This window comes from Salmo salar, chromosome ssa09, assembly GCF_905237065.1.
Source record: "Salmo salar chromosome ssa09, Ssal_v3.1, whole genome shotgun sequence".
Lineage (NCBI taxonomy): Eukaryota > Metazoa > Chordata > Actinopteri > Salmoniformes > Salmonidae > Salmo > Salmo salar.
The window spans coordinates 12,350,604-12,494,782 of NC_059450.1; the positions used below are offsets into that span (position 1 = coordinate 12,350,604).

A 144,179-nucleotide genomic window follows, 5' to 3' on the forward strand; every position below is an offset into this window, starting at 1 on the left:
CGTAGATTGATGAATCAGGGAAAGGCTTTTTCTCAAAGTCTTAGCAGTCAAATCTAAACTAGAAATTGATTAACAGAATTATAGAACACTACCTAATTATGCAGTTAAATTAAATAATGAGAAATAAACTTTATTTTACAAAAATGCTTTTATTGATTGTAAAAATTATGAAAAAAGGTATTGAATAAAGTTAAGGGCTTACTTGGTACATCTATCTCATCATATCCATCTAGTATGATGGTTGACAGGAGAACAATAACAAAACCAGCTGATGTTGCCATTCATTTTGCTGATATTTTTTTTTAAATAAATACATTTACTGAGCGATAGTGTAAACACCCATTCTTCCAAACAAGCTATTGTCCAATGGATTGATGATTATATTATGAGAAAAAACCCTGCGCTTTTAGTCTATAAATGGTGTCAGTAGAAGAGGTGTTAAACCTATTGAAGTCATTACCCAATGGTAAATCTACAGGTTATGATCTTATGGACAATGTTTGCTTCGCTGTGCTGCTCCCCAGATTGCAGTTCCACTGAAATACATATTTAATTGGTCACTGGAAAAGGGGACATTTCCAAATGTATGGAAGCATGCTAAACTGTGTCCAATCCTGAAAGACAGCAAAGAACCCATTACTCCTGCCAATAGTCAACCAATTAGGATACTCCCTTCACTCAGTAAGATATTGAAGGGTATTGTGAGTAGACAAATATGGGAGTACATGGAAAAAATTGATCTGATCACAGCCAAACAGCATGCTTATCGCAAAAACCATTCCACTACCACTGCATTGGTTGACATGACTGACCAGCGTCTCAATGCTATGGATAATGGCAGGTTTGCAGGTGTACTATTTTTAGATTTTAGTGCAGCATTGGATTTGGTGGATCATGAAATCATTTTGACAAAATTATTGCATTATGGGTTTTAGGAAGCTCCATTGAATTGGGTAGAGTCATATCTAACTGACAGGAAACAGTCCACCTATATCAATGGGTCGTTTTCTTCCCCTCATGCTTTAAACTGTGGAATACCGCAGGGCAGCTGCCTTGGGCCACTTCTTTACTTAATATATACCAACGACCTTCCTTATTCCATATCTAAAACTCAAGCTACTATATTTGCAGATGATACTACAATTTATACAGCAAGACAATCGGTTCAACGGGTACAGCAAGCTCTACAAATATATCTGGGAAATATCAGGGAGTGAGTTTGCCGGAACAAACTTGTTTTGAACACCAAGGAAACCAAGGTTATGTTGGTCTGTTCCACCAGGAAAAGGCCAACACAGCATGGGATACAATTAAGTATGGGGGAGTACAAATTGAGGAAGTGGCAGAAACTAAACTACTAGGAGTGCAGCTAGACACCTGCTTATCATGGACGTCTCAAATAACTCATCTATGTAAAAAAAAATATATATAATTTAACTGCTTGCATGATCATAAGGATAGCTAAATATTTACCGGGGAAGATTCTTATACAAACAACCCAAGCATTAATTGAGAGTCAGGTGAACTACTGTTCTGTGGTCCGGGGAAATGCATCAGCAAGTCAAATTAGGAGGCTGCAGATTGAACAGAAATAATCAGCAAGGATTGTTTTAAGGTGGTTCTTCTGTTGTAGTCATGCGCAATGCTCTTTGTTGGTCATCAATCAACAAGATAATTGAAAAAAAGCTGCTTATTTTATTTCACAATGTACACCATTTAAAACGGCCAAACTCCATTCACAACAGTATTTGTGTATGTGGCAAATAAAAATGTATTTTATTCAGTTGGTAAGAGACATTCAGTAAATACTAGGAATAGATTGCCCACCATCTACAGCTGAAGTCCTAAGTTTACATACACCTTAGCCAAATACATTTAAACTCAGTTTTCACAATTACTGACATTTAATCCTAGTACAAATTCCCTGTCTTAGGTCAGTTAGGATCACCACTTTATTTTAAGAAAGTGAAATGTCAGAATTATAGTAGAGAGAATGATTTATTTCAGCTTTTATTTCTTTCATCACATTCCCAGTGGGTCAGAAGTTTACATACACTCATTTAGTATTTGGTAGCATTGCCTTTAAATTGTTTAACTTGGGTCAAACGTTTCGGCTTGCAAGCCTCCCCCCTTTTCCTCCAAACATGACGATGGTCATTATGGCCAAACAGTTCTATTTTTGTTTCATCAGACCAGAGGACATTTCTCCAAAAAGTACGATCTTTGTCCCCATGTGCAGTTGCAAATTGTAGTCCGGCTTTTTTATGGCGATTTTGGAGTAGTGGCTTCTTCCTTGCTGAGCGGCCTTTCAGGTTATGTCGATATAGGACTCGTTTTACTGTGGATATAGATACTTTTGTACCTGTTCCCTCCAGCATCTTCACAAGGTCCTTTGCTGTTGTTCTGGGATTGATTTTCACTTTTCACACCAAAGTAGGTTCATTTCCAGGAGACAGAACGCGTCTCCTTCCTGAGCGGTATGACGGCTGCATGGTCTGCACTGAGTTTGAAGGTAGGCCTTGAAATACATCCACAGGTACACCTCCAATTGACTCAAATGATGTCAATTAGCCTAATATATGCTTCTATAGCCATGACATCATTTTCTGGAACTTTCCAAGCTGTTTAAAGGCACAGTCAACCTAGTGTATGTAAACTTCTGAACCACTGGAATTGTGATACAGTGAAATAATCTGTCTGTAAACAATTGTTGGAAAAATTACTTCTGTCATGCACAAAGTAGATGTCCTAACCGACTTGCCAAAACTATAGTTTGCTAACAAGAAATTTGTGGAGTGTTTGAAAAACGAGTTTTAATGACTCCAACCTAAGTGTATGTAAACTTCCGACTACAAATGTATGTGTTATCCAGACAGAAAAGAGAAATGGGCAAAATAACATTTCAATTCAGAGCAATAAAGACATTGAATAATTTGTCTGAGCAAACCAGAAACCTTTCAATATAGAAATTCAAACAATACTTTAGAACCATTTAAATATAATAAATTGGAAGGTTGTGCGGGACTATGGTAAATGAAGTAATCAGTCTATCTTTTCAGACTGTTAAGGGTATTTATCTGGTCAATATGTCAGTATATTCTGTCTGGAACATTGTGTTAAATGTGAAAATGTGATCGTATTATAAATTGTATTTTAATGTTTGAGGACTCTTGGAAGATTAGTCCAAGTGAGGGCTAAAAGAGATCCTAATAAAATAAAATAAAGTGAAATATCTTGGCTTTGTATGCTCTATTTGCAAACTTTCAATGCATTTGCTTTAGTAAATAATACAATTGTACTGCATTTGGTTTTTAATATACTCCGTCACTCATTCACATATGTAGTAAATAGATTCAAAGGCGGTTTTATTTGAAGCCAAGATTATGATAGACATTATTTTACCTAACAGTGTGATTAATCCACTGGCAGCCATTGTTGCATGCTCTTTCTCTCCTACTTCCTCACTCCTGCCTGGAACCATCATTCACTCCTGCAGTTGATCGGATAGAACCTCATTTATTTTCTCATGTCAAAAACACCTTTCTGAGAAAATAGGTGTCCAGCACGTGATCTTTAAGACACAGTTCTTCATAGAATTGATGTTGTCCATACAGGAAAAGACCCTACAGATTTGTCCTGTCACTAGTCAGTACATGACAGAGAAGAAGGCATAGCATACTGCAGTGGTTCCCAACCAGGGGTGCTAGGACTAATCCACAGGGGGTACTTGGGAAGAATCATGAGACCATAGGTCTACTGGTAAAATGTACAGGAGGGGGTACTTCAGGGGTACTCCGAGCAGAGAAATATTCATTTGGTGATACAGTAACCGAAAAAGGTTGGGAAGCACTGGCATACTGTATATAACACAAGGCAGGGTGCTGTATGGAGAGTCTACCTGATGGGGAAATGGCGTCACCTGGCTGTCTTACAGACCGACACTTACTGGAACAAGACTCAAGGAGCCTAATATAATCAGCTGGCCTAATAAGGTTCTTGCATTAGTTCCCAGAAACGAATGAGCAAAACAACTAACAGAAAGAAAAGCCAGCTGAATGTACATAAAGACGGTCAAGCAGTTTCTGCAGATGAGCAAATGAGGAACAGCTATCGTCTGGAGTACCCTGATGAGTTCCTATTTCTATCTTTTTTTTTTCAGTTGTCTTGGCGTCTTTTCTCCTCTCATCATTCACAATCAAATACTTTAAAAGCAGAATTACTCATTTAATGTGGATGGAAACATTTTCATAGCCAAGAAATATCAACTATGGCTGAGGCACTGCCCTACATAGAGTGGTAAAAGTAAAGTGGGAAAAGTAAAGTTGTCACATGGTTGACTCAGGGACTAATGCCTTCAATTTAAAAAAAAAATGTTTTACGTATTCGATTTTTATGAGAAACGTAATTGTCTGTAAATAATTTCCTACTGATTCCCAACAACTATTGAACAAAACGAAAGAAAATCATACTTTACCCTGCCGTCTCTCGCACGCAGATGTAGATGAGGAAGCTAAGAGGAGGAAGTAAGACCGTTGTTGTGCAGTTCTTTTCTCTGGAGCCCCTCCGGTCCATCCCAAATCACATTTTATTGGTCGCATACACATATTTAGCAGATGTTATTGCGGGTGTAGCGAAATGCTTGATTCATCTCCTGTCAGGAAGACCTGACTAAACTTCAGACTGGTTTAAATAATATAATCAGTTGTGTTATTGTTATTGTTAAAATCACTTTACATGTGATCCCCCGTGAGTATCAGACAGATCTGTCGGTGAGCTGATTACTGTGCATGGGCTTTATATGAAAGGTGTTATAAGTGTATCTTCCACTAGATGACAGTAGGTATCCAGCCTTCACAAAGCCATGGGGCAACACCATGGTAGACATGGGTAATATGGGTGTTAGTTTTGCTCTGTAGAGTGGAATCATGGTCCTGTTACTTCTCAGTCATGTGGTCAGGAAAAACTCTAAAACTCAAGAAATACCCACACATGCTCGCTCTGCATCTGGTTTCATATCATGTTCACTACAGGGAGGAGAAAGGAGAGACATACACATCCAATCCATCAACATTGCATTTATTGAAAAACTTATTTTCAATATAGTTATTTTCAGACTGGATTGTTAACCTATACAACATGACACAGTGCTAGAGTAATTGACTCTGTACATCTCAGAAGCAAACTAACGAGGGCAGAGACATTCACGGCATACTGTAAGGCAACAAGCTCCTTGTTTATATAGATCTTTCACAGAAAGAATACAGTCATTTAATCTGAATATACAGCAGTACTTTAACATACTTGGAACAAATCTTGTGACAGTACAGTAAGGGGAGAACAGAACACAATGACACAGAGGAGGAGTAAACACAACACAACAGTGAGATCACATGCCTCCATTGACTCATCCATTCATCCTACCATCCATCCATCCATCCATCCATCCATCCGTTATCCTCCTAATACCAACACACCTCTTTCGGTTGGTGGTAAATCCAACATCTCACATTAGTCGCTATGTCACAATACTCCTGAACCATGGTAATGGATGTTTCAACCATCCCACTGGTAGTCAATTCAACCAAAGTGAATGTAAAGGTATTGAAAGTAATCAATATGGCATATGACACAGGGACGGTGGGAACCTTCTCTCCTTCATAGTGATGTAATCAGGTTTTATAGTGGTCATCAATATGATCAATAGAAAAAGAGAGAAATACTGTATCACAGTGTTGGTATTCATTCCGGTAATGCAGGATGTCTTGAATATCCATCCATACTACATACAGGATAACATTGGCAATTGCACAATGTACATATTCCACGGTCGCCATAGAAACACACTGCCACCTCTGTTCACAACAGAGATCTGATGGACAGACGGACTATGTCGTTAGTGCTTTGTGCTTTAAACCCTTTGAGGAGGTTCAGAACCGTCAGGGTTGTTGTGCATTCTCATTTACAAGGGACATCAGTTCAATTTAACCTATGTATCTAAGTTCTTCGTATCGAAGTAGTCGATTCTAGAATTCAGGAGAATGTTGATTGGTTTACTGTAGAATATCTCCTCAATGGTTTCGCTTCAGTGGACACTATAGTCTGTCAGTGCAAAATGTTGTTAGCCTTAAGGTCAAACTACCGTAGTCCAGCAGCCAGCCACTTACTGACAATGTTTATGAATTCGATCGCTAAAAAAGGTTGCCCCTATATACAAAACTGAGAATGAACATTCAAAACTCTATTCCGATTCAATCACATAAACACAATATTTCAAATGAAATAAAAACCAAAGCCCAAATCCAAGTGCGTTCACAAGCTGCTCGCTTAAAAATGTGAAATGAATTAAACACTTCATGCATTTGTATATTTCTCACATCTCGCAGTTACACACAGAGTTTAAGATGATGGACAACCAAAGCAGAGGACATAATATGTTTTCTACTGTCTGCACAACATTATCTGTTAGTGTTAGCCAAAACAATGACACACTGCACACAGAGAGAATCGGATAGGTCATCAAATCGTTTTGGTCACATGCGCCCAATATAACAGGTGTCGACCTTACAGTTAAGGTTAAGGTCTACACCTGTTGTATTCAGCGCAGGTGGCAAATGCAATTTGATTTGATTACGTATGTGTCACGGTCCGTGGGAAACCGCGATGAGTGGAGAAGTGAAGACAAGGCGACTGCTAAAACGGACAACCTGAGTTTTCTTGCATTGCTTGCTGTCAGAGTAACGTCAGTTTCACACGAGTCTTTTCTCAGGTGTTTGGTTACACGACCGTTTAAGGACTATTGAGGACTATGGGCGAGAGGCATCAACGAGAGAGACAGCCCTCCTCTGTGCCCTGTTAATAATAGTGAAGTGAAGAGCTGCCCCGGTCACTGGTTTTAATTCAGTTGATCACTAACATATCTACCATACGCAGAACATGACAACAACAACAAAAAACGGAAGAATAAAAAACAAATATAGAATGCTACTTACTAGAAGGGAAGCGTGCTTTAAAACGCATTTATTAAATGTTTTACTTAACTCGATTTCTTGTACTGCACTGTTGGTTAAGGGCTTGGAAGTAAGCAGTTCACGGTAAGGTCTACACCTGTCGTATTCGGCGCATGTGACAAATAACATTTGTTTTGATTATATTGACAAATGTTTGGAGGCGAACGGGTGAACTGAATTATCGCCATGCGCTATAATATTCCCAGCGCTAGTTGAGCATAATCTTGCTTTGTTCAACATTTATTATATTCGCACTTTATGTGAACGTTAGATCTGAAAGTGTCAATTGAACATGCATTGCGGTTTACTGTACCCACATGGGAGACGAAAAGTGCTAGAATCAATCAGGCGAAATAGCTGTCATTGAAAGACTGTTCTTCACAGTGATTTCCCCCAGGTTGACTGAATCAGTGCTTTTTGTCAGAGTTGCAGCTACTACAAGTGTATGTATACAAGTAGTACCTTTTACACCTGATGAACAGTAGGTATTGTAGAGCAGAACACTGAGGAGTAGAACATAAATAGGAAAGTTGAGTACATAGAAATACCACTTAGTGCTAACATGCCTGTTGTTGTAGGAGAACACTTCCACTAGTGCATAAGTGTGCACATGGCAACCATGTGTGTGTTAAGGTCTGCTTGTGTGTGTGTGTGTGTGTGTGTGTGTGTGTGTGTGTGTGTGTGTGACACTAGAGCAGAGACATGCTTCTTTCATTTGCACGCCGTCATCATCATAAATGTGTCTCTCCCTTTCCTTCCCAGATTGCACACAGGTCACTTATGGGGTGGTTTGGTGTGGAAGTGGGTCTCCACAGCTGATGACCAGAGGATGGTCAGGGGTGTGGACCTGGGGCTGATCAGGGCTGTGGACCTGGGGCTGATCAGGGCTGTGGACCTGGGGCTGGTCAGGGCTGTGGACCTGGGGCTGGTCAGGGCTGTGGACCTGGGGCTGGTCAGGGCTGTGGACCTGGGGCTGATCAGGGGTGTGGACCTGGGGCTGGTCAGGGGTGTGGACCTGGGGCTGGTCAGGGGTGTGGACCTGGGGCTGGTCAGGGGTGTGGACCTGGGGCTGGTCAGGGGAGTGGATCTGGGGCAGCTGTTCTCTCCAGTAGGTGAACTGGCTGAAGGTGTCAGGGCAGGAGAAGTCCGAGACGTGACCTCTGATCAACAGGGGGAAGACGTGGTCCACCACCTCACACAGACGACCATACCTGGAAGGGACGGGAACAGAAATATACTTCACTTCATTTACTTTCATTGTTCATTAGACAGAGACAGACAGAGCTACTGGGGGAGAGAGACACATTGACATACGAGGGAGAAAGATGGAGGGATAAAGAAAGAGAGAGATGTCTGACTTACGATGAGATGTTGGTCTTAGCGTGTTCCTGTATCAGCTCTCCCTTGGGGTTGACTGTGAAGATCCTGTTTAGGGGAACGCCCACCTCCTTATAGGAATACACATCCTAAACAACAACAACGACAACAACTGTAACGCACTATCCAAAAAAAACATACACAACCACAACAGAAGCAAACATCATATTCAGTTTGAAATGAGCCTTTTTGGCTGAATCCGTCACATTGGCTAAAAAGTGGATTACTGGCTGTAAGTCGCTCTGGATAAGAACGTCTGCTAAATGACCAAAATGTAAATGTAAAATGTATAGAATGTGTATAGTCCCAGTCAAATGAATCAAAAAAGTAGCCAAAGTTAACATGTACAGTGATGGAGGGAGCAGGGCTCTCACCGTGGCTCTGTTGCCGAAGGCGGCGTAGAAAGGCTCAGTGTTGGGGTGGAACAGTTGCTTGATGTCGGTCAGACACTCAATCTTAAACCTCTCAGGCTTCTTCTCTATCACCTCCCTACAGGACAGGACAGGACAGGGCAAGAAAGACAGGATAACAGGACAGGAAGGACAGGACGACAGGTTAGGACAGGAAGGATAGAAGGACAAAACAGGAATGACGGGATGACAAGACGGGACGAAAAGATCAGGACAGGAAGGACGACAGGACAGGAAGGCCAGTATGATCATTATATAATATAGGGATATCTCTTCTATATAAGCTACTGTTTTCCCGTGTGGCTCAGGTGGTTTAGCATGGTGCTCGCCACGTCCGGGTTGTTGGTTTTATCCCCACGGGGCACCAGTATGAAAATGTATGCTGTGGATAAGAGCTCCTGCTAAAAAGTACTGTACATTGTTCTCTACTGTGTTTATTTTGACGGTGGTGATGTGTGCGTACTCCTCACCTGTGCAGGGCTGAGAACAGGCTGCTGGGGCTGAGTAGGACAGGTCCTATAGGCAGCATGGTTCCTCGCTCGTTGACCCAGTGAAGATAACCCCTCGTCATATCAGCCATACCTATGGCCCTTGCAGAGCAGTACATGAACTTATAACCGTTCCTGAGAGAGAGAGAGAGAGAGAGAGAGAGAGAGAGAGAGAGAGAGAGAGGAGAGAGAGAGATTACATTTTTCTACTCTCTTAGTAAGTCCTAAGAGAGAGGGAGGAGACAGGAGTTCAACTAAATGGCTGCTTTCAGGATGGTGCAACGTACAAAAGCCAAACACCATGATTAAAGCTGACATGATTCATTCATCTGACATTGAGACATATTCTGAATGTGACCCCTGTTTCATTACTCTAACGGCCATCTATACTTATGTAACCCCTGTTGTGGGGAGACTCACTGGCTGACTCGGTGGTAGAGGCGGGCAATGCCCTGGTGGGTCCAATCTTTACCCAGCGTTGGCAGGATGTGGCCCAGGGTGTCAGATCTGCAAGAGAGGACACGCACACACGTGTGATTAGAATACCATTAACAGATATAACGTGATCACAAACAACTGCCAATACACACACACACACACACACACACACACACACACACACACACACACACACACACACACACACACACACACACACACACACACACACACTCTTACCTGGTGATGGTGCCGTCAATGTCTGAGATGACAATCTTGTCGTCCCAGCTCCAGAGGTAGATGGTGCCCTGGCAGCGACAGGTGCCCTGGTACTGAGTGGTCACACTGAACACCACCTCATTAGGACCCTCCTTCAACTGAAGACTGGCCTGAGGACAGAAAGACTACATTACCCATACAGCCTCTACTAACTCCAACCCTGTTACTGAGTGGTTCAACGGCAGACTGGCTTGATGGGCAGAAAGACTACATTACCCATACACCCTCTACTAACTCTAATGGTGCGTTCAAGACAACTCGGCAGACTCTGAGATCCCGACTAGGAAGTCTTTCGACCTCCCACTTCAGTGCGTTCAAGCTGTCAACTCGGAAAAACATGGACACCTGAAGGAATCTTTTGTTTGCAGCGATGCTATATGCCTCTTGCTAAAGTGTTTAAAGAAGAGAGGAAATGCATTAGGTGAGAATACATATTGTTATGTAAACGATGAAGGCCACCGTGTTTTTTGTTGACGTGATGTCAGGAATCTTCAGGTCGGAGAAGTCGGAGCTCTAGGATGATGCCCGAGTTTCCTACTTGTAATTCCAAGTTGGATGACCATTCAAATGGATTTTTCTAAGTCGGAGCTCAATTTTTTAAGAGTTCCACATTGTCTTGAATGCAGCATAATCTTGTTACTGAGTGGTTTAACTGCAGATTTTCTTGAAGGCAGAAAAACTACATTACCCATACTAACTCTAACCCTGCTACTGATTGGTTCAACTGAAGACTTGCCTGAGAATACACAGTTCAACATCACCCCATCAAAAGATGTGAGAAGTATTGTGTTTCTCACCAGCAGTTCTGAGATCAGAAGCTAGCTTAACAGAGGTTAGGGGGAACAGTGTTGAGTCTCTCACCAGCTGCTCTGGGTTCAGTCTGAGGGTCTTCCTGTAGAAGACACTACCAGGCGTGAGAAGAGGTTCGGGCTGGCAGGATTCTGAGTCCTGATTGGACGATCTGTGTTCCTCATCGCTGGAGGAAGACTCCTCCTTCATTCTGGGTTACATCAACAGATACAACAACAGTTCAGCTATAACGTCTGACTATATGAACAGAATATACAAAACATATCAAAAATATAGTCTATAAACCTCTAAGGGGCGGTTTCCCGGACTCAAATGAATTAAAATGCTTTTTAGTCCAGGATTAGGCTTAATCTGTGTCCATGAATCCACCCACTTTTGTGTACTTTATACGAGGATATGTAAACTATATAAACATAGTTAATTCATATTGCACATATATCGTAAACTGTTCTGGTGTTAGAGAAGTGTCATTACCCATTGACTGAAGCCATGCTGAGAGAGGTCTCTCCCCCGTCTCCAACTCCTGTCTCAGACACTGAGTCCTGGGGACAGACAACCAGTCACGCACTCACACAACAACCAGGACACACTAGAACATATAATACCCCAGTCCACTAGTCAAATAGGCAAGTGGTGTCCAGCATTGTAACTTCTGCGGAGGTTCCCAAATGGTTATGGAAGTGTGTTCAGGAGGTATGTGTGTTACAGAGGTGAGCGTGTTGTGTTATAGAGGTGTGTGTTACGGAGGTGTGTGTGTGTGTGTGTACCGATTTGGAGTCGCTGTTCCTGCTGCGCCATGAGAACCACCAGCGGCCTCCTTTCTTGGGCATCTTCTCCTTCATGATGTTCTCCACCGTGGCCTGAAGCAAACGCACACAGTTCCTGACCAAAAACCCAACTCAACAAAACCACTAAAAACGCAAAAAACACAGAGATACAAAAAACCAAACGCAAAAAAAACGTGAAGCAAGTGTGTCCGTGTGACTGGATGATGGCGATCTAAGGAAGAGAGGCAGCAACAGAGGGAGGGAAACACAGAGACTGGGAGAGAGAGAAGAGAGAGAAGTAGAGGAATAACACACAAAGAGAGAAAGACAGACAGACAGACAGACAGACAGACAGACAGACAGACAGAGACAGACAGACAGACAGACAGACAGACAGACAGACAGACAGACAGACAGAGACAGACAGACAGACAGACAGACAGACAGACAGACAGACAGACAGACAGACAGACAGACAGACAGACAGACAGACAGACAGCTGAAACCAAAGGGACCCACGGGGCTGGAGCCAAACAGACTGGGTAAACAGTAGGAGAAGAGACCAAAGGCAGAGTACACATAACTCAGACAGGAGTGCTGAAGACACACAAGACAGGGCCAAATGGGAGGTGAGATGGAGGGAGAACAAATTAAAAAAGGGAAAAACAAGGGGGGAAGAAAGACTCAAGTGTTAGGAGGAGACGTGGTTCAGGAGAACGCTTTTTAGTGTACAGGAAGTCCAAAGCGAGACAGAGGACAGAAGAATTCAAACAAAAACAAAACGCGTAAAGCCAGACGCAGACTTCTCTCTTTACATTGCAATATGATTTGCGTTTTAAACATCTCAGGTAAAACCACTCAGGTAGCCAAATGTAGCACACTATTTGACATTAGCACACAGTCTCATCCCCAAGTCGAGTAGCCTAGATGCTATGCTAATAGCACGTTGCTAATGTTACGGAGGTCTTACCATTGGCAGGGGCTTCTGATACACCTGCATAGCCAGCATGAGAGGGGCTGCGGTGGTCCAGTTGTAGTACCTGGAGGAGAAAAGACACAAACATAAGATCACTGTTGTATCTTTAGTGTCTGCAGTTCATTTCTTATCGGCAGTACTGCATTTTTACAGTGCACAAAGAGTATACAGTACATACATACTTTTCCAATCAGGTCAGGACAACATAGAACGTCTGGATTTTGGCTAGTGGATAGGCAGATTCAATGATATATGGAGGATTACGTTTCGAAAGCAGGAATTCCGGATTAATCGGGAACGATCACATCTTTACTGTTATGAGGTTAACGGTTAGTTAGAAGTATTTTACGTACTTGGTTCCTATCTTGACCACCAGGTTAGGATCATCGATGATGGAGGGGTTTTCAGTGAACTGCTGGTAAGAGATGGCTCTCTCCTGGAACTGTTCTGTAGGAGACACAGACAGGAGAGGGTTAATAGAACTGTTCTGTAGGAGACACAGACAGGAGAGGGTTAATAGAACTGTTCTGTAGGAGACACAGACAGGAGACGGTTAATAGAACTGTTCTGTAGAGACACACAGACAGGAGAGGGTTAATAGAACTGTTCTGTAGGAGACACAGACAGGAGAGGGTTAATAGAACTGTTCTGTAGAGACACACAGACAGGAGAGGGTTAATAGAACTGTTCTGTAGGAGACACAGACAGGAGAGGGTTAATAGAACTGGTCTGTAGAGACACACAGACAGGAGAGGGTTAATAGAACTGTTCTGTAGAGACACACAGACAGGAGAGGGTTAATAGAACTGGCCTGTAGGAGACACAGACAGGAGAGGGTTAATAGAACTGTTCTGTAGGAGACACAGACAGGAGAGGGTTAATAGAACTGGTCTGTAGAGACACAGACAGGAGAGGGTTAATAGAACTGTTCTGTAGGAGACACAGACAGGAGAGGGTTAATAGAACTGTTCTGTAGGAGACACAGATAGGAGAGGGTTAATAGAACTGTTCTGTAGGAGACACAGACAGGAGAGGGTTAATAGAACTGTTCTGTAGGAGACACAGACAGGAGAGGGTTAATAGAACTGTTCTGTAGGAGACACAGACAGGAGAGGGTTAATAGAACTGTTCTGTAGGAGACACAGACAGGAGAGGGTTAATAGAACTGTTCTGTAGAGACACACAGACAGGAGAGGGTTAATAGAACTGTTCTGTATAGACACAGACAGGAGAGGGTTAATAGAACTGTTCTGTAGGAGACACAGACAGGAGACGGTTAATAGAACTGTTCTGTAGAGACACAGACAGGAGAGGGTTAATATAACTGTTCTGTAGAGACACAGACAGGAGAGGGTTAATAGAACTGTTCTGTAGAGACACACAGACAGGAGAGGGTTAATAGAACTGTTCTGTAGGAGACACAGACAGGAGAGGGTTAATAGAACTGGTCTGTAGAGACACACAGACAGGAGAGGGTTAATAGAACTGTTCTGTAGAGACACACAGACAGGAGAGGGTTAATAGAACTGGCCTGTAGGAGACACAGACAGGAGAGGGTTAATAGAACTGTTCTGTAGGAGACACAGACAGGAGAGGGTTAATAGAACTGGTCTGTAGAGACACAGACAGGAGAGGGTTAATAGAACTGTTCTGTAGGAGACACAGACAGGAGAGGGTTAATAGAACTGTTCTGTAGGAGACACAGACAGTAGAGGGTTAATAGAACTGTTCTGTAGAGACACAGACAGGAGAGGGTTAATAGAACTGTTCTGTAGGAGACACAGACAGGAGAGGGTTAATAGAACTGTTCTGTAGAGACACAGATAGGAGAGGGTTAATAGAACTGTTCTGTAGAGACATACAGACAGGAGAGGGTTAATAGAACTGTTCTGTAGGAGACACAGACAGAGGGTTAATAGAACTGCTCTGTAGAGACACAGACAGGAGAGGGTTAATATAACTGGTCTGTAGAGACAGACAGGAGAGGGTTAATAGAACTGTTCTGTAGAGACATACAGACAGGAGAGGGTTAATAGAACTGTTCTGTAGAGACATACAGACAGGAGAGGGTTAATAGAACTGGTCTGTAGAGACACACAGACAGGAGAGGATTAATAGAACTGGTCTGTAGGAGACACAGACAGGAGAGGGTTAATAGAACTGTTCTGTAGGAGACACAGACAGGAGAGGGTTAATATAACTGTTCTGTAGACACACAGACAGGAGAGGGTTAATATAACTGTTCTGTAGAGACATACAGACAGGAGAGGGTTAATAGAACTGTTCTGTAGAGACACAGACAGGAGAGGGTTAATAGAACTGTTCTGTAGAGACACAGACAGGAGAGGGTTAATAGAACTGTTCTGTAGGAGACACAGACAGAGGGTTAATAGAACTGCTCTGTAGAGACATACAGACAGGAGAGGGTTAATAGAACTGTTCTGTAGGAGACACAGATAGGAGAGGGTTAATAGAACTGTTCTGTAGAGACATACAGACAGGAGAGGGTTAATAGAACTGTTCTGTAGGAGACACAGACAGGAGAGGGTTAATAGAACTGTTCTGTAGAGACATACAGACAGGAGAGGGTTAATAGAACTGGTCTGTAGAGACACAGACAGGAGAGGGTTAATAGAACTGTTCTGTAGAGACATACAGACAGGAGAGGGTTAATAGAACTGGTCTGTAGAAATGTGTTCCCTCTCATCTGATCTCACACCAATTAGTGGATCTGAGAGGGCTGGATAGGTGAAAACAATGACAGCAAGTAGATGGAGCTACAAAATCCAGTTATACCAGTAAATCAAGCAGACAGTATTGAGATGCAGCCCATGTGTTTAATGGCCAGTACCTTTTGTGATTTCTCTGTTGTCAGTGAGACCTCCACACAGGGAGATGGCGATGTTGGGCATGTCTCCCAGCTGGTCAGAGTAGCTGTCCACACCGCTGTCCATCCCACTGCTGCCCACCGACTGAGGTGATTGGTTGGCGCTCCGCGCCCCTGTCTCCGAGCCCCCTCTCACTGAACCGTCACTAAGGAACAGGGTCATAGGTTCAGGAGTGGGGGACGAGTGTTTGTGTAGGACAGAAAGGTGTGTGTGTGTGTGTGTGTGTGTTACCTTTTAGGGAAGTACAGAGCAGCCACCTCTGGCTCCAGCTCAGTGATGTCATCCAGGTAGATTCCATCCGAGCCCAGGTGGTGGCTCCTCTTGTCTGCAGGTACAGTCACACGTTACCATGGATACAATGATTGACATGGCATTTTCATCCATTAACTTGACGTGTAGCTAATGGTGGAGGCAATCACATCTACAGACGTGAACGCATGTTGAGTGACAGCTGAAATTCAAATTCTGCCATCTAAACTCTATTCCGCTTGGAGGCAATGGTTCGAGAAGACGTACCTTTCCTCTTGGATGGGGAGTCTGTGCGTCTGACCGGGCTGCCCCTCTGGCCCCCCTCATCCAGTTCTGACAGCAACCTGGAGGCCATCAGCCCCTCCACCTCTCTACAGGCTGCCCCTACTAACTCCATGTCCCCTCCAGCCCCGGGCCCAGACGTGTTGTTCCCAGGCTGGGGCATGTATGGGTTGAGGGATGGGGGGCCATTGTCTGGGTGGCTCTGGGTCTGGACAGGGGGGCCACAGTCTCCGGGGATGGTCCTGAAGTGTGTGCTGTCACACACAGGGATGGAGACAGGGGACTTCATCCCAGAATCATGCATCTGGGATGGAGGGAGGTAGGAGGGCTAGAGGTGGAGAGAGGGAAAGAGAGAGAGAGAGAGAGAGAGTAAGGAAGAAGAAAGGAAGAAAGCACGCTACAGCAAGGACGTGGGAGGTCGGGTGTCGATAGTAGAGAAGGAGAGATAGAGGATGTGTGGTTAGCATGAGCGCTAGGGTAAAAGCATGTCCTCAGCTGCTCTCATGGAAGATGATTAATGTGGTTAAAGTTCCTCTGAAATCATCAGTGCTGATTCCTGGATCACTTTGTGGACTACAGCTAGACATACTGTCTCTCCCTCTTTGCGCCCCTTCATTCCTGTTCTGTCTCTCTGAATCTGTCTCTTCCCCCCCTCCCTCTTCGACTCTCTTTTTCTATTGCATTCCCTCCCTCCCTCCCTCCGTACCTTGGCAGCTTGAGGCAGCTCCCCCCAGGCCCACAGAATCTCAGGGTTGTCTTTGCTCTGATTGGTCAGCTCCGAGTCACTCTTCGGAGTGGAGGGGCGGGAGCCACCGGGGCTGCTGAGTGACAGACACACAGAGAGATGTGATTGGTTGAGCCAGCACTACAGGGTAAGGAGGACGGGTTGGAGTTACGCCATACGTTACAGCAGTGTGAACGCTTATGTTGAAAAAGTTACCCTCTCCAATGGAACATTTGGATAACGATGAAACTAAGGATCTTATCCTATTGATAAACAGTTTCCTCAATGTGTTTCAGGACGTTCCAAGTCGCACGTCCATCTTGGAACATGACGTGGATGTGGGGAACGCTGCTCCTATAAGTCAGCATCCGTACCGGGTTAATGCAAAGAAAAGGGAGGTAATGAAAAGTGAGGTAGCTTATTTATTACAGAATGACATGGTGAAACCCAGTAACAGCTCCTGGAGTTTCCCGTGTATTCTTGTTCCTAAGCCTGACGGTACGTCTCGCTTATGTACGGACTACCGTCGAGTAAATGCCGTTACAAAGTCTGATTCTTTTCCTCTACCTCGCTTAGATGACTGCATTGATGGAATTGGCTCTGCTGCTGGCTCTGCTGTAAGTTAGATTTGCTAAAAGGTTATTGGCAGGTGCTTCTGACATCTCGGCTTTCGTTACGCCAGATAACTTCGTACAATACACTGTGATGCCCTTGGGAATGTGTAATGCACCTGCTACTTTTCAGCGCCTAGTTAACATTGTGTCCGCGGATGTGCCACATTGTACTGCTTATCTTGACGATGTGGTGATTCATTCGTCTACTTGGTCTGATCATCTCGCCACCTTAAAGTGTGTTTCAGCGGTTGGAGAAGGCTTCTTTAACCCTCAATTTGGCCAAGTGTGAGTTTGGGAAGGCTACTGTGACTTAGGGAAACAAGTGGGACGAGGTCAAGTGCGCCCAGTAACTGGCAAAGTGGAAGCAATTGTTGTTTTTCCTGCTTCCACGACTCGCCGCTAGTTGCGCAGGTTCCTGGGGATGGTAGGTTACTATCGTACATTCTGTAAGAATTTCTCGACGGTAGTAGCTCCCCTTTCATCTCTGCTTAGTCCCAAGGTACCATTTGTGGTCCCAGGACTGTAACTATGCTTTTGAGTCCGCTAAAGCGCTACTTTGTAGTGCCCTCAGTGCTTTCCGCCCCCAACTTTGACAAACCTTTTAAGTTGGAGGTAGACGCTAGTATAGTGGGGGTGGGTGCGGTTCTCTTGGAGGAAGATGAAGATGGAGTGGATCGGCCCGTCAGTTTCTTCTCTCGTAAGTTCAACTCGTGTCAGTCAAGGTACTCCACCATTGAACAAGAGACGCTGGCTTTATTGCTAGCCTTACAGTTCTTGATCGCTGAGAGAGGAGGCTGATGGTTATATCATATGTTGGTTGTTGCTGAGCGTGAGACAGGCAGTTTTGGTATGTACTATGTTAGTTGTTGCTGGGAGAATCCTTGGTATGTTCTGTGTTAGTTTGTTGCTCAGATAGAGCTTATTTGATATCTGTGTTTCTCCGGGTTTTTTTTAAATGTGAAATAGTTTGTATTGTGTTTCATTGGTTCCCAGGGGGGAAGGGGAAGGCACCTAGGGAGTGCTTAGGCAAGAGGCCCACGGGCATACATAACCCGTAGTATTCACTGTCTATGCACACTAGGTAAGACCTGGGCGGACCACCGCCTGTATTTTGGTTAGTGCACCAGGTGGTGCTAGTTAGGTAAGTAGTGGGTAGGCGGGTAAGGTAGGAGAGGTGGGCTTTGATATTTACATTCTTTGCTTTGGTTCCGTCCAGGCCCTTTCCCCCCAAATTACCGTGTAACGGAATAAATTCCTTGTAAACGGTAATTCACTGCCTTTTGTCATCCTTACTCACACCTACAGTCCCACACCTCTTTCACACCACGGAGAGTTGAGTTGTAGCAGGGTGTTGCGTTCCCTCTTCCGAGAGGCGTGCGTAACAATGGACGTAAACAATACAGTACAAACCCACTGGGATTTTTTTATTTTTATTGAATCAATATTGTTTCCACGTCATTTCAACCAAACAATTATTTGTGATGTTGAATTAACGTGGAAAACTGATTGGATTTTCAAAAAGTCATCAACGTAAGACAATTTCGTATTGTTTTCACCTAACTTTTAACCTAAATCCAACGATACGATTTTTGGTTGATTTTACTTTAAATTTACATTAGTTAACAACTCAACCAAATGTAAATCAAAACTAAACGTTGAACTGTGCCCAGTGGGAAGTCTCCGCTGGTTTCTGTCCCATGGTTTTAGACAATATGTAGTTGGTCCGAAATGAAACGAAGGCTAACTTTTAAGACTTAATTAAGCTACACTGAAAAGTGAAATTGGATGGTGACGTGACTTACCTGACAGGAGAAGGGAAGACAGAAGTCTGCTGTGGACAGGAGATGGACAGACCACCACTAGGAGGGATAGACAGAGTAAGTGTCTGCTCTATTATAGCACTGGAAGGGGAGGGAAACAGACGTATAGAGAGAACAACTGTCAGCCATACGCAGTTATTTTAATCTACAAAGGCATACGACAAGATGAGTCGAACCAAACGGTGTGTTATTCTATTCTAGTCGTGTGTGTCTGTCTGTGTGTGTTGGGTCATATTTATGTACCTCTGTGAGCGTGCCCAGTCTGTGTCAGAGTGTGTGTATGTTGTGTTCGGGGTGTAGTTGTTGCTCAACACACTGGCCTTAGGGCCCTGCTCTCCATTGAGCTCCCGAGAAGAGGCCCTAAGACAGCGAGAGAGAGAGAGAGAAACGTTAGCGGCAACAACACACACACACACACACACACACACAGAGATATGATACACAATGTTTTCTCAGGCCTCTTTTGCTGAAGATGTAAAACATGTATGTTGGTCTGATGTGTATTAGGATGTGAATCCAGTTGCAGCACTGGAAGTATTTGTACAATTATTAATTCCAACAGTTTTTATGAGAAATATTAATATCCTAACCCTAATTCTAACCCTAAATGTAACCCTAAACCTAACCCCTAAACTGAAAATAGCCTTTTTCCTTGTTGGGACCAGCGAAATGTCCCAACTGTCTGAATTGTCCTTTTCTACTATCCTTGTGATTTCTGATCCCCACAAGGATAGTAAAACCCAAAACACACACACACACACACACACACACACACACACACACACACACACACACACACACACACACACACACACACACACACACACACACACACACACACACACACACACACACACAGACATCAGATGAATGAGAGAGAATCAGGAGGGACTGAGAGAGGCCCTGTTCACCACGGTCATTACTCTGCAGAGTCAGAGTGCATTGTGGGAAAAGAACGAGGCACTGGAGCGTCTCCAACACGTGGGACAGAGAGCTGGTACTCACAGAGCCTGAACACAAAAACGCAAACACAGAACACAGATAATTGGGTTCACAAAAGACAGACACTGGCCACTTCAGGCTTGTTTATCCAGTCTCAGTCAGCACCCAACCAGCATATGGACAGACTAACAGACTGAGTGACTGACTACTATGCCCACTGTTGCTTTATTACTCAGGGAGAGGGGCTGTTTGTGAAGTGATTATGTTGTGAAGTGATTTTGTGTGTATAGGTGTCTGTCTGTCTCAGACCTGCATGGAACGCCTGAGAACAGAGTCTACCTCTCTCTCTCTCTCTCTCTCTCTCTCTCTCTCTCTCTCTCTCTCTCTCTCTCTCTCTCTCTCTCTCTCTCTCTCTCTCTCTCTCTCTCTCTCTCTCTCTTGCACGCAAAAACACACACACACACACGCGCGCGTGCACGTTCCCACAAACCACATCTCAGAGGGATCATTCCTCTACCAAACACACACACATGCAGGATCACAGAAAGACCAAACTGAGAATACCTCAACAAGACAGTGTAATCTTCTCTCTCCTCCCCACACAACCACTTGGCTGCAGTCAGTAGCTGCAAACAGCTCCAAACAGCCCAAACGTGACCCTGTCTGTTTTCAAATGAGTGTCCTGAGAACTTCACAGGAAGTCACACGCACGCACACACAAACACGCACAGCCATGCAGTGTTGATGTAAATACTGTATTTGCTGTCATCACCTGCTACTGTTGTTGTCGTTCTCTCTCTCCTCATCAGTGCTCATGTCGATGGTGAACATGTCCTCATCCTCTGAGTACTCCCCACTCTCCTTCCGTCTCCCTCCTCCGCTTTCCCGTGCCTTCCTCCTCCTTTTCCTCCTCTTCTTCATCATCCCTCCTTCCCCTCCTCCTGTGGTCTGCTGGGAGCCCAGGGTCTGGACCTGGAGGGAGGTGGGGTCAGAGAGGCGAGACACACCCCTCCCCAGCTGAGCTTCCATTAGCTCCGCCCCCTGGGACACAATAGGTGATGTCGCCAGGTATGACGGAACCACTTCCTGTTGGGGACAGGAAACAGGAAGTGAGGTCATGATGAAACGTAAATGGATTGTTAAGTAACAATTAGCCATGGAAATGACAATCAGGAGAAATTAGAATTAAATAAATGTTTATATTTGATATTAAGAATAACATTCATCTTTTCACTCCCTCCTTCTAATCTTCAGGGTACACCAGGTGACTCGGCTCTCTGCAGTAGCGGTGCGTGGGTAAAATCAATGGGGAAGCCAGGGGAGAAAAACATATTACAACCTATGCGTTATGATCATTTAGTTGTTTGCTGCACTATAGACCCCTTTTCAGTACACGACATACTGACGTCACGCACATATGCGCGCGACTCTTGGCTGCGGTAAGAAAGTCATCGCTATCCGCGCCCATTTAACATAGCCTTTATGCTTTATTTACTTCTAAACATAAATCACTTTTTGGGATTCTCAGACACTTACAGTGAGGGAAAAAAGTATTTGATCCCCTGCTGATTTTGTACGTTTGCCCACTGACAAAGAAATGATCAGTCTATAATTTTAATGGTAGGTTTATTTGAACAGTGAGAGACAGAATAACAACACAAAAATCCTGAAAAACGCATGTCACAAATGTTATAAATTGATTGAACTTCCATCCTCTCAGACCAGGGGCACATTGTATGATTTTATGGTTGGATCAGAATCACCGTTCTAATCATTGGCAGGTACACCAAGTCCAAATAACCATCTCTGTCCATGGTTTATTTTGGCTAGCTAGCCACCGGAGGGCAAAGACAACGAGATGGAACAATTAAAATGTTTTCAGTCAATGACGTTTTACTTTTGACATGATGTGATTGGTGTGAAGCCGAATTCAAACTGGCTTCCCTTTACACTTTTTTTGGTGCACTAGGACCATTCACAGTTGAGCTCGCTCAGTTTAGCTCAACTCTGACGGGCTATTCTTTGAAAACAAATGTATCAAGGGATGCCAAATGCTCGCTGGCTTCCCTTGCATTCAATGCTATGGGCGTCAACAATGTCATACTATTTTTGACCAGATAGATGCGCTACACATAATGAGACCGAGGGGTGCTGTTTCACTCAGTCTGAAGCTTTCTCCTGTGAGATACATTCAGCCACTTGCAAACTGAAGGACACAGAGAGGCTTAATGAAACACAGAGAGGCTTAATAAATTATTTTACTTGTTTTTTTTTCTTTTTGTATTGGTTAAGTTTTGGGGGAAGCCTGACTTCCCTTGGCATCCATGAATACACACCACTGGCTCTCTGGCCAATTAGTGACATGAATCAGCCAATTAGTCAATCAGCTACAGATTAGCAGTAGTAGTAGGCCCTCTAGGCGTGTAGTTGAATAGTCCTGATCTGCAGTAAACTAGGTTGTAGCTGCAGCACTCTGTAGTACTGTGTATCATTAGAAGGTCTAGCCGTGAGAAGGATCTATGGGTTTGGGTTTAGGAACACATACAGATGGTAAAGATTTCCTCTGCTAAGGAAATACACTAGGAACACAGTGTGTGTCTACAATCTTGCATGTGTGTTTACACTTGCCATTTAAGACCCTAAGGCTACTACAATTAGCACCAAACTAACACTGCCCACAATGCATACTATCACACACACAAGGCCACGTGCGGTCCAACGCACATGTCCACAGAGAAGCTAACAGCAGACTACATTCATGGCTGTACGGACACAGACGTATTAGCAGCTAGCGCTCTGGGCACAGCATGTCAGGTTACGTCCATTCACTTAATACCCTGACCCTGAAACCTACATCACACTCAACTCATCCTACTGGAATACAATCCTGCCTCAACCCCACTAAATAGAATATATGAAATAAATACCATTATTTCAGCTAAAACTGTATCACGTCTCAAGCCTGTCCAATGTCCTATATTGGCTTATATAGCAACTTTCAACCTACTCATTATTTACGTTGATTTGATTGAGTTGAGTACATCCATCTAATCTAAACTATAGCACAACCCAAACAGGAACATGTCATTCCAACAACAACAAAAAATGGTTATTATTATTATAATAAATAAAAAAAATATTTAAAAAAAATTCACACCAAATTCAAACATACACATATGATCAGCAACTTACAGACCAGTGGAGGCTGTTGAGGGCAAGACAACTCATAATAATGGCTGGAATGGAGCGAATGGAATATTTGATAGCATTCCACAGATTTTTCTCCAGCCGTTACCAGGTGCCTGTTCTCCCAATAAAGGTGCCACCAACCTCCTGTGTTACAGACACACTCAAACAACGATTACATATTCACACCCCCATCCCTAGTGCCTGCGTTATTGTTTACCGCATGCCCTTAATTCTACCAATTTGTTTTTCTCGGTCGCCCATACTATTTCAATATTTAAAGATAAATCATTCAATTTTTCCATTTTGTTAATGAAGAAAGATTCATGATTTATTTCCACGTTTTTAGTATAGATTTTTTTCAAGATGAGTGATGAGAAGAGAATAGTCCAGCCCAATGGGTCTTATTACACCCACATTTTCCATGTCTTGAAATATGCAGACACACAGATTAAAAGTAAGTTTACATTGTAATACTTCTGACAGCCAACTTTCTAGCTCTGCCCATAGATTTTGGACTTTATAGCGTTCCCAGAAAACATGGATTATTGAGTCATTGTTAGTTTTACACTTAAGACATGACTCTACCGTTGTGCTGTAAAATGTGTGAATTTTGTCTCTTGTATAACAAATTCTATATATTAGTTTATACTGGATTAAGACACTCTAGACCCAAACTGTTACAGACCTATATCCATCCTGCCCTGCCTTTCCAAAGTCTTTGAAAGCCAAGTTAATAAACAGATCACTGACCATTTCGAATCCCACCGTACCTTCTCCGCTGTGCAACCCGGTTTCCGAGCTGGTCACGGGTGCACCTCAGCCATGCTCAAGGTACTAAACGATATCATAACCGCCATCGATAAAAAAACAGTACTGTGCAGCCGTATTCATCAACCTGGCCAAGGCTTTCGACTCTGTCAATCACCGTATTCTTATCGGCAGACTCAATAGCCTTGGTTTCTCAAATGACTGCCTCGCCTGGTTCACCAACTACTTCGCAGTTAGAGTTCAGTGTGTAAAATCGGAGGGCCTGTTGTCCGGACCTCTGGCAGTCTCTATGGGGGTGCCACAGGGTTCAATTCTCGGGCTGACTCTTTTCTCTGTATATATCAACGATGTCGCTCTTGCTGCGGGTGATTCCCTCATCCACCTCTACGCAGACGACACCATTCTGTATACATCTGGCCCTTCTTTGGACACTGTGTTAACTAACCTCCAAACGAGCTTCAATTCATTACAACACTCCTTCTGTGGCCTCCAACTGCTCTTAAACGCTAGTAAAACCAAATGCATACTTTTCAACCGATCGCTGCCTGCACCCGCCCGCCCGACTAGCATCCCTACTCTGGACGGTTCTGACCTAGAATATGTGGACAACTACAAATACCTAGGTATCTGGCTAGACTGTAAACTCTCCTTCCAGACTCATATCAAACATCTCCAATCCAAAATCAAATCTAGAATCGGCTTTCTATTTTGCAACAAAGCCTCCTTCACTCACGCCGCCAAACTTACCCTAGTAAAACTGACTAGGGTACAAAATAGCTTCCAATAATCTACTCAGCAAATTGGATGCAATCTATCACAGTGCCATCCGTTTTGTTACCAAAGCGCCTTATACCACCCACCACTGCGACCTGTATGGTCTAGTCGGCTGGCCCTCGCTACATATTCGTCGCCAGACCCACTGGCTCCAGGTCATCTATAAGTCTATGCTTGGTAAATCTTCGCCTTATCTCAGCTCACTGGTCACGATAACAACACCCACCCGTAGCACGCGCTCCAGCAGGTATATCTCACTGGTCATCCCCAAAGCTAACACCTCCTTTGGCCACCTTTCCTTCCAGTTCTCTGCTGCCAGTGACTGGAATGAATTGCAAAAATCGCTGAAGCTGGAGACTTACATTTCCCTCACTAACTTTAAACATCAGCTATCTGAGAAGCTAACCGATGGCTGCAGCTGTACATAGTCCATCTGTAAATAGCCCACCCAATCTACCTACCTCATCCCCATATTGTTTTTATTTACTTTGCTGCTCTTTTGCACACCAGTATCACTACTTACACACCATCATCTGCTCATCTATCACTCCAGTGTTAATCTGCTAAATTGTAATTACTTTGCTACTATGGCCTATGTATTGCCTTACCTCCTCACGCCATTTGCATTTGATATAGACTTTCTTTTTTTTCTATTGTGTTATTGACTGTACACTTGTTTATTCCATGTGTAACTCTGTGTTGTTGTTTATGTCGCACTGCTTTGCTTTATCTTGGCCAGGTCGCAGTTGTAAATGAGAACTTGTTCTCCACTAGCTTACCTGGTTAAATAAAAGTGAAATAAAAAAATAAAATAATACATTTTCGTTAATTGTAATTTTGTTAGTTATTCTCCAACTTTCCTTCCATATTGTGCCAACGTCAGTTCTTTTTAAGTCTTGGATCTAATAGTTTATCGTTTTTTCTAAGAGATTGTCAGTTGCATTTGCTTTCTGCAAGGTTTTGTAGATCTTCCCTATCATATGAACACTCTTTTCTGACTCAAATCAAATTATATATATAAAAAACAGTATAACAGTATATAACAAATTAGTCGATTCGGATATTTCAGTCACACCCGTTGCTGACAGGTGTATAAAATCGAGCACACAACCATGCAATCTCCATTGACAAACATAGTAGTAGAATGGTCTTACAGAAGAGCTCAGTGACTTTCAACATGGCACCGTCATAGGATGCCACCTTTCCAACAAGTCAGTTCGCCAAATTTCTGCCCTGCTAGAGCTGCCCCAGTCAAGTGCTGTTATTGTGAAGTGGAAACGTCTAGGAGAAAAAACGGCTCAGCTGCGAAGTGGTAGGCCACACAGAACAGGACCGCCGAGTGCTGAATTATCTGTCCTCGGTTGCAACACTCACTACTGAGTTCCAAACTGCCTCTTGAAGCCATGTCAGCACAAGAACAGTTAGTTGAGAGCTTCCTAAAATGGGTTTCCATGGCTGAGCAGCCGCACACAAATCTAAAATCACCATGCGCAATTCCAAGCCTCGCGGTGTAAAGCTCACCGCCATTGGACTTTGGAGTGATGAATCACGCTTCACCATCTGGCAGTCCGACGGACGAATTTGGGTTTGGCTGACAACTGCCTTTTTTTTGCAGTTTTATAATGCTATTATACACATTTTGTCATAAGGATAAAAGAAAATGCTGCAGTTTTAAAGCTTATTTCCTTAAATTCGACACTTTTTGCCATCGGGCAGGGATTTTTTTGTTTTGCTTTTTTATAGCTTATTCTCATGCTTTTGTTCACATTTTGCCATGAGGCCGAGAGACAATTGTGCAGTTTTAAAGCACATTTTTTGCAATTCTACATAACTTGTCACGAGGCGAAGAGAAAATTGTGCAGTTTTAAAGCTAATGTCCTGCAACTCTACACATTTTGCTATCATATGTGACCAACCACCTTGATTCAATCTTATGTTGCAAAATTTGAAATTGTGTTTTTTACATTGGATAAAAGTAGAGACTCAGAGCTACAAAATGGTATATCATACACTGCAGTTGAGGAACAATGAAAATTAATTCTGCTTTGAAAGTTGATAAACTTGTAACGCCACTTTTGAGAAAATGGTCTTTGAATATTTTGTTACACCTACTGGAGAGCTCTTCTTTGTCTACACCTACTCAGTATCGTTCACACCCTTTTAAGCCTTAGCCCCACCCATCTCTTTAAGGATTGAGATGTGAGGTCATGTGCTTGTCAGCGATTTCTAGGAGTGGTGGTAGGAGTCAGGCGCAGAGAGCAGAGGTAAGGAAAAATGTGTTTATTCCTTAATACAAAAAACGGTCGACGTCAACAACCGGCGTGAATAGCGAAGTGCCCAAATAACAACGGGTCCACATTACGCATATAAAACAACACAAGCAGATCGCCAGCACATCCAACAACAAAAACACTCTGACGAAAATAATCCCGCACAAACCGGGGCGGGCTAAACAGGCTTAAATAACCATAAATCAAGAGACACAAATAAGGAACAGGTGCAAACAATTAGACATACCAAACGAAAAGGAAAAAGCGATCAGCGGCGGCTAGTAGGCCGGCGACGACGACCGCCGAGCGCCGCCCGAGCAGGCAGGGGAGCCACCTTTGGTGGGATTCGTGACAGTGCTAAACAGTGTGAGTAAAGTAGTGTAGTAAACAACCAAAGACTTCAAGGCTAAAAGTGGTGAAAGCAATAGCCTACAATAAGGAAAAATTCCAGGTTAAAGTACACTTTATCTAGTCCTTGGCATATATACTAATCTGACTTTGGTGTAGGTCATGTTCTTCATATTCCCATCTCTGGTTAACGCACTATATCAAATAAAATCAAAGTGTATTTGTCACATGCACAGGATACAGAAGGTGTAAACGGTACAGTGAAATGGTTACTTGCATATTGTTGTTTTAATTTTTTTGTACAATTTTTTTTTTTGGGGGGGGGATTGATCAGCAGATAGATTGTGGATAGATTGTGGCTTCCATTAATGTAATTGTGCGCATCATTTCATTCCCCCATATATTGTTTTGTAAATATAAACTCAAAAGAAGAAAAGTTCCCTTTTCAGGACCCTGTCTTTCAAAGATAATTTGTAAAAATCCAAATAACTTCACAGATCTTCATTGTAAAGGGTTTAAACACTGTTTCCCATTAACAATAAATGAACATGCACCTGTGGAACGGTCGTTAAGACACTAACAGCTTACAGACGGTAGGCAATTAAGGTCACAGTTATGAAAACTTAAGACACTAAAGAGGCCTTTCTACTGACTCTGAAAAACACCAAAAGAAAGATGCCCAGGGTCCCTGCTCATCTGCGTGAACGTGCCTAATACCCTGACTACACTGCTCGCGTCGTGTGCGCGAGTGTTGCAAAATAAATTTAGAAATCTATGTTATTCAATTATTGCACCCACACTGCTCGCGCGTGTCAACGAGCTACAGCGTTGCCAAGGGCTAAAATAGAAGTCCTTTGTAACGCCCTGGCCATAGAGAGGGGTTTTTGTTCTTTATTTTGGTTAGGCCAGGGTGTTACATTGGGTGGGCGTTCTATGTTCCTTTTTCTATGTTTTTGTATTTCTTTGTTTTGGGCCGTGTGTGGCTCCCAATCAGGCACAGCTGAAGCTCGTTGTTGCTGATTGGGAGTCACACATAAGGAGCATGTTTTTCCTTTGGGTTTTGTGGGTAATTGTTTCTGTTAGTGTTTGCACCTGACAGGACTGTTTTGGCTGTCAGTTTTCTTGTTTTTTGTATAGTGTTCACGTTGTTCTATTAAAATTCTAATGATGAACACATCCTCTGCTGCACCTTGGTCTACTTCCACAGACAGCCGTGACATCCTTTCTATTTCTGACCTAGATCGCACTGCAAGTCTTGCCTCTCCCATCTCCTCATTGGTTTATAGAAGCATCTCCTCATTGGTTATACCCACGTGGGTGATTGAAAGACGAACTGTGTTGCCGGTTGTCGTGGTAATACTATGAAAGTTTAGATGCCAATCACAATATAAGTTCAAAGATGAAAAAGCCTGGAAGGAGAGATGACTAGAAACGATTCGATTTACCGTTTTATGTGTGGATTAATTGTTGGAGTAGAGGACCTTGTGCATTTCAGGTAAAATAACAACCTAATGTTTATACCCCAGGACAAATTACCTAGCAACAGCAAGCTCGCTAAAGAGGAGAAATTAGCTAACAAGTGCAAGCTAACTAGCTAAATTGCCATACATTTTTAATGCTTTTCGACCTGCCCCCAAATTAATGTCATTGGCTCAGAGTTTGTTTTGATATTTTAACCTGTGTGTCGTGATCGCGTTTGGTGTAGGGTGACAAAATACATTTATGCATGATGGCGGACGCGCGCAGCCGGTTTGGGTTCCGTGTTAGGCATGCTGCAAGGAGGCATGAGGACTGCAGATGTGGCCAGGGCAATAAATTGCAATGCCCGTACTGTGAGACGCCTAAGACAGCGATACAGGGAGACAGGACAGACAGCTGATCGTCCTCGCAGTGGCAGACCACGTGTAACAACACCTGCACAGGATCGGTACATCCGAACATCACAGCTGCGGGACAGGTACAGGATGGCAACAACAACTGCCCGAGTTACACCAGGAATGCACAATCCCTACATCAGTGCTCAGACTGTCCGCAATAGGCTGAGAGAAGCTGGACTGAGGGCTTGTAGGCCTGTTGTAAGGCAGGTCCTCACCAGACATCACCGGCAACAACGTCGCCTAAGGCCACAAACCCTCCGTCGCTGGACCAGACAGGACTGGCAATAAGTGCTCTTCACTGATGAGTCGTGGTTTTGTCTCACCAGGGGTGATGGTTGGATCTGCGTTTATCGTCGAAGGAATGAGCTTTACACCGAGGCCTGTACTCTGGAGCGGGATCGATTAGGAGATGGAAGGTCCGTCATGGTCTGGGGTGGTGTGTCGCAGCATCATCGGACTGAGCTTGTTGTCATTGCAGGCAATCTAAACGCTGTGCATTACAGGGAAGACATCCTCCTCCCTCATGTGGTACCCTTCCTGCAGGGTCATCCTGACATGACCCTCCACCATGACAATGCCACCAGCCATACCGCTCGTTCTGTGTGTGATTTCCTGCAAGACAGGAATGTCAGTGTTCTGCCATGGCCAGCAAAGAGCCCGGATCTTAATCCCAATGAGCACGTCTGGGACCTGTTGGATCAGAGGGTGAGGGCTAGGTCCATTCCCCCCAGAAATGTCTGGGAACTTGCAGGTGAGTTGGTGGAAGAGTGGGGTAACATCTCACAGCAAGAACTGGCAAATCTGGTGCAGTCCATGAGGAGGAGATGCACTGCAGTACTTAATGCAGCTGGTGGCCACACCAGACACTGACTGTTCCTTTTATTTTGACTGCCATTTGTTCAGGAACACGTTATTCAATTTCTGTTAGTCACATGTCTGTAGAACTTGTTCAGTTTATGTCTCAGTTGTTGAATCTTATGTTCAAACAAATATTTTCACATGTTAAGTTTGCTGAAAATAAACGCAGTTGACCGTGAGAGGACGTTTATTTTTTTGCTGAATTTATATAAAATATATATATACGCTACCATTCAAAAGTTTGGAGTCACTTAGAAATGTCCTTGTTTTTTTAAAGAAAAGCACATTTTTTTCTCCATTAAAATAACATCAAATTGATCAGAAATACAGTGTAGACATTGTTAATGTTGTAAATGACTACTGTAGCTAGAAACGGCAGAAGATTTTTTGTAGAATATCTACATAGGTGTACAGAGGCCCATTATCAGCAACCATCACTCCTGTGTTCCAATGGCACGTTGTGTTAGCTAATCCAAGTTTATCATTTTAAAAGGCTAATTGATCATTAGAAAACCCTTTTGAAATTATGTTAGCACAGCTGAAAAACTGTTGTTCTGATTAAAGAAGCAATAAAACTTCCTCTGTCCAGTGTCTGTGTTCTTTTGCCCATCTTAATCTTTTCTTTTTATTGGCCAGTCTAAGATATGGCTTTTTCTTTGCATCTCTGCCTAGAAGGCCAGCATCCCGGAGTCGCCTCTTCACTGTTGACGTTGAGACTGGTGTTTTGCGGGTACTATTTAATGAAGCTGCCAGTTGAGGACTTGTGAGGCATCTGTTTCTTAAACTAGACACTCTAATGTACTTGTCCTCTTGCTCAGTTGTGCACCGGGGCCTCCCACTCCTCTTTCTATTCTGGTTAGAGCCAGTTTGTGCTGTTCTGTGAAGGGAGTAGTACCCAGCGTTGTACGAGATCTTCAGTTTCTTGGCTTTTTCTTTTCTCTCTGATGCCCCAGATACTCAAATAGTCTAAAGAAGGCCAGATTTATTGCTTCTTTAATCAGAACAACAGTTTTCAGCTTTGCTAACATAATTGCAAAGGGGTTTTCTAATGATCAATTAGCCTTTTAAAACTATAAACTTGGATTAGCTAACACAACATGCCATTGGAACACAGGAGTGATGGTTGCTGATAATGGTCCTCTGTACACCTATGTAGATATTTCATTAAAAATCATCTGTTTCCAGCTACAATAGTAATTTACAACATTAACAATGTCTACACTGTATTTCTGAGTAATTTGATATTATTTTAATGGACAAAAAAGGTGCTTTTCTTTAAAAAACAAGGACATTTCTGAGTGACCCCAAACTTTTGAACGGTAGTGTATATATATTGAAATATATTTTCCATTATTATTTCCCCCTAACCCTACCCTAATTGGAGTAAGCTAATGGACAACTCTTAGGCTTCTACTTCCAGCTTATACATACTATATAGATTTTACAGACACAGTATATTTTACAATAGTTATTTTTTGTTTGATTTTAGTCCCATCCTTCAGCTCCACTCAAACCCTCCCATCTATCTCTGAACACCATCCAGTTTTGGATGTATCTATTTGCCATGTATTTTTCAACTATGCTGTGATTTTTTATATTATTTTTATATTATTAAACGATTGACTTTGACTTTTTAAATCACCCAGCAGTGCTATTTGCAGAGTTAGCTTGAGGTAAATGTTGCAATTCTTCAGCCGTTCCTGAACCTGCAACCAAAAACAAGCTACACATGGACAGTACCAAAACAAATGATCTAATGATTCTGTCTCTTCGCAGCAAAATCTGCACAGCTGGGATTGTTGAATCCCCCATATATATAACATTCTATTGGTTGCAAGAATTGTGTAATGCTGCAATTATTTGGTTGTAATAGCTGCATGTGTGACATAACTCCACCAGTCCTATTTATGATAAAATTTACAAAGAGTAAAAAATATTGTTTTTTTGATCAATTAGTATATTTGAGTTAAACATAATATTTGTTGTAATATGTGTTCTGTCTTTTCTGATGGATTAAACTGAAATTGCAACCCACATTTTTATAGCTTGTTTTAAAAAATAGCGATATTGTGGAGATTATTTCATTTTTAAATAACCAAAAGTGAGAGGTTGTAATCTGAATAATGGGAAAAAGGCCATTATGATTTGGATTACAACTCTTTAACTGCCTTGACTTACCTTTTGCCTGCCCCTTGTACTATAATAAACTCTGAGACCCGTACTATCTGCCTCTTGTGTCTGTATCTGGGTCTTAGCCTGAGCCTTGATACATTACTGAACATGGGGTGAGACATTCTTACTAATCTGCTAGAGAACCAGTTCAGATTTAAGTATAACTTTTGTATGACTGAAGCCTTTAGTGAGAGGTCTAATACTTTAATATTTAATCATTTCTGCCCTCCGAATTCATATTCATTATATAAATAGGCCCGTTTAATTTTGTCTGGCTTGTCGTTCCAAATAAAATGGAATATTTTTTGCTCATATAATTTAAAAAACAAGTTGCTAGGTGTAGGCAAGGCCATAAGTAAATAGGTAAACTGGGATATGACTAAAGAGTTCATCAGGGTGATTTTACCACAAATAGACAGGTATTTACATACTAGCAACAAGTGAAAGTGTCCAGGTAGAAATATTGTATATATATTTTATAATTATTAGATGATGCTTACCCAGACACACTTGTCTAAATTGATGGGTCATGTGAAAGAAATGCTATAACCCCCAGTCACATCTAGCTAACTGGATGGGTCACTATTGTCTAGACATGTACACATGTTCATGAAATACAATAGATGGCTGTAATCATCCCCAGACACAACTGGCTAACTTGATGGGTCATGTAATCATCTGGTGAAGTGGAGTCTTTTGTTTAGACATGTAGCTAGCTACCTAGCTAAACAGTTAACCACAATCCTAACCCATTCTACTAGCAATACAAAGCGGATCGTCGTAGATAGCCACCATGCATGAAATGCTGTAGTATGAATATGCAGGTAGCTAAAGCTAACCAACTAGGTTCAATGTTAGCTAGCTAGCTAACAGTAGGCTATAACTAGCATTTGCAAATGGCTTTCTGATATACAAATAATATTACTACACAGATCATACACGTAACGTTAGCTAGCGAGCCAGCAAGCTAATATTCAATAGCTAGCTACAAGTACGCTTTAACTTGCAATGAAAATGACTTTCTAAATAAAAAATGCATCATATCTGAAAATGTAGCTAGACTCTTACCCATATACAATGCCTTAGGAAAGTATTCAGACCCCTTCCCTTTTTCCACATTTTGTAACATTACAGCCTTATTCTAGAATGGTTTAAATTAAATGTTTTCCTCATCAATCTACACACAACACCCCATAATGACAAAGCGAAAACAGGTTTTTAGATATTTTAGCAAATGTATAAAAAATAAAAACAGAAATACCTTATTTACATAAGTATTCAGACCCTTTGCTATGAGACTCGAAATTGAACTCAGGTGCATCCTGTTTCCGTTGATCATCCTTGAGATGTTTCTACAACCTGTGGTAAATTCAGTTGATTGGACATGATTTGGAAAAGCACACACCTGTCTATATAAGGTCCACAGTTGACAGTGCATGTCAGAGCAAAAACCAAGCCATGAGGTCGAAGGAATTCTCTGTAGAGCTCTGAGACAGGATTGCGTCGAGGCACAGATCTGGGGAAGGATACCAAAACATTTCTGCAGCATTGAAGGTCCCCAAGAACACAGTGGCCTCAATCATTCTTAAATGGAAGAAGCCAAACTGAGCAATCGGGGGAGAAGGGCCTTGGTCAGGGAGGAGACCAAGAACTTAATGGTCACTCTGACAGAGCTCCAGAGTTCCTCTGCGGAGATTGGAGAACCTTCCAGAAGGACAACCATCTCTGCAGCACTCCACCAATCAGGCCTTTATGGTAGAGTGGCCAGGTGGAAGCCACTCCTCAGTAAAAGGCACATGACAGGAGTTTGCCAAAAGGCACCCAAAGGACCCTCAGACCATGACAAACAAGATTCTCTGGTCTAATGAAACCAAGATTGAACAATTCGGCCTGAATGCCAAGCGTCACGTCTGTAGCAAACCTGGCACCATCCCTACGGTGAAGCATGGTGGTTGCAGCATCATGCTGTGGGGATGTTTTTCAGCGGCAGGGATTGGGAGACTAGTCAGGATCGAGGGAAAGATGAATGGAGCAAAGTACAGAGAAATCCTTGATGAAAACCTGCTCCAGAGCGTTCAGGACCTCAGACTGGAGCAAAGGTTCACCTTCCAACAGGACAACGACCCTAAGCACACAGCCAAGACAACACAGGAGTGGCTTCAGGACAAGTCTCTGAATGTCCGTGAGTGGCCCAGGCAGAGCCAGACTTGAACCCGATCGAACATCTCTGGAGAGACCTGAAAATAGCTGGGCAGCAATGCTCCCCATCCAACCTGACAGAGCTTGAGAGGATCTGCAGAGAAGAATGGGAGAAACTCCCCAAATACAGGTGTGCAAAGCTTGTAGCGTCACACCCAAGAACACTCGAGATTGTAATCGCTGCCAAAGGTGATTCAACAAAGTACTGAGTAAAGTGTCTGAATACTTATGTAAATGTAATATTTCATTTTATTTTTATTTTTTTTTAAAAATTTTTTTTTATTGTCATTGAGTGTAGATTATTAAGAGACAAAGAAACGATTTAATCCATTTTAGAATAAGGCTGTAACGTAACAAAATGTGGAAAAAGTTAAGATTTCTGAATATTTTCTGAATGCACTTTACATAGATGAACGATTCACGGCAGACTGGAACCCCTTTAACTCAGTTTTGTTTGTACAGCTCGTTTGGCCAGCGTTGTGTCAAGGTTCACACTGACCGTGTACAGAAAGTAGTCCATCACAACATTTTCACACTGATCTTTGTCGATAGCCCTTGTTAAATTCAGGGCAGCAATGTTTTTGAGAGCAGTAGCAACACTTTTGCAGTTCTCCATGGCTAATATTCTATCTTGTAAAAAAAGCTGCGGTAGCAAGGATTATCTATACTGTACATACTGAGCAGCTCATCTTATAGACAGAAGCATGCTACATGGCAGACCAATCCAAACCCATCTCTCAGCATGTCCAGCCCATCCATTATATCAGCCAATCATGGCTAGCTGGAAGGTTCCTTGCTTTTTCAGTGGCTAAACCAAATAGGCTCATAAGTCAACAACTTTATTCGTATTTACAGCTGGCATACACATTTGTTATTAAGGCACATGAAAGTTCACATGTTCCAGAAGGCATTTCTGCCACACAAAAAAAACGCATTATGATAAAAAATTGTTTTACGTTAAAATGCCTCTCCTGTGAAGTAGTGACACATGCCTAGCTTCCTGAAACGGGTCACATATGCTATCTGCGGTAAATTTGAGTTGTGGGCCCCCCGAAGGTCGAGGGCCCTGGGGCACACGCCCTGCAGGCCCTTTCGGTAATCGGGCCCTGGAGAGAGGGGGGTAGGAGGGGTAGTTTAGAGCTTGGCTAGTGCCAGTGCAAATGGGTTCTTTGACACTGTTATCGTTGATCCTGCCACGTTCAGATAATCTGAAAACCTGGGAGGGAGTGAGAGTAGGAGAGAGAGATAGAGCCGTACATTGATACCTCAGTGCTCTCCCCTACCACGTATACGGTAGAGACGGCGAATCAGGGAGAGGACAGACTCCTCAGCCGTGTGTGTGTGTGGACTGTGCATAAATAGGGTTGTTTTTTCAGTGGGGCGGCGGAGGGACAGCTATGTTTAGGAGGGAGATTATTCCCAGAGGGTTAGGAGAAACAAGATCTTTACAGTCCAACCAAGACACACACTGTAAAATGAAGAACCAACTGGATGCTGAAAAGGTATACAGCCACTGTCAGGAAAATAGAATCTCTACAGTGATTCTTTGTTATTAAGAAGGAACATGTTTCTGCCTGAAAGAGGGGCATAGACTAGGGCAGAGAGGAGGAGAGGAGGGAGTAGGAGAGAGGAGGGAGAAGTGAGGAGGGGGAGAAAGAGAGAGGAAGAGAAGAGAGAGTAAAGGTTGTAGCAGGGAATAGTCTGGTGAGGTGAGGAGAGGGGTGGAAGGAGACAGAAGGAGAGGAGAGAGCAGAGAGGAGAGAGGAAAGGTTGTAGCAGGGAAAAGTCTGGTGAGGTGAGGAAGGAGCCAGAAGGAGAGGAGAGAGCAGAGAGGAGAGAGGAAAGGTTGTAGCAGGGAAAAGTCTGGTGAAGTGAGGGGTGGAAGGAGACAGAAGGAGAGGAGAGAGCAGAGAGGAAAGGTTGTAGCAGGGAAAAGTCTGGTGAGGTGAGGAGAGGGGTGGAAGGAGACAGAAGGAGAGGAGAGAGCAGAGAGGAAAGGTTGTAGCAGGGAAAAGTCTGGTGAGGTGAGGAAGGAGCCAGAAGGAGAGGAGAGAGCAGAGAGGAGAGAGGAAAGGTTGTAGCAGGGAAAAGTCTGGTGAAGTGAGGGGTGGAAGGAGACAGAAGGAGAGGAGAGAGCAGAGAGGAAAGGTTGTAGCAGGGAAAAGTCTGGTGAGGTGAGGAGAGGGGTGGAAGGAGACAGAAGGAGAGGAGAGAGCAGAGAGGAAAGGTTGTAGCAGGGAAAAGTCTGGTGAGGTGAGGAGAGGGGTGGAAGGAGACAGAAGGAGAGGAGAGAGCAGAGAGGAGAGATGAAAGGTTGTAGCAGGGAAAAGTCTGGTGAAGTGAGGGGTGGAAGGAGGCAGAAGGAGAGGAGAGAGCAGAGAGGAGAGAGGAAAGGTTGTAGCAGGGAAAAGTCTGGTGAAGTGAGGGGTGGAAGGAGACAGAAGGAGAGGAGAGAGCAGAGAGGAAAGGTTGTAGCAGGGAAAAGTCTGGTGAGGTGAGGGGTGGAAGGAGACAGAAGGAGAGGAGAGAGCAGAGAGGAGAGAGGAAAGGTTGTAGCAGGGAAAAGTGAGGCGAGGTGAGGGGTGGAAGGAAGGAGACAGAAGGAGAGGAGAGAGCAGAGAGGAGACAGGAAAAGACAGAAGTAAAGAGGAGAGGTTGTATCAGGAAAGAGGGGTGGAGGGAAATGGGACCATGGTATGGATCGGGAGTCTGACTCAGACAGTCACGACAGCCCAATTAATCTAAACCCCAGATTATGACAGCTCTGTTTTAATCCCTTTACTGGAGAAAAGACTAAGTATCATCCCTTCATCCCTTCATCATTTCCCTCTCCTCCTCTCTCCTGCGTGATGTTATTACTAAGGGCTGGGAGCTGGGTGTAGCAGCTACTCTGAGAGCTCGGAGAGCCACATACTAGATGAATAAATGACTGACTATAAGAACACACATCTGTAGACTGTACTTCAAACAAAACGATTCAGTCTGGCATTTCCCCCTACTAATGGTAATTGGCTTTCAATTTGCTGATCGTAGTAAATGTCATCTATTAAAAGATTCTTTCTCTCCTCCCGTCGTCTGTATCTGCATAAGACGGTGCCACAAAGTTCACACTAGCACACTATTTAGTACGCATGGCTTAGTGTGTGTGTTTGTGTTTGTGTGTGTGTGTGTGTGTGTGTGTGTGTGTGTGTGTGTGTGTAAGCATGACTGGTGCATCATTTCATACTGTGTGAGATCACATCACTGAGATTCTGCCTGAAACCTTTTTGGCATGAACCCATGACCTTTTCATAGATTCTTCACGGTTCTTGGCCGGGCTGTGTGTTTGGCCTTGGCGGGGCAAGGGGTCCATTCTGTTCCTGTCATGTCTAGGATCCAGTTACAGCATGTGTCCTCATGGTTTGTTTCCAAAAAGCACCGCTCACATTACAGTCTAACAGTCAGTCTAACAGGGTTGGATATGTTTCCTCATGCCACTGCAATATTTATGTATTTCTATTGGTTGGTTCAAGTCAGATGCCAATAAGGTGTTATGTGATTGGCTATGCTTGCAGCTAGGGGGAGATTGCGAACGTCAATTCTTCCCTGTTTGATATTGACATGAAAGCGATAGGTCACGTTCTGAAATAGTGCGTTCTATTTACATATTTACAATGTGTACGAGTCCACTATTTACATTTCCTGTAAATAGTGAACTCGTACACATTGTAAATACGTAAATAGAATGCACTATTTCAGAGTGACCCACCGCTTGCATATATATATATATATATATATATATATATATATATATATATATATATATATATATTATTTGCATGCTAAAAAATGAATCACAAATCTCCAGCCTTCAGCATACTGTTGTCCTGCACCTGTAATGTGTTTCGTTGTGTCTATCATCAGAATAAACACCAATCAACTGGGACCGCTGGCTGTACAGTCCTTTCTTTAAAAACACAACGCGAGAGAGTTAAGAAGTATGATTACATCTGTTACGTCAATTCACTAGGCTACCTCTCTCTCTCTCTCTCTCTCTCTCTCTCTCTCTCTCTCTCTCTCTCTCTCTCTCTCTCTCTCGTGCTGAGTGACATTCAGCACATGTTGTCCTGTGAACAATATGTGTGCTGTTTCTAGCCATGGTTATGTGTGTGTGTCACACGGTACGTACCAGTGTGTTCTCCGTCTCCTTGACGAAGAAGGCTTCTCCGTTCTCCCCCAGCTTCATTTGTAGACTCACAGGCTCTCCATTGATCTCTATGTCCACCTGATACACAGAGGAAACCAGCCATCACTATAGCTCTCCATCCCACTCTCTCTCTCTATCTCTCTTTTTCCCTCCGCTCTACCCTCAATCACTTTCTTTCCTCTGCTCTACATTTCATGTCTCTCTGTCTCTCCAACCATCTCTCCCATCCAACTCTCCTTCTATCTTTACATTTTTTCTATTGATCTATTTTCTATATTTTCTATCTTTCTCTCATCCCCCTATTCTCTCTCTGGTAATTTCCGTATGACACTGAGCCAGGATGATCCCCCCCTCTTGCCAGTACTGTTAACACCCATCACTCTCTATTACCCTATGTCCTCTGCCCCAGTGCCCCTTTACCCAGCCCCCCCCCACACATTCCATTGTCCTCTCACCACTTTCTCACGGGAACGCAGCACACCCATCTTGCCAAAGCGGACGTGGAAGGGCGAGCACTGCAGGGTGCCGTCAGGCTGCCGTACCACGATGACGTCGATGCAGCCTGAAAGAGTGGCCGGGTTCAGGCCCCGGTACAGCTCCTTCACCTGCACAAACACCTGGCCTGCCAACTGGCCCACGTAGTTCATGGTCTGAGACTGAGGGAGGGTGAGAGGGTGGAGGGGGAGAGAGAAAGAGAGAAATACATCAAATCTCTCGTTTCCCAAACTGCCTGACGCCGATTCTTGATGATCCTGTCGAGTAATATCATGATATACCAGAGTGACGTTAATGCCTCGGGAAATATGGATTGATCAGCTCTGTTAGGTTTCCCTGGCTCTCTAACTGTGAGTCACATTCCACTCTGACCCACCATCCTCATCCCCCTCGCATCAGGTCATTAGAAGGCTTTTTTACTGATGCATTTGTCACAATGATGCTGAAAAGCAACCAGCCGTGCCTCAAAAGCCCTCTGCTGAGTCCCACGGCCCTGTGCAGAAGAAGCAGCAGAATAGAGCTGGAGTTGCATTGCAATGGAAAGAAAGCTATATTCAGCAGACAACTCTGACTAAACCGAGGCGATATGGCTGAAAGGCTGAAGGCGGTTGAGATCCTATCTCCTACCCTCCAATAAACGCACTGACGTTCTCATTGAAACACGTGCCTACACTCTGCATATCACGCACAGACACGCACTGACACACACATGCACTTGGGGCACAGTGCCCTCTGCTGCACTGGCATCTGAAAGGGGATTAATCAGCATGCCAGTGTCTCAGTCACAGGCGGGCAGCAACACTAATGTCCTCTAATTACCAAAAGGGCCCTGGAGAGGGAGAGGAAACCATTTCCCTGGAGGCCCAATGTGAACGAAGTTAGGATTCAGACCGAATTATTCATGTAGGATAGACAAAAGACGATTCGCTAACAGTGTAAAAGACAGAGACAACATGTTCTGTAGAAGTCTTAACCACACACCTACAATTATTTTGGTGCAAATCTCCCTTTGACATGTGTGCATGGTTTGTGTGGAAGTCAGAGTTAAAGATGCACTCCAGGATCTTGAACACATCAAATGTGTAACATATCGTACGAATTGCAATTTAAAAAAAATATATATGTTTTGCAGGACGTAACATATCATACGAAATGGATGTAGTACACAATTTGATGACATGGTACACAAAAAACGGGGACCACTTTTGGCTCATGAGCACCACTTTCAAAACTACTGGTGTTTGTGAGTCCATCTTTAAGTGAGCAGGTTTCAAGATAGAATTTGACCCTAACAGTGCAAGAGGGAGAACGACATCTCTTCTCACTAAACAGTGAGTTTACTTTGTTGGCTGTATACTCTCCACTTTATTATCCCCGACTCAGTTTCTGCTGAGTCACGTCTAGCACGCACACACACACACACACACACACACACACACACACACACACACACACACACACACACACACACACACACACACACACACACACACACACACACACACACACACACACACACACGCCTTCTGGACAGATGGCTTTAATATCCTGTCAGTTCTCCTGACCAATGATCATTATTTCGTAACACCTCTCAATTACCAGGCTCTCAGAGAGGGCTGTCGATCTAACAGACTGTACAGACATCATCAACCACAGCGAGACAGACCTACTATGTGTTTTCTTTATGCCTGGGCACCTGATACTCTGTGTTCAAGGACGAATAGAACAGGCAAAGATAAATACACGTTGGAGAACAGATATCTTGGAGGTAAAGTGTCGCTGTTTGAATCTACGAATCCTGTTTTTCACATTGTTGTCATTTTTGGGAAAACGTTTTTGTATTAGCTTCTGAAACTAACAGGTCTAATCTTGGCACTCGATCAAACAGTATATCCCAGACTAAGATACCTTAAACAGTACTCAAACAATGGAAGCATAAAGTCTCTCTCTCCTCAACCCCCCCCCAAACACACACACACACACACACTTCTCTCTCCCTCAGTGTGACAACTGACAAGACTCCCCCCAAAATGATGTTTGTATTGTCACATACACCAGGTAGGTCCAGTGAAATGTGTTGTTTTACAGGGTCAGGGCTTTGCTCAAAGGCACAGCAACAGATTTTTCACCTTGTAGGCTCGCTGATTCAAACTAGCAACCTTTCGATTACTGGCCCAAAACTCTAAACGCTAGGCTACCTGCCACCCTAAACCCAGTATCAGTGGCATTTCACGACAATTACATGACTACCCAACCCTCACTCCCCACACGTTCTGCCATCCCCACTAATACAAACACAGACCATGTGTTAACAGGGGAACTCATTCAGCTCAAGAGTTTCCTCCACTTCCCCCTCAAGGACATGAACCTGCTTCCTGGTTTCCAACCAATCAAAAGACACACAGTATTGGCCCAGGGTATATCCCACAGTAAAATAAACTACACTCACAATACAATGTCAGCTCTGGGTAGAAGTACAGGCACATAGGATCAACTCATACCTTCTGCAAATCATGAGGGTGGGACCACAAACCTGACCTGAGATCAGCAGTAACTTAGCCCTACTCCACAATGTTACACACATTTCATATTAGTATAACCCAGAGATACTCAGATTAGAGGTGCAGAAAGACCAATTTTTACCTTGTCAGCTCAGGGATTCAACCCAGCAACCTTTCAGTTACGGCCCCAACGCTCTAACCACTAGGCTACCTGTCTCCCCTATTTAACTAGCTACATTAACTGCACCTAGTTTATCATCTTCTCTCACTTCACAGACAGCACACACGCACAAATGCATGCAAACACAAACACAGGACGGACACACACAGGACGGAATCAAACACACAAACACCACAGATCAACAACAGTCCCATTGGCAGAGGATCTTATTTATATACAGTGGTGGAAAAAGTACTCAATTGACATTGACTTGAGTAAAAGTTAAAATACCTTAATAGAAAATGACTCAAGTAAAAGTGAAAGTCACCCAGTAAAAATACTACTTGAGTAAAAGTCTAAAAGTATTTGGTTTAAAATATACTTAAGTATCAAAAGTAAAAGTATAAATTATTTCAAATTCCTTATATTAAGCAAACCAGACAATGTTTGTTCTTGTTTTTTTTAATTTACAGAATTTGACAATTTTCCTGTCCTGCTAAGCCATCAAAATGTAATGAGTACTTTTGGGTGTCAGGGAAAATGTATGGAGTAAAAAGTACAGTATTTTCTTTAGGAATGTAGTGAAGCAAAAGAAAAAGCTGTCAAAAATATAAATAGTAAAGTACAGATATAAAAAAAATACGTATGTAGTACTTTAAAGTAGGCCTATTTTTAATTAAAGAAAAACTATTTTTGTTCATTAGTCCACTGTTGATACAGTCCCAAAATGTTTTCCTGTCAAGTTTTATAGATATTGGATTTTAAAGAAGCAAATTGACACGTGCCACATCATCATGATAATGCAAAATTGTTTTTCCTTTAAGTACTGTGGTTAGAGCGTTGGGCCAGTAACCGAAAGGCTGCTGGATCGAATCCCCGGGCTGACAAGGTAAACATCTGTCGTTCTGCCCCTGAACAAGGCAGTTAACCCACTGTTCCCCAGGCACCGAAGACGTGGATGTTGATTAAGGCAGCCCCCCGCACCTCTCTGATTCAGAGGGGTTGGGTTAAATGCGGAAGACACATTTCAGTTGAATGCATTCAGTTGTACAACTAACTATGTATCCCCCTTTCCCTTCCCCACGTAGTAGAAGTCATGTGACTTCCCATCCAAAGCTGTCTGGCAGTCAAGGTTTCCAAATAAAATGGCCATGAACTGGGTAGAGAACACATTCAGGTGGCCAATTTTTGTCCAACACCGGTCCTCATCAACTGAAAGTATTTAAAATATGTTTACAAATATATTCAATATATTCTAGGTTAATTGCGAGCTACACCGATGCATTACACAGCTACTGTAGCAGACAACAAGCATGACCTAACACAAACAGCTGTTTATATAAAACACAGAATCTTTCACATTCCGACCAGTTTAGAATGCGTAAATAACAACTTTGTGAAAATGAGCCGTTGTTTATGACCATAGACCATTTCAATCTCCATTGCGACAACGCAATTACGAACATAACTGTAGTCTGGAGGTTATATGAAGCTGTGCTTGCCATAACGCCTGGCAATTGATTCATCTAAAAAAGGAAACAAGGCTAATAATAACACATGCAGAGATGATCTGGGTGCAGCTATCCGTCGATAAGAAATGACACAAAAATTAGAAGACTATCATATGGATAAATAGCCTAGGATTCACAATCATATTCATACGTACATTATTGACGACGAATTGTCAGCTCAGAGTATTTTAGCCATTCAAATGTCTTCCGCTGTATCGGTAAATCTGCGTTTCTTATTCCAATTCAACTATTACATTGTAATAGCGAACGGAACCTTTCCGTCATTTGATCTTCCGCTTGGCGGTGTGCTAAAGGGCTGTGCAGATACTCCTCCTGTCACCGGAGAGAAAAACAACCCTCCCTATACTCCGCTGGTGACGTAGCACGGCGTAAACCCCCCCATGGGAACCAATGATAGAACCCCGCAGCCCACACGTAACAGTACTGGCCCACTAGCTACAAAGTAGCACGTGTATTGGACAGTGTCGTTTTTAAAGCTCAGAACAGTAGGCTAACCCATATAGGCTATATATTTCTTCATTTGAAGAGGTGAATTCACATATTTTCAGAACGTTACAAGCGATGTGGGGGCGAGGGGGGTGTAGCCCAGTTGGCAGTCTAAAAGTCATTTTGTAATGTCCTCCACAGATGTACGAAGATATTCATATAAGTGTAAATATCACCAGGGTTCTGGAGAAGACAGCTGTTGGTGAGGTGACTCCTTCATCCAATAGCAAAGCTTCTTTGCTTACCTACTATGTCTTGTCAGCAATGAAATTATATAACCTGCTACAGAAGCCAGCCTGTATATATGGCTGCATGCCTGGCAGGGTTGGGTAGGTTACTTTCTAAATGTAATCTGTTACAGTTACTAGTTACCTATCCAAAATTGTAAATCAATAACATCATTTCTGGATCAGCCAAACTCAGTAACGTAATCTGATTACTTTCCGCTACTTTTTGATTACTTTCCCCATCACACCTTTTTGATTACTTTCCCCATCAAACGTATTTTGTGTGTCATCATAGTGGTTTCTGACTTGTGGTCAGACTCAGGTGGAACAAACTTAAACCTGCGCCTATTTTCAATGCTGAATTGAATGTCATTGAGAAAACAGAAAGGTGTCATAATGTATTTCTTGCAAACATCCTTTCTGAATGTAAAAGTAATCCAAGAAGTAATCCTCTAGTTTTTCAAAAGTATCTGTTATCCGTTTACAATATTTTTGCTAGTAAAGTAACTGATTACAGATACAGTTTTTGTTGTAATCATTTTAATCATTTACATTTACTTTTCTATAGAATCTAACAGGCCTATAGGTGAGAATTCCCAGAAATGCAATACATGGCAAGAAAGTGTTTACAATAGGAACTAGGACTGGGTAGGGCAGGCCAATTTACAGGCATATTTACACTAACTGTAATGACAGTATTTCAAGCCAGTGGCCGTGCCTCTTTTCCTTTCTTCTACTCATAAACTGACACACTGAAAAAGCACCAGTGCCTGTAATCAGGGCAGGGCCTGGTTTGTTGCAGGTGCCTATAGGCTCTACGGGCAGCAGAGCGAGAGTAATAACTGACTAAAAAGAATATGAGGGTGGAAGAGCCCTGAAGCTTGTTTCAATGAGCAATGTGATTTAGTAGATACAGCCATAACTTGTGCGAGTCCTCAGGGAAACTCTGGTGACTAAAGTTGCAAGTACCGGCACAGGGACATGCTTGAGTGTACCTCAAAAAACACACATGCACTCACACACACCCCACACAAACACATGAGAAGGAGTGAGTGAGTATGTATACTGTACATAGCATTTTTCCTATGTTAAAATTGCAAAAGTTGCATTTGATTGACAGCACCTTTTTTTGTTCCCATAGCAATCATTTTCTCTCTCAGTATGCAAATCCAGCCAACAACAAAACTGAAGTAATTTGTCTTTCTAAAAACATCAGCATTGGTATGCAACTGTTTTGGCGTACTCTTGGCATGCCCCACATTGATTTCAGACACAGATTGATTTATGCACTAGGAGTATCAAGTCCTCATCCTGTCCAAACACAGCAAGCTACTTTGTTGTTGCTCAGAATTCCAAGAACACGCCAGAATTCCACTCATTATGACATGACTGCACGTCTTCCCTCCACCGCAATGCTGAGTAACCCTGGGCATTGTGAGTGCTGGGCTGCCGGAGGGGAAATAAGGCTCTGGGCCTGGTTACATAAAGCATCTTAAGTTAATTTCCCTCACATCTTTCCCTTGAAGTTTCCTTAACTTTAAGTCAGTTGTACAAAACATTTGAACGTGAATTTCCCCCTGACATTAAGTGAAAAAGTTAAGGGTGTCCATGAGGTCCCTTAAGTGCTTCATTTAGTATGGATATCAATGTAAATAACATTTGTGGAGGTGAACATTGCTTTCCTCTGACCTGGTTTCAAAACAAAAACATCCACCAGCTAGCTAGCTACTTAGCTAAACAATCAAAGGTGCACAAACCATGGCTAGAAAGCTGCTGGCTAGCTAGCTCAGGCAGGTCACCAGTGATATAAGTCAGCTTTCGACGTACATCCATGTCTGAGGACGTCGGGAAATGACATGGAAACCGGCCACTAGGGGCAACTGTTGCCTTCAAATAGGTTTTGGTTTTGCTAGAGCATTGTGGATGGGGAATGGGCATAAGCATCTGCCTCTGATTCCAAAGGTTGCATATTCAAATTCAGCGATAGAACGTTGTTTTAAGCCTATCCCAAACCATTACCCTTACCTTAACCATTGGAGTTAATGGCTAACCTTTTTTATTTACATTTTTACATTTTAGTCATTTAGCAGACGCTCTTATCCAGAGCGACTTACAGTAGTGAATGCATACATTTCATACATTTTTTTTTTCATTTTTTTTTCTTCGTACTGGCCCCCCGTGGGAATCGAACCCACAACCCTGGCGTTGCAAACACCATGCTCTACCAACTGAGCCACATTTTTTTTATTTCACCTTTATTTAACCAGGTAGGCTAGTTGAGAACAAGTTCTCATTTACAACTGCGACCTGGCCAAGATAAAGCAAAGCAGTTCGACACATACAACAACACAGAGTTACACATGGAGTGAAACAAACATACAGTCAATAATACAGTAGAAAAAAAGTATATATACATTGTGTGCAAATGAGGTAAGATAAGGGAGGTAAGGCAATAAATAGACCATGGTGGCGAAATAATTACAATATAGCAATTAAACACGGGAATGGTAGATGTGCAGAACATGAATGTGCAAGTAGAGATACTGGGGTGCGAAGGAGCAAGATAAATAAATAAATACAGTATGGGGATGAGGTAGTTGGATGGGCTATTTACAGATAGGCTATGTACAGGTGCAGTGATCTGTGAGCTGCTCTGACAGCTGGTGCTTAAAGCTAGTGAGGGAGATATGTGTCTCCAGCTTCAGTGATTTTTGCAGTTCGTTCCAGTCATTGGGAGCAGAGAACTGGAAGGAAAGGCGGCCAAAGGAGGAATTGGCTTTGGGGGTGACCAGTGAGATATACCTGCTGGAGCGCGTGCTACGGGTGGGTGCTGCTATGGTGACCAGTGAGCTGAGATAAGGCGGGGCTTTACCTAGCAAAGACTTGTAGATGACCTGGAGCCAGCGGGTTTGGCGATGAGCATGAAGCGAGGGCCAGCCAGCGAGAGCGTTCAGGTCGCAGTCGTAGGTAGTATATAGGGGGCTTTGGTGACAAAACGGATGGCACTGTGATCGACTGCATCCAATTTGTTGAGTAGAGTGCGTAGAGGTGGATCAGAGAATCACCAGCAACAAGAGCGACATCATTGATGTATACAGAGAAGAGAGTCGGCCCGAGAATTGAACCCTGTGGCACCCCCATAGAGACTGCCAGAGGTTCGGACAACAGGCCCTACGATTTGACACACTGAACTCTTTCAGAGAAGAAGTTGGTGAACCAGGCGAGGCAATCATTTGAGAAACCAAGGCTGTTGAGTCTGACGATAAGAATGTGGTGATTGACAGAGTCGAAAGCCTTGGCCAGGTCGTTGAATACGGCTGCACAGTAATGTCTCTTATCGTTGGCGGTTATGATATCGTTTAGGACCTTGAGCGTGGCTGAGGTGCACCCATGACCAGCTCTGAAACCAGATTGCATAGCGGAGATGGTACGGTGGGATTCGAAGTGGTCGGTAATCTGTTTGTTAAATTGGCTTTCGAAGACCTTAGAAAGGCAGGGTAGGATAGATATAGGTCTGTAGCAGTTTTGGTCTAGAGTGTCCCCCCCTTTGAAGAAGGGGATGACCGCGGCTGCTTTCCAATCTTTGGGAATCTCTGACGATACAAAAGAGAGGTTGAACAGGCTAGTAATAGAGGTTGCAACAATTTCGGCAGATCATTTTAGAAAGAGAGGGTCCAGATTGTCTAGCCCAGCTGATTTGTAGGGGTCCAGATTTTGCAGCTTTCAGAACATCAGCTATCTGGATTTGGGTGAAGGAGAAGCTGGGGGAGGCTTGGTCGAGTTGCTGTGAGGGGTGCAGGGGTGCAGGGTTGTTGACCGGGGTAGGTGTAGCCAGGTGGAAAGCATGGCCAGCCGTAGAAAAATGCTTATCGAAATTCTCAATTATAGTGGATTTATCGGTGGTGATAGTGTTTCCTAGCCTCAGTGCAGTGGGCAGCTGGGAGGAGGTGCTCTTATTCTCCATGGGCTTTATAGTCTCCCAGAACTTTTTGGAGTTTGTGCTACAGGATGCACATTTCTGCTTGAAAAAGCTAGCCTTAGCTTTCCTAACTGCCTGTGTATATTGGTTCCTAACTTAAGAATTCTGAGTTAATTGCTCAACTTAACCCTAACCTAAAAAGTTCATAGTTAAAACTTCTTCAGGATCGGTGTCGCGTCAGCGGGACGGTTGAGCTAACGTAGGCTAATGTGACTAGCATGAGGTTGCAAGAAACCCCCAAAAAATCCCAGGACAGAGATATTTGATATGGGCGGAAAGCTTAAATTCTTGTTAATCTAACTGAACTGTCCAATTTACAGCAGGTATTAGAGTAAAAGAATACATTATATTACATTACATTTAAGTCATTTAGCAGACGCTCTTATCCAGAGCGACTTACAAAATGGTGCATTCACCTTATGATATCCAGTGGAACAACCACTTTACAATAGTGCATCTAAATCTTTTAAGGGGGGGGTTAGAAGGATTACTTTATCCTATCCTAGGTATTCCTTAAAGAGGTGGGGTTTCAGGTGTCTCCGGAAGGTGGTGATTGACTCCGCTGTCCTGGCGTCGTGAGGGAGCTTGTTCCACCATTGGGGTGCCAGAGAAGCGAACAGTTTTGACTGGGCTGAGCGGGAACTGTGCTTCCTCAGAAGTAGGGGGGCCAGCAGGCCAGTGGTGGATGAACGCAGTGCCCTTGTTTGGGTGTAGGGCCTGATCAGAGCCTGAAGGTATGGAGGTGCCGTTCCCTTCACAGCTCCGTAGGCAATCACCATGGTCTTGTAGTGGATGCGAGCTTCAACTGGAAGCCAGTGGAGAGAGCGGAGGAGCGGGGTGACGTGAGAGAACTTGGGAAGGTTGAACACCAGACGGGCTGCGGCGTTCTGGATGAGTTGTAGGGGTTTAATGGCACAGGCAGGGAGCCCAGCCAACAGCGAGTTGCAGTAATCCAGACGGGAGATGACAAGTGCCTGGATTAGGACCTGCGCCGCTTCCTGTGTGAGGCAGGGTCGTACTCTGCGAATGTTGTAGAGCATGAACCTACAGGATCGGGTCACCGCCTTGATGTTAGTGGAGAACGACAGGGTGTTGTCCAGGATCACGCCAAGGTTCTTAGCACTCTGGGAGGAGGACACAAGGGAGTTGTCAACCGTGATGGCGAGATCATGGAACGAGCAGTCCTTCCCCGGGAGGAAGAGCAGCTCCGTCTTGCCGAGGTTCAGCTTGAGCTGGTGATCCGTCATCCACACCGATATGTCTGACAGACATGCAGAGATGCGATTCGCCGCCTGGTTATCAGAAGGGGGAAAGGAGAAGATTAATTGTGTGTCGTCTGCATAGCAATGATAGGAGAGACCATGTGAGGATATGACAGAGCCAAGTGACTTGGTCTATAGCGAGAATAGGAGAGGGCCTAGAACAGAGCCCTGGGGGACACCAGTGGTGAGAGCGCATGGTGCGGAGACAGATTCTCGCCACGCCACCTGGTAGGAGCGACCTGTCAGGTAGGACGCAATCCAAGCGTGGGCCGCGCCGGAGATGCCCAACTCGGAGAGGGTGGAGAGGAGGATCTGATGGTTCACAGTATCAAAGGCAGCAGATAGGTCTAGAAGGATGAGAGCAGAGGAGAGAGAGTTAGCTTTAGCAGTGCGGAGAGCCTCCGTGACACAGAGAAGAGCAGTCTCAGTTGAATGCCCAGTCTTGAAACCTGACTGATTAGGATCAAGAAGGTCATTCTGAGAGAGATAGCAGGAGAGCTGGCCAAGGACGGCACGTTCAAGAGTTTTGGAGAGAAAAGAAAGAAGGGATACTGGTCTGTAGTTGTTGACATCGGAGGGATCGAGTGTAGGTTTTTTCAGAAGGGGTGCAACTCTCGCTCTCTTGAAGACGGAAGGGACGTAGCCAGCGGTCAAGGATGAGTTGATGAGCGAGGTGAGGAAGGGGAGAAGGTCTCCGGAAATGGTCTGGAGAAGAGAGGAGGGGATAGGGTCAAGTGGGCAGGTTGTTGGGCGGCCGGTAGGGCAGTGTGAGCAGGACCAGCGGTGTCGTTTGACTTAGCAAACGAGGATCGGATATCGTCAACCTTCTTTTCAAAATGGTTGACGAAGTCATCCGCAGAGAGGGAGGGGGGGGGGGAGGGGGAGGAGGATTCAGGAGGGAGGAGAAGGTAGCAAAGAGCTTCCTAGGGTTAGAGGCAGATGCTTGGAATTTAGAGTGGTAGAAAGTGGCTTTAGCAGCAGAGACAGAAGAGGAGAATGTAGAGAGGAGTGAGTGAAAGGATGCCAGGTCCGCAGGGAGGCGAGTTTTCCTCCATTTCCGCTCGGCTGCCCGGAGCCTTGTTCTGTGAGCTCGTAGTGAGTCGTCGAGCCACGGAGCAGGAGGGGAGGACCGAGCCGGCCTGGAGGATAGGGGACAGAGAAAATCAAATACCACGCTATTGTTTGAGGAGAGTGCACAATTATGAACTTGAAAATCTATGAATAAACCAATTAGGCATATTTGGGCAGTCTTGATACAACATTTTGAATGGATGTGCAATACTTCACTGGATCACTCAAAAAATTTGCACATACAGTGCTGCCATCTAGTGGCCAAAGTCTAAATTGCGCCTGGGCTAGAATAATTCATTATGACCTTTCTCTTGCATTTCAAAGATGATGATACAAAAAAATACAAAAAAACGTTTTTTTTTTTCTTTGTATTATCTTCAACCAGATCTAATGTGTTATATTCTCCTACATTAATTTCATTTCCACAACCTTCAAAGTGTTTTCTTTCAAATGGTATCAAGAATATGCATAACCCTGCTTCAGGGCCTGAGCTACAGGCAGTTAGATTTGGGTATGCCATTTTAGGCAAAATTCAAAAAAAGGGTCCGATCCTTTTAATGCCTAAACTTAACCTTAAACACTTTGAAATTTGACGTCTGAGGAACATGGGTGAACGTCTAATTCTGACGTGCGACTGTGAGAGCTTGTAGAGCTAGCTACCTCCACTGTAAATTTGCTTGACATGCTAGAAAGTAATAGAAACAAAAAAATAACTAAAAGAAACACGTTTTATTATTTTCCGTATCAATTTGTTTCTCCTGTCTTGAATGTAGAAGTTCTAATTTTCGACCTCCCAAAATAAATGCGATCTCCTTGATTAGAAATTCAGTCAGTGAATCAGGTCGTCTCCATAGTAACCAGAGACTCTTTCTGCCACACGGTCCTTCAAACTACCGTAAAACCCTTAAATGACGCCCTTAGCTAAGGAAATTTGAGGGGCTCTATGCAACACCCTTAAACAATACTCACAGAAGTAGTAGCAGTTGCTGCAGGAATTGTGGCCCAATGTAAAGGATAACCTAGGGGTGGGCTGTGTGTGTGTGCACGTGCTTGCATGTGTGTGTGTGCATGCAGCCCCTGACTCTCGATTACGAAACAGCCATTTATTACGAAACAGCCAATAGTAATTTATCTGGCAACAAAAGGGCCCCGCGGGACATGGGTTGGAACAGAATACACATGTGCAGTGTTTCTAGGAACTATTAGAATGGTCGGTCATTGTGTGATAGCCAAGAGGGAGGAGAATCTAATGTCCCCGTGGCCTCCCCAGAATGCGTATACGACTCCTGAGGGAGGTATAGGATAGATAGGGGTCAGGTCAGGGGTTAGGGTCAAATAGGGAGAGCAGCTCTGACTGAGAGACTCTTAGCTGTGCTTTTATCATTCGACTAATGGATCCAACTAATTGACCACTAGAAAGAGCTTTTGAGAGTTCAAACAGCTTTTCCACGCAAAATAGAGCAGTACTTCACATGACAATGTGTTCAAATATGGCTTATACAATTGTGTTAAGAGCTATTTACAAATCAACCTAACCATTTGACTGTTGATGTTGTGATTGTTGACCCAGCACAGTATGTGTGTTTAAACTTTCCTCACCTGAAGCTGTTCATTTCCTTCCTCAGTCAGCCGCCATGTCAGAGAAAGAAGAGAGAGGGGGGAAGAGAGAGAGAGCGAGAGAGAGAGAGTGAGAGGGGGGAAGAAAGAGAGAGAGAGAGAGAGGGGGAAGAGAGAGAGAGAGATAGAGAGGGGGGAAGAGAGAGAGAGAGTGAGTGAGAGGGGGGAAGAGAGAGAGAGAGGGGGAGGGAGAGAGAGAGAGAGAGAGAGAGAGAGAGTGAGAGGGGGGAAGAGAGAGAGAGAGAGGGGGGGGAGAGAGAGAGTGTTGCAGCCTAATCTCTTCCAGGAACTCTGGGTCAAGAATGCATTCACACCGTTGTCAAGGAGACGGGGGAGTCGCCTGGGATGGGTTTTGTGGGCCAATCAGAGAGCTGCTGAGGCGCGCATAATGAGTGAACTCTCAACCTGCCCCTGTGTGGGGTATTGACGAGCCATGAGACATTCCTGAGTGGTGGGAGATTCCATTCTTTACTACTATACTGCCATTGTTGCTGAAAGGGCCGGCACAGGCTGTTCCGATCCTGGGAGTAGTCAATAAATATCCCACTGTCGCAATGTGACTGACACACATACGCACGCACTCCGAACGCACACACACACCCCACTAATCCTGTGATATAATGCCATTGAGGGGACTCACCTTGAAGAGAATTTCTCATAAGGTAGCCTTTACCTACATGAGTCCCTATCTCCTTGACCTGTTCGTTATCTCTCCCACTAAATACAGTGTCAGCTGTGATGTGTGTGTTCTTCTGAAAGAACAGGCAGTGTCCTGAAACAGATAACACAGGCTGGGGCTGATAAAGCCGAAGTTCAGTGACTTCCATATATAGTCCATACAGATCCATATAGTATTGATTTCTTTGCGTGGCTGTAGGGTATTACATTGGGGTCAATAGTGGGTTTCCCTGTTGTTAACATGACATAACAGGATGTGCTGTCTGGGCAATGACCTTAAATAATATCCGAGCCCTGACCATCTACCCTGCAGCCATATAGGGAGATTTAAACCCATATAGAAGAACAGGTGCCTTTGTGACAGAGGTGGTTGGGTGAACCAAGCTCACGTCACGAGTCACCTTGCCTGAAACCTGAGTACTCAGAAGCCTGATTCACACTATAGGGCCAAACTGAGCCAATCTGATCTGAACTGGACTGGTTATGCATCCATCATAGTTGCTGGAACCATACGGGACAGGACAATGTGAAAACATAATATAAACTGTGTGAATCAGGTCTCAGATGGGCTTTAGGCCCCCTAGTTTATGCCTAGACTTTAGCTCAGCGGGCTACCGCAGTCTTGTGGCACACAGACGACCCAGGTTCAAACCCATTCAGTCACACTTTCAGTACTACCAGTACAATATAAGAATACTATTTAATATGCATTAGGATAGAATCACTGAAGGCCATTACATGATCATGTTGACCTTTCAGGGAAATGCAGAAGGAAGCTAGATGTGATCTGCAGCCACAGTTACTGTACTACCACAATGACTAACCATAACCATTATACTGCTGTTCCTTTCCTGATTTATTTCATTTATTAAAAACCTTTAATAATTATGAAACCATTAGTAAAAAAAAAAATCCAGCTCCATTGCCTCTACTGTACTGTACACGGTCAGAGAAGTACAACTCCACGCCATAAACAATGTGTTCATCACAGCTAATGGAATGCAGCATTTTACTGTCTCAGTACAAGATGTAGGATCTTAATTTGATCACTCTTAGAAATGCAAACTTGTAGTGTATTCAAGGTTTGAAAAGTATTCTAAAGTTAGTAATTTTCACTTTCAAATGTCAGACTTGATTTCCCCTAACAAAAAATGTATCTACTCCTACAGAAAACAAATCCATAAATTTAAAATCCACATTATAATTCACATTTTCTGTTGCTGCAGAGTTATTTTCCTGTTGTAGCAAACGGCTTCAAAGATCCTACCTCTGTACAGCCTTTCAGATTAAAAACAAGATTGTGAGTACACATGACCATGTTATTACACCTTACGGAGAGTTTCTGAAGAGTGTACCGTGTTTATGTCCACCAGTGTGTGTGTGTGTGTGGAGGGGGGGGGCAGTCTGTCCAAGGAAGCCTTTTGAGTGCACAGCGCAATCTGAGACGTTCCCACAGCCCCCCCTAAATCAAATCAAATTGTATTTGTCACATCCTTCGTAAACAACAGGTGTGGGCTAACAGTGAAATGCTTATTTATGGGCCCTTCCCAACAATGCAGAGAGAAAGAAAATAGAGAAATAATAGAAAAGTAATAACACATTATTATAAAAGTTATATTAAATACACAATGAGTAAAGATAGCTTGGCTATTTACACGGGGTACCAGCCGCGAGTCTATGTGCAGGGGTACGAGGTAATTGAGGTAGATATGTACATATAACTAGGAAGAAAGTGACAGATGGTCAACAGTAGCAGCAGCGTGTGCGATGAGTCAAAAAAAAGTTAGTGCCAAAAAGGGTCAATGCAGATAGTTTAATAGTTAACCAAATACTGTAGCTACCCTGACAAATTCTTTAGCAGTCTTATGGCTTGGGGTTAGAAGCTGTTCAGGATCAGTCCTGTTGGTTCCAGATTTGGTGCAACAGCACTGCTTGCCGTACGATAGCAGAGAAAACTGTCTGTGACTTGGGTGGCTGGATCTCCCTCATTCCTCTCTGCCTCTCCCCCACAATATCCCTCGCTTTCTCCTCCCCTATCCCTCTCTCCCCCAATGGAAAATGTATACAGTCATCATTCAATCTCTAAAATATAACCAAAACACAAGCAAAACCCGCTGCAAATGCATCCAACGAGTTTGTAGCGTTACACATTTGATGTAGTCATTGCGTGCTAGTAATATCCATCCCTTTCTCCCTCAACAGCAACAGAACTAACCAGCACTGTTCCATCCATGTGTGGACATGACATTTAGCTTATTAAGATTGGATAACTATCCACCAACAGTACAGGAACAAGCGTCTACCACCCTTCTTTTTCAGTATCTTTCTCTCTCTCTCTCTCTCTCTCGCTCTCTCTCTCTCTCTTTCATCTCGCCCTCTTTCCCTTTCATCTCTATCTCCCTCTCTCTCGGACAGGCAGACAGACAGGCCACCCTACCCAGAACCAGTTGGGACTGGCGTCGTTGCAGAATTCTTCCAGATGTTCCTCTGGGGTCATGGTTCCATGGCACGGCTCGATCCCCACTCAGGCGTAGGATCCTCAACTTGTGTGTCTGTGTTAGAAACCTGGTGATCTAACTGACATGTGTGTGTGTGTGTGTGTTAGACACTTGGTGATCCGACGGACGTGTGTATTCAGGTGTTAGAAACCCGGGAGTCCGACGTGTGTGTGTGTGTTCCGACGTTAAAACTAAGTAGTGATCTTTGCGATTCTCTGTAAGACTGTTATACTGTGTGTCCTCACCGGTCGAACTGTCTATATAGTGTTTCTGGAGATGTTTAATTTTACCGAGCGTGTTCTGAGAACCACGTTCCAAGACGAAACCTGAGAGGACAGACCAGATCCCATCCCAGTTCCTTAAGAAGGTGCTGCTGACACCCAGGACAACACACGCACGCACACACACACACACACACGCACACGCACACGCACACACACGACACACACACACACACACACTTTACCTGTATACATGTGTACATGAGCATACACACACACACACACACACACACACACACTTTACCTGTATACATGTGTACATGAGCATACACACACATAGACATAGAATACACAAACATATGCATTAATTGCATACACACTGTCATGACATAAATGCATGCACACTTTGATGGTACAAACACAAACAAACACACACGTATGCAGGCAGGCACGCACACGCACACACACACACACTTTACCTGTATACATGTGTACATGAGCATACACACACAGACATAGAATACACAAACATATGCATTAATTGCATACACACTGTCATGACATAAATGCATGCACACTTTGATGGTACAAACACAAACAAACACACACGTATGCAGGCATGCACACGCACACACATACACACACACACCATAAGTAAAACATCTCTATGGGCAGTAACTCCTGGAACTGGTTTGCTACCCAACTCTCAGCTCCCTAAGTGACGTCATCACAGCCATTTGGGACAGGGACCTGGTATCCACTAAGTGTCCCCTCCCCCGTCTATCCCCCCTACCCCAAGGGCTGCAAGACGAGTAGGTCAGCTCAACATGCTCTTACAACCCAGGGTACACGGCTCAGTTGAATGTCCCCGTCTGCCCCCTTGCACCTCTGGGTTGGACCCCTGAGCTGCGGCTCAGAGTATTCTTTCTTCGTCACATGTGTGCAGCTCAATTCTTTCTTACAGTGCTGAAACTAGGCTCGGTGTGCATCGGTGGATGATTTTTAGTCAGGAGACTGAGTGTCGAACACAAGTCCCGATTTAGTTGATTTAGCCCAGGCACTGACTCCTGGCTTTTACCATGGCAGGAATCCTAGCATTATTGGTAACACAGAACTCCTCTGTCAATGAAACACAAAATGATGAACCTGGGCCTTAGGTGTGTTGGCAGGGATTCTACCAATAGACCAGTTCTGACACCACCAATTACCACCGCTCTCACAGATAAACCCCAGTCAAAAGATCCTATAGGATTTTATTAGAATCCAAAAGGATCTTCTTTTGGATTCTAAGAGGATTTTTTTCATTGGAATCCTACAGGATTTTTTTGGACTAGGGTAAAATATATTATTTAAGGAGATCTGAGTTTTTTATTACAGGACAGATGTAAATACAGATAGTGAGGAAAGAGAGTTGGCCAAGGAGGCATATGTGGTCTAGAGTCAGGAGCTTAGACCACTACACCAGACTTGTATAGATATTTACATGACCTTTTAAAGGATTTATCCTCAAATCTTGGCTATGCACTATAGTTAACTTGGCTGCATAAAATATTGAGCCCCCACCCGCCAAATCTCTTCGACAATTACCTACGAAGGTGGACAGTAGACACAACAACTGATATTAAACTGTCACCCTTACCACTTGAGATGGTGACCCTATAGTGGGGAACCGCTGGCAATGTCCCCTCTACCCAGTAGCCATCTCGTGCTGCCCCATCCCCCCCCAAAGTCCAAGGGACACAATGTGAGTAAACATTTGGACCTAGGTGCATTAAAGTTATTGTGGCAACTGCAACAACAATAGCTGTGAAACCTACTAAGACTGTCCTTCTAGGATTTGAGGGAGGGTGGGTGGGACAGCAGGGGATAGGGGTACATCCCTAGGAGGGAATGATTATTAATTTATTTAACTAGGCAAGTCAGTTTAGAACAAATTCTTAGAACGACAGATTTTTACCTTGTCAGCTCGGGGATTCGATCCAGCAACCTTTCGGTTATGGGCCCAATGCTACCTGCCACCCCAAAAGTTTTTTTTTGGGGGGGGTCTCATTATCTTTAGGTTTTTTATTTTCCTCCCCCTATCCCAACATAATGGATAAAGGGAACGTTCTCTGTGTTGTATGCATAGCTGCCTATTATATATGAAATTAAAGAAATTCTCATGTCTGAGTTACTGTACCTAAAAATGTATTTTCCTTCTACTTTGTATTTGCAAATAAGCAACCTATAGATGCTGTGCATTCAAAGGGGAAAACCCCACAACATCTTGTGTTATTGTAACATTGTATATAGTACTGTATCATATTGTGATGTCTAATTCAAAGACAAGATGTTGCAGGACTAAGATAATCAAGTACCTCAAGTGAGTTCTTTGTTGAAGAAGGTGTACTGTACTGGTGGTCATACTGCAAATGAACTGGCAGCCTTGAATCCCTCCCATATTGTTGTGAATGAATCCGAATGGAATATAGAACTGTTGTTTACAATCAATGAAAATGATGTAATTAATGTTGTTGAATTTGTACTGGAACAAATGACAGCAAACTATAACTTCAATTAAGAAAAAAGTTATCATAGGATTCTGATTGGGGTGACAAATTTCAATTGGACTAGATGTACTGTTCACAGCTTGAGCCTAGTGGCAATAGCTTCCGCTGACTGTCACGTCATGTAAACGTATAGTGTGTGCGGCCCTCTGCTGGCCATAGATAGGGTTCAGTCTCTTGTGTGCAGCAAACAGAATGTGAAGAGAGGGCACAAAGAGGGAGACACCACCCCCTAGATGTGAGAAACTAGAGTTGCTGTGAGAGATTTGTGAAGTGAGTCAACGTTTAGACTAGGGTTGTGTAGGCTTTTGCTCCCCGTTGTCGTGAATGAGCCTAGTCAATATGACCTGAGGACTCCTCCAGTCCCCAGACAGAACTCTGGTAACAGTGAAACAAGAAAGATCAAGAAGAAGCTGAAGAAGAACAGGAAGAGGCCTCAACCACAAGCAGCTAGAGAGCATCAAAACCCAGTCAAGTGCAGGGAGGAAGTGACAGGTGAAGGTAGACTGTATGCAGATGGTCGAACTCGAGCCCTGGGATGGAGCTGGTGGAGTTGCCTGATGGCGTGTGGGTGGTGAAGCAGATGGCACCACAGATTGTTGTGTGTCGATATCCCGGGTGAACGAGACAATTCGTAATATAACTTTGCTTAGATGTCACGTGTAAGTGGGATGACGTGTTGTGTGGCTGTAGTCAAAGGAGGGTTGGGCAAAAAGTGTATACAAACCAATGTAAAAGATAGGGAAAGGGAGATTCTGGGGAAGACAGGAGCTGATTGATGTATTGGAACACTTTGGTGCAAGGTAAGAACTGAATTTAATTGATATTGTTAGAAGCTACCGCATTAAAATAGCTAAATAAAAAAAATGATCAAATCCATCAGGTGTGAAGCTGTGGAACCAAAATAGAAGTGTTACTGCTTTTCATTAACTAGTTAATTTATTGGTTGAATAAATAGTCAAGAGTTAGAGTAACATTATAACAACTAGGCTTAGGGGTTCACCTTAGGTAGCCTGCGGCCAGACCATATTGTGGGCTTGAGCAGGAAACCAAAGAGGGGCTTGAAGGTAACTGTGTAAAAAGCACACTAAGGGAGCACTGGGTGTCTATAGTTTGTCCTCGACCCAGACGAAGTGCAGTTAGTTTTAGCTGAAACCCTATACCCGGGACTTAGCTAGTGTGACTCACCCACGTGGGTGCTGTCCAGTCAATTAGATAGGGAGGACCAGCCGCTAGCAGGAGTGTCTGAGATTATTCCGCGTCTATAATAGTTTAACCCTGTTGCGGAACGTATCCACGCAGTAAGAGCAGCACCACGTAATCAAGTAGTACAGAGTGAACTATAAATAATTATTGGATCGCTCGTTGGTGTTGTACACAAAAATAGCCCCCGCTGATGCGTAATATACCGAGTCACAAACTACCCGTGAAGTGTAATCAGTAGGAAGGAGTGAGCTAACCTCTGTGGCAAGCAGGGATAGACCAAGAGGGGTGATCCGGGTTGATAAAGTGAAACGCAGGGCTCCACTGCTAACTCAGCTCAGGGTAGGAGGACAGGAAGGCCCCCCCCCACCCCCAGGGCATGAGGTGGAGAGGCCTGGTTCAACCTGTTATGGCTAGGGGGCAGTATTTTCACGGCCGGATAAAAAACGTCCCCGATTTAATCTGATTATTACTCCTGCCCAGAAACTAGAATATGCATATAATTATTAGCTTTGGATAGAAAACACTCCAACGTTTCTAAAACTGTTTGAATGGTGTCTGTGAGTATAACAGAACTCATTTGGCAGGCCAAAACCTGAGAAGATTCTGTACAGGAAGTACCCTGTCTGACCATTTCTTGGCCTTCTTGATTATCTCTATCCAATACAGGGGATCTCTGCTGTTACGTGACACTTCCTACGGCTCCCATGGGCTCTCAGAAGGCGGCAAAAAGCTGAATCGTGGCTTTGCAGGCCCTGGCTGAAAAACAGTAGCGCGTTTGGATAGTGGCCGGTCACAGTACTTTGAGACTCAGGCTCGTGCACGAGTCGACTCCATGTTTTTATTCTTTCGTCTTTGAACGAAAACCACCACTCCCGGTCGGAATATTATCGCTTTTTTACGAGAAAAATGGCATAAAAATTAATTTTAAACAGCGGTTGACATGCTTCGAAGTACGGTAATGGAATATTTAGAATTTTTTTGTCACGAAATGCGTCGTGCGCGTGACCCTTCGTCACCCTTGGATAGTGTCTTGAACGCACGAACAAAACGCCGCTATTTGGATATAACTATGGATTATTTTGAACCAAACCAACATTTGTTATTGAAGTAGAAGTCCTGGGAGTGCATTCTGACGAAGAACACCAAAGGTAATCAAACTTTTCTAATAGTAAATCGGAGTTTGGTCAGGGCTAAACTTGGTGGGTGTCAAAATAGCTAGCCGTGATGGCTGGGCTATCTACTCAGAATATTGCAAAATGTGCTTTCACCGAAAAGCTATTTTAAAATCGGACACCTCGATTGCACAAAGGAGTTCTGTATCTATAATTCTTAAAATAATTATGTTTTTTGTGAACGTTTATCGTGAGTAATTTAGTAAATTCACCGGAAGTGTTCGGTGGGAATGCTAGTTCTGAACGTCACATGCTAATGTAAAAAGCTGGTTTTTGATATAAATATGAACTTGATTTGAACAAAACATGCATGTATTGTATAACATAATGTCCTAGGCGTGTCATCTGATGAAGATCATCAAAGGTTAGTGCTGCATTTAGCTGTGGTTTTGTTTTTTGTGACATTATATGCTAGCTTGAAAAATGGGTGTCTGATTATTTCTGGCTGGGTACTCTGCTGACATAATCTAATGTTTTGCTTTCGCTGTAAAGCCTTTTTGAAATCGGACAGTGTGGTTAGATAAAGGAGAGTCTTGTCTTTAAAATGCTGTAAAATAGTCATATGTTTGAAAAAGGGAAGTTTTTGTATTTTTGAGGAATTTGTAATTCGCGCCACGCCTATCATTGGATATTGGAGCAGGTGTTCCGCTAGCGGAACGTCTAGATTTAAAGCCCCGTTCAACTGTGTAACTACCCCCAAGAAGTAGATCATAGTAAAACAGATACATCATTCAGAATGTACACAAACCTGGACTGGTGTATAACCAATAGAAGGCAGCAGAGATTGAGACCGTTTTCAAAATACGTACATTTACACATCCAGTACATAAAATATGGATTCAAGTTACTCAACATAGTGATCATCAGAAGGCTACAAACACTGAGCGCCAGAAATTACAACCACATACACGTAACGCTTTCGTAACGACATCGTTATGAAGACACCAAAGAAAACATTACATAGATAAGTACTTTTTACATGACACAAAGCCATCCAAATATATGAAAAATATTTCAGCACAAAAGCCCAGGCAAAAACAAACGTCTACAAAAATAATATTTGTACAAAATACACTCGCCAAAAATATCATAAACTACAATATGAACAGCGGCAGACACTGCGGAATGATTGCTTTTTAACACATCACAACAGAGTGATGTGGGTTAATAAGAGTATTGTAGTAAATTGAAAGTTGATACTAAATTAATACTACAGTGAACAGAGCCATACCAGCCCCAGACTCATGCAGTTGAAGTCAGAAGTTTACATACACCTTAGCCAAATAGATTTAAACTCAGTTTTTCACAATTCCTGATATTTAATCCGATTAAAAATCCCCTGTTTTATGTCAGTTAGGATCACCACTTTATTTTAAGAATGTGAACTGTCAGAATAATAGGAGAGAGTGATTTATTTCAGCTTTAATTTCTTTCGTCAAATTCCCAGTGGGTCAGAAGTTTACATACACTCAATTAGTATTTGGTAGCATTGCTTTTAAATTGTTTAACTTGGGTCAAACGTTTCGGGTAGCCTTCCACAAGCTTCCCACAATAAATTGGGTGAATTTTGTCCCATTCTTCCTGACAGAGCTGGCGTAACTGAGTCAGGTTTGTCGGCCTCCTTGCTCCCACACGCTTTTTCAGTTCTGCCCACAAATTGTCTACAAGATTGAGGTCACGGCTTTGTGATGGCCACTCCAATACCTTGACTTTGTTGTCCTTAAGCTTTTTTGCCACAACTTTGGAAGTATGCATTGGGGTCATTGTCCATTTGGAAGACCCATTTGCGACCAAGCTTTAACTTCCTGACTGATGTCAATATATCCACGTAATTTTCCTTCTCATGATGCCATCTATTTTGTGAAGTGCACCAGTCCCTCCTGCAGCAAAGCACCCCCACAACATGATGCTGCCACCCCCGTGCTTCACTGTTGGGATGGTGTTCTTCGGATTGCAAGCATCCCGCTTTTTCCTCCAAACATAACGATGGTCATTATGGCCAAACAGTTCTATTTTTGTTTCATCAGACCAGAGGACATTTATCCAAAAAGTACGATCTTTGTCCCCATGTGCAGTTGCAAACCATAGTCTGGCTTTTGTATGGCGGCTTTGGAGCAGCGGCTTCTTCCTTGCTGAGCGGCCTTTCAGGTTATGTCGATATAGGACTCGTTTTACTGTGGATATAGATACTTTTGTACCCGTTTCCTCCAGCATCTTCACACAGTACTTTGCTGTTGTTCTGGGACTGATTGCATTTTTCACACCAAAGTACGTTAATCTCTAGGAGACAGAATGCGTCTCCTTCCTGAGCAGTATGATGGCTGCGTGGTCCCATGGTGTTTATACCAGCGTACTATTGTTTGTACAGATGAACGTGGTACCTTCAGGCGTTTGGAAATTGCTCCCAAGGATTAACCAGACTTGTGGAGGTCTACAATCTTTTTTCTGAGGTCCTGGCTGATTTTTTTTTTTATTTTCCCATGATGTCAAGCAAAGAGGCACTGAGTTTGAAGGTAGACCTTGAAATACATCCACAGGTACACCTCCGATTGCCTCAAATGATGTCAAGTAGCCTATCAGAAGCTTCTAAAGCCATGATATCATTTTCTTGACTTATCCAAGCCCACACTCATCTTAGTGTATGTAAACTTCTCACCCACTGGAATTGTGATACAGTGAATTATAAGTGAAATAATCTGTCTGTAAACAATTGTTGGAAAAATGACTTGTGTCATGCACAAAGTAGATGTCCTAACCAACTTTCCAAAACTATAGTTTGTTAACAAGAAATTTGTGGAGTTGTTGAAAAACGAGTTTTAATGACTCCAACCTAAGTGTATGTAAACTTCCGACTTCACCTGTAGCTATATTCACTACCAACTACTTTCTATGGGTTATTGGCTTGATTCACCAGACGAATACAGCCAGTTTTTGGCTTTCTGTTTTGACCCCACTGCAGGGCTCACGGTGAGGGGTATGGCAGTTCATATGTGTTTCCCTGTGAGGAAGAAGAGGGGGCGGTCCTCTTTAGAGTTGGCTGTCTGGAACTCGTCACTCAGCCGGAACCTCCACTCGTCCTCGAGCTCTAGCCTCACCACTGTCTGTCTCAGAGAGCTGCGGTCAGCACATATCACACACAGAATCGCCCCTGGACGAGAGAAGAGAGAATACCTTTGAGGATGTGATGACTTTTGTGTGCGTGTGTATGTATATGTGTCACACCCTGATCTGTTTCACCGGTCTTTGTGCTAGTCTCCACCCTCCACCAGGTGTCTCCCATCTCCCCTCATAGATCCCCTGTCTATTTATACCTGTGTTCTTTGCTTGTCTGTTGCCAGTTCGTTTTGTTCGTCAAGCCTACCAGCGTTGTTCCCCTTGCTCCTGTCTTTCTAAAGTTCCTGTTTTCTAGTTTTCCCGGTTTTGACCATTCTGCCTGCCCTGACCCTGAGCCTGCCTGCCGTTCTGAACCTTTTGAACTCTGATATGGATTACTGACCTCTGCCTGCCCTTGATCTGTCGTTTTGTCTGCCTCCTGTTCTAGTAATAAACTTTTGTTACTTCGACACTGTCTGCATCTGGGTCTTTCCTAAAACGTGATAGTACGAACTGGCCCTGACCCTGACCGATCCAGCAGACTCAGACCAGCTCCACAACGCTGTATCCCTACAAGGAGCCACCATTGGACGACACAAAGAGTTACTGAAATGTCTTATGGAGGGACTCCATACCCTGGCAGAACGCCATGACCAGACGTTCAAGACTTTGCTGGAGCAATTCTGTTGATTGCCCACTGGGCAGCAGATCACACCCGCAATCTCCCAGCCTACCCCAGTGTCCCGAGAACCCTGCTTACCTCCTCCGGAGCCTTACACCGGAGATTCCGCAACCTGCCGGGCTTTTCTCCCCCAGTGCTCCCTCATTTTCGAGCTGTAGCCTTCTTCGTTCCCCTCGGACCGCTCGAGGATAGGGCTACATCATAACGCTGATGTCTGGGAGGGCACTCGCCTGGGCTACGGCGGTGTGGGAGCAACAGTCCGCCGTCTGCCTCAGTCTAGAGGATTTTGTGGCGGAAGTTTGGAAGGTGTTTGATTCTTCGTTGTCCGGGAGAGAGGCTGCTCATAAGCTGCTCCAGCTACGTCAAGACTCCAGTAGTGTGGCAGACTTACGCGATGGCTTTTCGCACGTTGGCGGCTGAGAGTGCCTGGAACTCGGAAGCATTGTTCGACATGTTCCTTCACGGACTATTGGAGGTGATCAAAGATGAGCTTGCAGCCCGGGAGCTACCCATGGACCTTGACCATCCGGATCGATGGGCGGCTTCGAGAATGTAGGAGAGAGAGGGAATCTGTGCCCTGTCGCCTTCGATTCCCACCTCGCCTCCAAAGAATCCTGGAGACCCCCGAAGTCTACATGTCCGAGTGAACCCGACGTCACACGAGTTCTCTCGGGAATCACAGAGGGCTGCCAACTCGCCTCCTTCAGAGTCCAGGCACCTGGGCAGGGCTAGATTGACACTTACGCCGACTCCACACCCAGAGCTGTCTATATTGTGAAACTACGGGACATTTCATAGCTACCTGCCCATTAAAAAACGAGGCTCATCAAGGGGCGAGTACTCTGGTGGGCCTTATGGAGAACTTTTCCTCTCTCCATGCCATCCTGCTGTGGGGGAAACAGTATAAATCTCTTCGGGTACTCATCGACTCTGGGGCCAATGAGAGCTTTTTTGGACGCTACCCTGGTGTCCGTGCTGGGCATCCCCACTCAGCCCCTCTCCATTCCCATGGACATTAGAGCGCTGGACGGGCGCTCTATAGGCCGGGTCACTCACAACACCACTCCCATGGTATTGTGAGAGGGGCTACAGTGAGGCAATCCAATTTATGCTGATTAAGTCTCCTCAGGTTCCCGTGGTATCGGGATTCTCTTGGCTCCAGTGACACAATCCCATCATAGACTTGACTGCTGGTGCCATTATGGGCAGGAGCCAGTTCTGCCACACCCATTGTCTGAAGTCAGCGCAACATGCCCCGGGATGTCTTCCTGTGGGCTCGGAAGTTGCCCCGGACCTTTCAGCCATTCCCGCGGAGTACCAGGACCTCTGGGAGGTGTTCAGTAAGGCCCGGGCCACTTCGCTTCCACCACACTGACCCTATGACTGCGGGATTGACCTTCTCCCAGGCACCACTCCGCCCCGGGGACAACTATACTCTCTGTCGGGTCCGGAGACCAAGGCCATGGAGACCTACATTGAGAACTCCCTAAATGCAGGGTTCATCCGTCCTTCTGCCTCCCCCGCCGGCGCAGGTTTCTTCTTTATGGAGAAGGCAAAACCCTGCGCCCGTGCATCGACTACCGGGGCCTCAATGAAATCACGGTGAAGAACCGCTACCCGCTACCACTCATCTCCTTGGCCTTCGAGCCGCTCCAGGGGGCCACCATGTTCTCCAATCTGGACCTACGGAATGCTTACAATCTGGTGCGGATATGGGAAGGGGACAAGTGGAAGACCGCCAGCGGTCACTACAAGTATCTGGTCATGCCATTTAGCCTTACCAATGCCCCAGCTGTATTCCAGGCTCTGGTTAATGATGTTCTCCGCAACATGTTGAACCGGTTAGTCTTCGTCTACCTCAACGATGTCCTCATCTTCTCCTGCTCCGCCCAAGAACAAGTGCTCCACGCCCGACAGATTCTCTAACACCTCCTGGAGAACCAGCTTTTTGTGAAAGCGTTGAAGTGCAAATTCCATCACTCCACCATCCCCTTCCTGGGTTACATCATCGCTGCAGGGAGTGTACAGATGGATCCCGGGAAGGTGAGAGCGGTGGTGGATTGGCCCCAGCCTACGTCCAGGGTGCAGCTACAACATTTCCTGGGTGTCTGCAACTTTTATCGCCGCGTTATCCGGGGTTACAACACCCTGGCTTCCCCCCTGTCTGCACTCACCTCTCCCAAGGTTCCGTTCACGTGGTCCCCAGCTGACCGGGCGTTCCGGGATCTCAAACACCATTTCACCACAGCTCCCATCTAGGTTCATCCTGACCCGTCTCGCCAGTTTGTGGTGGAGGCCGATGCTTTGGATATCGGAGTGGGGGCTGTCCTGCACTGGACCTCAAGTTACATCCCTGCGCCTTCTTCTCCTCAACGCCATGGAGAGGAACTACGATGCGGTGAATCGTGAGCTTCTCGCGTTGAAGATGGCGTTGGAGGAGTGGAGGCACTGGCTGGAGGGGGCGGAACATCCGTTCAATGTGTGGACCGACCACAAGAACCTGGAATATCTCTGCACCGCCAAGCGTCTCAATTCCAGATGGGGAAAAGGCCGGTTTATCAGCCCTTTCCCCATCTCCAAGGTCATTAGCCCCTTTGCTGTTTGTCTTCTGTTGCCCCGTACCCTCCATATATATACAGCACTTTTCATGTGTCTAAAATCAAACCCATGTCTCACAGCCCTTTGTCTCCTGTTTCCACCACACTGGATTATTGACCTCTGCCTGCCCTGACCCTGAGATTGCCTGCCGTTCTGGACCTTTTGGACTCTGATCTGGATTACTGACCTCTGCCTGCCCTTGAACTTTCGTTTTGCCTGCCCCCTGTCCTAGTAATAAACTTTTGTTACATCGACACGGTCTGCATCTGGGTCTTTTCAAAGACGTGATAATATGTGGTGTGTGTGCCTGCATGAGTCTTTGTGCGTGTACCTTTGAGAAAGTGAAACTTCTTAAGAAAGCCTGGTGTGACGAAGGAATCACAGAAGCAGAGCAGCAGGCCGCTGAACAGCAGCTCCGCAGTACTGATGTTGATGGAGTGAGGTCTGGAACTCACAAAACACACCGTCACCTAGAGAGAGAGGGAGGAGGGAGGGGAAACAAAAGACACACTGTTGAGTGATCCGACATCGAAACAATCACATATGTATTTGTGTGTGTGTGTGTGTGTGTGTGTGTGTGTGTGTGTACCTCAGGCCCCAGGTTGAGGTAGCAGTCTACAGACAGAATGGGGTGTGTGTAGTTGCGTGCGCTGAGGGGGAAAAGGCGTTGGCTGGTGTGTTGCAGGTATTTCTCTAGCAGTAGCTGTGCAGGCGTGGCCAGGAATGGATGCTTGCTGTCCGGGGCACAGATATACTGTGACGGCTGGATGGAGGTGGGGACGTCAGTTATCTAAAACCACACATTACATCAACATTGCAATGGTCAAAGCATGAACATTAGACAAAATGAGCGACTGGATTCAATACATGTTGCTGAAGTTCCGCCTTACAGCGCGATATACATTTCAAGGTAATGTTCCCGAATTGGCGGAGAGACTGGATTCACGGTACACGCCACTGGCTCAATCAGAAATGACCTAAAAATGTCAATCGCGCTATAACGCGGAACTTCAGCAGTACGGATTGAATCGAGCCCCAGAACTGAGATCTTACATTAGAGAGGGATATGAATCGATGGCATCGGAACACTACATTTGGTCTTAAGTCGAGTGACACTGTACCCCACGATGATGAAGGTGGTGATGTGTGTGTGGGTGTGGTTTTGTGTATGTCTGCCTATTTTATTGTATGTGTGCGTATGGTTTTGTGTATGTGAGTGTGTGTGTAAGCCTGTACCTTGGTCTTGATGATGAAGGTACGGTATCCTCCGATAGCGATCTGTTTCTTCATCACACTGAAGTTGTTGAAACGACAGATGAGCAGACCGGCACTGTGGGCTCGCAGGGTGAAGTCCACATCATCACACATGAACCTGAGGGGGAAGAAGAGGAGAGGGGGAAGAAGAGGAGAGGGGGAGCAGAGGAAGAGAGGAAGCGGAGGAAGAGAGTGGAGAGTGAGAAAAGGAAGGTAAAAAGAAGGGTGAGAAAGAGGAAGAGTGATGGTTCAGTGACGTTTTTTTCACTTGTGATGTGTTTCACATAGAAACCACTTCAACCTAGCAGCCACACTCTTACAATAACAATTACTTATGTAAAGTAAAGTGTCTGTCCTCTCTCATCCATTCTGGTTGTATTGTATTGTATTGTATTCCATTCCATTCTTTTATATTCGGCAGCAGGTAGCCTAGCGTTTAAGAGCGTTGGGCCAGTAACTAAAAGACTTCTGGTTTGAATCCCTGAGCTGACTAGGTGAAAAATCTGTCGTTGTACCCTTTAGCATGGCACTTAACCTTAGTTAATCTGGATAAGAGCATCTACTAACGTGCTAATATTTTACTCTATTCTACTGTGTCACCTGTTCTCGTTGTATTGGACGTCCTGGGTCAGGTCCACATTGAGAAGCAGGAAGTCGTGGAGGTGTCCTCTGGAGAACGGTTCCTCGTGACGAGCTCCTCCCCCCTTCCCCTGACCCGGGGAGCGACTGCCCCACTTCCTGATCCCACAGAGGCCGTACTGGGTGAGGTCAGGACACGCCTCCATGTGCTGCAGCACCTGCTTCAGAGACACGTTCCTCTCTACAGGCCCTGAGGCACTGGAGGGGAGAGAGAGGACACAGACAGAGAGAGAGAAAAAGACAGAGAGAGATGATTACAGAGCTCCGCGAGGACAATACTTTCAAAACATCAATATAAAAAATGTAAAAAAAAAACATTGTGTTGATGTGTGTGTAGCTGAGACTTGTCCCTTGTATGCGAGAGTGTGTGTGCTTGGGTGAGTGTGTGTGTGTATGCCTGTGTGAGTCCAAGTCCACGGCGTTCCACATGACGCAGGAGTCATCAGAGACTATGATGAAGGGCCAGATGTCGGCCGGCAGCCCCCCTCCTTCCAGCCTGTGCCTGCGCTCCAGCCCCAGGTTGTGATAGGACAGCTCCTTGATCAGGAAGTGGGCAGCACCTTGGGGGAGGGGCCAGAGGTCAGAGAGAGAGAGACATCGGGAAACACTGTTGTTATATTTCTGTGTTAGTGCATCTCATGTTGTTAGATTGTCTGTTGTGTGTATTCTCTCCACTCACTCACTCACTCACTCACTCACTCACTCACTCACTCACTCACTCACTCACTCACTCACTCACTCACTCACTCACTCACTCACTCACTCACTCACTCACTCACTCACTCACTCACTCACTCACTCACTCACTCACTCACTCACTCCACAATGGGGGAGAGGGTGAGAGATAGACAAAGGGAGAGAGGCAGTGAGTGAATGGGAAAGAGTGGAGGGTGTTAGCGCACCGATGCCGGCTCCATTGAAGATGGTGGGCAGCACCAGGATGATGTGGTTGGGCCAGTACTTCTTATAGACAGCCATCTCGTACTCCTTGATGACCAGGATGTGGAGGTGGGCCGCCCCGTCCATGGCGTGGAACAGGTTAAACAGGCCGTGCTCATGACGACCCGTTGTCGGGGTGAAGATGGGGCTCTTGATGCAGTCTGGGTTCTGATGGGGGAAAGGAGAAACATGCAGCGGCATATATAAAAGTCTGAGGGGGCTCTACAAAGATCTGATGATCTTAGGGCTTCTACACTTTGTAGGTCCGTATACAGAGGAGGTTTCCGATAGGGAAGGCATATAGAAAAGAAAGAAAGAGAGCAAGCAAGCGAGAAAGAGAGAAACAAAGAAAGGTTGGCAGATGAGGAAAACAGGAAGTTGGGTGGTGGAATTAGCCAGTGCATTCTGTCGGGGTTAACGCAAACGTTAGAGTATGGCTGTGGTCTGATTCTCTACTCTTCTCCTTGACTTGTGCACTTGCTCATCCCCCTAGCAGATTGAAAGGCACTGCTGTAAGGAGTTTGTACCACATTTCTGACATCCAGAAATAGGAGTGAACAAGTGCGCCCTTGAGGAAGAAGGGTAGAGAATGGGTATTATGGTTAGTAGTAGGGGGTAAGGGGGTTACCCAATCGGAGGTGAGGGGCAGTCTCATGCTCTCCAGCTGGCCTCCTGGTTGGCTGAAGCTGAAGTGGTGTTGTTTAGACTTGGGGATGATGAAGTAGAGCTGGATCTCCTCCCCCAGCAGCCGGTGGGAGAAGGTGAAGCCATGCAGCAGCGATTCATACATCTACAGGTAAAGTATATGGTGGAACACAGTATTATCTATCTGCAGGTCTAGAATAGATTATTAGCCATGCAGTAGACCAACTGGAGCAATGACTGGTGAAACTATGAATAAATAGCGTGTGTGTTCTCTGCTCACCTGGTATCCGGGGTTGAAGCCCGTGTACTGGTGACACTGTTCACAGTGGTGGTAGGTGTTGTAGGCTGCGTATTTGGACAGTTTGATCCTGGCCGTACGCCTCCGCAGATACACGTCCTCCTTGCGTCTGGGGTTTCCTGGGGGACAGAGCAGGGGCTGGGGGTTAGTTAACCTGGCAAACGCCAGTCTAGAACCATGGAACATCTCCGATAACCACAGTCACGTACATATAGCTACACACTTAGAATAAAATGAGCTCATCTAAAACCCAGAATGGTTCTACCTGGAACATAAAAGGGTTCCCCTATGGGGACAGTAGAATAAGCCTTTTTTTTTCTCTAAGAGTGTACAGAGTTCAGCCAAACTAGAAATAGTAGAAAAAGAGATCAGGAGGTCCAAGACAATGACATCATCTAGTAAATCTCACAATCACAATGATAACCGAGAGAGATGCCCCACTCCCCTATCCTACCGTCAGTGTTCGGGTAGTAGTCAGGGCAATAGACAGTGCTGATGTCTTCATATTTGGGGTTGTGGATGGTGTAGTCGAAGGGCATGCCCCTCAGTGTGTCTATTATCGGCCAGGGGGCACAGGCTGGGTGGTACTGGACACACTCCAGCTGGTCACCTATACCACACACACACACACACACACACACACACACACACACACACACACACACACACACACACACACACACACACACACACACACACACACACACACACACACACACACACACACACACACACTCACGCACGCACACATATTATTAAGACTGGTGCAGAGTGGAGGGTCGCGGTAGTTATGGAGTGTTGTCATGGTAACTCACTGGTGTTGATCTCTTCCTCGTCATAGATGTCCACCTCCATCAGTCTGATCAGCATACGAGACAGGATGCCCAGAAACTGGAGGTACGCCCCTGTCTTCCCCACCTGAACATGTTCCAGTAGTCAGAATAGTGTGTGTGTGTGTGTGTGTGTCTGTCACCAGTGTGTGTGTGCATGTGTGTGTGTACCTGTGGGGGCCCGCTGAGCAGCAGTCTGCGGGGATGGAAGTTGTCCGTGCGTCCCTCTGCGGGACGGTTGCTGCTGTCCATGTGGCAAGGCCTTGGGATGGTCCACTGGCGGTAATACAGAGACTGTTCTGTACACGTCATCATCTTACTCAGCAGAGGTCTGACATCAGAGGAAAGGAAACGTTATTATACAACATAATATACAACATCTTACTCACCAGTGTGTGTGGAGCTGGCCCAGACTACAGACAGGTGAGGTGTGTGTGGAGCTGGCCCAGACTACAGACAGGTGAGGTGTGTGTGGAGCTGGCCCAGACTAAAGACAGGTGAGGTGTGTGTTTGTTCCTACCTGAAGGAGCTGGCCCAGACTACAGGCAGGTGAGGTGTGTGTGGAGCTGGCCCAGACTACAGACAGGTGAGGTGTGTGTGGAGCTGGCCCAGACTACAGACAGGTGAGGTATGTGTTTGTTCCTACCTGAAGGAGCTGGCCCAGACTACAGACAGGTGAGGTGTGTGTGGAGCTGGCCCAGACTACAGACAGGTGAGGTGCGTGTTTGTTCCTACCTGAAGGAGCTGGCCCAGACTACAGACAGGTGAGGTGTGTGTTTGTTCCTACCTGAAGGAGCTGGCCCAGACTACAGACAGGTGAGGTGTGTGTTTGTTCCTACCTGAAGGAGCTGGCCCAGACTACAGACAGGTGAGGTGTGTGTTTGTTCCTACCTGAAGGAGCTGGCCCAGACTACAGACAAGTGAGGTGTGTGTTTGTTCCTACCTGAAGGAGCTGGCCCAGACTACAGACAGGTGAGGTGTGTGTGTGTGTGTGTTTGTTCCTACCTGAAGGAGCTGGCCCAGACTACAGACAGGTGAGGTGTGTGTGTGTGTGTGTGTGTTTGTTCCTACCTGAAGGAGCTGGCCCAGACTACAGACAGGTGAGGGGTGTGTGTGTGTTTGTTCCTACCTGAAGGAGCTGGCCCAGACTACAGACAGGTGAAGGGTGTGTGTGTGTGTGTTTGTTCCTACCTGAAGGAGCTGGCCCAGACTACAGACAGGTGAGGTGTGTGTGTGTTTGTTCCTACCTGAAGGAGCTGGCCCAGACTACAGACAGCTGAGGTGTGTGTGTGTGTGTGTGTGTGTTTGTTCCTACCTGAAGGAGCTGGCCCAGACTACAGACAGGTGAAGTGTGTGTGCGTGTTTGTTCCTACCTGAAGGAGCTGGCCCAGCCTACACACAGGTGCGGTGTGTGTGTTTGTTCCTACCTGAAGGAGCTGGCCCAGACTACAGACAGGTGAGGTGTGTGTGTGTGTGTGTGTTTGTTCCTACCTGAAGGAGCTGGCCCAGACTACAGACAGGTGAAGTGTGTGTGTGTGTGTGTGTGTTTGTTCCTACCTGAAGGAGCTGGCCCAGACTACAGACAGGTGAAGTGTGTGTGTGTGTTTGTTCCTACCTGAAGGAGCTGGCCCAGACTACAGACAGGTGAGGTGTGTGTGTGTTTGTTCCTACCTGAAGGAGCTGGCCCAGACTACAGACAGCTGAGGTGTGTGTGTGTGTGTGTGTTTGTTCCTACCTGAAGGAGCTGGCCCAGATTACAGACAGGTGAGGTGTGTGTGTTTGTTCCTACCTGAAGGAGCTGGCCCAGACTACAGACAGGTGAGGTGTGTGTGTGTGTGTGTGTTTGTTCCTACCTGAAGGAGCTGGCCCAGACTACAGACAGCTGAGGTGTGTGTGTGTGTTTGTTCCTACCTGAAGGAGCTGGCCCAGGCTACAGACAGGTGAGGTGTGTGTGTGTGTTTGTTCCTACCTGAAGGAGCTGGCCCAGGCTACAGACCGGTGCGGCAGGAAGGAGGTGCAGCGAGGCAGTCCGCTTTCGTCGCACACCGTGATGATGTCATAGAGCGCCCGGGGCAGCAGCACGGAGGGGGGGCGACTCACCCCCCGCGCCCAGGAGCAGCTCTGAAGGGGGGAGGGGGGGAGGGTGGAGGAGGAGTCAGAGGAGGTTGACTTGGAGGGCCATCGCTGGGTGTCGGAGGGGTTAGGTGGGTTGGAGTTTGGACAGGGGGAGGAGTGATGGGGGTCAGGGGGGGTGGTGTGGAGCTGGTGGGTGGCCGCAGCACTGCTGTCGGAGAAGGGTCGGAGGGGCTGGGGGGCTGAGTGAGGGGGAGGGAAATGACCCAAACCAGGGAGCTCCAACTTCAGAGCTAGAGGGAAGACAGGAGAGGAAGAAGAGGGTAAGGGATGTATACAGAGGTGAGTTTACTGTTATAAACCGTCAAATGTGTTGTTTACGGTTAGAAATACCCATATTGAAAGTGTAGTGTCTCATTGAATAGCTAGAATTGTGTTGTATTTCATTGAATTGAATTTGGCCAGTGGATGGCGCTCCATCACTCACCGTTCTCTCTCCCCTCCTCCTCGTTGTCGGTACTGCTGAGTTTGTCCCGGTCGCTCTCTGATAGGTCGCTACCGAGGCCGTGTCTGAGGGGTTGTGACCCCTGGGACTCCACCCTCATCAGGTAGGCAGCCAATCCCAGCTCCTCCTCCAATGACGTGCGCTGCAGGTAGGAGGAGCTTATCACACGCAGGTCACAGTACTTCAGTGATCTGGTTGGAGGAGAGAGAAAATACATCAATCAACCAATCAATCAGTCAACCAATCAGGATAAATATACAAGTACTACGCGTGTGTACCTGGGTAGGGACTCTCCCAGGGGGTTTGCCCCAGAGAGGATGAGGATACAGGGGAGAGCCTCTAGCTCCAGGTAGGTACGGGGAACCCAGTCTGTCTCCTGGATCTTCAGCCATGCCTGGACACAACACCCACACAGGCTTTAACCAAGTGCTAGAACAATAACACATCTAATAATATAGGAAGTTCCGCCCATTCACATTGACTGACATTCCCACCAACCAGTCCCATCAGCTTCCTGTTGCAGAGGCAGGACTTCTGTCACACCCACTCACTCTTTAAATGGACTCACCTGAAGGCAATCGGTGGCTACCTAATGGACTGGAAGCATGACTAGGGAAATGTGTAGTGTTAGTAGAATGTTTGATACGTAATGTATAGCTCTTCAAACTTGGTGTTTACCTGGATGTGTTATTTAAAAAAATATGTTACCATCCCACCTATATTCACGGTAGCCCATACCAACACCAGCAATCCAACCGAATATAGTCTTTTCAGCCTACCAGTTTTTACATGGTCCTTCAAGCCCGATCAGGCTATCGTGGTGGAAATGGAGAACAGATCACCAGCCGACAGAGCGTACACCTTCCGGGAGAAAATTAGGGCAATAAAGCGGAAAATCGAGTGTATGGACAACGAGATCTCCAGCCTACCAACAACCGTATAACCTGCCTCTACCCAGTCCCCACTTATGCCAGTCCCTCTCCAAGTCCCTTATCAAAAAGTACCCAGTCCCAAATTCTACCTCACTTATTCCCAGGATCCGGTATTGTACCTTCTGCAATCCCAGATCCTAAGTCATTCCCATTTTGTCAGGTCTGCACCAGTCTGAGTCCAAGCGACCAGCCTGGCCCCCAAGAACACCCTGGCTTCCATTGTGCCCCTAGAGTCCATTCCAGTGGCCATTAAACCGCATCAGTGTTCTGCTCTGCCCCCCACCCAGTGCAACTTCCTGTGATATTCCATGGGCGGCCAGTTACCCAAGCTATTCCATCACCTGCTGATGGGCAGCTCTGAGACCATCTTCCTTCCCCTACAGCCCCCCAACCACTTACAGTAGCACACTTAACGGACATCAGTTCCTGTAATTAAAATATGTAGCATATTTAAGGTGGCAGTAGAAAATTCTGCCCACTCATATTGACTGACTTTCCCACCAACCACTTCCTGTTCCAGAGGCAGATCTTCTGCCACACCCACTCAACCTTTAAATGGTTGTCACTAATTATCACAGCCACAAAGTTAGAATTGTCTATATACTGTAGAAATCCATAAAAACAAACATTTGATTTTTGGTTTTAATTTCAGGTTAGGCATATGGTTGGCAGTGTGGTCAGATGGAAATAAAAAAATAAAAATCAACTTCATATTCATCATCTCAAGCACCAACCCAACATCATAGCCGTGCAGCGATGCTCCCTATTCAACCTGACAGAGCTTGAGAGGATCTGCAGAGAAGAATGGGAGAAACTCCCCAAATACAGGTGTGCCAAGCTTGTAGCGTCATACTCAAGAAGACTCGAGGCTGTAATCACTGCCAAAGGTGCTTCAACAAAGTACTGAGTAAAGGGTCTTAATACTTATGTAAATGTGATATTAAATGTATTTATTTCGTATACGTTTGCAAAAAATTCAAAAAAACTGTTTTTGCTTTGGCATTTTAGGGTATTGTGTGTAGATTGATGAGGGAAAAAAACGATTTCATCCAATTTAGAATAAGGCTGTAACGTAACAAAATGTGGAAAAAGTATTGTGGTCTGAATACTTCCTGGAAGGCATTGTATGTGAAAATGGCACATTTCTATGTTATGTAGAAAAAAAGACAGTGTAGTGTTTCCAATGACATCATCAACCAATTAGTAGACAATTAGTAGGCAATGCCAACTCACAATTGGTCGAAATCACACGACGCACACCGATGACGCCATTGGAAACACTTATTTTCCACTTATTTTCCTATATTTTTTACTACAAAATATAGAAACATGCCATTATCACATATGTTGATGTTGGGGTGGTGCTGGAGATGATCAATATGAAGTTGAACAATTGTGAAGTTTCCCTTTAAGATTAGGGTTCAAATCAGATTTCAAGAAGATCAAATATTAGAAATAGGTGGGGTTTAGACATAATTTTGACTTTGTGGCTGTGGTAACTAGTGACGATCCCTTTAAAATGGACTCACCTGAAGGCAACCTACCTAATGGACTGGAAGAATGACTAGGGAATTTGTAGTGTTAGTGGAATGTTTGATATGTAATGTGTAGCTCTTGGTGTTTACCTGGATGTTTTATTGAACAGAAAAAACATCTGTTACCATCCCACCTACAGTACCAGTCACACGTTCATTCAAGGATTTTTCTTTATTTTTTACTATTTTCTACATTTTAGAATAATAGTGAAGACATCAAAAGTCTGAAATAACACATATGGAATCATGTAGTAACCAAAAAAAAGTGTTAAACAAATGAAAATATATTTTAGATTCTTCAAAGTAGCCACCCTTTGCCTTGATGACAGCTTTGCACACTCTTGGCATTCTCTCAACCAGAAATAAAGAAAAACCCTGGAATGAGTAGGTGTGTCCAAACTTTTGACTGGTACTGTATATTCCCTTAACCATTTCCCCGGGTTAGCCCTTTTAATCTGTACTCCTCCCCCCGTGTTCTTAACAGCACACCACCATGGCAACCCATACCAACACCAGCAATCCAACCTAATATACAGTCTTTTCATCCTACCAGTTTTTACAAACAATGTTATAATATATGTAACCTTCCCCATATTGAGATTGTTTTACAATCCTGTCAACTAACTGTCATATGTGTAGTTATCTGTCATGTTGCTAACCAGGATCTGTATGTATCAAGTGTCTCATATTAGAGACCTGGTCCAGGATCAGGTCCCTGTCCATGTAATCTTATTCATTGTGATCTAAAAGGCAACGGCAAAACCGATCTTAAATCAGAACTCTTCATCCAGTCGTCCAGTGGTTTATCCCCTACCTTGATGCGCTCAGTGAAGCTCTGTCCTATGCTGAGGGCTTGGCTGGGGTTTCCCAGGATGATCTCAAAGCGCTCCCCCAGCCCCAGTCTCTGTCTGACCCACGCCAGCCGCTGGTGAGCCCACCCTGCCAGAGCCAGTGAGGGGATCCGTAGCAGCACCATGTGACCGTGGTGGGTGGGGCATCGCTGGGCGGAGCTGAGCAGACTCTGGACTATCTCCAGCGTCTCGACGGACGTGTGTTTATGTATGCTCCGCCCCCCTGAGCCAGGCCGACCCGACACGGCCATCAGAGCCACACAGTAGTGCTGGACCAGAACCTGGGTCCGGATCACTGCACTGTGTAACTTGGGGAACCTGGGACAGGGGATTGATACATTTTGTTATTTGCTACATTCTTGCGTCATTTCGATAAATCAAATGTGATTCTCTCAGGGATGTAGTCGAGTCACTAAACCTTGAGTCCGAGTTGAGTCCCAAGTCCCCTGCGCTCGAGGCCAAGTCTGAGTCACCAATGGGGCGGCGGGTAGCCTAGTGGTTAGAGCGTTGGACTAGTAACCGAAAGGTTGCAAGATTGAATCCCTGAGCTGACGAGGTAAAAATCTGTCGTTCTGCCACTGAACAAGGCAGTTAACCCTCTGTTCTCCAGTAGGCTGTCATTGTAAATAAGAATTTGTTAACCGACTTGCCTAGTTAAATAAATGGTTGAGTCCCAGTGCTCGAGTCCTGGTCGTGTTGAAGTTGGATTCGCAGGATCCACATGAACTCAAAATAAAGTTATTTACCCAGTTAGATATAGTGTAGTGAGTGGCAAGAGGATTTATTTAGTCAATAAATTGTTTGCTATCCCTTTTCCTTCTGTGCCACCAAATGTTTGCATTCGGGTATAGGCTACTGGTAAAGTTACCAGGTTGTTAGCTAGCTAGCTAATTAGGTAAATTGGCGGAACAAATTTTAGCCTAAACAAATGGTTAGCGGTACAGTCCGCAAGTGGTCTACTTTTAGAACGGCCTGCGATATGGTTTATGCACACACACACACACACACACACACACACACTCATCATACATACTGTACACACACCCATCATACATACTGTACCGCTAGAAAGAAAACAATTGTAGCATCGGTCATATGGGTCCTAACTTTTTGAATGGTGAGAAACAAGCCGTACTGTCTGTAGAAAAGAGGGAGACTTGTCAGGACCTGGCTATGGGACGCAGTGGGGAAGGTGGAAGGGAGCGAGAAGACAAATTCAAATACAGCCTACTTTCTATACTCAAGGGGGAGACGGACAACAAAAAAAGGGAGACTGTTGTTTTACTATTAAACTCGATGCTATCGTTTCTTGTGTTTCTTAACCTTTTACCGCAGAGGGCTAAATCAGGGTCACACAGAGTGTTTCTTGGTCGTCTGAAACAAATCTAACGTTGAAACAAAAGTATAGACCTCACACACATGGTTATGGGCTTAAAAAAAAGGAGACAGCATGTCAGATATAGACTTAAAATGTATCCAATTTTGAGTTTGCATCCCAATACTACACTTTATATACATCACAAAAGACTGTCTGCCCTCACTCATCGCTTGCTCCCCCCGCAGCTCACCAGCTGATGTAGGCTGTGTGCCGGACGGATGCGGCTTGTCCCTCCCACTGCGGAACAGAACAACACCCTCGCTGCGCTGCGCATCTAGTGCTGCTAATATTCTGCTTATCGTAGCCTATCCAGTCCAAGTGCAAATGCAAGTCACGAGAAGGCGAGGCCAAGTCTGAGTCACAAATCAGGAAAATCGAGACTCGAGTACTACAACACTGGCGTCTCCATTTACTGTATATTTGCATATACGGTTAATTGTGTGTATTTTCTGTACCTGTGTGATTGTGTGTGAGCATGCATGTGTGTTTGTGTGAGTGTGTATGTATATACAATATGTATGATGAGTGTGTGTGTGTACAGTATGTATGATGGGTGTATGTACAGTATGTATGATGAGTGTGTGTGTGTGTGTGTGTTTGTGTGTACAGTATGCATGATGTGTGTGTGTGTGTGTACAGTATGCATGATGAGTGTGTGTGTGTGTACAGTATGCATGATGAGTGTGTGTGTGTGTGTGTGTGTGTGTGTACAGTATGCATGATGAGTGTGTGTGTGTGTACAGTATGCATGATGAGTGTGTGTGTGTGTGTACAGTATGTATGATGAGTGTGTATGTGTGTACAGTATGTATGATGAGTGTGTGTGTGTGTACAGTATGTATGATGAGTGTGTGTGTGTGTACAGTATGTATGATGAGTGTGTGTGTGTGTACAGCATGTATGATGAGTGTGTGTGTGTGTACAGCATGTATGATGAGTGTGTGTGTGTGTGTGTGTGTACAGTATGCATGATGAGTGTGTGTACAGTATGTATGATGAGTGTGTGTGTGTGTGTACAGTATGCATGATGAGTGTGTGTACAGTATGTATGATGAGTGTGTGTGTGTGTGTACAGTATGCATGATGAGTGTGTGTACAGTATGTATGATGAGTGTGTGTGTGTGTGTACAGTATGCATGATGAGTGTGTGTACAGTATGTATGATGAGTGTGTGTGTGTGTGTACAGTATGCATGATGAGTGTGTGTACAGTATGTATGATGAGTGTGTGTACAGTATGTATGATGAGTGTGTGTGTGTGTGTACAGTATGCATGATGAGTGTGTGTACAGTATGCATGATGAGTGTGTGTACAGTATGTATGATGAGTGTGTGTGTGTGTGTACAGTATGCATGATGAGTGTGTGTACAGTATGTATGATGAGTGTGTGTGTGTGTGTACAGTATGCATGATGAGTGTGTGTACAGTATGTATGATGAGTGTGTGTGTGTGTGTACAGTATGCATGATGAGTGTGTGTACAGTATGTATGATGAGTGTGTGTGTGTGTGTACAGTATGCATGATGAGTGTGTGTACAGTATGTATGATGAGTGTGTGTGTGTGTGTACAGTATGCATGATGAGTGTGTGTACAGTATGTATGATGAGTGTGTGTGTGTGTGTACAGTATGCATGATGAGTGTGTGTACAGTATGTATGATGAGTGTGTGTGTGTGTGTACAGTATGCATGATGAGTGTGTGTACAGTATGTATGATGAGTGTGTGTGTGTGTGTACAGTATGCATGATGAGTGTGTGTACAGTATGTATGATGAGTGTGTGTGTGTGTGTACAGTATGCATGATGAGTGTGTGTACAGTATGTATGATGAGTGTGTGTACAGTATGTATGATGAGTGTGTGTACAGTATGTATGATGAGTGTGTGTGTGTGTGTACAGTATGTATGATGAGTGTGTGTGTGTGTGTACAGTATGCATGATGAGTGTGTGTACAGTATGTATGATGAGTGTGTGTGTGTGTGTACAGTATGTATGATGAGTGTGTGTACAGTATGTATGATGAGTGTGTGTGTGTGTGTACAGTATGCATGATGAGTGTGTGTACAGTATGTATGATGAGTGTGTGTGTGTGTGTACAGTATGCATGATGAGTGTGTGTACAGTATGTATGATGAGTGTGTGTGTGTGTGTACAGTATGCATGATGAGTGTGTGTACAGTATGTATGATGAGTGTGTGTGTGTGTGTACAGTATGCATGATGAGTGTGTGTACAGTATGTATGATGAGTGTGTGTGTGTGTGTGTACAGTATGCATGATGAGTGTGTGTACAGTATGTATGATGAGTGTGTGTACAGTATGTATGATGAGTGTGTGTGTGTGTGTACAGTATGCATGATGAGTGTGTGTACAGTATGTATGATGAGTGTGTGTGTTACCTCTCCTCCAGGACAGAGGCCATGCTTTCGAAGGAGCTGTCGTAGCGGAGGAGAGGCAGACCGCTGCCTGAACGAGCCGAGTCCAGCAGCTCAGACACACCAAAGTACCGTGTCTTCTCATGGTACAGATCCATGTCCTGACACACACACACACACACACACACACACACACACACACACACACACACACACACACACACACACACACACACACACACACACACACACACACACACAGCTTGAGACAACAGTGTGTGTCTGTTTGTGTGTGTGTCTGTGTCAGTGGGTCTGTGTGTGTGTGCGCGCGCGCGTGACTGTGTGTGTCTGTGTCAGTGTGGGTCTGTGTTTGTGTCTGTGTTACTGTGTGTGTGTGTGAGAATATCTTACGTTATTGAAAGCAGAGGGCCAGTGTATCTCATTGTAAGGGCTGATACGTGTGTGTTGTGTCTGCAGGGCAAAGGGGAACGAGGTGACGTGGAGAGTCAGGATGTTGGTGGCATCTCTGATCTGAAGGGAGTTGAGCAGGCTGTCCACCAACCCACCGCCGAAGTCACCACCGCTGGCACTGTACGGCCCACTGGGAGACAGGGGGTATATATACTGTACGTTATGGTCACGTTACAAACACGCAGACACACTCACGCAGTCACACGCAAGCAGAAAAGCACACAAACGCACACACACCTGCTGATGTCCCAGTGTGCGTGGTCGTGGATCAGGATGTAGAGTGTGTTAGAGTTTCTGTGCGCTTCCTGTATGAGGTCATCAATGCGCGCCCTCGCCTCCTTGTCCATCTTGACCACGTAGTGCTCAGCTTCTCTCTGAGACAGACATTCCTGATCCAACCCCAGCTGCTGGAGGACACCTACACGCACAGACAGGGATTAAGCACACACAAAAGCTCGGACGCACACGTGCACACACACACACACGACACCAATTTGTTTCAGTTGAAGGTTTGAGTAACGCGAGTGAACACATTTCTCAAGGATTCTATAATACACCGGCAAGGGGCTCTATACAACACAGACATCGGCTAGAGGAGAACGACACCTGAAGACAACTTCCTGGAAGACAACTTCCTGGAAGACAACTTCCTGGAAGACAACTTCCTGGAAGACAACTTCCTGGAAGACACCTCAGAGGGATCGAGGTGAAGGAGGGAAAGAGGAGAAAGAGGAAGAGGAGGAGGAAGAGAAAGAGGAGAGGGAGAAGAGGAATGTGTTGATATCTGGAACAGAAGTGAAAGAGAAGAGAAGGGGGAATAGGAGGAAGAGAGGAGGGATCTTACCTGAGTTCCAGAGGTGCAGTACAGTCTGTTGGAAGGTGACCTCAGATGGAGGGACACAGATGAGGAAGTGGACCCTGTCGAAGGAGCCCAGGTCCAGGTTCTGAGTGCTGGAGTCGGCGATGGCACACACATGGGACAGCATTTTCCTGGCTACCACCAACTGGATGGGCCGCACTTCCCGCCACTCCACACAGTACTCTACACACACACACCCACGTTAGACGCAAATGTACATACACACATGGAAACACACATTTTAGACACCACACAAATTTCTAAACACAATACACACACACGCACACACACACTCACAGATTTTAGACAGACTACACATATCATGTACAAAGTCATAAACTCGACACACATACACACAATACATATTACAAACACATCTTGCCACTTCACATGAAATTCTAAAGCATGTAGCTTAGTCACACTACACACATTTCATGATGTTCTCTCCACACAGATTGCATATCTCACCTGAGCAGGAGTCCTTGTGGCTCTCAGCTCTGTCTTCGGGGCTGTCTGTGTGTCTGTCTGTGGCTGGCTCTTTGGGGCTGCATGTAGCTCTGTCCGTCTGTCTGTCTCCAGGGCTGCTGTCTCCTGTGGACTCCTGACTGCTGGACAGGGGGGGCGGCTGGCTCCTGCTCTCCCCAGCAGCACTCCCCAGCAACACATCTACATCACCATCTGACACACACATACAATATGGTGAGATACATACAGTTGAAGTCGGAAGTTTACATACACCTTAGCCAAATACATTTAAACTCAGTTTTTCACAATTCCTGACATTTAATCCTAGTAAAAATTCCCCGTCTTAGGTCAGTTAGGATCACCACTTTATTTTAAGAATGTGAAATGTCAGTATAATCGTGAGAGAATGATTTATTTCAGCTTTTATTTCTTTCATCGCATTCCCAGTGGGTCAGAAGTTTACATACACTCAATTAGTATTTGGTAGCATTGCCTTTAAATTGTTTAACTTGGGTCAAACATTTCGGGTAGCCTTCCACAAGCTTCCCACAATAAGTTGGGTGAATTTAGACCCATTCCTCCTGACAGAACTGGTGTAACTGAGTCAGGTTTGTAGGATTGAGGTCAGGACTTTGTGATGGCCACTCCAATACCTTGACTTTGTTCTCCTTAAGCCATTTTGCCACAACTTTGAAAGTATGCTTGGGGTCATTGTCCATTTGGAAGACCCATTTGTGACCAAGCTTTAATTTCCTGACTGATGTCTTGAGATGTTGCTTCAATATATCCACAATATTCCCCCTCATGATGCCATCTATTTTGCGAAGTGCACACAGTCCCTCCTGCAGCAAAGCACCCCCACAACATGATGCTGCCACCCCCGTGCTTCACGGTTGGGATGGTGTTCTTCGGCTTGCAAGCCTCCCCCTTTTTCCTCCAAATATAACGATGGTCATTATGACCAAACAGTTCTATTTTTGTTTCATCAGACCAGAGGACATTTCTCCAAAAAGTACAACCTTTGTCCCCATGTGCAGTTGCAATCCGTAGTCTGGCTTTTTAATGGCGGCTTTGGAGCAGTGGCTTCTTCCTTGCTGATCGGCCTTTCAGGTTATGTCGATATAGGACTCGTTTTACTGTGGATATAGATACTTTTGTACCTGTTTCCGCCAACATTTTCACAAGGTCCTTTGCTGTTGTTCTGGGATTGATTTGCACTTTTCACACCAAAGTACATTCATCTCCAGGAGACAGAACGCGTCTCCTTCCTGAGCGGTATGACGGCTGCATGGTCCCATGGTGTTTATACTTGCTTACTATTGTTTGTACAGATGAACGTGGTACTTTCAGGCGTTTGGAAATTGCTCCCAAGGATGAACAAGACTTGTGGAGGTCTACAATCTTTTTTCTGAGGTCTTGGCTGATTTCTTTAGATTTTCCCATGATGTCAAGCAAAGAGGCACTGAGTTTTGAAGGTAGGCCTTGACATACATCCACAGGTAATTTAAGATGGGCAACACACACACACACACACACACACACACACACACACACACACACACACACACACACACACACACACACACACACACACACACACACACACACACACACACACACACACACACACACACACACACACACACACACACACACACTCAGCATCCAGGTGGGTTGTGTACAGACGTCCTTTAATCACAGTTTTGTTGATGAGAAGCAGGAAATGCACATTTCAGACTTGATCTTCCCTAACATTAAATGTATTAACACCTACCAAAAATATCCATTCATTCTAATCCACATAATAACTCTAATTTCCTGTTGCTGCAGGACTGTTTCCCTGCTGTAGTAAACTGTCTCAAATGAAGATCTGTAGTAGTCTTACCAGGCCCCAGAGAGTTGCAGAAGGCAGTGAGTTTCTGGGTCATGCCAGAGGACAGCTGTTGACTGATCTCTCTCAGACTATCACTGGGACTGAACATGCCCTCAATCAGGATACGACACTGGTGTTTACCTACAACACACACACACACAGTATACACCAGTTATTTCATACACGCATGCATGCACCAAAAAGTCTGCAACTCCACTTAAGTCGATGTGTAAACACACACACAGCAAATTTAAGACACAGGTAGGCACCCACACACAATACGATTACACCCCCCTCCCCACCACACGCACACGCGCACACGCACACACACACACACACACACACACACACACACACACACACACACACACACACACACACACACACACACACCTGTCACCACCACACAGGACTCAGTCTCCTGTCCCTTGGCTGTACAGATGATGACCACATAGCTGGTATGAGCCAGCCGTCCCTCCATCAGCCTAGTGAAGGTGCCAGCCAGCCCCAGAGCCATCGAGGCCTTCTCCTCCAGCACCACCACACCCTCCCCACATGACGAGGCTGCCAGCTGGGCCAGCCAGGGCAGCTGGGAAGGGGTGAGGGCCTGGGCCTGTGGCAGCCCAATCAGAGTAGAGGGCGCCTGGGGGAGGCCAGGCTGGGGCTGCTGGTGCTGGCGAATCTCACGGAGATGGGACTCTCTCCAGGAGCGCATGAAGATCTGTTCCAGGTCCTGGATCAGTGGGACCTGGTCTGGGCCTGGAGGGAAACGTCAATAACCAGTTATTACCAACTAGGTTTTTAACAGTTTCCTCAATGTAATAGTACTTTCTGCACAATTCAGCCTTTATAACTGAGGCAGCAGGTGGTTAAGTGGTTAAGAGGCTTGGGCTAGTCCCCGAAAGGTTGCTGGTTCGAATCCCCGAGCCAAGGGGAAAATTTGTCAATGTGCCCTTGAGCAAGGCACTGAATGCTTATTGCTCCTGTAAATCACTATCGATGAGAGCGTCTGCTAAATGACAACAATGTCAAATGTAACGGTGAGCATGACTAAAATAAAGAATGAAATGAAGTCAACCATCTCGCTCTCACCTAGTTGCACCAGGTAGTATACAGTGAGTAGTATCTGCATCTCCACAGAGAGGGGCTGTATGGGAGAGGGTTCGTAGTGTTGGTAGACCCTGGGTAGTGCCTGGCTGCTCTGATAGCAGCTCTGGAGCAGGGAGCTGACCTGCACATCACACACCTTACCACTCAGCGGGGGTAGGCTGCCGTGACCTGGGGACCAGAGACACACACACACACACACACACACACACACACACACACCAGATGCTACTGCACAGGATCAGGTTGTGGGAAAATGGACAGTGAGCTAATGGATACTCCCAGGGGATGGAGGGATGAGGGGTGAGAGAGAACAGAGGACATTATGACCTTTCCATTGCTTAGCTAAGAGGCGTAGTGGACAGTGGGCTCAGACTCCAGGCCTCAGTGTCTGTGGAGGTTTGTTGCACTCTTGCGTTTAATGCCACTGAGGAATAGGAACACCACACTCACACACAGACGCACGCACAAACTCACATACACACACACTTCTGACCTCTGAAGATGACGGGCTGGAGTCTGCAGGTGTGCAGCAGTTGATCAGGCACCGTGACAGACGGCCCGGGGGGAGAGTGGGGGTTGGAGGACCCCTGGGACACACTCTCTGGGGGGGTATGGTCTGTGGATAAAGAGAAAACACACACACACACACACAAAACAGTGGTAACTAACTATACCCAAAGTAAAGAGCAGCCTTGTATGCTATTTCGCTTCTGACATCTGAAAATGCATGCCCTCTCGCTCTCGCTCTCTCTCTCTCTCTGAGAGCCTACCTGGTTTGGCACCATTGGTGAGCGATGAGGAAGAGGAAGATGGGGGGGTCTTCACAGCAGAAGACTCAGGGGACCAGCCTTTGTGTCTCTTTTTAGGTGGTCCCGCATTGAATGTACCTGACAGGACAAGGAACACACTGTCATGTGTTGTATGTCTCAGGGGTGGGGGGATGCTTCTGGATGGGCATGCAACTTAAAACAATATATACAGAATATACGGAATCATTTCTTCTTGAGGGACAATTAACATTCATTCATTCATTCATTCATTCATTCATTCATTCATTCATTCATTCATTCATAAGGCCCCTTAAATACAGTGCATTCTAGTTAATTTGTTTGTTTCTACATTAATTCAATAATTCATGCCAGCCAGCCAGCAAGTCAGCCAGTCAACCAGCTAACTAACCAGCCAGCCAGCCAGCTAACCAACCAGCCATTCAGTCAGCCAGCAAGCCAGCCAGTCAACCAGCCAGCCAGCTAACTAACCAGCCAGCAAGCCAGCCAGTCAACCAGCCAGCCAGCTAACTAACCAGCCAGCAAGCCAGCCAGTCAACCAGCCAGCCAGCTAACTAACCAGCCAGCCAGCCAGTTAACCAGCCAGCCAGCAGGCGGTATAACCGTAGCTCACTATTTATGATAAAGATAGCACAGTGTTTGTCACATGAATCAGCTCCTTCCTCTTCCCCCTCTACACGTGCTGTCTTCCCTCTCCTCTCTGCCTGCTCTCTTCTCATGCAGCAACAGAGACAAAGGCAAAAGGGTCCACGTGTTGAAACGCCCCTATCAAAACCCAGACTGGCAGGAAGGAGGCCTTCCACTTTACAACTAAACCCACTGACAATGAGACAGACAGGAAGAGATGGAGAGAGGGAAAGAGAAAGTTTTTTTTTACAGTGCTACTTTTATTGAGATAACAGTCTGAGGGAGACAGAGGGAGGGAGAGAAAGGAGAGAAAGGAGAGAGGGAGAGTGTTGCTGAATGAAAGGGGGTCGTAACAATGGGGGCCCACACACACAATACAGCCGGCTCCTACTGGGCACTTTGGACTGTTAAAACACAGGAGCTCTCTCTTTCAGGGGGAGGTGTGAAGATGAGGGGGGGGCTACAATGACATCACACATTTAAAGCCATGCCTCCTACCCCATAGAGATGCTATAATGCATATGTCATTCTATGTCATACCCCTTTATAATAAACAAACAAACAAACACACACACAAACACGCGCAAACACACACGAATAGAAACACATGCAAACACACACACACACACACACACACACACACACACACACACACACACACACACACACACACACAAGTTACCTATAACTGTGGGTCTCCCTGGTCCATTGGACAGTACGGCCGTATGGGGCAAAGGATTCTGGGATAGGGGTGTGTGGCTCCCATTGGTCAGGGGAGGGCGGAGGTCGGCCAGGTGAGGATGGCCAATGGGAACTACAGGGGCGCCGGCTGGAGAGATGGAAAACAACATCAGCAAACAAGGTCATCTAGTGTGGGGTCATGTCTGTGAGTGTTCTGTCTGTGAGTGTACTGTCTGTGAGTGTTCTGTCTGTGAGTGTTCTGTCTGTGAGTGTTCTGTCTGTGAGTGTACTGTCTGTGAGTGTACTGTCTGTGAGTGTTCTGTCTGTGAGTGTTCTGTCTGTGAGTGTTCTGTCTGTGAGTGTTCTGTCTGTGAGTGTTCTGTCTGTGAGTGTTCTGTCTGTGAGTGTTCTGTCTGTGAGTGTTCTGTCTGTGAGTGTACTGTCTGTGAGTGTTCTGTCTGTGAGTGTTCTGTCTGTGAGTGTTCTGTCTGTGAGTGTTCTGTCTGTGAGTGTACTGTCTGTGAGTGTTCTGTCTGTGAGTGTTCTGTCTGTGAGTGTTCTGTCTGTGAGTGTTCTGTCTGTGAGTGTACTGTCTGTGAGTGTTCTGTCTGTGAGTGTACTGTCTGTGAGTGTTCTGTCTGTGAGTGTACTGTCTGTGAGTTTTCTGTCTGTGAGTGTACTGTCTGTGAGTGTTCTGTCTGTGAGTGTACTGTCTGTGAGTGTTCTGTCTGTGAGTGTACTGTCTGTGAGTTTTCTGTCTGTGAGTGTACTGTCTGTGAGTGTACTGGGTGTGAGTGTACTGTCTGTGAGTGTTCTGTCTGTGAGTGTACTGTATGTGAGTGTACTGGGTGTGAGTGTACGGGGTGTGAGTATACTGGGTGTGAGTGTACTGGGTGTGAGTATACTGTCTGTGAGTGTACTGGGTGTGAGTGTACTGGGTCTGAGTGTACTGGGTGTGAGTGTACTGTCTGTGAGTGTACTGTCTGTGAGTGTACTGGGTGTGAGTGTACTGGGTGTGAGTATACTGTCTGTGAGTGTACTGGGTGTGAGTATACTGTCTGTGAGTGTACTGTCTGTGAGTGTACTGTCTGTGAGCGTACTGGGTGCGAGCGTGCTGGGTGTGAGCGTGCTGGGTGTGAGCGTGCTGGGTGTGAGCGTGCTGGGTGTGAGCGTACTGTCTGTGAGTGTACTGGGTGTGAGTGTACTGGGTGTGAGTGTACTGGGTGTGAGTGTACTGTCTGTGAGTGTACTGTCTGTGAGTGTACTGGGTGTGAGTGTACTGGGTGTGAGTGTACTGGGTGTGAGTGTACGGGGTGTGAGTATACTGTCTGTGAGTGTACTGGGTGTGAGCGTACTGGGTGTGAGCGTGCTGGGTGTGAGCGTGCTGGGTGTGAGCGTGCTGGGTGTGAGCGTACTGGGTGTGAGCGTACTGTCTGTGAGAGTACTGTCTGTGAGAGTACTGGGTGTGAGTGTACTGGGTGTGAGTGTACTGGGTGTGAGTGTACTGTCTGTGAGTGTACTGTCTGTGAGTGTACGGGGTGTGAGTGTACTGGGTGTGAGTGTACTGGGTGTGAGTGTACTGGGTGTGAGTGTACTGGGTGTGAGTGTACTGTCTGTGAGTATACTGGGTGTGAGTATACTGGGTGTGAGTATACTGGGTGGGAGTGTACTGGGTGGGAGTGTACTGGCTGGGAGTGTACTGTCTGTGAGTGTACTGGGTGTGAGTGTACTGGGTGTGAGTGTACTGTCTGTGAGTGTACTGTCTGTGAGTGTACTGTCTGTGAGTGTACTGTCTGTGAGTGTACTGGGTGTGAGTGTACTGGGTGTGAGTGTACTGGGTGTGAGCGTGCTGGGTGTGAGCGTGCTGGGTGTGAGCGTGCTGGGTGTGAGCGTGCTGGGTGTGAGCGTACTGGGTGTGAGTGTACTGTCTGTGAACGTACTGGGTGTGAGCGTACTGGGTGTGAGCGTACTGGGTGTGAGCGTACTGGGTGTGAGCGTGCTGGGTGTGAGCGTGCTGGGTGTGAGCGTACTGGGTGTGAGCGTACTGGGTGTGAGCGTACTGTCTGTGAGCGTACTGTCTGTGAGCGTACTGTCTGTGAGCGTACTGTCTGTGAGCGTGCTGGGTGTGAGCGTGCTGGGTGTGAGCGTACTGGGTGTGAGCGTGCTGGGTGTGAGCGTGCGTGCACCAGTGGAGCTGCCGGGTGGGTGTCCAGGGTGAGCGGTGACTGCTGGATTGAGGAGGTGCTCGTCTGAGATCACATGACCGTCAGAGGCGTTGGGCGCTGTCTGTCTCCCTCTAGTCTCTGAAAAGACAACGCACAAAGTCAGATTAGCATTTGGCCACACACACACACACACACACACACACACACACACACACACACACACACACACACACACACACACACACACACACACACACACACACACACACACACACACACACACACACACAGGCATACAGAAACCCACACAGTCAATGCTCCTGTACTTACACAGTGTGTGTGTGTGTGTGTGTGTGTGTGTGTGTGTACTAATTTGAGAGAACGGATGGATATTTTTCCGTAAAAGCATTAGAGTCACTCAAGTGACAATCTACATTTGAATGTAAACTCTACTCTAGTTACTGACGGTGTGAAAGTCATCCCAAACCTTCTTCCTACTCTGTGTGGATTAGACTTGATTTACTGTCTCTCCGCCTCATATACTGTATACCACAGGTATTATCAGTTACACAGTAACAGTCTAGCCACAGGCTTCGACCCTTCTTCACCCTGACCCCAGTCCTGACCTCTCACCCCAGGCCTCGGTCCTCCACACCTGGACAGACAGGTGTGGAGGACAACTTTGACCCCAGGCGAGCCCCCTGTCCACAGAACGACAGCAGAGATACATAGAAGGTAGGACTGACCCACTGGCCTCTCCCCCCCCTCTACCTCGCTCTCTTTCTCAATTCAATATACTTTATTGACATGGAACGTTACAACACTTGCACGGTCATGGAAAGATCACACATGAAAATATCCCCCAATCCCCTCTACTCCCCCTGCTTGTGTTACCGAGGCCCTTCCAGCAGATAGCAGCCCCTCTGACCAGCTGACCCTGGCTGTCCTTGTACAGGTGGTACTTTAAGTGCTTCTGTTTCTTGGGCTGGGTGCTCAGCTTCAGGTTGATGTGGTAGGAGAACTCAGTGAAGTAGCGAAAGCCCTTTTCTCCACAGCCCATACAGTTCCCAGAGAACCCTGAGGACGACCACACAAACACTGGGTCAGTGTGTGTGTGTGTGTGTGTGTGTGTGTGTGTGTGTGTGTGTGTGTGTGTGTGTGTGTGTGTGTGTGTGTGTGTGTGTGTGTGTTTGGGAGACTCAGTGAAACAATAATAAACCCTTTCTCCCATAGTGAGAGAAAGAGTGTGTGAGCGATGATGTTTCCATGGTTACAGGTCAGCAGGGTTCTGAGATGGTGTGTTGTGCTTGTGTGTGTCTAGCAGAGCCCAGGTTGAGGGACTAATAATCTGTGCAATCAGTATACCCTGACTGTTCTCCATAGCCTCTCTGTTATTCTCTCTCTCTCTCTCTCTCGTCTCTCTCTCTGTGTCATTCTCTCTCTGTGTCATTCTCTCTCTGTGTCATTCTCTCTCTGTGTCATTCTCTCTCTGTGTCATTCTCTCTCTGTGTCATTCTCTCTCTGTGTCATTCTCTCTCTCTCTCTCGGTCATTCTCTCTCTGTGTCATTCTCTCTGTGTCATTCTCTCTGTGTGTCATTCTCTCTGTGTGTCATTCTCTCTCTGTGTCATTCTCTCTCTCTCTCTCGGTCATTCTCTCTGTGTCATTCTCTCTCTCTCTCTGTCATTCTCTCTCTCTCTCGGTCATTCTCTCTCGGTCATTCTCTCTCTCTCTCGGTCATTCTCTCTCTCTCTCTGTCATTCTCTCTCTCTGTGTCATTCTCTCTCTCTCTGTGTCATTCTCTCTCTCTGTGTCATTCTCTCTCTCTCTCTGTGTCATTCTCTCTCTCTCTCTGTGTCATTCTCTCTCTCTCTCTCTGTGTCATTCTCTCTCTCTCTCTCTGTCATTCTCTCTCTCTCTCTCTCTCTGTCATTCTCTCTCTCTCTCTGTCATCTCTCTCTCTGTGTCATTCTCGCTCTCTCTGTCATTCTCTCTCTCTCTGTCTCTCTCTCTCTGTCATTCTCGCTCTCTCTGTCATTCTCGCTCTCTCTCTCTGTCATTCTCGCTCTCTGTGTCATCCTCGCTCTCTGTGTCTCTCTCTCTCTGTCATTCTCTCTCTCTCTGTCATTCTCGCTCTCTGTGTCATTCTCGCTCTCTGTGTCATTCTCGTCTCTCTGTGTCATTCTCGTTCTCTGTGTCATTCTCGCTCTCTGTCATGTCTGTGTGTGTCTGTGTATCTGTGTGTCTGTCTGTGTGTGTCTGTGTGTCTGTGGGTATCTGTGTGTCTGTGTATCTGTGTGTGTATCTGTGTATCTGTGTGTCTGTGTGTCTGTGTATCTGTGTGTCTGTGTATCTGTGTGTCTGTGTATCTGTGTGTCTGTGTGTGTATCTGTATGTGAATCTCACCCAGCAGTGCGTTACGTCCTCGTTCGTCGGGAAGGAACCTGCGGTCAACAGAACACACCAGCAGTGTGTCTGGTGCACTGGGGGACTTGGCCCCTACCAGCAGGAACCCTGGGGCCACGTTTAGAGGCTCTGACGCCAGGGAGGACAGACGCAGGTCCCTACCGGCCTGGCAGAACCCTGAGACAGACACACACACACACACACACACACACACACACACACACACACACACACACACACACACACACACACAGTTACCCTAACCAAACAGACAGAGATCTCTTGACACCAGACAGAAGCCTAAGACAGGAGACATTGTATACAGTGAGGGGGGCAGCCCAAAGGGAACTGTGTGTGTGTGTTCATACCGTCCGTGGTGCAGCATCCTTCTGGCGGGGGCTTCATCTGGTATGGAATGAGGGGGCTGTTGGACTCTGAGCCATCTTCCTCCTCCTCATTCTCCACCCGGCCTGCTGACATACATTCTCATTACGGAGTGTCACAACACACACACACAAACACACACGCACTCAAACACACACGCACTCAAACACACACGCACTCAAACACACACGCACTCAAACACACACACACACACACACCACTGTGCAGGGGTGGCTGCTCTGCCTCCAGGTAGAGCTGTGAGAAGACAGGCCGTGGCACCACAGTGTTGGAGCGGAGAGAAGCCTCGATGGAGTTATGAAGGACCTCCTCAAAACGCGTGGTCCTCAACTGGCCGGCATACGAGTTCCCCATCGCACACCTACACACACAGGAACGCAAACACACACGCAACAAGTTCAACAAGACCGTGTACATTACCTCTAACAGTTTACCATAACCCGCCTACACACACACACACACACACACACACACACACACACACACACACACAACATGACCGCACCCATCCAGAGTCATATCTCTTTCTCTTCCTCTCGTTTTCTCTCGATAATATATATGGCTCTGTTGTCACTTCCTCTGTCACACAACCAGGACCACCTTGTGGCACTACAGGCACTGTCGGAGCTAGGAACACAAGCATTTCGCTACACCCACAATAACATCTGGGAAACATGGGTATGTGACCAATAAAAAAAAAATGTTTTGACTTGATGCTTAACCCAAAACATTCCTTAGACAAGGTGAACAGTAGCGCTCTAAAAACTGTAGGTGGCAGTCTGCCCTCCCCCGACTGTTTTCAGCCATTAGCGTCGCTCACGTAAACTACAATCCCGACCCGGTGTTTAAATGTTTCAAAACGGCACGGCTTCCGAAAAACGTATCTTTCATCCGCGAGAAATAATCCTTCAAATAAAAAAAACCATTTACAGTAAGTGTGTGGTCGTTCCGTCGGTTTTCCGTAAAACAAGCGCTAACAAAACTCCCCCTGTACAGAAGACGCCTTGGTCCAATGACTCTTGTGTGTCATGTACTGAGAGTCATGGTCAAGGGCTAAGTGAACAGGTGACACCAGTAACTGAAACCCATGTCAGTCAACATCCTTTTTCAGGTCAGTAGAGTAATTTGAGCAACACACAAAAAAAGCAGAGCCGCAGGCAAAATTTCCCCCAGAACCCAGAAAGGATTGGATTTGAAAATAAATGCAATTTTCTTCATATGATTTTCTTCATTAGATATGTTGACAATGTTGTGAATTAAAAATTGACTTGCGTCACAGTTTGGTTTGGCATCAATGAGAAGAGGTCAGGTTAAAAGGTAACTTCAGGACGGCGCTGTGTCCCCTTGCCTGGGGCAGTTGACCTCAGAAAGCGACAGCTGATTGGTTGCCTCAGTAAAACACAGGAAGAAACAAACTACTCAGACTTGTCGGGAGATTCTCAAATTGGACAAAAGTCCATCCTCTCTTCGACTCCTCCATCTTCCTCTCCTCCAAACCGATAATTGGCAGAGTGATCGAGGAGAGTGTTAATTCGTTAGTAGGCGATCAAAGGAATCTGCTCCCCTCCTCGATGACCTACTTTGTTAGAGTATCCTCATGCACACATTTAAAAACAATACGCTACTTATCCATTTAGCTATAAAATAATGTATTGCACAGCTAGCTACATTTGATTTGATCACTTTACACATTTATTTTGGGATTCACACTTGATGACGCGAGTGGAGGAGTGTCTCATTTCATACAAGTGCATCGCTCCCTGATTACCTTTGAACTTTTTGTCAAAAAGAGGCAAAGAGAGGACAGAGGAGAACAAAACGCCCTGAGATTTTCCCATAGTTCGCCTATCAGTGAATATGATTACGTAACACAAACGAGAATGAGGGGGGAGGGAGACAGAGAGAGAAAGAGAGAGGTGGGGAGAGCGAAAATAGGGGGGGGAAGCAAGAAAAAATAGCACGATACAGAAAGAAAAGATGAAGTAGTGTATCTTGTTGTGAACAGCAGACATTCGCTAATTAGCCTGTTCTTTACACTGACTCTGGCACACACACACACACACAGCAGCGATGGCAGACACTGGCGCAGAGGCTGTCTAATCTCCACCTGCATAAAAACAATCAGCTGCACAGTCACAGAGTCAGGTCGCCCTGACCTATACAGCCTGCTCAGCTCAGCTCGCACCCACCACACACAATCACGCACACACACACATTGGTGGCTCAGCTCAGCAGCATGGGTAAACAAAGCACTCATGAGTGAGTCACACAGCACAGCCAGCACTCATTATTCATTATTACAGACTACAATGCAGTACATTCTACACTAAAGTGCATTCAGAAAGTATTCAGACCCCTTGACTTTTTTCACATTTTGTTACGTTACATCCTTATTCTAAAATTGATTCAATTGTTTTTATTCCTCATCGATCCACACACAATACCCCATAATGACGATGCAAAAACAGCTTTTAGAATTTTTTGCAAATGTATAAAACAAAAAAAACGAAATATCACATTTACATAAGTATTCAGACCCTTTACTCAGTACTTTGTTGATGCACCTTTGGCAGCAATAAAGCCTGGAGTCTTCTTGGGTATGACGCTACAAGCTTGGCACACTGTCAGGTTGGATGGGGAGTGTCACTGCATAGCTATTTTCAGGTCTCTCCAGAGATGTTTGATAGGGTTCAAGTCCGGGCTCTGGCTGGGCCACTCAAGGACATTCAGAGACTTGTCCCGAAGCCACTCCTACGTTGTCTTGGCTGTTGGATGGTGAACCTTCGCCCCAGTCTGAGGTCCTGAGCGCTCTGGAGCAGGTTTTCATCAATGATCTCTCTGTACTTTGCTCCGTTCATATTTCCCTCATCCGGACTAGTCTCCCAATCACTGCCGCTGAAAAACATCCCCACAGCATGATGCTGCCACCCCCATGCTTCACCGTAGGAATAGTGCCAGGTTTGCTCCAGACATGACGCTTGGCATTCAGGCCAAAGAGTTCAATCTTGGTTTCATCAGACCAGAGAATCTTGTTTCTCATGGTCTGAGAATCCTTTAGGTGCCTCGACACAATCCTGTCTCGGAGCTCTATGGACAATTCCTTCAACCCTTTTGCCCTGACATGCACTGTCAACTGTGGGATCTTAAATAGACAGGTGTGTGCCTTTCCAAATCATGTCAAATCAATTGAATTTACCACAGGTGGACTCCAATCAAGTTGTAGAAACATCTAAAGGATGATCAATAGAAACAGGATGCACCTGAGCTCAACTTCGAGTCTCACAGCAAAGGGTCTGAATACCTATGTAAATAAGGTATTTCTGTTTTTAATTTGCAATAATTTCTAACAACCTGTTTTTACTGTCATTATGGGGTATTGTGATGTCATTATGGGGTATTGTGATGTCATTATGGGGTATTGTGATGTCATTATGGAGTATTGTGATGTCATTATGGAGTATTGTGATGTCATTATGGGGTATTGTGATGTCATTATGGGGTATTGTGTGCAGATTGCTGTGGATTTTTTAAAATTTAATCCATTTTAGAATAAGGCTGTAACAAAACAACATTTTCCGAAGGCACTGTATACACACAATGCCTATACAATATACGCTCACTATTACAGAGTAGCACATAAACCTTCACTAACTGACATACTCCTGATGAAGGCACAAGACAAAGCGTAGGCCGTAGGGTACTATCTCTGAAGGCCAATACCTTTTACATTTTAGTCATTCAGCAGACGCTCTTATCCAGTGCGACTCACAGTTTGTGCATTCATCTTAAGATAGCTAGGTGGGACAACTACACATCACAGTCATTGTAAGTACTTTTTTCCCCAATAAAGAAGTAAGTTATAAGAAAAGTCAGTGCTAGTAGGAAGAAACAAAAGCAGATTTTTCCAACACAAATTTCATGAGGTCTTATTTAAGTTACTCTTTGAAGAGGTAGGGTTTCAGATGTTTTTGGGAAGATGGGCTCTGCTTTCCTGACGTTATGGGGAAGCTTGTTCCACAATTGGGGTGCCAGGATAGAGAAGGGTTTTGTCTGGGCTGAGCAGGAGCTGACCCCCGTAGGGGTGGGAGGACTCCCTGCCTGGGGCAGTTGACCTCAGAAAGTGACAGCTGATTGGTTTCTTTAGTAAAACACAGGAAGACCGTTTGGGAGATTTTCAATTGGGCAAAAGTCCATCCTCTCCTCGACTCCTCCGTGACCCGGAAACCAATAAGTGTCAGAGTGATCGAGGAGAGTGTCAATTCGTTAGTAGTCAAACGAAGGAGTCTGCTCCCCTCCTCGATTACCTCACGCGGAAGTGTTTTCAAATCTCCCACACCCCCCTTTGAATCAGCTGTTCTTTTCTCAAAGGAGAAAAGCATGCACACATTTAAAAACAATACGCTACTTATCCATTTAGATATAAAATAATGTATTGCACAGCTAGCTAAATTTCATTTGATCACTTTACACATTTATTTTGGGATTCACACTTGATGACGCGAGTGGAGGAGAGTCTCATTTCATACAAGTGCTTTTTGTTTTCACGTTTCCTCTCACCTCCACTTCTCGATTACCTTTGACCTTCTTTTCAAAAAGAGGCGAAGAGAAGACGGAGGATAGAGGGGAGCAAAACTTATTGAGATTCCTCCACAGTTCCCCTATCAGTGAATATGATTAGGTAACACAAACAAGAGAGGGGTGTGGAGGGAGAAAGAGAGATTTTTATTAGATTTTAGATTGATTAGGATCCCCATTAGCCAATGCCAGCAGAGACAGCTTGTTTTATTGGGGTCCGACACATAACGAAAAAGACATTACAGACAAAATACTTTACAGTTTACATACATTTAAAAACATTAACAGGTAGTGTGTGTGTGTGTGTGCGTGCGCGCGTCTATCAGTTCCACATACATGTCAGTACATACACACAACAAATAGGTCAGGGGTTGGAGAGTTGTTGTGCCATGAGGTGTTGCTTTGTTTTTTGAAACCAAGTTTGCTGTTTCCTCATGGCTCTGAATAATACTATACTCTGTATAATACTATACTATGTATAATACTGTATGTTTTCTTGAATTTGTTCTGGACCTGGGGACTGTGAAAAGACCCCTGGTGGCATGTCTGGTGGGGTAAGTGTGTGTGTCAGTGCTCTGTGTACAGTAAGTTGACAGTGCAAACAATTAGGAATTTAGCCAAGAGAGACTGTCATGCATAGTATTAATATTAGCCCTCTGATTACAATGAAGAGCAAGACGTGCCACTCTGTTCTGGTCCAGTTGCAGCGGTCTAAGGCACTGCATCTCAGTGCTAGAGGCGTCACTACAGACCCTGGTTCGATTCCAGACTGTATCACAATCGGCCGTGATTGGGAGTCCCATAGGGCGGCACACAATTGGCTCAGCGTCGTCTGGGTTAGGGTTTGGCCGGGGCCGTCATTCTAAATAAGAATTTGTTCTTAACTGACTTGCCTAGTTAAATAAAGATTAAATAAAAATAAATACAACATTTACTTGGTCTTTGCAGCACTTGACCATTTGACTGGACAATAATCAAGATAAGATCAAACTAGAGCCTGCAGGACTTGCTTTCTGGAGTGTGGTATCAAAAAAGCAGAACGTCTCTTTATTACCGACAGACCTCTCCCCGTCTTTACAACCGTTCAGTATGTTTTGAACATGACAGTTTGGAATCTAAGGTAACGTCAAGTCATTTAGTCTCCTCAACTTGTTCAACAGCCACACTATTCATTACCAGAGTCAGCTGATGTCTAGAACTTAGAGAATGATTTTAACCATTCTCTTTGTTTTAGAGATGTTCAGGACCAGTTTATTACTGGCCACCCATTCCAAAACAGACTGCAACGCTTTATTAAGGGTTTAAGTGATTTCATTAGATGTGGTTGTTAATGCGTACATTGTTGAATCAACATTCATGGACACACACGCTTTGTTAAATGCTAGTGGCAGATCATTGGTAAAAATAGAAAAGAGTTGAGGGTCTAGAGAGCTGCCCTGCGGTACACCACACTTTACATGTTTGACATTAGAGAAGCTTCCATTAAAGAAAACCCTCTGAGTTCTATTAGAGCGATAGCTCTGACTCCACGATATGGCAGAGGTTGAAAAGCCATAACACATACATTTTCTCAACAACAGGTTATGGTCATAATATTAAAGGCTGCACTGAAATATAATAATACAGCTCACACAATGTTCTTATTATCAATTTCTTTCAACCAATCATCAGTCATCTGTGTCAGTGCAGTACATGTTGAGTGCCCTTCTCTATAAGCATGCTGAAAATCTGTTAATTAGTTTACAGAGAAATAGCATTGTATTTGGTCTAACACAATTTTTTCTAACAGTTTGCTAAGAGCTGGCAGCAAGTTAATAGGTCTGCTGTTAGAACCAGTAAAGGCCGCTTTACCACTCTTGGGTAGCAGAATTACTTTGGCTTCCCTCCAGGCCTGAGGACAAAGACTTTCCTCTAGGCTCAGATTAAAGATATGACAGATAGGATGGCAGCTGACTCTATAGCCACTCCTCAGTAGCTTTCCATCAAAGTTATCAATGCCAGGAGGTTTGTCATTGTCACGTTGTATAAATGATTGGAGACAGACGCAGGAATTCGTAATAGGGAGGTTTATTACTCCACCCAAAATATACAACCTGCCATGAAAAGGCACGGGGGCGAAGCCCAAAACAAACACGTATACAAAAACACAAGGACATAACCCAAACAAAAGAGCGAGGTTAAACCTCTAATAAATACACAGGACGAGACCCGCAATACACTACGACGAGACCTGTAATAACAAGTGCACAATACACGCAGCACGAAAGCCGAAACCACAAAGCACAGGTACTCACAAGACCAATGGACATGGGAACAATAACCGACAAGACAATGGTGAACAGAGGGCACATATATACAATTAATCAGGGGAATTTGAACCAGGTTTGTGTAATGAGACAGCTCGGTGACGCCTAGAAGGCCGGTGACGTAGACCTCCAGAACTGGTACACGGAATGAGCAGCAGTACTGGGGGAATCCGTGACAATCATTATTGATCGATAACAATTTTTCCCACCTCTCCCACACTAACTTTACAAAATTCAAACTCACAATGCTTTTCTTTTGCACAATCTATGCCGACTGTTCATTTTTTGGCATTTCCTGCCTAAGTTTGCCCACTTTGCCAATGAAGTAATCATTCAAATAATTGGCAACATTAAATGTTTTTGTGATGAATAAGCCATTTGATGAACGATGGAGTTGAATTTGTCTTTCTGCCTATATTCATTTAAAGTACTCCAAAGTTTTTTTCATAATTTTTTATATCATTGATCTTGGCTTCATAATGAAGTTTCTTCTTCTTTTTGTTGAGTTTAGTCACATAATTTCTCAATTTGCAGTAAGTCAGCCAGTCAGATGTGCAGCCAGACTTATTAGCCACTCCTTTGGCCCCATCTCTTTCAACCATACAGTTTTTCAATTCCTCATCAATCCATGGAGCCTTAACAGTTCTAACAGTCAGTTTCTTAACAGGTGCATGTTTATCAATAATTAGAAGAAGCAATTTCATAAATTAATCAAGTGCAGTGTCTGGATGCATCTTATTAATCACATCAGACCAACACCTATTTTTAACATCATCCACATAAGAGTCACAGCAAAATCTGATTTATGATCTCTTATACACTATTTTAGGCCCGAATTTTGGAACTTTGGCTTTCCTGGATATAGCCACTATACTGGGATCACTGCATCCAATGGGTACGCATACAGCTTTAGAACAAGGTTCAACAGTATTAGTACAAATTTCCATTTACATTTTTTTACATTTTAGTCATTTAGCAGACGCTCTTATCCAGAGCGACTTACAGTAGTGAATGCATACATTCCATACATTTTTTTCTTCCGTACTGGTCCCCTGTGGGAATCGAACCCACAACCCTGGCGTTGCAAACGCCATGCTCTACCAACTGAGCCACACGGGACTTATTTTGATCAATACATGTGAGTGATCTTTTTCCTGTAGTGTTTGTAACTACCCTGGTAGGTTGATTAATAACCTGAACCAGATTACAGACACTGGTTACAGTAAGAAGCTTCCTCTTGAGCGGACAGCTTGATGAAAACCAGTCTATATTCAGGTCCCCAAGAAAGTAAACCTCTCTGTTTACATCACATACACTATCAAGCATTTCACACATATTATTTAGATACTGACTGTTAGCACTTGGTGGCCTATAGCAACACCCTAAAAGAAAAGGCTTTAGATGTGCCAAGTGAACCTAAAACCACAACACTTCAATAACACTTGACATAAGATCTTCTCTAAGCATTACAGGGATATGGCTCTGAATATATACAGCAACACCTCCCCCATAAGCATTCCTATCCCTTCTATAGATGTTATATACTTGTATTGCTACTGTTGTATCATCAAATGGATTTATCTAAGTGAGTTTCAGAAATGGCTAATATGTTAATGTTATCTGATGTTCGAAATAAGTTTCATGAAATCAATAACTTGCTAAGGCTACATATTCATATGGGCTATTTTCAGCCCTTTCCTGGGTAGCTGATCAGAGATCGACATAATATGGAAAAAGCAAACAAAGCAAGAAACATAATATACATTCAACAGTCCATTAATCAGATGGTGTGCGTAAGTGTTTATGTGTGTGCTGCGGGGTTGAAGCTATGAACCCATAGGCTTGGTTCTCTCATCCCTTCCAGACTTTTGGGAGGGAGGGTGAACAATGAGCCTGTCATAATGGATGTAAGCAATGTCCCACCGCGCTCTGGCAGCTTTCATGGCTGGGATAAGTTCTTTCCTCCTCTGGCGCACAGCTTCGGGATATTCCATGTTGAGGAAGACGTTCCTCTCAAGTTCTTGGCTCTTTCCAGAACAGCTACCTTGTCCTTGAACCTCAGGAACATGACTACTATCGGCCTGGGCCTGTCACCTGGGCCAGTGGTGGGCTTTCAAGTCCTGTGGCCACGCTCCACCTCAATCTTCCTTTGGTCCATCTTCAGTTTCTCCAAGATCATTTCCCTCACTTTGTCCTCAGACTCCGTCTAGGTCTCAGGTGGAGATTCTGCAGTGTTGTTCCACCTTAACTGTCCCTCAAGATAATCAGATTTCTCCGTCATTGTTATCATGGATTCACATACAGAACTGATGTCCTCTCTTAATGACTTGCCATTCTCCTGTTTGAACTGTTCTTCAGGTCCTGGACCTCTCTGGTCAGGTCATCCAATTATTTTATTAGTTGACTCCACCAGTATTTGGACAACACTTGAAGCTATTTTATTGTTACTTGTAGAACAATTTTTTGGTCTGTTTAAAAGATCCTTCACCTGTGATGGAGAGACACCACTGTCCTCAACGGCACTCCCACCGGCTTTGGTCGTTGTCATGGTAGCAATGTAGGTTACGCTGTTACTCCTCGCAGTTCCAGACAGAAAACGTTGCGGGGAAGACAGAGACGTGGGGAGAGAGAAAAGCAAGAAAAATAGTGCAATACAGAAAGAGAAAATTAAGTAGTGTATCTTGTTGTGAACAGCAGACATTCGCTAACTAACCTGTTCTTTACACTGACTCTGGCACACACACACACACACACTCCCACACAAACATACACATACAGCAGTGGCGGCAGACTCTGGCGCGATGGCCGTCCAATCTCCCCCTCCATAAAACAATCAGCTATACAGTCACAGAGTCAGGTCGCGCTGACCTAAACAGCCTGCTCAGCTCAGCTCGCACCCACCACACACACACACACAAAAGTGGCTCATCTCAGCAGCGTGCGTAAACACAGCAAGGCCAGCACTCACATTCACTATTACAGTACACTACAATTCATTACATACAACACCATACACACACTAACATTGACCAGACATACTAATCCTATACAATATGCGCTCACTATTACAGAGTAGCACATAAACCTTCACTACCTGACATACTCCTGATGAAGGCACAAGACAAAACGTAGGCCGTAGGGTACTATCTCTGAAGGCCAACACTTTTTACGTTTACATTTAAGTCATTTAGCAGACGCTCTTATCCCAAGCGACTTAGTTAGTTCATTCATCTTAAGATAGCTAGGGGGGGACAACCACACATCACAGTAGTAAGTACAACTTTCCTCAAGAAAGAAGTCAGTGCCAGTAGGAAGAGACAAAGTAAGATGTTTCCCACAATTTGTTTTATTTAAGATACTCTTTGAAGAGGTGGGGTTTCAGATGTTTTTGAAAGATGGGCAGGGACTCCGCTGTCCTGACGTCACGGGGAAGCTTGTTCCATCATTGGGGTGCCAGAAAAGAGAAGGCTTTTGTCTGGGCTGAGCCGGAGCTGAGGGCCAAGGGACCAGAGGTGGCAAACGTAGCGCTCGGGTTGGGGTGTAGGGTTTGAGCATAGCCTGAAGGTAGGGAGGGGCAGTTCCTCTTGCTGCTCCGTAGGCAAGCACCAGGGTCTTGAAGCCGACGCAAGTTTTCATCGTAAGTAACATCATTTGGGTGAACTATCCTTGTAATCACCCTGTTAACACGAGGCGACAATATAGACAGAGGAGTGTGTATAATGGAGGTATTCCCATTAAGACGCATTGAGGCCTTGGTCTATAGAGGGCTGTGTGAATTGAAGCCTTGGCAAGCCGCCCAGTCGTGTGAGTGTGACTGAGTGTGAATCTGCTCTCTAAATAGTCAGGCTGTCTGACAGAGAAACACACGTCACAACACTAGGTCAATCCCACCTAATCCCCACTACTCTAAACCCCCTGATCAGTCCATATGCGGCCTACACACACAAAAAAACACACGCACTCATCTCAGCACAGTTCTTTAGCCCCTTATCCGAAAGGCGAGCCGTTTCCTTAACAGACTGGAATCCCACCCTAGCCACCAATGCTAACTGGCAATGCTACTACTGCTAAGGCTAACGCTAGCCTACCTTTCAATCTTACAGCAATGACAGTCAGGGTCCAATCCTTACTTTAGATCATCTTCAAGACTGCTGCCTAAATCAGTGTTTCTCAACTATTGTTGTGCCTGGAACTTGCAAGCTATGATATCAATACAAGGACCACTTGTATTGATATCAATGGAATGTTCCATGCAAGGGCGCATCTTTGGTTTTGGTGGGGGGGGCAATATTATTATTATATATATTTTTTATCCAGTCGAATAAACACTACAAACAGCCTACCAGACCGATCGGAGGCGTCCGCATGGTCCTAAAGCACACTGTTGCCTCGTTTTGTTATGGAGCAAGGTGTGGGGAAAGCACAAGATGAAAGACTATAACAGGGTTCCCCCAACTGGCGGCCAAGTTTTCTGAGCAAAAAATTCTAAATATATAGATATTTGGGGGAATTTTCAAACAACAGGAAAGTGATTTTAATTTTGGAAATCTGTTGCCAAGCATTACCACAGATAATAGAGAGACACGTGATCGTATACAAGGTTTGGAATTATTATGTTTTTATTCAAATATTATATCTGTTTGTATTTGTATTTATTATGGATCCCCATTAGCTGTTGCCAAAGCAACAGATACTCTTCCTGGTGTCCAGCAAAATTAAGGCAGTTTATACCATTTTAAAAACATTATAATACATTCGCAGATTTCACAACACACTGTGTGCCCTCATGCCCCTACTCCACCACTACCACATATCTACAGTACTAATTCCATGTGTATGTATAGTACGTATGTTATCGTGTGTGTGTGTGTGTGTGTGTGTGTGTATGCATGTGTCTGTGCCAATGTTTGTGTTGCTTCACAGTCCCCGCTGTCCCATAAGGTGTTTTTGATCTGTTTTTTAAATCTAATTTTACTGCTTGCGTCAGTTACTTGATGTGGAATAAGAGTTCCATGTAGTCATGGTTCTATGAGTACTGTGTGCCTCCCATAGTCTGTTCTGTACTTGGGGACTGTGAAGAGACCTCTTGTGGCATGTCTTGTGGGGTATGCATGGGGGTTTGAGCTGTGTGCCAGTGGTTTAGACAGACAACTCGGTGCATTCAATATGTCAATGCCTCTCATAAATAAAAGTAGTGATGAAGTCAATCTCTCCTCCACTTTCAGCCAGGAGAGATTGACATGCATATTATTAATATTAGCTCTCTGTGTACATCCAAGGGCCAGCCGTACTGCCCTGTTCTGAGCCAATTGCAATTTTCCTTTTTTGTGGCACCTGTCTACACGACTGAACAGTAGTCAAGGTACGACAAAACTAGGGCCTGTAGGACCTGCCTTGTTGATAGTGCTGTTAAGAAGGCAGAGCATCGCTTTATTATAGACAGACTTCTCCCCATCTTAGCTACTACTGCATCAATATGTTTTGACCATGACAGTTTACAATCTAGGATTACACCAAGTAGTTTAGTCATCTCAACTTGCTCAATTTCCATATTACTTATTACAAGATTTAGTTGAGGTTTAGGGTTTAGTGAATGTTTTGTTCCAAATACGATGCTTTTAGTTTTAGAAATATTTAGGGCTAACTTATTCCTTGCCACCCACTCTGAAACTAACTGCAGCGCCTTGTTGAGTGTTGCAGTCATTTCAGTCGCCATAGTAGCTGACGTGTATAGTGGCGAGTCATCTGCATACATAGACACTCTGGTTTGACTCAAAGTCAGTGGCATGTCGTTAGTAAAAATTGAAAAAAGCAAGGGGCCTAAACAGCTACCCTGGGGAATTCCTTATTCTAACTGGATTATATTTGAGAGGCTTCCATTAAAGAACACCCTCTGTGTTCTGTTAGACAAGTAACTCTTTATCCACATCATAACAGGGGGCGTAAAGCCATAACACGTACGTTTTTCCAGCAGCAGACTATGATCGATAATGTCAAAAGCTGCACTGAAGTATAACAAGACAGCCCCCACAATAATTTTATCATCAATTTCTCTCAGCCAATCATTAGTCATTTGTGTAAGTGCTGTGCTTGTTGAGTGTCCTTCCATATAAGCATGCTGAAATTCAATTTGTTTACTGTGAAATAGCATTGTATCTGCTAAAACACCATTTTTTCCAGAAGTTTACTCAGGGTTGGTAACAGGCAGTGTGGTCAGCTATTTGAGCCAGTAAAGGGGGCTTTACTATTCTTGGTTAGCGGAATGACTTTAGCTTCCCTCCCGGCCTGAGGGCACACGCTCTATAGTAGGCTTAAATTGAAGATGTGGCAAATAGGAGTGGCAATATCGTCTGCTATTATCCTCAATTTTCCATCCAGATTGTCAGACCCCAGTGGCTTGTCATTGTTGATAGACAACAATAATTCTTCCACACCGACTTTACGGAATTCAAAAGTACAATTCTTGTCTTTCATAATTTGATCCGATATACTTGGATGTGTAGTGTCAGTGTTTGTTGCTGGCATGTCATCCCTAAGTTTGCTTATCTTGCCAAAGAAAAAGTAATTAAATTAGTTTGCAATATCAGTGGGCTTTGTGATGATTGAGCCATCTGATTCAATGAATGAAGGAGCCGAGTTGGCTTTTTTCCCCAACATTTAATTCAAGGTGCCCCAAAGCGTTTTACTATCATTCTTTAAATACTTTCTTTGTTTCATAGTGTAGTTTCTTTTTCTTTAGTTTAGTCACATGATTTCATGTTTGGGCATCTTTCTGTCAATTTGCAGTCTACAAATAATTATTTTTAATAATTTGGCCCGTGGCTGAATCTAGTTTGTTTTAATTGTATATTTAACCTTGTATTTAACTAGGCAAGACAGTTAAGAACAAATGCATATTTACAATGACGTCCTACCCCAGCCAAACCCTCCGCTAACCTGGACGACGCTGGGCCAATTGTGCGCCGCCCTATGGGCCTCCCAATCATGGCCGGTTGTGATACAACCCGGGATCAAACCCGGGTCTGTACTGATGCCTCTAGCACTGCGATGAAGTGTCTTAAACCGCTGCACCACTTGGGAGGCCATCGCCACTTATTGATGATCCCTGGACTATACACACACAAACACACACACAGTGACACACACACACATATATATATGCATAATGCTAGTTTCTGGGCCAGTTAATACACTGATGCAGTTTATGAGGAAAGGAAGAGACGGAAGACAAAACAACGTAATGACCAGAGCAAGACAAGTCATCATCACACCTCTAAAATCACAGAATGGAGGGGTTTTAAAAGGAGAGGAAGAGAGGAGAGCAGAGGAGAGGGAGGGAAGGAGATAAAAGTAGAGATGCACTGATGGCACTTTGGGGTCTTAAGAAGCCCCACACTCCCCCATCCCTCACCCCCTGACAGGGATGTGGCACTTTCTTTCATCTCGCCCTCCTCCCCATCGCCTCCCTCTCTTCCCCTTCTTTCATTTCCCAGGGGAGAGCAGCAGCACTATTGTGTCTGTTTATGACCCCCCCCCCCCCACTCTCTGTCACACACACTTCAGTCTTGTATTTAGGAGCCTCTACACCCCCCCCACGTCAAACAGTGCTAAAAAAATATGCTTTTCCACTGATCTCAACCTCCCACCCCACATCCCAGAGTAGAGGTGCAGCCAATCAGAAGTAGCGACTCAAATACCGACGGACCTTCATAAAACCCTCTCTATGGTAGATGTGAAAATCACAGTTAGTTAAAACAGTTAAAACACTCTAAATGCTTCGCTACCATTACATTCATAAGAAAGTCAAATGTATGTTCTGTTGTTGGTCCTCTGTGCCACATAAACCATAAGGAATAAGTATTGAAAAGTATTATTATGGTAAACCCATTTCAATATCCCCCCCATGAGCATTCTAAAATGCCAACTAAGAGGCTGCTAGAAAAAGAGACATGAAGAGGAACTATGAGGCTTCTGCTTGTTTCTTGACCGCAGCCTCTGATCACAGTGTTTTGGCTAGATGGCTAGTAGTGTGCCCACAGAGATTTCCAAAAAAACGAGGCGCGACATCGCGATACTTCCAGGAAGGAGTCGTGAAGCACACTCGACAGACCAAACCGGGGTTTGGCAAGTCAATTGGGAGAAGTGAAAAATGTGTCCTTAGTTGTTCATTTTCTCAAATTCTAAAGGCAAAACCTAGATTCAAAGCCAATGTGTTTAAGTAGCTGAACCTTGTCATTACTACAACTTCGTAAAAGTGACAAACTGACACGTTTTCATTTTTGTCAAAAACAACTTTATATCAAAGGAGTGCCTTTCATTTGACGGCCTGCACATGCGCAGTTCGTGGCGACACGACCGTTAGAGCCGATGAAGTGTTTCTGCCAGCTAATATCGCCATGACATCGCCTACAAGTGTGATCGAGGATTTCTATTGGAGAAGCAGTTTTTCCATATCCTCATACTGTACTGCCTTTGCTATGACAGGTTCTGTTTTATACTAGAGCTGCTTTCTTGGTCAGGGCCCGCATCCAGATAGAGTCTTAGAATAGTGCTGATCTAGAATCAGTTTTGCCTTTTAGATCATTATGAATCCAATCCAATCAATTGGTATTTGTCACATGCCCCAAATACAACCGGTGTAGACTTTAACGTGAAATGCTTACGTACAAGCCTTTAACCAACAATGCCGTTCAAGAAATAGAGTTTTTTTTTTTTTAAAGGACTAAATAAACGACAGTAAAAAATGTAATGAAAAGTAACACAATAAAATGACTATAACGAGGCTATATACAGGGAGTACCGGTTAGTCGAGGTCATTTGTACATGTAGGTAAGGGCAAAGTGACTATGCAGGAAATAAGATGTAAACAGTCCGATGGCCATTTCATTAATTGTTCAGCAGTCTTATAGTTTCGGGGTAGAAGCTGTTAAGGAGCCGTCTGGACCTAGACTTGGCGCTCCGGTATGCTTGCCGTGTGGTAGCTGAGAGAACAGTCTATGACTGAATAAGATTATATGGACAGATCCTAGATCAGCCCTCCTACTCTGAGATGCTTAGTGGATATGGACCCAGCTGTCCCGTGGAAAAGAGGTATCCGATGCCCTCAATGGGACATCCTGGTTTAAATAAAGCCTAAGAATGCAGCATATAAAGTGAGGGAAAAAAGTATTTGATCCCCTGCTGATTTTGTACGTTTGCCCACTGACAAAGAAATGATCAGTCTATAATTGTAATGGTAGGTTTATTTGAACAGTGAGAGACAAAATAACAACAAAAAAATCCAGAAAAACGCATGTCAAAAATGTTATACATTTATTTGCATTTTAATGAGGGAAATACGTTTTTGACCCCCTCTCAATCAGAAAGATTTCTGGCTCCCAGGTGTCTTTTATACAGGTAACGAGCTGAGATTAGGAGCACACTCTTAAAGGGAGTGCTCCTAATCTCAGTTTGTTACCTGTATAAAAGACACCTGTCCACAGAAGCAATCAATCAGATTCCAAACTCTCCACCATGGCCAAGACCAAAGAGCTCTCCAAGGATGTCAGGAACAAGATTGTAGACCTACACAAGGCTGGAATGGGCTACAAGACCATCGCCAAGCAGCTTGGTGAGAAGGTGACAACAGTTGGTGCGATTATTCGCAAATGGAAGAAACACAAAAAAATCTCCCTCGGCTTGGAGCTCCATGCAAGATCTCACCTCATGGAGTTGCAATGATCATGAGAACGGTGAGGAATCAGCCCAGAACTACACGGGAGGATCTTGTCAATGATCTCAAGGCAGCTGGGACCATAGTCACCAAGAAAACAATTGGTAACACAATATGCCGTGAAGGACTGAAATCCTGCAGCGCCCGCAAGGTCCCCCTGCACAAGAAAGCACATATACATGCCCGTCTGAAGTTTGCCATTGAACATCTGAATGATTCAGAGGACAACTGGGTGAAAGTGTTGTGGTCAGATCAGACCAAAATGGAGCTCTTTGGCATCAACTCAACTCGCCGTGTTTGGAGGAGGAGGAATGCTGCCTATGACCCCAAGAACACCATCCCCACCGTCAAACATGGAGGTGGAAACATTATGCTTTGGGGGTGTTTTTCTGCTAAGGGGACAGGACAACTTCACCGCATCAAAGGGACGATGGACGGGGCCATGTACCGTCAAATCTTGGGTGAGAACCTCCTTCCCTCAGCCAGGGTATTGAAAATTGGTCGTGGATGGGTATTCCAGCATGACAATGACCCAAAACACACGGCCAAGGCAACAAAGGAGTGGCTCAAGAAGAAGCACATTAAGCTCCTGGAGTGGCCTAGCCAGTCTCCAGACCTTAATCCCATAGAAAATCTGTGGAGGGAGCTGAATGTTCGAGTTGCCAAACGTCAGCCTCGAAGCCTTAATGACTTGGAGAAGATCTGCAAAGAGGAGTGGGACAAAATCCCTCCTGAGATGTGCGCAAACCTGGTGGCCAACTACAAGAAACGTCTGACCTCTGTGATTGCCAACAAGGCTTTTGCCACCAAGTACTAAGTCATATTTTGCAGAGGGGTCAAATACTTATTTCCCTCATTAAAATGCAAATCATTTTTGACATGCATTTTTCGGGATTGTTTTGTTGTTAATCTGTCTCTCACTGTTCAAATTAACCTACCATTAAAATTATAGACTGATCATTTCTTTGTCAGTGGGCAAACATACAAAATCAGCAGGGGATCAAATACTTTTTTCCCCCACTGTAAATGAGAGTAGACCAGGCCAGGGTGGGATCTCTGTTCTGTGAGTGTTCTCACATAACAACCACAGAGATCAGGCACTTTCATTGACCCTCTAAAGAGGGGAGGAGGGGAGGAGGAAAAGAGCATTAGAGGCTTTTAGCCCTGAGGTGTGTGTGTGTGGGGGGGGATTTTTAATGGAAATACATTTTAGGTCCCCACAAGAATAGAAGAACGTGTGTGTGTGTGTGTGTGTGTGTGTGTGTGTGTGTGTGTGTGTGTGTGTGTGTGTGTGTGTGTGTGTGTGTGTGTGTGTGTTTCTTTAGACACCCAGTAAACCAGTGCTAGCTGTGTGGGAGGGAGAAGTTCAGAAGAGCAAACACAAACATTATCCATCTACAGGGGGAGAGCATGGCCTAAATTACACACACATTCACATCGACACACACACACACACACACACACACACACACACACAAAGACCTCCCACAAGGTTCATCTCAAGACAAGAGGTCAAAGGGTGAGTCCAGATAACAATGTTTGGGCAGGGCTTTGATGGGACCCCAAAACCCCTCCACACACACACACACACACACACACACGCACATACGCACACACACACGCACACACGCACACACACACACGCACACACACGCACGTACGCTCTGCTGTCCTGTCGGCTCAGTGGATACAAAAGGCCTCTTCCAGGGGTCATGGGTAGAAGGTCAAGGGTCAGAAAGATAGCCAGTGGTTGTTCTCTCAGGACTGGCCCACATACCACCAACCCATTCTCCTCAGGCCTCTAACCTCTAACCCCTGCACGCTCGCTGACACACACACACACACACACACACACACACACACACACACACACACACACACACACACACACACACACACACACACACACACACACACACACACACACACACACACACACACACACACACAGTCCTAACCTCTCACTACAGGACCACATTACCGGCACAGCCAGATGCATTCAGAGCTGCTCCCTCTGTGTGTTTCTTTGTGTGTTTGTGTGCGAGCGTGCGCGCGCGTTTTTTTGTTGTTGTTGAGCGAGAGAGGTGTCAGCAGTGTGAATGGTGAATGTGGCAGCAGGCAGTTCTTTGAAACGGAGCTGAATGCTCTGAAGCCAACCCCTCAGTGCGATGGGAATGGGAGTCCAGTTGAGCAGATGCTACAACTTTACTGATCAATGACTGTAAATAAACTATGTCTTTCACCATCTCCTCAATAGCTACATGGACCAATGTGCCTATCCAGGGACACAAGCTGCCCAGGGTGGGTATGGATATGGATTAGGGAATACAAGACAAGGAATATGGGATAGAGAGCTGGAACACGAGATTATGTTCCCGGGAAAAACTCTGAGGCAACTCTCTCTCTGAGCTACCTGTTTATATCTTGAAAGAAATCCAACCGTAATGATGCTTACTATGTAATTACCAGGTCATGGAATCTTTGCTACAGCTCATTAGTCCTAGAATGGTACATTGCGTCTTTGCTATCTCCCTCTCTCAGACTCAAACTTTCCCTGGTCTTTCTTCCCCCTCTCTCTTTCTCTCCTTTCTTACCAACTGTCTTCTTGCTCTCTTTTCACTGCCTCTTCTCTCCCCATCCTCTCTCTTCCCTTTCGTACCATCTTGCCCCCTCCCTCCATTTTCCTACCTCTCTCTCTCTCTCTCTCTCTTTCTCCCATCCCCCGATGAGGGTTGGTAATCTCACTCTAGTGCAAATAGGACTCGTTGCGCCTCAGTGACACACATACAATAGGCCCGCAAAATACATAATGACTGCTAGACTATTACAATTCTACCACTATCTCACAAAAGCTCCGTCTCATCCTGCGCTCTGAAAATGAACGGTGACTCGAGGAACCCTGGAGTTCATCAAGGAACCATTGCTAGTCAATGGTTCAGATTGACACCTTCGGTTAGTTGAGGGGTTCATGAAGGAACCTTCAATAGTTCAATGTAGCAACCGGTTCCTGGAGGCGTGGCTTAGTAAGGGGCGTAGTTTTAAGATCGGTTTTGTTTTCACCACCCGTGAGAGTAAATGTCATTCCCGTTCATGTGTTCTGTTGTATTGTTATCACATGTTAAGGTTGAACACTGACAGTTTTGTAGCTTCAGTGAGGCTAACAGAGGTGTATGAGTACCGATGGTCATACTATCAACAAACTATCTGTTTATAAGCAACTGTTTGCTACGGTTACGTTTAGAATAAGGGTTAGGGTAAAGGTTAGGATAAGGGTTACATTTAGGGTTAGAGCTAGGGTTAGTGGATAGTTGAAATGTTACTGATAGTCTGTAGAGCATCTACAGATGGACTATCCAAGTGTTACCCCACTTTATTACTATATGTCATCAGACATGTTAATATTATATTAGAATATGTAAAATGTAATGTAAAATGTATTTGATTTCTTTTTTATTTCACCTTTAATTAACCAGGTAAGCCAGTTGAGAACAAGTTCTCATTTACAACTGCGACCTGGCCAAGATAAAGCAAAGCAGTGCGACAAAAAACAACAACACAGAGTTACACATGGGATAAACAAATGTACAGTCAATAACACAATAGAAAAACAAATATGGGGATGAGGTAGGTAGATTGGATGGGCTATTTACAGATGGGCTGTGTACAGCTGCAGCGATCGGTAAGCTGCTCTGACAGCTGACGCTTAAAGTTAGTGAGGGAGATATAAGTCTCCAACTTCAGTGATTTTTGCAATTCATTCCAGTCATTGGCAGCAGAGAACTGGAAGGAAAGGCGGCCAAAGGAGGTGTTGGCTTTGGGGGTGACCAGTGAAATATACCTGCTGGCGCCCGTGCTACGGGTGAGTGTTGCTATGGTGACCAGTGAGCTGAGATAAGGCGCAGCTTTACCTAGCAGAGACTTATAGATGACCTGGAGCCAGTGGGTTTGGCGACGAATATGTAGCGAGGACCAGCCAACGAGAGCATACAGGTCACAGTGGTGGGTAGTATATGGGGCTTTGGTGACAAAACGGATGGCACTGTGTTAGACTACATCCAGTTTGCTGAGTAGAGTGTTGGAGGCTATGTGTCGGAGGCTAAAATGTGTTGGAGGCTAAAATGAGCTGCCTGCCGAGTGGCGCAGCAGTCTAAAGGCACTGCATAGAAGTGCTAGAGGCGTTACTACAGACCCGGGTTAATTCCCTGGCTGTGTCACAACCGGCCGTGGCCGGGAGTCTCATAGGGCGGCACACAATTGGCCCAGCGTAGTCCGGGTTGCCAAGGGTTTTGCCGGTGGGGCTTTACTTGGCTCATCGCACTCTAGTGGGCCGGGTGCCTGCGTGTTGACCCCGGTCGCCAGTTGAACGGTGTTTCCTCCGACCCATTGGTGCGGCTGGCTTCCGGGTTAAGCTGGCGGGTGTTAATTAAGGAGCGCGGTTAGGCGGGTCATGTTTTGGGGGACGCATGACTCCACCTTCGCCTCTCCCAAGCCTGTTGGGGAGTTTCAGTGATGAGACAAGATAAAAAGTTTGGGAATAATAATAATAATAATAATATGTAAAATGCTATAAATATTCAAGGCCATTTTTAATGTTTTAAAAAAAAAAGTGTGATCCAACAAATAGACAAAACCATCAAACACAACCCAGTCTTTACCGGGATCCGAGAGGGTAGCCATAACCCACCAGAAAAGCGTGTCCACTCCAGACTGACCATTTTGGAATGACCGATAAATACCAACACTAGAACAAACACTGATGATGTAGTGATCTAAGCACAGAAACATGACTTGTTAAATCTCTCGAGGATTCAAGCATCCTACTTTCTTTGGCACCTAATATTCTCATGTAACTGGATGGTTCGCTTCCCGAGCATGATGAAAACAGACCTCATCTCCCTGTTACTGGACTGATTCCATTTCTGGCAGCAACAGCTCTGTCCATAGAACAATGATGGAGATACAAGACTCCTGCCTTGAGAACAGTCTAGGAGATAAACAAGGACCTTGTGTATTGGCAGCCACAAACGGGAGTCAGAGAAGACCCGCATTCGTTACGCGAATCGATGTGTTAAACATAAACACTAATAATAGATCAAGTCAACTTACCTGTGAATTCAACTGATAATGCTGGTAAAAAGTAGAATAGCGACTTGTTGCGATAGCATTAAATTATTAGGTCCATATCTCCGCGAGTAGCCGTACGCGCGGCGGTCGTCTGGTCAGCGCGGCGGTCGTCTGGTCAGCACGGCGGTCGTCTGGTCAGTAAACCAAGTACCAGGCAAGAGAAATCTGGTCAGCGAGATAAACTACGAGAGAAACTGGGTGACGCTTCTCATCCCCTGATCCGCTGAATGAAATGTTCATCCCCCTTTCACACGGACAGTGGTATCTCCCAAAACAGGAGCCATTCGTAATATGGACTAAACCACTTTGAATCAAGTAAGATTTTTTGAAGGCAAGATTTCAGTCTAATATTTGCACAGAACGATTCACGGAAATAGTCTACAACGAACTCAGCGCATGCACCATATACTAATTTGCAATATATAGGCTACATGTACGCCTATGTTATATGTTATGTTATGGGTGCTTGTTGACCAACGTATATTTATTTGTGGATATTCAATAAGAAGCTAATTATAGGCTACATTCTGGAAAATGATGAGGTAGGCTAACCTTTGCAATAGCCTAGACCAATTTACTGCCATAGTCAGAGGTGAAGGGTAGATAAAAAACATATGGGTACCATAATAATGCTTACTCTACCTCTCACTCACCTGTTGTAAGTAGTAGGTGGTATTTTCTCTATGTGATGCGCTCCCTCCATCTGCTGGATGTCAGTCGGAACTACAGCACCCCCTCATACATGTAGGCCCACATAGGCTTTAACAGCACATGGCATGTGCGTTCTGCAATCGAATATAACTATTTCTATTCAATAAAGGCCAATAAAATAAAACAGCAAAATGAAATGTTTTGAATCTCGATCAAACCGTTTTTGCGTTGTTTTTTTTCACCATTTTCATTATAAACAGAATTGTTGGTCCAATGCAGCCATTTCTATCTCAATATCAAATCATTTCTGGGTAACAATTAAGTCTTACTGTGATTGTTTTGAATTATAATGGTCAAACATAAACAAAAATAGCTTCTTGGCAAAATGCAATTTCTCAAGCAAGAATTTTGCGAGGACTGTCATGGAGTGGTCTGAGAGAGGGGCCTAATTGGAGCAGCCTAATGGGAGGGATGTGTAACCTGAAAACTAGCTGTTATAGGCAGAGAGGAGGGCAAACTCTCTTTGTTATTGGTCTATTAACATATTAAAAACAAAAACCTACTTTTTTAGTGAGAACTAGACATTGGAAAATTCATGAGCAACGCAATGCCTACTCTACCCATGCTCTACCAAGGTTTTCTAGCACACAGCTTTGACCTACTACAGTAGCTATGTTGGTCTATTGTACTTCAAACAATGTGTTTGCAGAGTTTAACCCGATAACCTCGAAATGTCTCCATGTTTTCACCATCATTGTAAAGCCCTAGTTATGTTGTTCCTTTGACTAAGTCATATTTGAAGATGATTATTTACTTCATGTGATTAGTGATTCATTTGAAGGAAAAACAACAACCTGTCCCTAATTTTATGGTCAAAACTGTTACGTGAACTAAACTCTCATTTTCATATGGTGAAACTGTTTCTTTCCCCCCCAACTAATAGTCAAATCAAAGTGTAAAAGCAGGTGAGCTGGTTCTACTCTTTTTGACAATTTCCTGGTGTTTTGTGGTGTAAAACTGAGTGGGTAGAGCATAACACGTCAACCCCCTTACCTATAGATAGACAGACTAGAAATGTTTCAACATTTAAAAAAAATGGAATCTTGTGTAGCACATGGGGATGTGTGAAACTTACTCCTCATTCTGAAGTGTCCCCATTTGTGCCAGAGAATAGCTAGCTTTTCACATGGCACTGACTGCTAAGATGCTTCAGGAGAGCAGTCATATGTGATAACAAGGCAGAGTTCCAGAGTTTGCGGCAGGTGTGGGTCAAATTTGGAGGAAGTGGTACTCGCTAAGCAAGCAGCATGATGTCCTTCAGAGTGGTGCCTAGTGACTCGAAACTACAGTTGCGCTCAGCTCAATGCTGGGGTTGCTGTTGAGTAAATTTGAGAAGTGAATGTAGCACATGGGGATGTGTGAAATGTTGTCCTCAGCCTGAAATGTCGCCACTTGCGCCAGCAGATACCTAGCTTTTCAGGTGGCACTGACTGCTAGCAATGCAGAGGTCCTGAGTTCGGGCCAGGTATGGACCGATTCGGGAGGAAGTGGTACTTGCTAAGCAAGCAGTGTGACACCCTCAACGCTTGCATTCAATTTGTCCCTGTTGCACAAAACAAGCTTCCATTCCCCCCTGTAAGGACGGGATTTATATCTGATTTAAGATCAAGTCGTCAACACTGTTACGATTAACCCAGTTACTTTATTTGGCACTTAACCCCTAGAGTCGAGGTCCGCACCCCAATGATTTCTAATTAGCATAATACAACAATCCCCATAAAAATCTGTCAATTTAAGCTAGAGAAATATTTTTTGGGGAGATCCTGAGTGCTCTGGAGCAGGTTTTCATCAAAGATCTATACGTACTTTGCTCCATTCATCTTTCCCTCGATCCTGACTAGTCTCCCAGTCCCTGCCGCTGAAAAACATCTCCACAGCATGATCAAAAGGTCCTAGTCTGCTGGGTCAGTCAGGGCCAGTTCGTACTATCAAGACTTAGGATATGACCCAGATGCAGACACAGGAGGCGGATAGTTCCATCTCAACCGTGAAGCACGGGGGTGGCAGCATCATGTTGTGGGTGTCCTTTGCTACAGGAGGGACTGGTGCACTTCACAAAATAGATGGCATCACGAGGAAGGAAAATGATGTGGATATATTGAAGCAACATCTCAAGACATCAGTCAGGAAATTAAAGCTTGGTCGTAAATGGGTCTTCCAAATGGACAATGACCACAAGCATACTTCCAAAGTTGTGGTAAAATGGCTTAAGGACAACATAGTCAAGGTATTGGAGTGGCCATCACAAAGCCCTGACCTCAATCCTATAGAACATTTGTGGGCAGAACTGAAAAAGCGTGTGCGAGCAAGGAGGCCTACAAACCTGACTCAGCTACATCAGCTCTGTCAGAAGGAATAGGCCAAAATTCACCCAACTTATTGTGGGAAGCTTGTGGAAGGCTACCCAAAACGTTTGACCCAAGTTAAACAATTTAAAGGCAATGCTACCAAATACTAATTGAGTGTATGTAAACTTCTGACCCACTGGGAATGTGATGAAAGAAATAAAAGCTGAAATAAATAATTCTCTCTAATATTATTCTGACATTTCACATTCTTAAAATAAAGTGGTGATCCTACCTGACCTAAGACAGGGAATTTGTACTAGGATTAAATGTCAGGAAGTATTTTTGTCCATTAGTTTACTCCAATTAGGAAGGGGTGGTAGGGTTAGGGGAAAATGATAAAGACAGAAAATATATTTTTAAATATATTTAAAATAATATATATATTTACAAAAAAAGATATATGGAGGATTGAAAATTATGCAGACAAATACATTGATAGAAGCCTCAATCTGTCTGCAATATTAAAGCTGATCTACCCCCTAAAAAATGTATAAAAAGAAATACCTAAATATTTCAAGCAGATCCCTGTGCCCAACAATGCCAAGGTAACCTGTCTAAATGACTATTGCCCTCATAGCACTCACATCTGTAGCTATGAAAAGCTTTGAAAGGCTGGTAATGACTCACATCCACACTGCCCTTTCCCACCGGGACAAGAGAAATACCTACGTGAGAATGCTGTTCATTGACTACAGCTCAGTGTTCAACACGCTAGTGCCCTCGAAGCTCATCACTAAGCTAAGGACCCTGGGACTGGACACCTCCCACTGCAACTGGATCCTGGCATTCCTGATGGGCCCCAGGTGCTGAGGGTAGGCAACAACACATTTACCCCGCAGACGTGGAAAAGTCTGCTGTTCTGCACTAGAGCAAGGCAGTTAAACCCCAACAACAACTACTCCCCGGGTGCCGATGACGTGGATGTCAATTAAGGCAGCCCCCCACACCTGTCTCATTCAGAGAGGTTGGATTAAATGCGGAAGACACATTTTGGTTGAATGCATTCAGCTGTGCAACTGACTAGGTATCCCATTTCCCTTTCCCTCAACATAGGGGCCCCTCAGGGTTGCGTGCTTAATACCCACCTGTACTCCCTCTTCACCCACAACTGCGTGGCCGCTTATAACTCCAACACTATCATTAAGTTTGCAGACGACATGGCGGTGGTAGGCCTGATCACCGACAAAGATGAAACGGGCTGTAGTGGAGCCGGTCGAGAGCATCAAGTTCCTCTTTGTCAACATCACTAAGGATCTAAGTTTTGTGTTTGTTTTGTTTTGTTTTGTAGCCTCAATAATTCCCACTAAGCTGGAATTGACTCAGTTCCACTGCCTCAGTTCCAAACTGTTTGGCCAACCTAACAGATCGAATATACCCCGCTATTTGGCATGCTCAGGAAATAATAACATGGGCCTAATCGATTGATGCACGGTTGGGGGGCCACATTGTTCCCTTCCAGTTGTTGCCCCATAGAAGCAGCTATTGAACAACACTTCAATCATGCAGAGGTTTACTCCCACTGAATGTTCCCTCACTCAGACCGAACATACAGTGCTACACTTTGAACTGTAAAATTATTATATGGGAAATAGTCTCAAAGTTAAGTGCCAAAGAAGTGCACACCTTATTTTTTTTTTCAAAGGCCTATTGCCCAAAACGTATTCAGGGGAGAGCTATTGACTTCCGACAGGTCGTGTCTCTCCTACACAACGCTCATCACTCAATCGACCTGTCTTGTAGGTTGTGAAACTCATATTAAAATGTGTATTTTCCAAAGCATTCGCCATAAAAAAAAATTTTACTTTATATTTCCTAATTTATGACATCACTGCGAGCTCGTATTCATTTCCATGAAACGGCCAGAATTACTAGCGACATGCACTATTACAATGTTGTGACAGTGATTTCACATTAATATTTGAATATTCCTGAGCATCCGCCATTCAAAAATGAAAACATAGTTCCTAATTTATGCTCGCTTGTATGAATCGCCATGAAATGGCAAGAATAACTAGCTAAATAAATACTAATTGACATAATTTGAGTCAATTGGAGGTGTACCTGTGGATGTATTTCAAGGCCTACCTTCAAACTCAGTGCCTCTTTGCTTGACATGATGGGAAAATCAAAAGAACTCAGCCAAGACCTCAGAAAACAAATTGTAGACCTCCACAAGTCTGGTTCATCCTTGGGAGCAATTTCCAAATGCCTGAAGGTACCACGTTCATCTGTACAAACAATAGTACGCAAGTATAAACACCATGGGACCACGCAGCTGTCATACCGCTCAGGAAGGAGACGCGTTCTGTCTCCTAGAGATGAACGTACTTTGGTGCATTCATCGACATTTCACAGTCTTAAAATAAAGCGGTGATCCTACCTGACCTAAAACAGGGAATTTTTACTAGGATTAAATGTCAGGAATTGTGAAAAACTGAGTTTAAATGTATTTGCCTAAGGTGTATGTAAACTTCCGTCTTCAACTGTATTATAATCTGATGATCCCATATATCCAGTGGAAACATAATAAAAAACAGCTGTCTGTCCAGAGCTCACTGACAAGGGAAACTCTGAGGGCCTGGAATAAGCTATTTTATGCAATGTTGCAAGTTCGCTAGCAACAGCTCAAGTCAAGCTAGATAGAAAGGGAGGCAGACAGGCGGAGTAGAGAGTTGAGCCACATTTTCATCAGGATATGTTCTGCTGTTTTTATTTGCCGTTTTTTTTTACTTGGTTGACGTGGAAGTTATAGGCCTACTGCTGCATTGGCCTATAGGCCACCTCTGAGCTCTATATAAACCGTATTCGGACGGGATTAGTTTTACTGAGGGAGCTCGGGCACAAAACACGTCTGTAATTTTAGTCCCGTTGAAATCTTTTTGAGAGAAATGTCTTGAGTTTTACAGGTGTGGCTCGTGGTTTGAGCATGAAAACAATAAACAAAACAATTCAATACATTGAACTAAGTGCTGCGCATAGCCCATATATGAAGGGCCTACATGTATCCATTTTTACAGTGAATGCTTTTGTTTATACGTTATGTGCGAATGAATGCTTCTCTTGTCCGGCGTCTGTCCTTACATTAATAGACCGCAACGCAGGATACAATACAACTGAGCTAAACGTTTAAAATGGCAAGTAGAGAGAAAAAAACGCATATCAAGAGCCAGTGTGCTGTTTAGCTCACATCTCAAGGCTGGGGGGCATTTAGGACATCTACTGCGGATCGATAAAATATCCTAATGATTATGATCACACTTCATCAATTCAAATATTATGGAGACACTATACCAAAGAGGGTTTGGTATGGTTTAGAGCAACTGGACTTCTCTAGTAATACTAGTCCCGTGCGAATAGGGTTCAAGCGCTCTTTTCTTTAGCCGCCCATGGACCACACTGTGTCCGCCCATGGACCAGACTGCTGTTTCCCTCGCCTTAGTTTAATTTTTAATTTTAGATATTTTTTTTTTAACGTTTTACATCATTTTTAAAATTATTATTATTATTGAAATTAAACTGTTCCACGAAAATGGGAATATAAAAACAATCATAACTGTCATGCAGATCAATAGAAATTATAGGGTAAATTGTAAGCTTCCCCAAAATTGAAACTCACGAGCTGCATATGGTCTTTACTATAACACCCGCGTGCACACAGGAGGTCCCGTGAAAAAACGTGCCCGCCTATGGAAATCAAAGGCCCGTCTAACGGATTCGTTCTGGCGCCCGCCCTGGTTTAATTTAGATATTGGTTTTAGTTTATAAACCATTTGTTTGTTGCGCCGTGTATATTTAGGCGACTCTTTCTTATCATCCCTGTCGTCATTAAATTGTACCAATACAAAGTGCACATGTTTTGATAATTAGATCGCCCTTTATACATCAAGACATTTTCTTCCATGCTCGGGTAGGGGGTGTGTCAACCAGAGCAGCGAGTGTTCGGGAGCGCCAATTATCCTGTGTGTTTGGGTGATGCAATGTTGCTAAATTCCAAGGTGGAGAGAAATGCGTACCTGTTATATTTAAGCAATAAAGCACGAGGGGGTGTGGTATATGGCCAATATACCACGGCTAAGGGATGTTGTTTTCCGACGCATTGCGGAGTGCCTGGATACAGCCCTTAGCCGTGGTATTGACCATATTCCACAAACCCCTGCGGTGCTTTATTGCGATTATAAACTGGTAACCAATGTAATTAGAGCAGTAAAAATACATGTTTTGTCATACCCGTGGTATATCAGACAGTATACCACGGGTATGACAAAACATGTATTTTTACTTCTCTAATTACGTTGGTTACCAGTTTATAATAAGGTACGGGGTTGTAATCAGCATTCAGGGCTCGAACCACCCAGTTTATAATGCTTCTTAATGCAGGGTTCTACACTAATAATTGCATTGTGTATGCATTTAGGAATATATTGATATGCGCCTTTATATATTGCATGCCTTTATTTATGACCATTCATTTCTGATTGGTTAGTAATTATATCTTGAGGGAAAGCTATTCATCCTCTGCCACTCTTGTTATGGCCAGACAGAGTCTTTCTCTTGCTCCATAACTGTGACAAATCCAAGCAATAAGAGATGGATAGAAAAAAAAGGAGCTTTCCTACACAGATCAAGCTACTACTACTACTACTACTACCACTACCACTACCACTACCACTACTACTACTACTACTACTACTACTACTACCACTACTACTACTACTACTACTACTACTACTACTATCACCACCACTACCACTACTACTACCACTACCACTACTACTACTACTACCACCACTACCACTACTACTACTACTACTACTACTACTACCACCATCACCACCACTACTACTACCACTACCACTACCACTACCACTACTACTACTACTACTACTACTACTACTACTACTACTACTACTACCACCACTACTACTACTACTACTACTACTACTACTATCACCACCACTACCACTACTACTACCACTACCACTACCACTACTACTACTACTACCACCACTACCACTACTACTACTACTACTACCACTACTACCACCATCACCACCACTACTACTACCACTACCACTACCACTACTACTACTACTACTACTACTACTACTACCACTACTACCACTACCACTACTACTACTACTACTACTACTACTATCACCACCACTACCACTACTACTACTACTACTACTACCACCACTACCACTACTACTACTACTACTACTACTACTACCACCATCACCACCACTACTACTACTACTACCACTACTACTACTACTACTACTACTACCACTACCACTACTACTACCACTACCACTACCACTACTACCACTACTACTACTACTACTACTACCACTACTACTACGACTACCACTACTACTACTACCACCACTACCACCATCACCACCACTACTACTACTACCACTACCACTACTACTACCACTACCACTACCACTACTACCACTACTACTACTACTACCACTACTACTACTACTACTACTACTACTACTACTACTACCACTAATACTACCACTACCACTACCACTACTACTACTACTACTACCACCACTACTACTACTACTACCACCACCACTACCACTACCACTACCACTACCACTTATGGCCAGACAGGAGACAGGACAAGGTTGGCATGCTGCCAGTCACAGGCATGACTGAGGATTGGATATTTTGAGCTCTACTATTATTTGATTTATTCTCAGTTATCCCCAGTTGATGTTACCTGTCCAGTCAACTTCCTGTTATTTTTGTTATCCCCAGTTGATGTTACCTGTCCAGTCAACTTCCTGTTATTTTTGTTATCCCCAATTTGTTACCTGTCCAGTCAACTTCCTGTTATTTTTGTTATCCCCAATTTGTTACCTGTCCAGTCAACTTCCTGTTATTTTTGTTATCCCCAGTTGATGTTACCTATCCAGTCAACTTCCTATTATTTTTGTTGTCCCCAATTTGTTACCTGTCCAGTCAACTTCCTGTTATTTTTGTTATCCCCAGTTGTGTTACCTGTCCAGTCAACTTCCTGTTATTTTTGTCGGACATATTTTATACACAGTATACAGTTTTGCCAGCTGTATTTCACCTCCTTTAAATAAACACCCTCGTCTTTAGTTTTACACCACTTCCGCCTTGCCTCGTTCATAACATTTTTGTCATTTAGCAGACACTCTTATCCAGAGCGAATTACACGAACAACTAGGGTTAAGGGCCTTGCTCAAGGGCACAACAACAGATTTTTCACATAGTTGACTCGGGGATTTGAACCAGCAACCTACCTGCCTAGACCCATTACCCAGTCCATAGACTCGTAAGGGCCTCTGTGGATTAATAGAGATCAAAGAACCGAGTTTGGGAAACACTGACGCAGACAGTTCTAGCTAAATTCTTGCATGAGAAATAACTTTTTTGCTAAACAGCTATTTTTGTTTCTTTTTTTTACAAATTTAATGGAAAACTATTACAGTAAGGTACTTAATTGTTACCCAGAAATTAATTGATATTAAGATAAAAATAGCTGCATGGGGAGGGAACATTCAGAGCGGGGTTTGAACCAGGATCCCTGCAGTTAGGCCTATTGGTAAGTTCACTATAGGCCTACCACCTGTGCCATAAAGATCCAGAGATCTTGAATGTCCAGGCCTCTTGATAGGGCCGTATTGTCCTTATGCAGGGAGGCTAAAGTACACTCATCACTGCGAAGTGGCCAGGGAAAGGAACCTTGATGGCTCTGTGATAATTCTATAAGTAGAAATATGAACATGGCTAGGACGGGACATTATTCAGTCCAACATTTTTTTCCCCCCATATATTTCCCTCTCATCTCCCACATGATGGAATTATTAAAATGACACGCACACATCACACGCTGTCACCCGGCGGGGCGGCCACGAAGCGCAAACGTTCATTTCTCATTTTCTCTCCATGGTCCCCCCTTCTCCCAGGCAATCTGTCTTCCTGACGGGCGCGGTCCCCCGCTAAGTGCCCACGGGCGCGACAGACAGCCGCCGGTGACTGGAGCACTCTGGCGTTGTCACGCGCTGATGGCGAAGTTTCCCCCACTACATCGGGAGCGAGTGGATTCATCTTCATCTGCCTCTCAGTGATGACTCGCCTTGTGCGGCTAACCGTCGCTGTGTCGAACACAGAAGGTAAATTAAAATAACACCTCTTTCACCTCTTGCCAGCGCTCACTTCAACTCCCCTATCTCTCCCTCTCTCTCTCTCTCTCTCTCTCTCTCTCTCTCTCTCTCTCTGTCACACACACGTACCACACATCTACACACACCACAAAAGGAAACTCAGTGAACAATTTTCCCGGCAGACAAGCCTTAAATTAGGTGTTTCGCTTGGTACTCTGCTGCCACTCTGTGCGTGGTGGTGGCGGCTGGCGGGCAGCAGACCTGTAATCCTAGTGGTGAATTATGGTGTGTAGAGGAGGAGGGGAGGGATGCTGGCAGGACTGGAACAGGTGTTGGTGCTTGTCCAGCAGAGCGGAGAGAGGGGACCAGGGGTGAGGAGAGGGGAGAGAGGGAGAGCGGGTGACAAGATAGGTGAGGGGAGTTAGCAGCTGATGGGCGATGATCGGGCGGGGCTATACCCATTTCCCCCCGGCCTGAGGGAGAATGATCAAGCCATTTATAAGAGCTGTCAGACAGTGGGAAAGAGACACACAGACATCAGGACTCAGAGCCCTCAAAGGAGATGGCCACACCATGTCTTAGAGCCACAAGACCATTCAACTCAATGCAAGACAACACAATGCAAGATAACTCAACACAACACAAGACAACTCAACAGAAGACAACACAAGACAACTCAACAGAAGACAACACAAGACAACTCAGCACAACACGACACAAGACAACTTAACTCAACACAACATTAGACAACACAAGACAACACAGCATTTCCCTATACAGAACTATCATTGGAAAGGGCTATTGGTGTTATGCTCAGAACCGTCCCTCACCACTTTTAGTGTACCTTGCCTTGGAGGCATCCAGCTGCTTTTGTTCAGTCTTAACTTTGTATTTTGTTACTCCAGATGCCATAGAGCTCCAACGGGAAAGGGATTTAAAGGGATGAGTCAATATATCGCCATAGAAAAATAAAGGCAGTTTCAATTTATGGGCAATGTGAAAAACTGACCGGCATTGCAATAGCATTTGTTCCAACTAGGGTGTCAACGCTATCAATGTCCCATGGTACCATGCATCTTAAATGTACAACACCTCCAACATTAAAGTCACATATAAAATAGGCAGGGTGCGAAATAGACAGACCCACATGTCCCTTCAAACGTGTGCACAAGAAGAAAATGTTTTTCTAATTTAGACATAATGATGATCAAAGTCATTTGGATGAGAATGATAGCGGTTTTGCAAGCTGTAAAGCATATCATGACCATTAGGCTTTTACACACTGCCCTGGCCTGGCATAACTGGAGATATGCTCTGCAAACTACTCATCCCCTCTAACGTCATTAAATCCCTTTAAAAAGAGCCTCATTTGAGGAGCAATAAAAAAATTTAATCATTTTATTACCAAAAGAGTATTTAACAAGTTGCTAATGAAATGCCAAAGGCAGGTTAGCTACGTTTAACCTTCAGAAAGAAAACCATGGATCACCGTCTTTGCCTCAAGGCATTGTGGGACAGAAATGTCATCCTCCATTATCCTCCACACCTGAAGTGGCACATTGCCCCTCTCACTCTGTCACACACACACGTACGCACACATGCACACACACACTCCACGAGAGGGGGGCGAAAAAATTTGGTGATTCAATTAATGGACGTTCTTTATGCGTGGGGAGAGGGCGCAGCTGCACATATCTTTACGCATGGGGCGGGCGACACACACACACACAAACACAAACACACACACCCACATGCCTCACACTGTGCGAAACTTCTGACGGGACACTAGGGCAGAAAGAGACACTAGCTCGCTCTCACACAGTCTGCGCACACACACACACACACACACACACACACACACACACACACACACACACACACACACACACACACACACACACACACACACACACACACACACACACACACACACACACACACACACACACACACGGGCTGTTCACCACGGCACTACAGCGGCCGCTCCACTGGAGCTCTCTACGGGTCAATTAATGGGAAAATGAGGCACTCTCAGTCTGTCACCATAAAAGAGGGATACCGCTCATATACCGTTAAACTACCTGCCTGGGTGTGTGCGTGTGTGTGTGTGCTGTTTCTAGTCCCTCTTGCTCCATGGTGTGTGTGTGTCAAGGTTATTATAGTTTTACATTTTTATTCGTTTTTTTATTTTTATTTGGAATTCAGTTTAGTTTCAGTTAGTTTTTCACCAGAGTTGCTAGTTTTTATTCAGTTTAAGTTGTATACAAATATTTCTATTTCATTTTTATATTATCTCGTTTTAGTGTTAGGGACAGAAAGCGTGGGTCGTGGGAGGCTAGGATCCCTTTGTGTTTTAGTGTGTGTTTTTTGGATGTCACTTCTTGCAACTGGGGAGCAGTAATACATAAGGTGATGGGTCAGGTCATAGATCAGGTTAGGTCTAATCTCAATGTAACTTGGATTTAAAAAGAGTAGCGCTGAGACTGGTGCAAAAAAATTTGGTGAAAGGAAACTCTCTCGCCCATGTTTACACCAATCAATGTTTTTTCATCTCAGTAGGACATGTAAGAAGAATCAAATTAGCTACCTAGACGATTTTCTTCCTACCAGATTTACCCACCAGATTGAGTAGCATGAAAACTCCCCAAAAGCTTAAAAAAACCCATTGAAAATCCCATTAGATTCTTACCCAAACTTTAGAAAACAAACTAAAACTGAACATAATTCATGATGGTTTTTATTTTAGTTACATTTTTACATTTGCGTAATTTAGCGACTTACAGGAGCAATTAGGGTTGTGTGCCTTGCTCAAGGGCACATCGGCAGATTTTTCACCTAGTTGGCTCTGGCATTCAAACCAGTGACCTTTCGGTTACTGGCCCAACCCTCTTAAAGAGTGACTGCCCCTAAAAACCAACTAATCCCGTGAAAAAACAGACAATGTGACATCAATATGAATCAGAAACCTTTATTTATTCTTTATTCTAAGTCAAAATGTACTACATAGTGTAAATAGGATCATTTTGGTCATAAAATCAGTCTTGTCTAAAACGGAGTTTGGAACCTGTGTGTCACAACGGGTTAATAAGGGTTGGGATTACAATTATGTCATCCAATAATGCCCCCTCTTTGCCAAGCTCCGCGTGCAATCGCACCTCCACCCTCTTCGCTTCCCTTCATTGAATGGGGCTTCATTGTTTCATCGCCCCCAATGCTTTCAAAGGATAACGGCCGTTTTAGACTGAAAAGCCCTATACGGATTGACCATGCAATAGAGGTCTTCATGGATCCACCTGTACCCGAATATTCGAGACCTGATCCGGGACCCAAGCAGGATCCAGAATTCACGGGTCTGGGTCAGATCTGATATGATTGTCACGGGTGTGTCATTTTAACTGGGTTGTCTGTAAGGGCCCGTACAGATCTGAACTGATCTGAGATTTGATAATTTATGGTGCTGCTCTTGCTTTTCATGAGAGTGGAGCATGGCGTGTGTAGCTTGTTGTTGACCAGTCATACAGTAAGTCGTCAAGCGGCAATAAGCTACGGTCATAAGTTAGGCAATATCTAATCAATGGAAGATTAACATTCTGAATGGAATTGTTGTTATTCGCAACTGTAGGACGAGAAAGCACATGCACCGCAGCCTCAGGTAGCCTAGCTAGCGAACGCAAGCTTCTCCCAGTTTGATGCAGTTAAGACAGGTACTACATAATCATATTTGATGGTATATAACCCAGCTATGGCAACTATTAGTATACTATAGCGTGAGACGGCTTGGTTGGTTACTGTCTCTCGTCTCTCCCTCCCTCCTCCCTGCTCCCTGTGTCACTCGATCACAGTTCGGCCCCTCCCCCGCCTGCTAGAGTGGCACCTCTATCCCTCCTCTAGCGCTTTCTCAGCTCTGGTTTATGAAGTAGCTTCAAAAAAATCATTTTCTGCTGCTTCCCTCACTCAGAATGGACCGGGTCTGGATCCGACCAGGTATATACGGAATGGGTCGAGTTGTCCTCGGGTCCATTCGGAACGGGTCTCTATATTTATAACAATTATTTGTCAGGCCCGGGTGTGAACGGGTCCAACTTTTTGGACCCGTGAAGACCTCTACTATGCAATGCATGTTTCCAGGAAGATGCACAGCCAACTGGTTTGCATGCCCTGGCAAGGGACCCTATCATGCGGACTAGGTCGTTGGAGTTCGTTGGTCCCCAGTGGTGGTGAGTATACCGGTAGCTCGAACATAGACTACTGGTTATGTATCTGGCTATGTATATTTTGATAATCATTATGACTATCATCGCTAGCATAGCTGACGTTAGCCAGCTAGCTAGCTACCCTAACTAGCTAAATAACATTAACCTACCTCAATACAACTCAGATTTGGCTTGGAAACATGATAACATGATTGCGATGTCACCAGATTGACTTTAGATGTAGGATAACTTTAGCCAGCTAACTAAGATTGAATGGACCACTGTATTTTAGCTAGCTTATATTATTATTGTTAGCTATTTTTTTTAACACATTTTGCTAGTAACAGTAATGACAACATTGTCATCTCTCTAAAGTAAATTTGACAATATCTGTCACGGGTGTTGTAATGATTTGACCAAAATGCAGCGGGAATGTGAATACTCATCTTCTTTAATGAAGGAAACCGTAAACACTTAACAAAACAACAAACATCACCGAGAAACAGTCCTGTCAGGTACAACAAACACTAAACAGGAAGCAACTACCCACAAATCCCATAGAAAAAACACCCCTCTTAAATAGGACCTTAAATTAGAAGCAACGAGGAGCAGCTGCTTCCAATTGAAGGTCAACCCAATAAACACCACATAGAAATAGACATACTAGAACTAACATAGAAATAGACTAACAAGAACATAGCCCAACAAACCCCGAAACACTCTAAACAAACACCCCCTGCCACGCCCTGACCAAACTACAATAACAAACAACCTCTTTTACTGGTCAGGACGTGACAATATCATAATATGGCAAAGTTGTTTCCTACTAATTATTTGCCTACTTTAGCCATTTCATCGTATTTCCATGCCATACTAAGTTAGTGCAATTTAGACGAAACAGTCAAATTAGTCTCAGAGGTGTAACCTATGTCTAGGGAACAAATAAATATGGGATGCTGCTATGGTGGTACTAACTAATTAATGTCTGACTAAAACAGTGTACTAACTAGCAGCAACAAGTTCTCCCGAGTGGTGCAGCGGTCTAAGGCACTGCATCTCAGTGCTATAGGCGCCACTACAGACCCTGGTTTGATTACAGGCTGTATCACAACCGGCCGTGATTGGGAGTCCCATAGGGCGGCGCACAATTGGCCCAGCGCCGTTTGGCCGAGGTAGGCTGTCATTGTAAATAAGAATTTGTTCTTAACTGACTTGCCTAGTGAAATAAATAAAACAAACCCAGTGGCATAGCAAAACATGTCACAGTTGGTTGCGTAGTGTAACGGTGTCACCGGCCTGAATCTAATCCAATCTGGAGCCAGTTAGTCTACGTCTGTAAAGTATAGAATTAGCGTCCAAACGAGATGACATTATTTCTCAAGCTATGTTTAAACTTGAGGAATGATGACAGTCGCCGACCCTGTTTTTCTGTTTGACAAAGTTTACAGTTGGGTGCCAGACTGATCCCCTGGTCATGATCGGATGCCGGAACCTACCAGAAGGAGCGAAGGTGGGTATAATAACATGTCCAGCAATGTGATTGCAATGGTTTAGTGACCTCCAAAAATAATTGTATTCAATGTTCACTTGCTATTTTCACAGCTTGTGAAAGACTTCAGAATAAAAGTGTGACATACGACACAACTACCCTTGTGACACCTCCTCCGTTGTTGCCAGTCTCCCTTGACTCCTATGAAAAGGACACGCCGTCTTGAGGCCTCTGATAGTGACCCGAGTTACTGCACTGAACACACAGACGGCTTCATCGACAACACACGTGAAAGATGAAAAGTTGTATTCAAAAAATAAACTATTAGGCTAATTCCCCAGCCAAGCAGATACTAGTAGAGTCCTTTTGGTTGTGAAGTGCATTAACAATAAGCTTTGTCTTTTCTTTAGAACAAAATGAAATTGACCATTTGTCAGTCTATTATATCAGCCTGTCACAGGCCCTCCCAGTCAACACCACCTCATAAGAATACCTGCTGCAGTTGTTTGATATGTCCAGTTTGCAGCCAAACATGCAGCATAGGGAAGACCAGCAAGGGGGCCCTCATCAGTATCATACAGACATGCCCTCACTGTGAGAATTCCTATGAATGGAACAGTCAGCCACATGTTGGCCAGCAACCTTCACCTGTCAGCGGCAACAGCTTTCACAGGCTCATCATTTGTACAAACACAGAAGGTAGCCCACTTCATTACTTTGATACATTCGAAAACCCAATTGTGAAACATCATTTATGTAAACTGACATTATTTGTTGCTTATTTTCTACTTCTTAGATGCATATAATGTCCAGGGCGTAACCTAGCCTGGTGGAACCAGCCTGATCGCTGAGTTCAACATGTTATAATACCTGAAGTGAAATAGAAAGGTGAACGCAGCGATCAGGTTGGTTCCACCAGGCTAATCATAACCACTATTGTGTGTGTGTGTGTGTGTGTGTGTGTGTGTGTGTGTGTGTGTGTGTGTGTGTGTGTGTGTGTGTGTGTGTGTGTGTGTGTGTATTTGTGTGTGACCAACCAGTATCTTTGATGAGGGGGATGAGGCTCAAGCAAAGACCTCACCTCCAGCTTCACCTCTTGCCTGCTCACCAGCGGTCATCGATGGGGAGAACAGAATCAGGTAGGTTTAGTCTGACCTGTTCAAAATTAATGTATGTTTGTGTGTCACATCACCTATCCCTAACTGACATTGGTCATAGAACAGTGACTGTGTGTATGTGTTCACAGATGCATGAGATGCAGAGAGACCTGGCACTCAACACATCCACTCAACACATCCACTCAACTCATCCACAATGAGGTGATTAGTAATAGTATAGTACAGTGCAAATGTCCAGTATTGGCAGCATCCTTTTCATTCCATGTGTCACTGATGGACACTGCCTCAGCTCTGCCTATTTCTACAGATTGGCTGGAGGTGCTTTTGCCAGACGGCAGCCTCAGTCGTTGGATAGGAAGACCGTAATTGGCTAGGTTTTATCTGACCTGTTCAAACTTCAACATTGCACCTGTTTGTGTGTACCCATCCTAAAAGCCATTCGTAATAGAACAGTGATATGTGTGTATGTGTTCACAGAAACATTTATGGAGCCAGCACATGGAGACTTGCACGATGATGTGATGAAGTCCAGACTGACAGACGGGCTTGATACTGATGTCTCTGAATGGAGAGAAACCTGGCATTTTTTACTATACACAACTTTTACTTGTATTGTCTTTTTTTAAATAGTTTAATGGTATCAGTAAATATGGGGAGGGAGAAACCCTGTGTATTCTGCACCAGGATCAGGGAACTCCTGTTGTATACGGGACACCACACAGGAAGTTATGACCACTCTGACATGTTTGCCATGGTTGCCCCATTACCACCAGACAAAATGCTGATCGGCACAGTATCTGTATAAGCTGGGAATGACAATGAAAGATGAAAGGTGCACATTGTTATATTAGCAGACCACTGCTTCTATGGTACTACGTAAAGGGTTGTTTATTTGACGTGGACCTGTTACTGCATTTGAAAGTTATCAAAACACTTAGTTTAGAAGATCTACATAAATTCAGCAATTGCATTCTTCTCATATCTACTGACCTATTCAAAGCTTCCTCCGACATCTCACCATACATCTGCCTGTAGTTATTGAACTCAACCTGCAGGAGGTTTGTTTATTGTGATTGAGTGGGGGGAAACAGCTGCAAGGTTCTGACAGATGGGTGTGTCTTGGTGGTGGCAAGGACACACCCAAGAAACACCCACATCAAACCACACCCCCCTAGCCAACTCACATTTGGTTTCTGTCATGTCCGCCAGAATTCCTTGAGGAGCAAGCCAAAAAACCAAGGGCAAATCAGCAGGTGCAGTTCCCCTTGAACCGCTAGTCCAGCGTTTCCCAAACTCGGTCCTCGGGACCCCAAGGGGTGCACGTTTTGGTTTTTGCCCTAGCACTACACAGCTGATTCAAATAATCAACTAATCATCAAGCTTTGATCATTTGAATCAGCTGTGTAGTGTTAGAGCAAAAAAAAAACGTTCACCTCTTGGGGTCCCGAGGACCGAGTTTGGGAACCGCTGCGCTAGGCTTCCTGCCGCCCAGTTAGTTTTGGAGTCAAAGATAATAGTTTTAGTACAGTTTTTCAAATGGGTTTGTTCATTATTTTATTTCAGTTTACACAATATTTTTTTTCATGATTCGCGTTGGTTTTAGGTTCAGTTTTAGTTTACTATAATAACCTTGACTGTGTGTGTATTCATGTGTGTATGTGTACGTATGTGTGTGTTTACGTGAGAGAAAGTGAGACATATTTCTAGTGAAGTAATTGTCAAGTCCTTAAGGGGCAGATATACACCGAGTCCCTCTTGTAGTGCCCAGAATTGTCCATACATTACCGCCGAGCCACAGCTCCTTTGAAGCACAGAAATAATTTATGACCAATAACAAAAATACTCTATTTCCAACAGCTAGTTCCCTCTCTGGTCTGAGGGAAGGCCCCTCAAAGTTAATTGAAAAGAGTCCGGGCTTCATTTGCATAAGAAACACATTGTAACATTGAAAAATGATAAATAAATAGGTGGCCAGGTGTGAAATATGGCTTTTGGCTGGTTGGTCGTTTATAACTATCGGTTTAATTATCTGACGTGTGTGTGTGTGTGTACGCTTTCTTACTTGCATGCCGGTGTCTACAGTATGTGTGTGTGTATGTGGGTTGTGTGTGTGGTCTGGCTGGACCTTAATGAGAAATACTGTGATGGAGAGGAGGGAGAAGAAGGACAGAGAGGTACAAGGAAACCCTCAGGACTGTTCTCTGTTTACTGAAGGCTGGTAACACACACTTTTACAGCATACAGAGGTGGTGTAGTGAACTATGCTAGCTTGTTGAGTAACTTTGGTTTTACAACACAAAGACTAAAAACATTCATAAAAAAAATGTAATTCTTGTGTTGGCTTTTGGAGCAAATGGCAGGCTTTAGCTCAGTGGCCTAATATAGTCTTGTGGTGAGCAGAGTAGCCATAGTCAATAAGCCACATTATGGCTGATACGTGGCTACTGGCTCACTAGGTTCATATCAGACCTATCTCTCTCGCTCTCTCTCTCTCTCTCTCTCTCTCTCTCTCTCTCTCTCTCTCTCTCTCTCTCTCTCTCTCTCTCTCTCTCTCTCTCTAAATTAAATGCAAAGGGCTTTATTGGCATGGGAAACACATGTCTACATTTCCAAATAGAATAGACAGTACACAAAAGGGAAATAAACAAGGGAAATAAACAATCAGTAAACATTATACTCCCAAACGAATATAGACATTTCAAAGGTTATATTATTGGCTATGTACAGTGTTGTAACAATGTGCAAATAGTTGAAGTATGAAAGGGGAAAAAAATAAGCAGATTAATATGGGTTGTATTTACAGTGTTGTTTGTGCTCCGCTGGTTGTCCTTTTCTCATGGCAACGGGCTACAAATCTTGCTGCTGTGATTGCACACTGCGGTGTTTCCCCTAACAGATATAGGAGTTTATTAATGTTTCATTTGTTTTCTAATTCTTTGTTTGTCTGTGTGATCTGTGGGAAATATGTGTCTCTAATGTGGTCATATGTTTGGCAGGAGGTTAGCTCAGTTTGCACCTCATTTTGTGGGCAGTGGGCACATAGCCAGGTCTGCTTATGGCGGCCTCTCTCTCTCTGCCTCTCTCTTCCTCTTCAATCTCTCTCTCTCTCCCTCTCTCTCTGGTTATCATAGTTTGCCAGTCTGACTTTCATTTTGCAGTCTGACTTTCATTTTTTCTCTCTTGCAGTGCATGCTGGGAGTGTTTGGTAGTTGAGAGGCTGTTTTCTTGAATTTCTTCTTGGTGTTTTCTTTCAATTTTTATTTTCTATGGTGGAGGATTAACACACTGTTAGTTTAGCCGTACCCACAGTTTTTTCCCCCAAAGTTAGGGAGGAAGAGGACAGAGTTTTAGTTTCCTGGGGTTTGGAAGGTGTGGTGTGCGCGATGGCTTCTCAGCCTAGCGCGGAGGAGTTGCTGTCGTTACCGCATTGATTCAGGTGTGTTCCTGAGAATGGAATTAAGGTGGAGGCGGTTCTGCTCGCGGTCGGTGAACAGGTAGGAGGTGAATTTATACATTCTGCTTCTAGAATGAACAAAGCTGTGGTTGTGTTCATGAAAAGAGTACATTTGGTGGGTAGGCTGATCGAGTCCTTCGACTAGAGTGGTATTCGCTAATTTGCCTCCGTTTATTTCGGATGATCAAATCCGGAAAGAACTGAGTATGTGTTGGTAAGTTTGCCTTCGGGTTTCGTGAACTGTTGGCAGGTTTTCAGGCAGATGCCGTTAAGCATGTTGTTTCGTTCCGGAGGCAAGTGTTCATGTCGCTGAATAACAATGAGCAACAGCTTAAAGTGAGGCATGGGGAGGGTTTCTATGCTGTGTTTCCCAGCACAGATAGTCTACGGTGCTTTGAGGGTGGGATTTGCGTGCCCACATAAAGAGCTTGCGTGAGGGTACAAGCGCCAGTGGGGGAAATCGAGGTCAATGTGCAGGGGGCAGTGAGACGCAGGCAGTAGAGGCTGGGCCTAGTCATGCCATGGATGGTGGTATAGATGAGGCTGGGCCTAGTCAGGCTAGATATGGTGGGGTAGTCAGGCTACAGATGGAGGTGTAGATGAGACTGGGCCTAGTCAGGCTACAGATGGTGGTGTAGCTGAGGTTGGGTCTAGTCATGCTATGGATAGTGGTGTAGATGAGGCTGGGTCTAGTCAGGTTATGCTAGTGGATGAGGAGAGTATAGTGGGGAAGTGTAAGCGACTAGTGGGGGGCGGAGGACGATGTCATGCGGAAGAGGAAAAAGGGGGAGAAGAAAGTAGGTGGGAGGGGAGAGGCTGGGGTAGTCAAAGGCACCAAGGAACCTTTGCCTGGTGCTCGGGGGGATAGGAGGGGCAGGTGGTCAGGATGGGAGATGGAGACTAGGAGGAGGAAAGTGAGTCTGAGGAAGAGGATGATGAGGAGGCCTTGTTTTCAGACTCCTCCTCAATGGGTCCAGAGCTGACAGACAGACAGGCAGAGGGGTCAATGTACATGGTGAGGGAACTGTCAAGGTTCCTGAATGAGACTAAGGAGCAAAAAGTAAATCTTGGAGTTTCGTCTTTTTTGATCCGGGAAAGTTTGTAAGATCAATACAACATGCTATGAAAAATGAGGGGCATGGTGTCCTCTCAGCCAGGAAATGGTTTAGGTTGAGGAAGTGGGTCAGAACAGTGCATAAAGGTCTACCTTCAGACGCTGTTTAGATGAATAGCTTCATTCTGGCACTGGGGCTTTTTGAGCTTTGTTAATTGGTCTCTTTCTTTGCTGGCTTTTCTCCCACTTATGGAGACTTTTCAGGTAGACTCGCTTAATATAAATGGCACCAGAGATGCAGGAAAGAGGAGTGTGTTGGGTGAATATGTAAAACGAAACAAAAAATACAGGTGTTGTTTCTGCAGGAGACGCATAGTGATGTGGTAAACGAAGTCGATTGGGGGCTCTGTTGGAAAGGGGCAACTGTGCTGAGCCATGGGACAGATTTTAGTGCAGTGGTGGCAGTCCTTATTGCTCCTCAAAGGAGGTGTGTAGGGCTAGACTGATTGTAGTAAAAGCAGAAATTAACAACATTTTGTATTTATAAATGTGTATGCGCCTAACACAGGGAGAGAGAGGGAACTTGGGCGCTACCATTTTTCCTGGTGGGTTTTTCAGAGCACCACATAACCATGGCTCGGCTGTCTATTTGACCAGGGCCTCGGCATGCATCCTATTGGAAGTTTAATGTAAAGCTCTTACAAGACGGCACTTTTTGCTCAGCTTTCCAGATTTTTTGGGAAAGATGGGGGCAGCAAAGAGAGGAGTATGAGTCTCTGAGTCAATGGTGCGATGTGAGGAAAGTCCAAATTCGGCTTTTCTGTCAACAGTATACAGCTCTCTCATCCTCAGAGGCTAGGGGAGTATTGTGGGAACTCGAGCGTAGTATTAGTGAGATGGAAGTAGAGATGGTGGGGCAAGGCAATGCAGGCCTCCAGGCTAATTTAGCTGAATTACGTAGGGACCTGGGCAGTTTTTTCGAAGTTAAAGCAAAGGGAGCATTTGTAAGAGCTAGGTTCTCCATGCACAAGGAGATGGATGCTCCCAGCTCCTTCTTCTTTGGTTTGGAAAGACAGAGCGGTGAAGCCAAGGGTATGCATTGTCTATGGCTGTCTGATGGGCGGGTGACCTCTGTGGTGGGGGAGATGCGGGAGCCGACTGTGGAGTTTTATACTGAGTTGAATAGGGCAGAACTGTGTGATCCTATGTTTCCTCAGGTTTTGTTTGCAGAACTCCCTAAGCTCTTTCTGGTACAGAGGGATGAAATGGATATTCCCCTGTTGTCCCATGAACTGGCAGAGGCTGTAACCCAGATGGCCCCCGGCTGTGCACCGGGGATCGATGGACTCCCAGTGGAGTTTTCAAAAAATTCTGGGGATAATTGGACTGGACTTCTTTTGTGTGTTGCGTGAGTGCGTCGGGGTAGGAGAGTTGCCGATGAGCTGCCGTCGGCGGCTCTGACTCTCCTGCCCAAAAAAGGGGACTTGTGTGAACTTAAGAACTGGAGGCCTGTGGCATTGCTCTGTGCGGACTACAAGATATTTGCCAAGGTCCTCACTAACAGACTGAAATCCCATCTGGACTCTATAGTACACAAGGACCAGACATATTGTGTACCGGGACGCTCAATCATGGACAACTTGTTCTTAATCAGGGACATGTTGGACTTGCCGAGAGGTTCTAAAGTGAACTTTGGACTGGTCTCTCTAGATCAAGAGAAGGCTTTTGACAGAGTGGGCCATGAGTATCTGTTTAATGTGATGTCTGTGTTTGGGAAAGGTTTTTGACCAGTGTGAAGATGTTGTTTGCTGGGGCATCATGTATGGTCAAGGTGGGAGGGGGACTCAGTAAGCCAGTCTGGGTGAGGCGGGGCAGTAGACAAGGATGCCCTCTATCAGGGCAGTTATATACACTAGCCATTGAGTCTTTCTGGGGCGTCCTACACAGGAGACTGCAGGGAGTGTGCTGGACAGTCATGGATGTGTTGACAGGCATAGCAGTGTCGGTGTATTCAGATGACATTTCTGTGATGGTCAGGGATGGTCAGGATATGCAGGCACTGGAGACTAGTCTGAAGGTGTACAAAGGAGCTTTGTCAGCTAAGATGAACTGGGGCAAGAGCAAAGCTCTATTATGTGGGGCATGGAGGGATTGGGTTGTGAACGGTTAACATTTTGGGGGTGTACCTGGCCTCGGAGAGGTGGGTCAGGAAGAACTGGGAGGGGCTGCCACAGGCAGTGGGAGGATCCTATCTTCCACAACCCAGCCATCCCTTTGAGATCGGTTCAGTCGGCCACCCTGCAGAGGCAACTGATGGCAGCAGGTTTACTAAGTCTGGGTGACCTGCGACTGCTGGGAGAGGAGGGGTGGAAAACCCCGGAAGTCCTGGCACAACAAACAGGAATAACGTCTCTTGGGCTGCTGGAGAGATGCCTGGAGGAGATCCAGGAGGCACTGTCTGAGCCGGTAAGGGGGGTGTTTGAGCAGCCGAAGGGGGAGGGGCCACCAATGTTTCCGCCACTGCAGGTGACGGCAGAGACTGGAGACTGGCAAGTGGGTCTGGAGGACTTGTTTGATTTTAACACTCCGAGCCTGGGGGAGTTTGAAGGGGTGGGAGGTAAAGCCCTCTACAACCTCTGCATTAAGGTAAGGAAGATTAGGAGCCTAACAGGAGTGAAGGCACATCAGTGGCAGGAGGTATGTGGGTTTTAGATGGAGGAGGCTCTACAAACTCCCAATACCAAAGAGGTCAGGGGACCTCCAGTGGAGGGTTCTTCATGGAGCCCTGGCCACTAACAGCTGGTTGGCACGGGTCGACCCGGGAGTCGGACAGGGGTGTCCTTTCTGTGTCATGAGTGAAACTGTGCATCATGTGTTTTCTGTGTGTGCCAGTTTAATGCCATTAATGTCTCTGTTGGAATGTCTATGTGAGATGTTGGGGGTGGAGTTTACTGTCGGAATGTTTAGAATGGGGTACAGGTATTCAAATAACGAGAAGGCCAAATGTGTGTTGTTGAAGTTTCTGTTTGCTCAGGCAAAGTTGTCTATTTGGCTAACAAGGAGGAACAGGGTCAGACCCTTTACTATTATTTAATGGGATGGTCTCTGCGCGCCTTAGGGTAGAATTTGAGTTCTATAAAATTATAAAAAGTGTGGAGATATTTCAGGAGATGTGGTGTGTCGGTACAGCTGGGGAAGATGGGTTGTAGAAGTGGTGAGATTTTTGGTTATTGTGATGTGTGGTGTTGTTTTGTATCGTGGTGAAGATGGCAAAATCAGTATGGTATGCAGTACTGCAGTACAGGAGATCATTCGGTTTTGTTTTAAGTGGGGTTGGGGGGTTTAATGAAATGAGAACATTTCATTAAAGAAAGACAAAAAGTCAAAATTCTCTCTCTCTCTCACTCTCACTCTGTTTCTGGTTATCATAGTTTACCAGTCTGACGTCCACTGTAACAAGGATGATTAAGGCTTCTTTTTCTATTGTCTCTTTTCAATGGTATTGTGTGTGTATGCCCTGTTATGGCCCAGATAAAGAAAGCCCTGTTGCAGGCAATGAAACCGTGTACTTCATATACCACTCAGGCCATGGTGATTATATATTCTATGCGGCTTTCTGGGTTGAATACATTCTCTGTTTTCTGATTGAAATTAGGTTGTTGAGTTAAATATATTTAACATTCAACACTCTTCTGTGGTTTGAAACCCCTGAGTAAGACGTCTCTATTTTACCTTCGGGCCTCATACTCCGGTTAGAGTGCTCATGGCAGTGCTTCGGTACAGATTAAGAGCTAATTTGAGCAGGAGGGTCCGACAGGCAGGAACGTCTCCCCGCGCAGACAGACGACACGAGGCCACCTCTGTCTCCACTCCCCCTCCCCCTCCCTTCTCCCTGTCTATTCTTCCTCCGCCCTTTCTTTCTCTCCTCTTTTATGCATAAAGTAAACAGCTTGCGTTGCCCTGCAGGTAGAGCACCTGGCTTTCACCTTCACTCCGCCTCTCCGGTCACTTCCACGTAGTGCTTGCGCCCTAGCGGCAACTCCCGGGGTGTTTTTTTTTCTTCTTTTGTCGGAGTAGATGGAGGGAGGCAGTAGCAGCAGCGGTGCATGGCACTCCCTGCTCAGCCTTATTAAAGTGGAGGAAAGTGATATATAGGGTAATGTGGGGTAACTAGCCCCCGTAAGAACAATGTCCAATTGCTGACATGAAAAAGCAAAGTGTGGATGATGGTCATGCTTGAGGCAAGCAAACTATGAAGAGAAGTAAGTGGCTACAGTTGACACTTTTCTTGTCATTTACTGAAATGATGCTTTTACCAAGTACCGGGGTAACTGGAAAAATGTTATGAGCGAGGAAAGAATTGCTTCATTTCGAATGGTACTGTAATTCCACCCCACAGAATACAGTACTGTACCATGTCTTTGGAGTGTTATTAGGTGCATGATATTGTTGTTTCTGACTCATTCATATATTTTAAGGCGTGCCTTGTAAGAGGCTATCAGATAGGGAGGTAAGACCCAGATGCTGACCATGTTGGATAACCAATAGTTTAATAATGCCAAAGGGGCAGGCAAATAGACAGGTCAAGGCAGGCAGGGGTCAATAGTCCAGAGAAGACGGCAGGCGGGTTCAGCGTCGGGTCAGGCAGAGTGGTCAGGCAGGCGGGCTCAGAGACAGGACAGGCAAGGGTCAAAACCAAGAGGGCAAGAAAAAGAGAGACTGGGGAAAGCAGGAGTTGAGACAAACCGCTGGTAGGCTTGAACAAACAAGACGAAGTGGCACAGACAGACAGAGAACACAGGTATAAATACACAGGGGATAATGGGGAAGATGGGTGACACCTGGAGACAATCACAAAGACAAGTGTAACAGATCAGGGTGTGGCAGAGGCTAGATTTGTTGCACCCATGAGTGAGAATGCTGTAACAATTGAACTTCTATGTGGTTATAGTAAACCATCAATTAAACATTTATAGGGGACAGATTTGAGTGGCAGCAAGTCTTAAAGCTTTAATGGTGGAGCATTTTGCCATGTCCTTTTGGTCCTTTTTGCCCTGTAGCCGCTGCCTCTTTGGAAGCCTTTTTTTTTATTAAGGCCTCTAGAAGTGATATAAAACACAAAATATTCATATGCTGTAATGTTTGTAAACACTTTACCTAGCAGCCAACCTGCTTGCACTAATCCCTTGTAATTACAGTAAAATACTGTGAAATACAAACCCCACCGATCAACGAATTTCATTCATTTATCTATTCATTCCGATTACGCTATAACCACATATGAGTTAAATTGTCATTACACAGTACTTGTCATTACACTGTACTTGCTTTGATACCCTATTTATATTACAGTAGGTGTACTGTAATATGAAATACAGGATTTTACTTGCCACGAGCTGCTTGTTAGCTACTGTCAAAATCCCGGTAACCCCTTTACAGTGTACCATTGACTTACATTGGACTGCCAGGGGGGCCAGTTGCCCCACTGGAGGGTTGCCAGTTGCTCCCAACACACTCACCTTCATTTTACTGCTTTATCACCCCCCAGCCCAGAAATACACCCAGATAGACAAGCTAGCACAGCTTATCCAAGGAATGAAATGAGCAGGCGTGGTGGCGGGGCCGGTGCAGTGCTGCTGGATAATGAAGGAGGGCGAGGCAGCTACAGGCCCGCCGTCCACCGGGATAATTACGCACGGCTCCGGGCTGTCTGTCGGTCGGTCTGTCTGTCTGTCTGTCTGTCGGCTCAGGACCCCTTTTTTGATGTCTCTATTTCAATGGGGAGGTTCTGCCTGAGCTTGAAATGCATAGTAAAAGCTATTAAAATTGAAATTGTTCTAGGGCGGGGAGTTGGGGGGTGTAGGGGGGAGGGAGCGTGACCCTATCAGAGGATGTTTAATAAGGTGCGAGTCGAGCGAGGCACTCCGTGCGGCGAGGGTGGCGGTCGATTCTCGTGGGTGGCGGCGAACCGAGGGCACGCGCTGCTAGCACGTCGTTGACTACTGCCTCGTGTGCCCGCCACTTGTCTCTCTCTCTCTCTTCCTCTCGTTCTCTTTTTCTTTCTCTTCATCTCTCTCTCTCTTTGTCCTCTGAACTCCTCTCACAGAGGTAAAATAGATTCATATTACGAAACTGACTACAGACAACCAGACCATAGAGGTTTTTCACCTAGAAGTAGGATCATCATTTAAAAAAAAAAACGTTTTCCATCTACATTGTTGTGTTGTGAATTTGTGAAATAAAAATATTTTGTAAAAATGAAGGAAAAATCACTATTTAATTCACAATTCAAAATGGAATACATTATGCCTAACAGTATTTAAATAAACTCTCAGTGGTAGTGCATAGGCCTAAATGATCATCAATGCATTTTATGGTTGTGATATACATTTGTACATTGTTGTGTTGTTTGTGGTGTGTAGGTAAGTGAGTGAGAATATGCATTATGTGTGTGTCCAGTGCGGAGGAGCCTAGTCCAGGCCAGGAGAGGGATGGAGAGGAGAGAAGGAGGGGGTGATGGAGGTGAATGTGGCAGAAAGCTCTGACCAGCACACTCACCCCTCTCCAGGGAAACAATGACTTTGAGAATGTGAGAGCACAGCCTGGCACACACACACACACACACACACACACACACACACACACACACACACACACACACACACACACACACACACACACACACTGGGAGAAGAATGGAGCAGGCAAACTCATTCATCACCTCAGCAAATATAACAGCCTATTGTTGGCCCTCACAAAATGGAGGACACGCTTACGCCTGCATTCACAGGAATAGACACAGACTGGAAGTGCAAAGTCATATGTGCACAGCCTGGCACACAACACACACACACACACACACACACACACACACAATATGTTTTTCTATCCTTGTGGGTACCTGCAATATATTACCATTGAATATCCAATATTCCCTAATTTATTGTACTGCATGTAATATATTGTGTTATGTTTGTATATTTGTATGCTGACATAACAAAATGAGTTTCCGTGTAGAGTATATCGTATCATATCGTAACCCCTAACCGTAAACCTCACCCTAACTCTTACCCTAACCTTAATTCTAACCCTAAATCTAATTGTAACCATAACCCTAAACCTAACCCCTAAGCTTAAAATAGCATTCCCCACGAGGGAGAATTTTCCTTGTTTTACTATTCTTGTGGGGACTTCCGGTACCCACGAGGATAATAATACAAGCCCGTCGCCCTACACACACACACACACACACACACACACACACACACACACACACACACACACACACAACCCATATGTCTACTTCTATCTTGGCGAGAACCATGTAGTCCATGTCCCATCCCCTTCTCCTCTCCCTGCCTGGCACAAACCCTCTTTAACCTCTCTGGTTCTGTTCTCATTGTTACAAAACTGAGTGCTTGCCTTTGTTCCAACCTAGCTCCAACACACCTTATTCAAATAATCGTGGTCTACATTTAAGACCATGATTTAGTTGACTGTTTGAACTTTAATGTGATAGTACTAGACTTGGACAAGTGGACGTATACCTGCACACACTGCAGCGCTCCGGGACCTACACCTGAGTTGGCTACACCCGGGTCATATTCATTAAGTCGCACCGTAGACATTTAAAAAGAAAACATTGTGCAATGGAAAATGAAAATGCGCACTTCTTATTGGATAAATTCAAATAGTATCTCCCCGTTTCTTATCGCTCCGTGCCTAGTGAATACGGCCCCAGACAAACCCTTCAGTCAATCCCCTCGTTCACCTAGTGTTAGTCCCTCTCCTCCGACCAGCAGATGGCAATGTTCACCATGAAATGAGACCTAATAGCTTACCCTGAGTAACTGAAAGGACCGGGCTCTGCTCAGCCAGCACCCTGAAAGAGAGAGGGAGGGAAAGGAAGAGAGAGGGGAGGGCGAGAGAGAGGGATGTAGAGGTGTTCTTTCTGTAGGGAGATGAGTTCTGGCACAGTAAGTCATTGAGGCTAATGATCATCACCTTCCTTGCCTTTGAAAGAGGAGTCCTTCGGCGCAACAATACGTAGATCAGCACAGTGCGTGCATATGGCCAGACGTCAACACAATCCATGTAATAGATACACTA

The 144,179-nt window shown here is 44.8% G+C and overlaps 2 protein-coding genes across 8 annotated transcripts; both read right to left on the reverse strand.

Moving 5' to 3' along the window:
- Positions 1-5,060: 5,060 nt before the first annotated feature.
- LOC106610734 (phosphatidate phosphatase LPIN1) lies at positions 5,061-55,490 on the reverse strand. Of its 5 annotated transcripts, none has more exons than XM_014210259.2 (21): positions 55,158-55,490; positions 39,168-39,368; positions 38,695-38,790; positions 20,844-21,157; positions 19,373-19,489; positions 19,112-19,168; positions 16,678-16,789; positions 15,957-16,299; positions 15,672-15,765; positions 15,404-15,585; positions 12,906-12,999; positions 12,547-12,616; positions 11,577-11,669; positions 11,284-11,351; positions 10,861-10,999; positions 9,961-10,109; positions 9,703-9,789; positions 9,265-9,417; positions 8,759-8,873; positions 8,370-8,473; positions 5,061-8,218 (listed from the first exon to the last, which is right to left on the reverse strand). In XM_014210259.2, the coding sequence occupies exons 1-21, from the start codon at positions 55,215-55,217 to the stop codon at positions 7,786-7,788; spliced, it is 3,081 nt and encodes a 1,026-aa protein (XP_014065734.2). In that variant the 5' UTR covers positions 55,218-55,490; the 3' UTR covers positions 5,061-7,785. The 5 variants fall into 5 exon arrangements, with proteins under 5 accessions (XP_014065734.2, XP_014065733.2, XP_014065732.2 ...); XM_014210258.2 differs by having other exon boundaries at positions 16,678-16,792; XM_014210257.2 differs by having other exon boundaries at positions 19,112-19,210.
- A 7,244-nt stretch (positions 55,491-62,734) lies between these two features.
- Positions 62,735-114,791, reverse strand: LOC106610731 (protein GREB1). 3 transcript variants are annotated; one of them, XM_045723395.1, is made up of 33 exons: positions 114,535-114,791; positions 93,036-93,196; positions 92,802-92,906; positions 92,434-92,610; positions 90,923-91,105; positions 90,014-90,166; positions 87,865-88,011; positions 86,538-86,654; positions 86,261-86,383; positions 85,750-85,935; positions 85,051-85,416; positions 84,670-84,798; positions 82,788-82,997; positions 82,305-82,502; positions 81,698-81,878; positions 81,401-81,590; positions 81,014-81,150; positions 77,201-77,555; positions 74,198-74,313; positions 73,902-74,110; positions 73,311-73,707; positions 71,513-71,672; positions 71,327-71,429; positions 70,966-71,121; positions 70,494-70,630; positions 70,197-70,358; positions 69,532-69,736; positions 69,027-69,189; positions 68,591-68,827; positions 67,973-68,108; positions 67,326-67,526; positions 67,068-67,206; positions 62,735-63,511 (listed from the first exon to the last, which is right to left on the reverse strand). In XM_045723395.1, exons 2-33 carry the CDS (start codon positions 93,187-93,189, stop codon positions 63,348-63,350), a joined length of 5,796 nt encoding a protein of 1,931 aa, XP_045579351.1. In that variant the 5' UTR covers positions 93,190-93,196; positions 114,535-114,791; the 3' UTR covers positions 62,735-63,347. The 3 variants fall into 3 exon arrangements, with proteins under 3 accessions (XP_045579351.1, XP_045579352.1, XP_045579353.1); XM_045723396.1 differs by having other exon boundaries at positions 92,802-92,903; positions 114,535-114,790; XM_045723397.1 differs by having other exon boundaries at positions 90,050-90,166; positions 114,535-114,790.
- Between the last annotated feature and the right edge of the window lie 29,388 nt (positions 114,792-144,179).

Excerpts from the sequence above, each read along its gene's own strand:
- LOC106610734 (XM_014210256.2), bottom strand. The coding sequence starts at position 55,217 with ATGACCCCAGAGGAACATCTGGAAGAATTCTGCAACGACGCCAGTCCC. Across the intron at positions 10,110-10,860 it reads GACTGAACCCAGAGCAGCTG|GCCAGTCTTCAGTTGAAGGA; the intron begins GTGAGAGACTCA and ends TTCTGTCCTCAG. Across the intron at positions 8,874-9,264 it reads CTGTTCTCAGCCCTGCACAG|GGAGGTGATAGAGAAGAAGC; the intron begins GTGAGGAGTACG and ends CCTGTCCTGTAG.
- LOC106610731 (XM_045723395.1), bottom strand. The coding sequence starts at position 93,189 with ATGGGGAACTCGTATGCCGGCCAGTTGAGGACCACGCGTTTTGAGGAG. Across the intron at positions 82,998-84,669 it reads CTGCAACTCTCTGGGGCCTG|ATGGTGATGTAGATGTGTTG; the intron begins GTAAGACTACTA and ends TGTGTGTGTCAG. Across the intron at positions 74,314-77,200 it reads GCTTCACTGAGCGCATCAAG|GCATGGCTGAAGATCCAGGA; the intron begins GTAGGGGATAAA and ends TGTTGTGTCCAG.